Source organism: Phyllobates terribilis, unplaced genomic scaffold (genome assembly GCF_046119375.1).
Source record: "Phyllobates terribilis strain yellow unplaced genomic scaffold, ASM4611937v1 Scaffold_4__5_contigs__length_816908805, whole genome shotgun sequence".
Classification (NCBI taxonomy): domain Eukaryota; kingdom Metazoa; phylum Chordata; class Amphibia; order Anura; family Dendrobatidae; genus Phyllobates; species Phyllobates terribilis.
This window is the reverse complement of record NW_027362764.1, coordinates 745,136,149-745,280,327: the sequence shown is the minus strand read 5'-3', so window position 1 is coordinate 745,280,327 and position 144,179 is coordinate 745,136,149.

The following is a 144,179-nucleotide window of genomic DNA, read 5'->3' as shown; positions in this document are numbered from 1 at the left end:
ACATAGGGGCAGTATTATAGTAGTTATATTCTTGTACAAAGGGAGCAGTATTATAGTAGTTATATTCTTGTACAAAGGGGACAGTATTATAGTAGTTATATTCTTGTACATAGGGAGCAGTATTATAGTAGTTATATTCTTGTACATAGGGAGCAGTATTATAGTAGTTATATTCTTGTACGTAGGGGCAGTATTATAGTAGTTATATTCTTGTACATAGGGGGCAGTATTATAGTAGTTATATTCTTGTACAAAGGGAGCAGTATTGTGGTAGTTATATTCTTGTACATAGGGAGCAGTATTATAGTTGTTATATTCTTGTACATTGGGGCAGTATTATAGTAGTTATATTCTTGTACATAAGAGCAGTATTATAGTAGTTATATTCTTGTACATAGGGAGCAGTATCATAGTAGTTATATTCTTGTACATAGGGAGCAGTATTATAGTTGTTATATTCTTGTACATAGGGGCAGTATTATAGTAGTTATATTCTTGTACATAGAGGGCAGTATTGTAGTAGTTATATTCTTGTACATAGAGGGCAGTATTGTAGTAGTTATATTCTTGTACATAGGAGTATTATTATAGTAGTTATATTCTTGTACATAGGGAGCAGTATTATTGTAGTTATATTCTTGTACATCGGAGCAGTATTATAGTAGTTATAGTCTTGTATATAGGGCAGTATTATAGTAGTTATATTCTTGTACATAGGGAGCAGTATTATAGTAGTTATATTCTTGCACATAGGGAGCAGTATTATAGTAGTTATAGTCTTGTACATAGGAGGCAGTATTATAGTAGTTATATTCTTGTATATAGGGGGCAGTATTATAGTAGTTATATTCTTGTATATAGGGGGCAGTATTATAGTAGTTATATTCTTGTACATAGGGGGCAGTATTATAGTAGTTATATTCTTGTACATAGGGGCAGTATTATAGTAGTTATATTCTTGTACATAGGGGGCAGTATTATAGTAGTTATATTCTTGTACATAAGGAGCAGTATTATGGTAGTTATATTCTTGTACATAGGGGGCAGTATTATAGTAGTTATATTCTTGTACATAGGGGCAGTATTATAGTAGTTATATTCTTGTACATAGGAGCAGTATTATAGTAGTTATATTCTTGTACATAGGGGGCAGTATTATAGTAGTTATATTCCTGTACATAGGGGGCAGTATTATAGTAGTTATATTCTTGAACATAGGATCAGTATTATAGTAGTTATATTCTTGTACATAGGGGCAGTATTATAGTAGTTATATTCTTGTACATAAGGGGCAGTTTAATAGTGCTTATATCCTTTACAGTGAACACTGCTGTTCAGCATCATGTGATGTACCATATTTTTTAAACTTTTGTCATGAGATACAGAACATATAGGATGGAGCCTGTGCCTCCTCTTGTCTGTGCTGCACTCTGACCTGAAAATTACTAGAAGTAAATCGCTTGAGAAGAAAAAATGGCAAGGATTTAGCAATTAAGCGTAAAACAATCATCAGCATTGGAAATCCCATTTATCATGAGCCATCTATCAATAAATTAATCATCATTTTCCAAATACAATCTCACAATTAACCAGCTGGCCTATTGATCATCATAGATCCAGTTATTGAACAGCTTTAAACTGTCAGCAAACGTCCCATCTAGTGATGAGTGAATGTGCTCGCCACTGCTCGGTTCTCGCCCGATCATCACGGTGCTCGACAAGCTCGGCGCTCGGCAACTATTTCCAGGTTGCTCGGGGGGGAACTCGGGTCTCCTCCCTGCATGTTTGGCGCTCTTTAGAGAGCCAATGAACATGCAGGGATTACCTGCCATGCACTGTAATGCCGTAGCCATGTTGGTTGTGGCATTACAGTGATTGGCTGGCCGCACAGCGTCATCAGGTCTGTATAATACTTAGCACCGCCATGCTCGTCACAGTCACTCCGGAACCAGGCCGAGTAGGGAGAGGTGCTGCTGTGTCAGGGAGAGATTTGCTTGTTTAGAGTTAGTATAGGTATTCCACAACATATATATATATATATACATATATATATATATATATATATATATACATATATCCATCTGAACTAACAGTCCTTTTGAGGAATAATCCAGCTGCATATAATCAGTGTTAGGTAGGCAGGCAGGCAGTGTATGTGGCAGACTGCAGTGTATGATACAGCACAAGAGAGTCCATTGAACGTTCTGTCTGCTGCTGCTGTAATAATTACAGATATTTGTCGACATAGCCCCAGATATCAGGGGCCAGGGCAAATTTTTTTTTTATCTTAATCCTGGTTATTTGCTTAAAAAGCATTCCACTTTACACCATGCTTCATTTGCTTGTTAGCACTGCAGAATACAGCCAGATCTGTTCCATAATAGAGCGATAAAATTCCAGAAATTTGAACTGAACCTGGAAAATAATGGCCTCCTTTTCTATTTTGTTGCAGGGTGTCGGTCAAGCTATTCACATTAGGTCTCTATGTAGAAGAATATTAGTAAATTACAGGTCTGCTATTTAAAACCGAGGTTCTCTGTCAGACATATCACCTATGACAGTGTACAAAATCAGCTATTTCTGCCTTCCATTTCATTGCAGTATGTTGGTCAAGCTATTCATACTAGGTCTCTGTGTAGAATAATATTAGTAAATTACAGGCCTATTATTTAAAACTGTGGTTCTCTCTCAGACATATCACCTAAAACAGTGTTCCAAAATCAGCCATTTCTTCCATTTTCATTTTGTTGCAGTGTGTCGGTCAAGCCATTCACACTAGGTCTCTGTGTAGAATAATATTAGTAAATTACAGGCCTGCTATTTAAAACCATGGTTCTCTGTCAGACATATCACCCATAACAGTGTTCCAAAATCAGCCATTTCTTCCATTTTCATTTCGTTGCAGTGTGTTGGTCAAGCTATTCACACTAGGTCTCTGTGTAGAACAATATTAGTAAATTACAGGCCTGCTATTTAAAAACGTGATTCTCTGTCAGACGTATCACAAATTCTTGTGAACATGGAAAATATTATCCTTTATTTAAAATGGACAAGGTGCATGGCAAGGGACGGGGAAGTGGACGTGATGGTGATGGTGCATGCAGAGGCCGAGACCGTGGGCAAGCTGAAATTGTGCCACAACAAACACCCACATCTTGTCGTTCGACCTTCCTGTCCCAATTACTAGGGGACCGCAGCACACCACTATTAAACCCAGAGCAGTGTCAAAAGGTTGTTGGTTGGATAACAGATAATGCTTCCAGTCACTTTGCCACCACCACTACCACCCTGTCTTCCACACTGTCAAGTCTCAGTAGCCGTGAGTCTGGACCGCATATTCCTCACCCTGATCCTCTTTCCTCCCACCATGCCGAGTGCCCGGAGACAACTGATTTCACGCTTGAATACTCAGAAGAGCTGTTCACTTTTCCATTTGTAGATTTGGACCTCTCACCCAGCCTGCTTCAAGCGAGTCAAGAGGAGTGTAGCGATGCCCAAATATTGGAGCAGTCACGGTCACACGAAGGCAACGGTGGGAAAGTGCAATTACTGTCGCAAGAAGTGAATGATGATGATGAGACACAATTGCCAGAAAGTCAGGAGGAGGACCAGGGTGCGAAAGTGGAAGACAAGGTGGTGGATGATATAGTAACTGACCCAACCTGGCAGGGGGACATACAGAGCGAGGACAGCAGCACACATGGGGAGTGAGGCGTAGTACCACAGCAGGCAGGGAGAAGCAGTGTTGTGGCTGCAGACACAAGGTGGGAAAGCGTTCCTCGTAATGCCAACACGACTGAAGTTGCCAGTACAACTGTTAGGTCTTCCCGAGTCTGGTTGTTTTTTAAAGACTACGCAGATAACCTCAAAAAGGTCATTTGCACCACCTGCATGGCCAGCATCAGCAGGGGTGGCAAAACGACCAGCCTGACCACCACCAGCATGATCAGGCACATGGCAGCAAAGCACCCGACTAAGTGGTCCGAACCCCAGGGTCCAGAAACAGTGTCTTCTTCCGCTGTTGTACATGCACGCCAATCCCCTGTTCATGGCGCATGCAAAGATGCCTCCCGCTCTACACATGTCGTTGCACACTCTCATTTAGCACCATCAGCAAGCACGTCCACGTCTTTGTCCCAGTGCAGCGTTCAGTTGTCCATACCCCAGTCCTTTGAACACAAGCGCAAATACGCAGCTAACGCCCCACAGGCCACACTACTAAATTCACACATTTTGTGAATGCTTGCGCTCGAAATGTTGCCTTTTAGGCTTGTGGAGATAGAAGCTTTCCGCAACCTGATGGCTGCGGCCGTCCCTCGGTACTCGGTCCCCAGCCACCACAATTTCTCCCGGTGTGCCATCCCCGCGCAGGACAGGCCTAATAAAATGGGGCAGTACGAGATGGGCCTTGTTGCGGAATAAAAAACGCTGGCGGCTGAGGTCACAGTTCATTGGACAACCAAAAATTACAGGTGAGAGAGACACAAATGCAATCCAGCAGAGGCAGGGGAACACTGTCAAAGTTCTGGAACAGTTTTCTCAGACCCTCCCATTGCGCAGGCCCTGAGACGCGGGGTACTCTCACAAGGAGGGAAAAGTTTTGGAAGATGGTGAGGAAGTACCTTGCCGACCGTACCAACGTCCTCCATGATCCTCTGTGCCTTATAATTATTGGGTATCCAAGCTGGACACATGGCAAGAACTGGCTCTCTACTCTTTGGAGGTCCTGGACTGCCCTGCCGCTAGCGTTTTATCAGAGCGGGTTTTTAGTGCCGCCAGTGGAATTATAACCGATAGGCGCATCCGCCTGTCAACTGAAAATGCTGACAGGCTGATTCTTATAAAAATGAATAAGGGCTGGATTGGGCCAGACGTCTCAACACCATTGAATGATAGCAGCGTAACATAAACTCAAATCCAGTGTTTTTTTTGGGGAGGTCTAACTGTATTCCCATGCACCTCTGTCTTCACACCCAGACATGGGTATATGCTTCCTGATTTTGTCTATTTGCTCTTGTCCTCCTCCTTCTCTTCATCCTTATCCTCCACATCCTCCTCCATATCACCACCATATGTACCATATCACCCTTGCAAGGGACATTGGAGTTCCTCCAAATTTTTGCCAGCCGTTGCATTCTCTGCATAGGCAAACAGTATGAGAGACCCATTTCCTAATAATAGTAATATTGTTTTAAGGAGGCCCTCCGATCTCTACGTCTCTTGCAAGGGGCATTAGAGTTCCTCCAAATTTTTGGCAACCGTTGCATTCACTGCATAGGCAAACAGTATGGGAGACCCACTTCCTAATAATGGGAACATTGTTTTCAGGAGGCCCTGCGACCTCTACGTCTCTTGGTAGGGGCATTGAAGTGCGTCCAAATTTTTGGCAGCCCTTGCATTCACTCCATAGGCAAACAGTATGGGAGATCCACTCCTGTATAATGGGAACATGTCGTACTCATTACTGTAGCCCAGCTCCATGAATCTATAAATTGCTAGTACGGTTCTTCCTAAATTTTGGCAGCCATTGGACTCACTGCATACCCTATAACTAGATAGCCGACCCTCTCCTTTCTAATGGGAACATGTTGTTACTGTGGACCAGCTCTATGTGTCTTTAAATTGTTAGTGGGGTTTTTCCTAAATTTTGGCAGCCGTTGGACTCACTGCATACCCTATAACTGGATAGCAGACACTCTCCTTTCTAATGGGAACATGTCGTACTCGTTACTGTGGCCCTGCTCTATGTGTCTTTAAATTGTTAGTGGGGTTTTTCCAAAATTTTGGCAGCCGTTGCAGTCACAGCATGGGCATTACCACTATAGGAGACCCACTCCTTTATAATGGGAATTTTTTTTTACTGAGACCCTCCTCTATGTCCATTCAAAGGGTTATTGGGTTGCGTCCAAATTTTTGGCAGCCCTTGCAGTCACTGCATACGCAATAACAGTATAGGAGACCCTCTCTTTAATAATGGGAACAACAAAGCATAGCCAACTGCTGGCCCTTTAAGAATAGTAAGGCAATAAAAATAGCGTTAGTGGTTTTCACAATCCCTCCTTCATAAATGAAACAGGATGTGTCTGATGATGAGTCACACACCACATTGGCAGATAACGTTGTAAAATGTTAAAATTACATTTCCTGGTGAATGTATTTGTCTTGGTTGAAAGCAATGCAAAAACGCATCAAAAACGCTACGTGTGAACATAGCCCAAGGTGTGGAGGAGCCTTTTTGCTTTTGTATATTTATTTTGCCTTATATACAAGTCATTACCCTGGAAAGGATGTTCCTTAACATATTTCCCAGGAAAATCCATTTTGGTTTTGTTTTTGTATGTTTTATTGTGAGTCCGTAAAAGTGGTGTAATACTCTGACCACGTTGTTGACAGCAGTGATCTGGGAGTCAGAGATGCTTCCAGGGGTCTTCCCCATGCTGTCCCCATGTCATTTGAGAACTGTGCCCATCGATTTGGGCAATTTTTAGGCCCTCTGCACCCGAGTATTCCAATGTGCTCGACCCGAGCAACGAGCACCCGAGCATTTTAGTGCTCGCTCATCACTAGTCCCATCCCCTGATTGAACCTGATGGACAACCTCTGACATTTTTTTCAGTCTTGGCGGTAAATAATATCTTCTGTATAAACCAATCAAAGGTATCAACCACTGATCTCAAATTGTAATAGTTTTCTATCTACTACCTAACAAGGTACAAAGATATATTTTTTCTCTTATTCTGATGTCACAACTGATGATTATACAGAGATAAGCAGCATTACCGACTCGATTTATCTCTTCTTGCCAATGCTGTTTGTCATACAGCCTCCTGTCTGGTGCAAACCACTGACTGACAAGTAGTGTGCCCTCTTTCTGAACTAAAAGAGGTTCTGCAGAACATCATAACACACCTCAGCTGCTGCAGAACATCATAATACACCTTAGCTGCTGCAGAACATCATAATGCAACTCAGCTGCTGCAGAACATCATAGCACATCTCAGCTGCTGCAGAACCTCATAATACACCTCAGCTGCTGCAGAACCTCATAATACACCCCAGCTGCTGCAGAACATCATAACACACCTCAGCTGCTGCAGAACATCATAATACACCTTAGCTGCTGCAGAACATCATAATGCAACTCAGCTGCTGCAGAACATCATAACACACCTCAGCTGCTGCTGAACATCATAACACACCTCAGCTGCTGCTAAACCTCATCTTACACACCTCAGCTGCTGCAGAACATCATAATACACCTCAGCTGCAGAACATCATAGCACACCTAAGCTGCTGCAGAACATCATACTACACATCTCAGCTGCTGCAGAACATCATAATACACCTTAGCTGCTGCAGAACATCATAATGCAACTCAGCTGCTGCAGAACATCATAACACACCTCAGCTACTGCAGAACCTTATAATACACCTCAGCTGCTGCAGAACCTCATAATACCTCAGCTGCTGCAGAACCTCATAATACACCTCAGCTGCAGAACATCATAACACACCTAAGCTGCTGCAGAATATCATACTGCACACCTCAGCTGCTGCAGAACATCATAACACACCTCAGCTGCTGCAGAACATCATAATACACACCTCAGTTTCTGCAGAACATCATTCTACACACCTCAGCAGCGGAACATCATAACACACCGCAGCTGCTGCAGAACATCATAATACACCTCAGCTGCTGCCGAACCTCATAATACACCTCAGCTGCTGCCAAACATCATGATACACACCTTAGCTTCTGCAGAACCTCATAATACACCTCAGCTGCTGCCGAACATCATAATACTCCTCAGCTGCTGCCGAACATCATAATACACCTTAGCTGCTGCAGAACCTCATAATATACCTCAGCTGCTGCAGAACCTCATAATACACCTCAGCTGCTGCCGAACATCATAGTACACCTCAGCTGCTGCAGAACATCATAATACACACATCAGCTTCTGCAGAACATCATAATACAACTCAGCTGCTGCAGAACCTCGTAACACACCTCAGCTGCTGCAGAACATCATAGTACACCTCATCTGCAGCAGAACATCATCATACATCTCAGTTGCTGCAGAACATCATCATACACCTCAGCTTCTCCAGAACCTCATCATACACACCTCGGCTGCTGCAGAACCTCATCATACACATCTCAACTGCTGCAGAACCTCATCATACACCTCGGCTGCTGCAGAACCTCATCATACACACTTCATCAATCCATGATAAACAGCAATCTCCCCTTACTCATAAAAAAAATTTCAGCATCTGGGGTGTAGATAATAAGAGAAAAGTCGCCTTACAGAATAAATGTCCTGTTCTTACATAGTTACATAGTTTATAAGGCCGAAAAAAGACGAGCGTCCATCCAGTTCAGCCTATTTCTTGTGCACTGCAGCTATTCCACAGCGTTGATCCAGGGGAAGGCAACAAAAAAACATGCGGTATAGGCCAATTTACATCATTGAGGAAAAATTCACTTCCCGACACCAATCTGGCAGTCAGACTAAATCCCTGGATTAATTAACTAAGCATAAGATGTAATTTTATTGTTCTCAAGAAAGGCGTCCAGGCCTCTCTTGAACTCTTTAAGTGAGTTGGACATCACCACTTCCTCTCCCAGAGAGTTCCAGAGTCTCACGGCTCTGACCGTAAAGAATCCCCTTCTATGCTGGTGCAGGAACCTCCTTTCCTCCAGACGCATAGTGTGCCCCCTCGTCTTTGTCACCATCCTTGGTATAAACAGGTCATGGGAGAGATCTCTGTACTGCCCCCTGATGTATTTATACATGTTTATGAGGTCTCCCCTAAGCCTTCTCTTTTCCAATGTAAATAGGCCTAATTTTGACAACCTCTCTGGGTATTCTAGTCCCTCCATTCCCTTTATTACCTTAGTCGCCCTCCTTTGTACCCTCTCTAGCTCCAATATGTCTTTCCTGAGCACCGGAGCCCAGAACTGTGCACAATATTCTAAGTGCGGCCTTACCAGCGCTTTATACAGAGGAAGAACAATGTTCTCATCATATGCCCCTATTCCTCTTCTGATGCATGCCATGACTCTATTTGCCTTCGCAGCTGCTGCCTGACACTGGGCACTCCAATTTAATTTGCTATTAACCAAGACGCCCAGGTCCTTCTCCATGTCAGATTTCCCCAACGGTTTCCCATTTAATATGTATGGGTGACTGCTGTTTTTCTTTCCCATGTGCATGACCTTACATTTATCGGCATTGAACCCCATTTGCCATTTTTTGGCCCAACTCCCCAATTTATCTAAATCCTCCTGTAGCTGTGCCTTATCCTCATCTGTATTAACTACTTTACAAAGTTTAGTATCATCTGCAAATATTGCTATTTTACTATGCAACCCTTCCACTAGATCATTAATAAATATATTAAATAATATAGGGCCCAAGACAGACCCTTGAGGCACCCCGCTAGTAACCCTGACACCCCCTGAGCTTACTCCATTGATAACCACCCTCTGCTTTCTATCACTCAGCCAGCTATTTACCCACTTGCACACATTATCCCCGAGACCAAGCATTCTCATTTTATATACCAACCTTTTGTGTGGCACGGTATCAAACGCTTTGGAGAAGTCAAGGTATACAACATCCACTGACTCTCCCCGGTCCAGCTGTGAGCTCACCTCCTCGTAGAAGGCCATCAGGTTTGTTTGGCAGGAGCGATCCCTCATGAATCCATGTTGATATAGAGTTAGACAGTTATTATCATTAAGATATTCTACAATAGCATCTCTAAGAAATCCTTCAAACAACTTACCCACAACAGACGTTAAGCTGACTGGTCTATAGTTCTCAGGGTCACTTTTAGACCCCTTTTTGAATATTGGTACCACATTTGCTTGGCGCCAGTCTAGTGGAACAGTCCCTGTCCATAAAGAGTGCTTGAATATAAGATACAGCGGCCTGTCTATCACATTACTTAATTCTTTTAGTACCCGGGGGTGTATGCCATCTGGGCCTGGTGACTTGTCTATTTTGATATTATTTAGGCGTTTCTGAACTTCCTCCTGGGTTAGGTGGGTGATATTTAGCGGAGGGTTTACTTTATCACTCTGCATTTCCTCCGATAAATTGTTTTCTTTTGTGAAAACAGTGGAGAAGAAGCTATTGAGTAGGTTTGCTTTACCCTCATCGCCCTCTATGATTTTACCCAGGTTATTTTTCAATGGGCCAACTCCATCAGTTTTAATCCTTTTACTGTTTATATAGTTAAAGAACAGCTTGGGATTCGTTTTACTTTCCTTGGCAATTAGTCTCTCTGTCTCCTCTTTTGCTATTCTTATTTGTTTCTTACAGATTTTGTTTTTTTCCCTATAAGATATTAGAGCTTCCTCACTGCCTTCTTGTTTAAGTTTACCGAAAGCCCTTTTTTTGTTTTTCATTGCCCTCCTGACTTCCTTATTTAGCCACATTGGCTTCCTCCTATTCCTAGCCCTTTTATTCCCATAAGGTATGTACCTTCTACAGTGACTATGTAGGACTGTTTTGAAAATTGCCCATTTTCTATCCGTGCTCCTATTACTAAAGATACTATCCCAGTCTATAAGGTGAAGGGCATCTCTTAGCTGATCAAATTGGCCCTCCTGAAGTTCAGTGTTTTTGTGACTCCCTTGCTGGGCACCCTACTGAAGCACATGTGGAATTGTATAATGTTGTGGTCACTATTTCCCAGGTGCCCCCCGACCTGCACCTCAGTTATTCTGTCTGGCCTGTTAGTTAATATTAAGTCTAAAAGGGACGTCCCTCTAGTTGGTTCCTGCACAAGTTGTGACAAATAATTGTCTTTGATAATTGACAGAAACCTGTTTCCTTTCTGAGATCTACAGCTTTCGGTTTCCCAGTCTATATCAGGGTAGTTGAAGTCCCCCATAATAATCACCTCGTTATTTTTTGCTACTTCGTCTATTTGTCTCATTAATAGACTTTCCGTGGCTTCTGCTATATTTGGTGGTTTATAACAGACTCCTATGATAATTTTATTATTGTTTTTTGCCCCATGTATCTCCACCCATGAGGACTCGACCTCCTCATTTCCCTCCCATACATCCTCCCATAATGTAGCCTTTAGACACGTCTTTACATATAGACAGACTCCACCCCCTTTCCGACTTCTTCGATCCCTTCTAAACAGACTGTAACCCTGTAAGTTAACTGCCCAGTCATAGCTTTCATCTAACCATGTCTCGGTTATTCCCACTATGTCATAGTTACCTGTAGATATTTCTGCTTCCAGTTCATCCATCTTGTTTGTCAGGCTCCTGGCATTTGCTAGCACGCAGTTTACACAATTTTGTTTTGTTCCAATCTTCTCCCTGTGGATTGTATTAGAAATTTTCTTACCTCCCTTCCAAGTATCTTGTCTTGGACCTTCTTTGTCGCACTTCATATCTTTCATTAGTATGTTCTCTGGTTGCATGTTCGTGTCCGGCGTTTTTCTTCCCATCCCCTCTTCTTCTAGTTTAACGCCCTCCTGATGAGTGTTGCGAGTCTCCTGGCGAATGTGTGTTTCCCGGGTTTGTTGAGGTGTAGTCCGTCTCTGGCAAGGAGTCCGTCATAGAGGTAATTCACACCGTGGTCCAGGAATCCAAATCCTTGTTGTCTGCACCATCGTCTCAGCCAGTTGTTCACATCAAGGATCCTGTTCCATCTCCTGATGCCCTGCCCGTCTACTGGAAGGATAGAAGAAAAAACTACCTGCGCATCCAGTTCTTTTACTTTCTTCCCCAATGCTTCAAAGTCCTTACAGATTGTTGGTAGGTCCTTCTTTGCCGTGTCATTGGTGCCAACATGTATCAGAAGAAATGGGTGGACATCCTTGGAACTGATGAGCTTCGGTATCCTATCGGTAACATCCTTGATCTTCGCCCCTGGGAGGCAGCATACTTCTCTTGCGGTTATGTCCGGTCTGCAGATAGCTGCTTCTGTTCCTCTCAGTAGTGAGTCTCCCACCACCACCACTCTTCTTCCCTTCTTGGCTGTCCTTTTTCTTGTCGCTTCTGGGTGTTTCTGGGTGCTCTTTTCTTTTTTGCTTGCTGGTAGTTCCTCATCCTTAGGTGTGCCATCTTCGTCCTCCACAAGTCCTTGGAATCTGTTTCTCAGTTGTGTGGTTGGTGGTGTCTCCATGGTCTTCCTGCTTCTTTTGGTCACTTGCCTCCACTTGTCTGCCTCTGGAGGTTCTCTGATGCTTCCTTGACTTTCCGTGACCAGTAGTGACGCTTCTGTTCTGTCCAGGAAGTCTTCATTTTCCTTGATGAGTTTTAATGTCGCAATTCTTTCTTCCAGTCCCCGCACCTTTTCTTCTAAAAGAGCCAGTAGTCTACACTTCTGGCAGGTGAAATTGGTTTCAGCTTCTGGTCGATCTGTGAACATGTAGCACATGTTGCAGCTCACCATGTAGGTTGTCACATCTGCCATGCTGCTCCTTGTCCCTGCTGACTTGATGTCTGTCTTCTTTCTTGTGATACCGCAGGATAAACAAAGTAAACAAATTCGCGCTCCGTCAGGCGCGCGGTTCTGTCTCCTGCAGTCACATGACTCCTCAGTGTCCCCTAATAGTCTTATAATTTACAGTCGGGAGGAGGGGGCCATTATCTCATATGTACTGTAATACTCCACTATGTGATGTTCTTTATGCAGAATACAGACGCCATTGTGCTCCCATCTTACATAGCAAAGCAAGAATTCAGAAATCCACTGAGCTCTTTTGCTCCATTATTTCAGGAGTTGGTGCAGGATTTATAGCGTTGAGGGTGGAGGTTATGATGAGGGTGATACTTCCTGTGCGCAGTATATTGTTATGTCCTTATACTGATCTCTTTTCTATACTATACAGTGTGTGGATAAGTATTGTGTTCTGCCCTTCCTGCCTCATATGGCGGCACAGCGGACAGAGAAGCAAAGCATTGGGGCTACTGGTGTGACTGTCACTTTAAACCCTAAATCAGTTTTTGTTTTCTGAAGAGCCTCAACTTTATTTTTCTGTCGACACAGCCATATGAGGGCCAGAATTTCTGGGGGACAAGTTGTAGCTGTGAATGACATCATACCATATTACATACTGAAAAATGGGGAAAAAAATAGCAAGTGGGATGAAATGGGGAAAAAAGCCAAATTTTTCCTTTTTACAGTGTTCATTGTGCATTAAATTTGACCTGGGAACGTGATTCTCCAGATCAGGATGATTATTATTGTATAGTTTTGGGGTTTTTTTTCACTATTTTAGTGGCTTAAAACATTCTGAACGTTTTGTGTCCTCAGTTTCTGAGACCCGGAACTTTTTCTTTTCCATTGATGGATGCGTGTGAAGGTTTTTTTATGTGGGGAGCTGTTTCTTGGTAGCATTTTGGGGTACATAAGACACCTTGATCACTTTTCATTACATTTTTGAGAAAGATGCACCGACCAAAAACAGCAATTTTTGTGCTTCAAATTTCTTTATGGCATTTACCTTATGAGTTAAATAAGTTTCAGTTTCTGACTTAACAGTATCGAGTATAATTGTTTTTTATTATTATTATTTCTTTATTTTTAACTAAGGGGAGGTTGGTTGATTACAATTTTTATGTTCATATAAGGGCAGATTCATACATCCGTGTTTGGTGGTCCATACTCAGACCTCAATAAATGGACTGGCAACTGGTCTCCTGATCTGAATGCAACAGCCTCATATATGTCAATGAGGGTGTAGAGTTTGGGCCAAAAGACCAGTGGCCAGTCAGTGTGACGCGCCCAGGGGATGGGGACGACTCGGTACCCGGGCCTTTGCCTGGTTTGGGGATTTCACAGTGGTCGGCTCCCGGGCCCGTACGCTGGGGTCACTCTTGAAAAAGGGGATTGGAACTTGGATGGAAATAAAAATAAAGTAAATAGTTTGTGATGCCACCTGTGGTACCTGGTAAGGTTTACCAGCGCTGCTGCAGACCTCCTTGGGGGTGATCGGATAGCAGCTGGGATGTTTCTGCTCCCCACAGGCGGAGAGGGCCCCCGGGGCAGTGTGGAGTTTGGTGGGTGGTGATGCTGGGACTTGTAGTGCAGGCGGATGGCGCAGCAGAAGTAACTGACAGAGACAGGGGATTTTCTTCAATACCTTTACTGGTGCGGATGTCAGGTATGGTCCAGGGTACTCAGTAGGATGGGTGCACTTCAGGACTTCTCCCCAGTGAGCGGGTATAAGGCCTCCTGGTCCATGTCTGCCTCTCTGTATGCTCCTAGCCAGCCTGCAACTGGGCCTAGCTTATGTGTCGTGCTGTTCCTTCACCTGTCGCTTGGTAGTGGGAGCTTCTGCTGGCAACCACTATCCCTGGTCGCCGTGGCCTTCATGGTTCCTGGTCCTGTAATGGGTCTAGCTTCAGGTCGGCCAGGGACTTGTAGTCCTCCTGGAATGCCGGTGGTCCCTACTGGCTATAAAGGACCCTGTAGGCGCGGACCCGGTGTCCGGTTTGTATCTTCGGGGTGAGCCTAGGATGCTCCTCTGCCCCTTCAACTCCTCTCCTCTTTGCCGTCGGCCACACTCGGGGCCCTCAGAACTCAGCAGCAGACGTGCTGCATCTTCGCTGCTCTCAGCGTCAGCCCGCTCTCCAACAACTAACTTTACTGCCTGGCTCCACCCTCCATATATATACAGTGCCTACAAGTAGTATTCAACCCCCTGCAGTTTTAGCTGGTTGACACATGCGGAATTAACTTGGCATTGTGACATTTGTACTGTAGATCAGCCTGGAAGTGGGAAATGCACTGCAGCAAATTTTGTTTTTGTTTTTGTTTTTTTTTTTAAAACGTTAAAAGTTAATTCAGAGTGTCATTTATTATTCAACCCCTCAAACCACAAGAATTCTGTTTGGTCCCCCTAAAGTATTAAGGAGTAGTTCAGGCACCAAGAATAATGAGCTTCACATGTGTGGATTAAAGATCTCTTTTGCCAGCCTCTTCTGACTATTTAAGACCCTCCCCAAACTTGTGAACAGCACTCAGACATGGTCAACATGGGAAAGACAAAGAAGCATTCCAAGGCCATCAGAGACAAGATCGTGGAGGGTCACAAGGCTGGCAAGGGGTACAAAACCCTTTCCAAGGAGTTGGGCATACCTGTCTCCACTGTTGGGAGCATCATCCGTAAGTGGAAGGCTTATGGAACTACTGTTAGCCTTCCACGGCCTGGACAGCCTTTGAAAGTGTCCTCCCGTGCCGAGGCCAGGCTTGTCCGAAGAGTCAAGGCTAACCCAAGGACAACAAGGAAGGAGCTCCGGGAAGATCTCATGGCAGTGGGGACATTGGTTTCAGTCAATACCATAAGTAACGTACTCCACCGCAATGGTCTCCGTTCCAGACAAGCCCGTAAGGTACCTTTACTTTCAAAGCGTCATGTCAAGGCTCGTCTACAGTTTGCTCATGATCACTTGGAGGACTCTGAGACAGACTGGTTCAAAGTTCTATGGTCTGATGAGACCAAGATCGAGATCTTTGGTGCCAACCACACACGTGACGTTTGGAGACTGGATGGCACTGCATACGACCCCAAGAATACCATCCCTACAGTCAAGCATGGTGGTGGCAGCATCATGCTGTGGGGCTGTTTCTCTGCCAAGGGGCCTGGCCATCTGGTCCGCATCCATGGGAAGATGGATAGCACGGCCTACCTGGAGATTTTGGCCAAGAACCTCCGCTCCTCCATCAAGGATCTTAAGATGGGTCGTAATTTCATCTTCCAACAAGACAACGACCCAAAGCACACAGCCAAGAAAACCAAGGCCTGGTTCAAGAGGGAAAAAGTCAAGGTGTTGGAGTGGCCTAGTCAGTCTCCTGACCTTAACCCAATTGAAAACTTGTGGAAGGAGCTCAAGAATAAAGTCCACATGAGACACCCAAAGAACCTAGATAACTTGGAGAAGATCTGCATGGAGGAGTGGGCCAAGATAACTCCACAGACCTGTGCCGGCCTGATCAGGTCTTATAAAAGACGATTAATAGCTGTAATTGCAAGCAAGGGTTATTCCACAAAATATTAAACATAGGGGTTGAATAATAATTGACCCACACTTTTATGTTTAAAAATTAATAAAATTCAACTGAGCAACATAACTTTTTGGTTTGTAAGATTTATGCTTCTGTTCATAAAACCTTCTCTCGTTTGCAGTTTGAAGGCTCTAACTTATTTGCATCTTATCAAACCAGCTAAATCTGCAGGGGGTTGAATACTACTTGTAGGCACTGTATATATCCCTAACGGGCTCCCTCTGCTGGTATGAAGTGGAAGGGTGGAGGTGTTTGTATGTAATGAGGGCCTCTTGTGGAGAAGTCCGTCCATGCACCCTGGGTCCTGTGGTGCCTGTGAACAGCAGGGTGCCACAAGTGCATCAAGGTCTGAGTATGGACCACCAAACACTGATGTGTGAATCCAGTCTAAATGACCTGATATTAGATTGTGGAGGAAAGACCGTCACTACTGCATCTGAAGTGTACATGCTCAAGGAAAGGACCCTAGTGCTGACTTCATATAGGCAAAAAACCTCAGCACCTGATAGTCCTTGATAAAGACTGTTAGTGGTCGAAACGTTGGACAAATCAAAATAAAATATTCACTTATTGCATCAATATCTTTGTTCTCTATCATTATTTCAGTGCTGAGGTTTTTCGCCTACCTGCTATTAGATTGTGCGGAGGTCTAAAGCTGTTGGCAGAACGATGCTTTGGCCTATTGTGTGGGCTGACAGCCATCTTAGCCACTCGTTTGGCCGAGCACTCCTATGTTCTCTATAAGAAAGTTGCTATCACACATCTCTACAGGTGGCTTATTTCTGGGAAAACAAAGAGACCGGCAGTTTGAAATCAGACATGCCCTATCGTCATCTCCCCCATTGATAAGTTGGCCGACACCCCATAAAAATTAGAGTGTCACCTGAACCTGACGATATCAGTGAATGCCGCCGATATTAGTCGAATGTGTATGGAAGGCTCAGATCTACTCAGCCCCCGAGGAGTATGGCAGTGGGCTGAAAGAGGGGCAAAAAGAAATTTACTGAAGCCTGAAGAGAAGTGGAGCTTGAGAGACAAGCCTGTGAAAACAGTGAGAGAGAATCCTAGAACTGAAGTCCCTCAGAAATAGAACCAAAAAGACTGGCAAGTCTGAGAGACAATTGGAAGTTAGCCTTTGGATTCATATTATTTCAACAGCATTACTACATACCGGCCAACTTCTACAGTTTTGTCTTTAGGAATAAGCCCCTTATCTTGACCAACTCAATCCCAGCCATGGCAAGTTATAACAGGCTTTGGCTACGTCCACAACTTTTTACAATTCGTCTAAGGCTGGGTGCCCACGTAGCGTTTTACAAGCGTTTATGCTGCGGAATTTCCGCAGCATAAACGCTTGGGAAGCGCTTGGTAATCCGCCCCCCATGGTCCCCAATGACAAGCCGCACTTTCAATGCCCATGTTGCGGATTTTTCCGCAGCGTTTATGCTGCGCTCAAAAATCCGCAGCATGTCCATTAATTTTGCGGACACGCAGCGTAATCGCCGCCATTGACTTGCATTGGACCGCGTGACATCCGCATCACTGCATTTGCACATGCGGATATCACACGGTTCAATGTGCGGATGGTACCCAAGTCTGGTTGAGAGAAGACTCTCATCCAGACCTGGGTACCATAGAAACTGTAAAAAACAGAATTTAAAATAAAAAATAAAGTTTATACTCACCTTCCGATGTCTTCCCGGTGTTTTGTCTGCTCCGTCCGGTGTCTTGCAATATTCACGTTGATGTGAAGGACCTGCCATGACGTCACTGAGTCATGTGACCCATCACATGGCTCAATGACGTCACCGCAGGTCCTTCACACTACCGCAAGCAATGCAAGAGACCGGACAGAGCAGACAAAACACCGGGAAGACATCGGTAGGTGAGTATAAACTTTATTTTTTTTTATTTTTCACCATTCTTATTCTTTTTTTTAACTAACTTGGTCACACTACTATAAATTCATGCCGGTTGCATGGATTTATATAGTGTGAACAAGTTGTCAAGCACTTTCCAAGTGATGCTAAAATCGCTTGGAAAGCGCTTGATAACCCGCATGCAGAAATGCATGCAAAGACGCTTGACAAACGCTTCTAACTGGCGGGAAAAACGCATGTACAATCCGCATGTACAATCCACATGCGTTTTTCCTGCCAGGGAGAAGCGTAAAAAATATGCAGCATTTCTGCATCGTGGGCACTTAGCCTAAGGGTCCTGGAGGTCTTCACTTTGTTCACTTTTTCCTTAAAGGGGTATTCCCATCTCCAAGATCCTATCCCAATATGTAGTAGGTGTAATAATAATAATATTAGCAAATACCTCCAATTAAAAATGTAGTATAGTTTTTATGATTCGCTGTGTCTCTTTTCTCATGTGCAGGCATTACAAGGCCTTAGGTATCCATGGTTATGACCACTAGCAGCTAGCTAACTAACTGTCACTTTATCAGTGGACGCAACCATGGATACCTAAGGTCCTGCAATAACTTCACATGAGGAAAGAGACATAGCGAATCAGAAGAACTATACTACATTTCTAATTGGAGATATTTGCTAATATTATTATTATTACACCTACTACATATTGGGATAGGATCTTGGAGATGGGAATACCCCTTTAAACTCTGCAGACATATCGAGAGAGTTGGTAAATATGCATAACCGAAGACATATCAGGTTCAAGTACTCAATCTCGGGGCGCTGATGGGTGGCTTTGGTAGCCAGAAGACTACTGAAGTCTCATTTTGATAACCATTTTTGTGCTCTCATGGAGACCAACCTTTGCTTTATAGAAGATCATCATTTCCTTTATATGCTACAGGTTCAAGTCTATTTAGAGGACTAATACATATAGTTAATAAAAATGAACAAAGAAAAAATATTTTGTTTTTTTTTATTAAAAAAAGTATAAAAGTGTGAATTACCCCGCCTTTTGCTATTTCAAAAATTGAAAAAAATAAACACATTTGGCATTGCCAAGTTAGTAAAAGTCCAATCTATGAAAATATTAAAATTTTCAACCTGTATAGTTAAAACTATGAAGAGTGAAAAAATCTAAATAATATCTAAATGCCAGAATTGACATTTTTTGGTTGCCACACCTCACCCCAGAAAAGCAAATAAAAGCAATTAACATGTACTTGGTACTCCAAAATGGTGTCAATAAAACATCAGCTCGGCATATGCAAAGAAAAAATAAACATTTTTTATTTATGCTCCATTAAAAGCAAAATAAAAAAATGACAAAATATACCAATTTTTTTTTACAAACTTATGAATTTTTTCAGTCACTAAAATATTGCATGATCCTCCCAAATATTCAGGTCAAAAGCCAATAAATTGTGAAACAAATCATGTGGCAAAGGGCTAACTGCGGTGTGGAGTTTAGGCTTCGTCGTTGGCACTACCCTTGATCCATAAGCAAGTTTGTCTTTCAGTAAACCTGGGTGACAATCATTAGGATGTGATCCCATTGAGATTTTTACTTTCCCCGCACATGATGACTGATTTAATAAGCCATCATGTGCCTTTAACAGCTGTGGGTGGAGTGGAGCTCCGTTCACTGTTGTTAACCAGTTAAATCCCACTGTCAATCACTGACAGCAGAATTTAACATGCGCCGTCCAGAAGCGCGTCACAAGTCCCACCCATCGGCACCCCTGTTACGTGATCGTAGGGTGCCGATGAGTTGTCATGACAGTCGGGGGTCTGCTGATCACCCTATGCCAATGTGGCACCCCAGGGGTCTGGTTTCCACAGTAATAGCAATATTATGTCTGAGAGCAGGTGGGAGGTTTCCTGGTCAGACATCCTATGCATGCCACACCTCCTGCCCAGTCCTGGGAGGGGAAGAACTTCCCCTTTATAAAGCTGGGGCTGAGGCAGGGTTAGAGAGAAAAGAGTAGAGAGAGAAGAGGAGAAGCAGCTATAGGAAAGAGAGATCAGGAGCTCTGGGGAAGTCGTGCTAAAAGGAATCAGGGGCTGGCAGCTGTAGAGCTCGCCCTGATTGAAGAGTTACCACCGGACCCGGAGTCCGAGGCTGTGGGGACTAATCCTTACCCAGCAGCAGAAACCGACCGGCAGGGGATTTCAGGTCCTCTGGCCAAGAAACCCGAAGGCACGGTCACACGCGTGGGACCAGCACCGCCGTCGTGGAGCGGAAGCCACTAGAAGGCCCCGAGTCACCGGCCATACGGGTGAGCACCACACGGTACACTCAGGGACGTGGGCTACTTTTACCCGCCTCTAGCAAGGTAGCCAGAAGAGTACAATTAGTTGGGGAGGCCTACAACTCCGCCTGGCCAGGGGAAATCCCATCTGCTCAAAGACTGACCAGGCCCCGATCGCTAGCCAGTACTCCGGGAGGGTCTATCTTTATCACCAGTAAAGACCCTGAACTACACCGCATCGTCTCTGAGTGGTTCCTGCTACCCCCATCATCCACGTCGGCTGCCCTGAGGCCATACCCCTCCCGTTGGGGGTTATACCATCTACGCTGCACAATCGTACTACCGGCCTCAGCGGTCTGCCCTGCAGCGGCAGCTCCATAGCTGCATTCAACGGGTGGCGTAGTCGTCCAACATCTACTGCTAATACTCAGCCACACAGTTTGACTCCCTGGGCACGGACCGGGTCACCGCCACGAGACTACTACCCCCAACAGGCCCGGCTCCGGGTAGCCCCCCCGCGTGCGCAACGCTACACCAAGTAGGCCCAGGGGCGCGTCAACTTTGGCGTAGTCGGCAGGATTTCGTGCCCGCAACCACCGGGTACTGCGTGCCTGAAAAAGACTGTTCAAACTTACCAGTGGTGAAGATTCCCGCCATCCGTGGAGGTTTCCCGCCATCCGGCGCCATCTTCTACCTTCTTCCTGCCATCCGCGAAGTTTTCCCGCCATCCGGCGCCATCTTCTGCCTTCTTCCCGCCTTCCGTGGAGTTTTCCCGCCGTTGGACGCCATCTTGAAGACGCCGCGCGGGAAGAAGAGGGGCGTGGACTCCGAAAGCGCGCGAGAACGGAAGCCCCGCCTCACGTCCGGACGTTGCGTAAGGTCCTGGAAGGAGCCCAGCAGACGCCGACGTCACAGGAGCGCGACGGAAGGTCCTCAACCCTGACGATCCACTGTGGAGCCGCGGCCTACGGAAGAGGATCATCGCAAGGTAGGCCACGGTCCACTAGGGGGGGAGAAAGATGTCGGATACGGAGGAGAGCTTCACTGCCTCAACCCCCGCCAACGCCACCGCTGCTGCAGTCATGCCTTTCACCATGCCCTATATCCCGGGAGCAGCCTGGCTACCCCAGTACTCAGGGGAGTCACATACCCTGAATGACTTTAAAGAAAAGCTGGATAGCCTCTTCCAGGTGTACCCCCTCACAGAAGAGCAAAAAGTGAGCATCCTGGTGGCCCAACTAACCGGGGCAGCCCAAAGGGAGGTAAAGTCCTGGCCACCTGGGAGGAGGACTGTCGCAGGGATACTAACCCGGCTGAGGGACACCTTTGATACCCGCACCTCAGCCGAGATTAAGCTTAGATTCTATGGGTGCAAGCAGCGAGCACATGAGAGTATAAGGGACTATGCACTAAACCTGCAAGAGGCCCTGAGAGCCATTAAGCAGACCGACCCTGACAGCGCGGGAAACGAGGACAGGCTGTTGACCGAGCAATTTATAGAGGGACTATATTGCAATGTCCACCGAACCCAGTTGCGGGCCATAGCCTTACAGGATCCTCATCTAGACTTTGCACAGTTCAAGGACAGAGCCATCCGGGTGCTCCGAGAACCGACACCGGGTGGCGTTGTGACCCACAGGCGCCCAGCTATCACTTACCACCAGGAGGCGGCGCCCTTGTCGGCAGGGCCTGTGGGGGCTGATGCGCAGGCTTTGAACAATGACCCGGCTCCGGACCTGCACCATCAGGTCCAAGAGCTAGCTAAAAGCGTTGCTGCGCTAACCCGAACTGTGCAGTCTTTACAGGTTTCCACTCCAGGGAAGATCCAGCTGGCATCCGGACCGGAGGACATCCCGTAGCGTCGACCAAGGAGGACCCCACCGGCCAGAGGAAGACCCAGCGACCGGTACAACGAGGACGGACAACCTATCTGCCGCCGCTGCAATCAACCCGGACATATGGAAAGGTACTGTCCTTTAAACTGGCACAACCTGGGGTAGAGGGCCAACCCCCAGGAAAAAGATCACCAGGCCCATCGAACTGGCATGACAAATATGTGGGAGGACGTCCAGTCTTGCCTGTGGTACTGGATGGCATTCCTATGAGTGCCCTACTTGACACCGGGTCACAGGTCACCACCATCCCGTACGTGCTCTTCAAGCAGTACTGGAATGACTCGGATATAACCCGCTATCCAGACGACGACTTGAGTATCATCGCCAGTAATGGTCAGCCCGTGCCACAGATCGGATTTAAAGAAATGACCATTAAAATCGGTAGAGTCGAACTGGCAGCACAGGGACTGATCATTGTAGACATTGACAAGCGCGAGAGTCACCCAAAGATAACTCTAGGAACTAATGTGATTGAAAATTGTCTTGCAGAGGTGATTTTCATTTTACAGCAGGTTGCCAAGAACGCCAGCTCCGGCCAGCAGCGAGTGCTCCAGAAAGAGATCCGGGCACTGATGCGACGGCAACAGGTGGAACTCTCCGGTGGTGAGATTGGTAGCGTAAGAATGTGTGACCCTTTCCCTATTGCCATGCCCCCGAAAAGTGAAATGATGATTTGGTGCCGGGCAGCTATTGGTCTAAGAGGTAGAGACTACCAAGCAATGGTAGAACCCATCTACTCAGACAGTAGGCCCACCATTTTGACAGCACGGGGAGTGGTTGATGTACGCCATGGGAGGGTGCCCGTTCGCATAATAAATATCGGGAAGAGGGAAGTGTACCTGCCCCGGTATGCTACGCTAGCCAAATTGTATACCATCAATCAGAATTCTGTACAGGCCGTGGAACCCTTGCCTCCATCTCAACCAGAGGAAGGTAACGGCTCTAAGAAACCAATGGAGGACTGGTGTCAGCAACTACATCTGGGTACTGACTCCACTCCCTCACACCAGAAACAAGGAGTCTATCGGGTGGTTCAAGAGTACGAGAGAGTGTTTAGTAAACACCCGTTAGACTTCGGGCGAGTAAAGGGGGTAGAACACCACATCCCCACGGGAGACCATCCTCCCATAAAGGAGAGATACCGACCCGTACCCCCTGCACACTACCAACACGCCAAGGGGATGCTTAGAGACATGAAGGAGGCTGGGGTAATCAGGGATAGCTGTAGCCCCTGGGCAGCTCCACTAGTCTTGGTTAAAAAAAAAGACAACACCATGAGAATGTGTGTAGATTACCGGAAAATCAACCGTATCACACACAAAGATGTGTACCCCTTACCAAGGATAGAGGAGTCTTTGGCTGCTTTAAAATCTGCTAACTTCTTCTCCACTTTGGATCTCACTAGCGGGTACTGGCAGGTTCCTGTAGCAGAGGCGGACCGGGAGAAGACCGCATTCACCACCCCGATGGGACTTAGCGAGTTTACCTGCATGCCGTTCGGACTCTGCAACGCATCAGGAACCTTCCAGCGATTGATGGAATGCTGTCTGGGACACCGAAACTTTGAGACGGTCCTGTTATACCTGGACGATATCATCGTCTATTCCAAGACCTACGAGGACCACCTGAAACACCTGGCGGAAGTGTTCGAAGCTCTGGCAAGTTACGGCCTAAAGGTGAAACCCTCCAAGTGTCACCTCCTGAAGCCAAAGGTGCAGTACCTGGGACACGTGGTGAGTGCTGACGGAGTGGCTCCCGACCCTGATAAGATCACCGCAATTAAGGAATGGCCAAGCCCCTCCAGCGTAAAGGAAGTGAGGCAGTTCCTCGGGTTGGTAGGCTACTACCGAAGGTTCATTCCCGGTTTCACCAAAAAGGCAGCTCCTATGCAGGACCTCCTGATAGGCCAGTCCAGGAAGGCCAAGAACCAGAAGCCACCCTTCAGATGGGAGAAGCTGGAAGAAGAGTCCTTCCGCCAGCTGAAGATGGCCCTCACGGGGGATGAAATCTTGGCGTACCCTGATTATAGCCAGCCCTTTATCCTCTACACCGACGCCAGTAACATCGGGCTAGGAGCCGTACTGTCCCAGATCCAGCAGGGGAAGGAACGGGTAATTGCTTACGCCAGCCGAAAACTGCGACCCACCGAAAGAAACTCTGAGAATTACAGCTCATTTAAGCTAGAGTTCCTGGCAGTGGTGTGGGCAGTCACCGAACGCTTTAAGCACTACCTCGCTGCTTCCCGGTTCACCGTGTACACGGATAACAACCCGTTGACACACCTGGACACTGCAAGACTCGGTGCCCTAGAGCAGAGATGGATGGCCCGCTTGTCCAACTATGAGTTTACAATCAAATACCGGGCAGGACGCTCCAATACCAACGCGGACGCCCTGTCCAGGATGCCGAACCTACCGGACGTAGGGGAAGATTCAGAGGAACTGGAAGAAGTTGAACTCCCCGCGTTCCACCGTCATGGGACTATCCAGTATTCCCACCGTGTAAGGAGTAAGCAATCCGCTACGTTCAACCCCTTACCTCATTACAACTGGGCGGAGACGCAAGACAGTGACCCTGCCGTCCGACTGGTAAAGGAGATGCTGACTCGACCAGATGCACGCCTTGACCCAGACGCTCCGGAGGAAGCCAAGCAACTGTGGGCTGAGAAGAGTCGACTGTTCCTTTACAAGGGGAAGTTGTGCCGCAGAATGGTTAACTCCCGGACGCATGAACTAATCTGGCAAGTAGTGGTGCCAAGAAGAGACGCAGCTATGGTGATGGAGGCATACCACGACGGAGCTGGGCACTTCGGATGGAAGAAGCTGGAGTTCCTGCTGCGCGGGCGGTTCCATTGGGTAGGCATGAGAGGAACCATCGAGAGGTGGTGCAGAGACTGTGGCCCATGCAACCTAAGAAGGAGGGACCGTGCCAGCCAGAAGACTCCCCTGCAGTCCATCATCACCAGACAGCCGTTGGAATTGGTAGCCTTGGATCATGTAAAACTGACCCCAAGCAGAAATGGCTACGTCTACGCGTTAACCATCGTGGATCACTACTCCCGGTTCTTGGTTGTCGTCCCCGTTAAGGACTTAACGGCTCAAACAGCAGCTAGAGCCTTCCAGCAGCACTTCTGCCGTCCGCACGGATACCCGGAGCAGGTGCTGACGGACCAGGGGCCTGCCTTTGAAGCGGAAGTCTTCCAGGAGTTCTGCACCCTGTATGGCTGCCGGAAGATAAGAACAACACCCTATCACCCGCAAACTAATGGACTTTGTGAGAAAATGAACCAGGTGGTGATAGATCTTCTGAAAACATTGCCCCTGGAAGAACGTAGTCTGTGGCCTGAAAAGCTGCCCGACCTGGTGGACCTATACAACCACATCCCTGTGGGTTCCACCAACTGCACCCCGGCTTACCTAATGAGGGCGAGACCTGGTAAGCTTCCTGTTGATCTGGAGATGGGAGTCCTGACACCTGAGGACACTTCACCAGAAGCAGACTGGGACACAGAGAGGCAGCAGCAGTACCGGAAAGTACAGGAGAGCGTGGAGCGAAGTCTCTGTCAAGCTAGGGAAAGACAGGAGAAAACTTACAACCAGTATGCTCCCGCTGTTCCCCTGGTGCCCGGAGAGCAGGTCTTGAAGAGGAAAAGACGGCTCCACAAGTTGGACGACCAGTGGGAGAAGGACCCGTACACCGTACTGCCCTCAAGCCACGACAACCCAAAGATCTGTACAATCAGTAAAGACGGAGGGGAAACCACAGCCATTGTATCCTGGGATCACCTGAAGAAGTGTCCCGAACAGCTACGGAACCCTGAAGAGGAACAAGAAGACCCTCGACCCGTAGAGGAAAGGGAAGATATGGTTAGTACTGTGCTCGGAGACTTCCCTCGGTCTTGGACTCAAGTCAATGGTGCTGTTGTGGTACCCGTCCTCACGTTCCTCCAACCAGCATCCCAAGTGCCTACGGAGACACAGGTAGAGCTGGAAGAACAGCCGGTCCAGGAGGCAGAAGACCCCACACAAGCAGACCAGGAGAATCAACCCTCTGCTTATAGTGAGCCTGCCATACCTCTAGTGAGCCAAAGAGTCCGTAGACGGCTGCCCAGTTTACCCTTGACAGCTCCTATACCCTGTAGCTCAGGACCAGTCAGCCAACTCCGTAGGTCCACTAGGGTCACTAGAGGCCAGTTGCCCATACGGTGGAGGATCTAAATGTTCAAGCTATTTTATTAATGTTTACCTGTTTATTGTTGCTTGTGTATAATTATGTGTTTCTAGTTATTTGTAGGAGTCTTTGGTGGATTTACCGGGAATCCTTTGTGCATATAGTTGGAGCGTAACCCAGGACGGACTAAAGACTGTTAAGGACTCGGGGCAGGACAGACCCCTACCTGGTTACGTCTCCCTGTTTTTGGTGAAATGGACACCCTTGTTTTCTTGAAAAACTGCACCCGGTTGCGGACATGCCGTGACCATCTTAATGTGTTTTTCTTTATTGCGTTGTTTCTGTTTGTAATTTGTTATGTTACAAAAATATGTTTAGTCCCGGAGTACTAAAATTCACTAGGGGGGAATGTGGCACCCCAGGGGTCTGGTTTCCACAGTAATAGCAATATTATGTCTGAGAGCAGGTGGGAGGTTTCCTGGTCAGACATCCTATGCATGCCACACCTCCTGCCCAGTCCTGGGAGGGGAAGAACTTCCCCTATATAAAGCTGGGGCTGAGGCAGGGTTAGAGAGAAAAGAGTAGAGAGAGAAGAGGAGAAGCAGCTATAGGAAAGAGAGATCAGGAGCTCTGGGGAAGTCGTGCTAAAAGGAATCAGGGGCTGGCAGCTGTAGAGCTCGCCCTGATTGAAGAGTTACCACCGGACCCGGAGTCCGAGGCTGTGGGGACTAATCCTTACCCAGCAGCAGAAACCGACCGGCAGGGGATTTCAGGTCCTCTGGCCAAGAAACCCGAAGGCACGGTCACACGCGTGGGACCAGCACCGCCGTCGTGGAGCGGAAGCCACTAGAAGGCCCCGAGTCACCGGCCATACGGGTGAGCACCACACGGTACACTCAGGGACGTGGGCTACTTTTACCCGCCTCTAGCAAGGTAGCCAGAAGAGTACAATTAGTTGGGGAGGACTACAACTCCGCCTGGCCAGGGGAAATCCCATCTGCTCAAAGACTGACCAGGCCCCGATCGCTAGCCAGTACTCCGGGAGGGTCTATCTTTATCACCAGTAAAGACCCTGAACTACACCGCATCGTCTCTGAGTGGTTCCTGCTACCCCCATCATCCACGTCTGCTGCCCTGAGGCCATACCCCTCCCGTTGGGGGTTATACCATCTACGCTGCACAATCGTACTACCGGCCTCAGCGGTCTGCCCTGCAGCGGCAGCTCCATAGCTGCATTCAACGGGTGGCGTAGTCGTCCAACATCTACTGCTAATACTCAGCCACACAGTTTGACTCCCTGGGCACGGACCGGGTCACCGCCACGAGACTACTACCCCCAACAGGCCCGGCTCCGGGTAGCCCCCCCCCGCGTGCGCAACGCTACACCAAGTAGGCCCAGGGGCGCGTCACCTACCCTTACAATAGTCATGAGAACGTCGGCCCATGGCCAACATTCATACGAGATCATGATTTAAGCTATACATAGCAGGGCTGATACACTGCTATGTATAGCACAGAAGATCGGATGATCGCAGCTTTAAGTCTCCTAAAGAAATCTATAATATTCTGTGAAAATTAAAAAAATTTTTTTTTTTAAAAAATATGAAAAAAAAAATACAAATGTTCATGTTATCACCCCCTTTTGCCCCAATATATAAAACAATTAAAAAATGCACATGTATGGTATTGCAACGTTCAGAAATGTCTGATCTATCAAAATATTAAATTAATCAGATTGGTAAACGGTGTAACGAGGAAAAAAATAGAAACGTCAGAATTACGTTTTTTTGGCCGCTGTAACATTGCAATAAAATGCAATAACAGGTAAGAAAAACATCATATCTACCCCAAAATGGTATCAGTAAAAACATCAACTCAGGGCGCAAAAAATAAGCCCTCACCCAGACCCAGATCCCCAAAAAATGAGAACACTAAGGGTCTTGGAAAATGGCGAGATAAGCGAAAAAAAATATTCTTACAAGTTTCTGCATTTCTGCATCAGAAAATCGCAAGGTCATGAAGGGGTTAAAGAGAATTTTGGAGTGTTTCAGTGCCAATAACTAAGTAAAAAACTATGTGAACACACCTTTATGGAAACAGTAAAGGTGAGCATTTTGGTTGTCATTTTATTTTATTCCATTCTGAATGTGAACCATGATATAAAGGAAGAAAACTGTCGACTTCTATGGCTTTTTGGCTATGACATGTTATTCCCTGGGAGTTTCCCTTTAGGATTATTAAGATAAATTGATGCAAGTTGCTCTCAGGGTTGTAAATGTATTAACCCGCACAAATTATCACCGCAGTTATCCTTTGTATCCCTGGAATGCAATCTTTATGGCAATAGCAGAGACACATCTGCACCTTCAATCACTGACTGCAGATCCGAAACTTCACGTTACCCGCAGTATAGGAAACTGTGACACTTTTCAAAGAAGGTTAATACAACAAGTCACTTTACAATCCGAGCCAAAGTCTTTGCAACCAGCAACAAATATATATACAGTATATACAGTATAATTTATACACACATTATGGTCGTCCACCATCACACTAGATTTTCCAATAAATATTCTAGAAAAGCCTAGTAGAATTCCTTTTATCTGAAACCAGTGAAACTTGACCATTGCCAGATTTTCAGATGATATACTGGGTTATTAGACAATGATATTAATACTCATGGCAATGAGGAAACCCATGGAACATAACGACCACTATTTTTCCCTATGCAGACCAATCTTCAATGCAATTCCTTAAATGCCCCCTATACCAGCTACAATATCATCAAGGCAACCATAAAATTCTCTATGCCAGCTATGATGGCCACCAAGATGATCACAATGAACTCTGTGATAGCCATAGAGTCCTCAATGTCAGCCAAAATGTTCTCCAAGAGAGCATCAATATACCCTTATCAGGCACAAAGATCTCTATGATAGCCACAATGCTCTCCATGCCAGTCACATCGACCCTATCAGTCACAATAATTAGGCTCACCTGGTGAGGTTGATCCTCCAATCTCAAGGTACACGTGGACACACAGGCCACGGGTGTCAGTTTAGCAGGCAGGTGAGGCACGCGGGAAATGGGTAGCAGAGGAACTGGAAGCTGCAGACAGGTAGCTGAGGTACTGGAAGCCGCAGACAGGTAGCTGAGGTACAGAAAGCCACAGACAGACAGGTAGCTGAGGTACTGGAAGCCACAGGCAGACAAGCAACTGAGGTACCGGATGCCACAGACAAACCGGTAGTTGAAGTACTGGAGCAGCTGGCAGACAGGTAACTGATGTACTGGAAGCCGCAGGCAGGCAAGTAGCTGAGGTACTGGATGCCGCAGACGGACCGGTAGTTGAAGTACTGGAAGACACAGGCAGACATTGAGCTGAGGTACTGGAAGCCACAGGCAGGCAAGTAGTTGAGGACTGGAAGCTGCAGACAGACAGGTAGCTGAGGTACTGGAAGTTGTAGGCAGACAGGTAGCTGAGGTACGGGAAGTTGCATGCAAAACCGGTTGCTGAGGTACTGGAAGCTGTAGACAGACAGGTAGCTGAGGTACTGGAAGCCACATGCAGACAGGTAGCTGAGGTAATGGAAGCCGCAGGCGAGCAGAAGACATGCTGGAGATCGCAGACAGGGAACTGAGCACAGAAAAACTAAAGGCCCAGGCAGATGAACACATGGGATCATGCTGGACCATCAGCAAACCCCGACAGGGAGCAAAACCGAGTTTAGTGGGCCGGGGTGAGGGAAGCAAAGACCAGATCTGGGAAAGGTGCGTAACAACACAATGACCTCCATGCCAGCCATAATGCCCTCTAATCTTGTTCCCAATTGTAGGGTCCACTCTTACAATCCCACAGATGTTGCGACCCAGTATTCCGGTTCAATGCCCAGTGGGGCCCTATAATGTCTCACTTCCTTTTTGGCATCATGTCTAGTTGTAGGTCATGTTGAGAGTTGTTGTGTTGTACATATAATGGAATGACATTCAAGTCTAGTAGTCTGGTCATGTTGGGATGTGCAGTGGTCTTTTATATTTGGGAACACAGGAGATTCCTGGAAAAATCGATGATCTTCTGGATTCCTGAAAGAGTTGATAAATCTCCTGGGTCCTACTGGAAAAGCCCAAAACCACCCAAAATCTGGCATGTCCTAAAGGCTTTTTTTTGTTCCCTGGCATCTCGGAGAGGCATGGTCTCAAAGATAGGAAGTGGCTCTTATTTAGCCATCTATCAGTTGGCAAGAAAGATCATCATTTTCTTCGCACTCATTATGAAACTGCTCCATCTAAATTACTAGTGGTCTTCCTTATCTGCGGAGGCATCTCATAGCCCCAGCATCTGCCAGGAATCTTATGGAGAAAGGTTTTCAGATCCTCCAGACGGTTTTATTTCTTGGAATCTTTTGAACTTACAAGGTGATAAATCTGAGCATGAAGCGGATGACACATGAGGGGTATTTATTTCTTGGACTCCTATGGCTTACGGACAGCTTAATGCACTTTATGGTAATGGACATTTCATCTAATGTAATTCGGCTCTTTTTATCACTCACATAAAATGGATGAAATATAAATATAAGCTTCTGTTTTGCTAGGAATTAGAGCTAATGCTGTGTCATGCTGGGAACCAGTGGCGTCACTAGGTCCGTACACCCCCAATGATCGCTGCATGATATGCCTGAGATGTCTATGAGCAGCGGTTACTCTGAGGTTTCAGTATCTCCAAGCCTTAAACATATTAAGTTATGTACACACTGAGTTTTTTTAAGGCTTTCTAAAATGACAAGTTTTTGAAACAGAAACAACCTCAGGAAATTCTTTTTTTTTTGGAGGAGTTTTTTGGGTAAGTTCCCACTGAGATTTTTGAGGAATTTGAGGAATACCGTGTCTGCAAATTGATATTCTGATTTGGCTATTATCCTAAGTCATATTGCACAACTCGTTAAAGGGTTGATTGTGACTGCTTCCAATAGGTGGCGCTATGGAGTTCAAGTCCTCTTTTTCTCTGAAGAGGCAATTTGCATATTGAGGAATTTAAAAACTATGAGTTTTTCAAGCAGAAATCACTTCAAGAAATGCTCCTTCTTTGGGGAGTTTTTGAAGGCGTTTAAGGCTATGTGCACACAACATCTTTTTCAGGCATTTTAAAAACATGGACCCGCTGCACCGCAATGTCAAACTACATTGCTGTGCATATGTTCAGTATTTTGTTACTTCTTTTAATTGCTTCAGGGTTTGGAAATCCTTGAACGGTTAAAACATGTTCATTCTTTGGAAGTCACCTGCAACCTTAATGAAGATATAATGGAAAAGACTCTGAAGGTAGAGCTGCCACAACGACGTCGGTGAAAGCGCCGGTGGTGCCGCTTCAGGGAAAAAGCCACCGGTTTCCGTCGCCTGGCAAAACTCGGTGATTGCGCCAACATTTTTAAGATGCCTTATACACACTGCCAATGAGCAGAAACTGAGCGGCAACTCTCCTGAAAAACGTGGCGGTTCAGCTTAGTTTCTGTTCCGAATACTCTGCAAAAAGAACCTGTGTGCACATAGCCTTTGGGGTTTTTTCGAAGGAGTTTTTCTTTTCCTGAAGCTGTTTTGGTGTATGTGCAAATGACACCTTTGTTCCACTCGCTGTCTGTCTTTTTCTTAAAGTACTTAATTGGCGGCTTTTCGGTCATTTTTAACGACAGCTTAGCTGGTGGCATCATATCTCTGTGTTTCACACTATAGTAGCGAGCGGCCTCCTAGCCCGAAGAATAGACATGTCACTTCTTTTAACCACTTCATGGTTTCCAAACCCTAAAACGATAAAAAGAAGTTTGGAATACTGCGTCCAGTTTTGGGCACCACATTTTAAAAAAGACATCGACAGACTGGAGCAAGTTCAGAGAAGAGTGACCAGAATGGTGACCGGTCTGCAAACCATGTCCTATGAGGAACGGTTACAGGATTTGGGAATGTTTAGTTTGCAAAAAAGAAGACTGAGAGGAGACTTAATAGCTGTCTACAAATATGTCAAGGGATGTCACATTGTAGAAGGATCATCTTTACTCTCATTTGCACAAGGAAAGACTAGAAGCAATGCGATGAAACTGAATGGGAGGAGACACAGATTAGATATTAGAAAAAACTTTTTGACAGTGAGGGTGATTAATGAGTGGAACAGGCGGCCACGAGAGGTGGTGAGTTCTCCTTCAATGGACAGAGGCTGGACAGACATCTGTCTGAGATGATTTAGTGAATCCTGCTTTGAGCAGGGGGTTGGACCAGATGACCCAGGAGGTCCCTTCCAACTCTACCATTCTATGATTCTATGATAAGTAACAAGATACTGAACACGTGCACAGCAAGTCGTTTTTACATTGCTGTGCATTATATTAACATGTGCAGTCCGTGTACAATCCGTTTTTTTTTCACTCAGCAGCTATTAATCTTTTCCAGGACCATTTACAGTTTCCTTTGCTACAGAATTGTATCTGTAAGAAATTGAATACCATAGTGATGGTCCGTATGGCACGCAATTTTTTTCTCTCACCCATCCCATTTCGGAGTCAAATCGTTTTTATCTCACGCCGAATATAGCTGAGAAAAAACCCCGCAGATCTGCACTCCCTGATTGAATAACATTAGTCTGAGTGCAATCTCTTTTTTTTAATCAGATTGCACTCAACCTATTTATACACTCTTGTGAGTGAGCCCTAAAGGGGTTATCCACTATAGAAAACCCACTTTAATGAACCCTGTTAGGAAAATCTGAGTTAATACAGGGGGACCTCTGTTTAGGATCCTCATTACTTGGCCATAGTGGCGGGTGGTTTATGAGTGTCTTTCCTCTCCGAAGCCCTCGCTTGTCCTGCCGCTCAGCCCCCCCCGGCACTGAATAGACCTTTCATGACGTCAGTGACTTGGGCTCATGAGACATCATGATGTTTGCCATCTCACAACCTCATGAGACCGTAAGGCCAAAAAGACCCCTTTTTTAAGCCTACATTTATTATGCTCTGGGTTTTGGAGGGGCCTCAGAGCAATAATAATAAACATCTTAAAAAAAGCAAATTCGACTTGTATACAATAAATTAGACAAAAATAGAGTTTCCCGGCCAAATTCAAGCAAATCGACCAAATTAAAATTTTGGCAGATTCGCTCATCACTAGTGAACAGAACTGAAATATGATTGAAAGAATGCTTAACCCAATTTATCCCCTATAGCCTGCATGGGAAGTTAGTGGTAAGTGTTCAGTTCCCCTACAGCACCCCAACAGGGCAAATAAGGCATTGCATGGTATGTATTAAAATCAATGGGCTGTCATACATGAACATACTTAGTCCTCCAGAAATAGAGACACTTTTTCATACTCACTATATTCTCTGGCTAATAGGTTAGTGTCTTGAATGAAGGACCAACTCGAAAAAAGTTGTAATGTTCACCTTTCGGACACGTGTTGTTTTTTTTTTTTACTTTATTGCATGTATTTGGGGCTCAAAATCATTTTTGCAATTGGGTTTCATTAAAAATTTCGCACTGTTTGGCTTCTACAGGTTCTTTTTTTCACCGCACATTCTGCTTTTATGTAATCTGTTATCATAATAAATCAGTTGAGAGGAGCTGAGAAAAAGACAAATAAGAATTAGAATCTCTTGTATCAGACTGTTAGGCCACGGCCCCACTATCAGTATTTGGTCAGTATTCGGTCAGTATTTTTTCTCAGGAGTGGGAGCCAAAACCAGGTGAGGAACAATCAGAGAAAAGGTATAATAGAAAGAAGTCACCAATTCTGCATTTATCACCCACTCCTGGTTTTGGCTCCCACTCCTGAGAAAAAATACTGACCGAATACTGATAGTAGGGACGTGGCCTTAGAATGAGCTCACTGGTGGATCCTTAGTTGACTCATTCTGCAGCCATCAATAGGCAGTAAAAGACAGGAGGCTACAGAAGGAAAGCAGTGCAAAATTTTAATAAAACCCAATTGCAAAAATGATTTTTAGCCAAAAAAGCATGCATTTTAGGACAAACAAAATTTCCCCAAAGGTGGACAACCCCTTAAATAGTTTTTCTAAACCAAGTCATATTTTTTTTTATAGGAAATAAGATTTCATCCTAAATCAGTTGATTGCTCTATAGAAAGATTTACAGAGTTAGAACCAATGAAATCAGTCATCAAAGGGTTGTAGACAAGTTTATTGTGATGGACGACGTCTCTATGAGCCTCTCCCAGAGTTACAATGGCTTTATAGTCGTAGACTACAGTACAGCATTGACCCTTTTCCATCATCCATGACATTTCCATAGTCGGTCACTGACGCACGCACGGCGTTTCCATCCCTAGTTAGAAGGTGGCGTCGCTTTGGTATCTTTCATCCATCATACGGCCTCATTTCATGGTGCGTGGCTTGTACATGTGCTGCTTATTACGTCTCGTTTGCAGATTATTGCACGTAGCATCTTTAGCTGTCCAGACTCTTTCTTCCCAGACAGTTTAGAAAACTTATGCAAGAGTCTGGCATATGTAATTGACTATGACACATATCTGGTTGCTGATCAACGACGCCAGTAAACAGGTGGGAAAAGCTTCATCGAACATTTGCCGGTCGCTTGCACCAATTAATATGTAATGCCATAGATGGCAACTTTTTGTTCGATTTAGCATCATTTGTGTTTTAAAGGCAGGAGATTTTGCAACATTCATGGTTTGGGCTCATTTTTGAAACTTTTTCCCCTGTTCTTAATTCTGAATGCCCACCATGGTCACCATGTATGGTCATTCTCCAATCAAGTCTATGGAAAATGCAGAACCAGAGGAGCATGTACTATTAGGCGAAAGCCCCACTCTCAGTATTTTGTCAGTATTCGGTCAGTATTTTTTCTCAGGAGTGGGAGACAAAACCAGGAGTGGGTGATAAATGCAGAATTGGTGACTTGTTTCTATTATACCTTTTCTCTGATTGTTCCTCACCTGGTTTTGGCTCCCACTCCTGAGAAAAAGTACTGACCAAATACTGATAGTGGGGCCGTGGACATACACAAATCATCGTGGATCATGTGGTATAGTGAAACATCTAGTTTGGCACTAACCCTTCCAGAAAGGATACATATCCATAGATGAGGAGAGCCGTGGGTCACTACTAGGAAATGGTTATTGATGGACCATGACAAGGGTAAGTACCAACCATCTCCATTTTTGGACAATTTCACTCTGGATTCTGGATTTGATTTGCTAGGAAATGATCAAGTGAACTTACCCCAGTTGAGAACTGTAGGAATAGAAAAGAATTACCTTATGCATTTAGCGTAATTCGCATAAGTAAAGAATAGGTAGCATGGTGGCTCAGTAGCTAGCAATGTTGCCTTTCAGCGCTGGGGTCCTGGGTTCAAATCCCACCAAGAACAACATCGCCATGGAGTTTGTATGTTCTCCCCAAGGATGCTGCGATGAGTCTGGCAGAAGCAGTGCTGGTCAAGAAGGTGGGAATCAATTTTTTTTCAAAATTTCACTTTTCTGGGTTCATTAATTAAGGTTTGTCCAGTAGTGGACAACCTCTTTGATTTGCACCAGTCTTAATTACCTCTTAGAGTTGAGCAAATCGATTTGCAAGAATCTGGTCCAGAGGCCACTTCTGTACTCAGTGGCATCAAGACCAGAGTATTGCATACTTCTTACTACCTGCTGGCATCTGGGACACCTCAATTGATTAGTAGGACCCATGACATTGTGACTTGTGAGGTTGTGGCGTGATGAACATCACTACCTAGTCAGGAGGTCACAGAGTCCTACTAATATGAAGAGGTATAATAAATAACACACTTCATGAGCGGATAGTATAAATAGCACTGTATATCATACATACTTATTCCAAAGGTGATTATACTATCCTATATTAGACCAATAGTGCTCCATCATCAAACCATAAGATACACACAGAAAAAAGAACGAAAAAAGAGCCTGAAGTATTGCAAAACATATATAATATTTATTAGAATAAATAGTTAATCAGACATATATAGGAGCACAAAAAGAGGTATGAGGCAGAAAAACCACAACAACCCTCACCGCATGGCTGCCACCAAGGAAGGACTAGCAATAAAAGAGGTAATAGCTAGCTATCAAAACATAATGTGTGTACACCAACATTCTCCAAATTATGCTAGTATCTCCATACCAAATATGATAGATACATCTTGATAAATAGTATATCCAATAATATTGTTATTGATGTACGTTGTCACAGCCCTACTGTCTATATCATAGATATAAAATCCCCATTCATATATAGTGTATAGAAACTGATCACCACTGTATACATACCAGGAATGTGGTTAGAAACTATAGACAGAGGTAATAGGAGGGCAGAAGTCCGTCCAGGGGGCAGCACACGCGGAGCAGGGATGTCCCGACGCGCGTTTCGGTCTTCCCTTCATCAGGGAAGACCGAAAGGAATATAGTATATTGGATATACTATTTATCAAGATGTATCTATCATATTTGGTATGGGGATACTAGAATAACTCTACTATTTATCAAGATGTATCTATCATATTTGGTATGGGGATACTAGAATAACTTTGAGAATGTTGGTGTACACACATTATGTTTAGATAGCTAGCTGTTACCTCGTTTATTGCTAGTCCTTCCTTGGTGGCAGCCATGCGGTGAGGGTTGTTGTGGTTTTTCTGCCTCATACCTCTTTTTGTGCTCCTATATATGTCTGATTAACTATTTATTCTAATAAATATTATATATGTTTTGCAATACTTCAGGCTCTTTTTTCGTTCTTTTTTCTGTGTGTATAATATGAAGAGGTGCCTAGAATTTTGGCAGGTAGTAGGAAGTATGAAATGCTTTGGTCTGGCTGCCATTGTGTACAGACCGGGGTCTCTGAACCAGCATCCTGCAAATCATTTTTTTCAACTCTTGGAGATAATCAAGACTGATGCAAATCAAATGGATTGTCCACTACTGGATAAACCCTAATTATTGAACCTAGAAAGGTGAAAAGAAAGCATGCTGACCTCCTAGACTAGCGCCACTCCTCCATACTCATCGTTGTGTTCTCACTTTGGTCTTGGCAGCCATGAAGTGTCAATGTGGCTGCTGGAACGGGGTCATGGAAATCATAGTTTGCTCAACTCAATGATCCCCCTTACTGTGTATGAAGTGATTACAGTTTATAATAAACCTGAATATGAAACGAAACAGGAATGGGTGTAACCATCCGGTATCACATAGCACGCGGCATAAGAGACTACAGAAGGATTTTAATTAAAGATCATATATACGTACAATATATCTGGCCATATGAGGATACTGATCCATAAACTATGTGGAAGCCCCAGAAGCATATTTCTAACCAGATGTCCTGAGAACATACAGCCGCCACATGTGTTCTGACGTATGAAGACAAAGGGGAGATATCGATACCAGCTGTCGGAGATATTCCGTAGATACACATTATAGAAGTATGTGGTTACATATGGAATGATTGCTAAGGTCAATTGATAATCACCTCCCCATTATAGGGTGGAGATGTGTGATGGACCTTTTCCAGAAACAATTTTTTTTAGTGAGGAATACATTAGAAATGCTTTGTGATTGTGATAAATTTAGACTTCGCATAAAGGAATTCAAAAGTTCAGAAAAAAATTATAAAAACATTTCAAACTTGTGATAATCTGCTTAGTATTGTTGAATTACCGTAAAACTCTTGATGTAGATAATTTAGTGACATCTAACATAGAGTGCTTTAATAATGGAAGCTTGTGAGAAATGTTTAGCCTTTCAGTAACATCATTAATATGACCTCATATATTCTGAATTTCAAATGAATTTCAAACCATGAATTATGGACTAAAGTTTACAATATTAATATATCTATACTGGACACATTGTGCCCAGAGTGGAGCAAAAGTATTCATGCTGCCCTGGTTCAGCATGTAGTCCAGTCCTCTGTGTTAGCCAGACCAGGGCAGTGTACACTTCTGCAGCTGGCTTCTTCTGGCCTCCCTCCTGGTTGTTTAAAAGTCCCCCAGGATTATTATTATTATTATTATTTATTATTATAGCGCCATTTATTCCATGGCGCTTTACATGTGAAAGAGGGGTATAATACAAGAACAGTTACAATAATCTTGAACACAATGTGACAGCGACTGGTACAGGAGGAGCGAGGACCCTGCCCGCGAGGGCTCACAATCTACAAGGGATGGGTGAGGATACAGTAGGTGGGGGTAGAGCTGGTCATGGAGCGGTATGGTGGAGCGGTGATTACTGCAGGTTGTGGGCTTGTCGGAAGAGGTGGGTCTTCAGGTTCCTTTTGAAGGTTTCCACAGTAGGCGAGAGTCTGATACGTTGGGGTAGAGAGTTCCAGAGTAAGGGGGAAGCACGGGAGAATGCTGACCATTGAAGTGAAGATTGGCCTGGTCCAGGACTGATCTGGACTCCAGACCAGGTCATCACAGGTTTTTACTCATCTTTAACTGGGTGCCATTTATTAATAGCATCCATTAAAAGGGTTGTCCACGTTTTTAAAAACAACCCTACCTTCTTCTAAAAACTTTTTACAATCAATAGGATGAGCCTGTGATGCAAAATATACTGGATACTCTAAAGGCATGAAGTCCCAGCGTAACCAGGGACAATAAAAAAGAGCATTTTTGCCCCTCAAATGACAGGATCAAGTCATTTATTCTAATAATGGCTCATTCAGCTGTCTGTTTTTTGCGAAAATGTTCTTTGTGTTTTTCATGGATAGACCTCATATCTGTGATAGTCTAAGGGACTTTTCTGATTATTTTTTTTCCGGAACAAGTGGTCTAAGCACAATCACAGCGACATGTCCAATATTGATCAGAACGCTGGATCAAAATCAACAATGCAAGTCTACGAGTTTGTGAAAAAATGAAAAAAAAAATAAAAAGCAGCAGTATTTACCTGCTCAGATCTTCAGACCTAATGCACTATCAGGATGCAGCCCATATAACAAAGATGGTGGCTATATAGGTGCAAAATACTGATGAGACAATCACTCACAACCTACCACTTCATGGAGGGGGTGATTGCTCAGTATTAAAATTGCACACAAAGATGCTTGTATAGGGTGCTGTTCACACCTGGGTAGTTTTTTTTTCTTGAATCTTGGGGGAATTTTAATTCTTCTTATTGTGGCTTTGTTTTTTTTGTTTTGTGAAAAAATGACAACGATGACATCCAAGTGATACTGAAATACTCACCAAACACTGAATGTGTGAATCTGACCTAATGTACAACTTAGCCACTAGAGAAGAATATTGTCTACTCGACCTAACCTCCGACACAAATATGTTTCTCAAAATGTCAGAAGAAGACAACCCCATTTGGAAGTAACTTTGGAGCAATCATTTACCACTAGGGTCTATTTTGTATGAGTTGCAACGACTATTATGTTGATGATCTGATCTGTGTGCTCCAAGACAACCAGCAAGATTACGGTACAATTAAAAGTTGATATCCACATGTTCTATTAGGCTTGAGGGTAAACCATCAGATTTATCTCCTTTGTGGGACCCAGGGAGCTCCAGTCTACTTTTATTGGGTCCAATCAAAGTGTTTACCCTCTTAATATATTGCAACCATCATATTTAATAGCACTATGTACTTACAATTGCTCATTTTGCCCTTCTAGCCAGTGTAACAATGCTACTCACTTGGGAGCGATCTGAGGTATCACAGGAACCATTTCTATTTAAAAGTCCGGCTCGTTTACTGCAGTCCTCATAAACCACATCACAGGAAACTCAAATACAGCCTTTATCCGGCACAAAGTAAAACATAAAGCAAAAACTTCATATAATATTGCTGGTTAGCCCACCTGGCTTAGAGTCCAGATTCTTAGTCCTTTAGCAAAGGCACTCAATCCAGGAGAGCTGCACACCTGCATACACACAGACATATGTGAGACCACAAATCGAACCACATCCAGGGGTGGAGATATAGCGAGCAGCTGTTCAGCTGCTCATAATCAACCAATCATGGCCGATTAACCCCTTTTAGTCCTAAATGTACTAAAGCATTACTCCAGGTTTATCTCCCCTCCAATCTGTGTCTAACAGCCACCTTACATACCTCCCCCTTTGCCTAAAGCCATGGGCTTGGCACCTTCTACTACTAGACACAAGATTCTCGAGAGGGCATCACCATTACCCTGTAACTCCTGGCTCTATGTTATACATGGAGGCGAAAGTCCTGCAGGGCTAGAAACCAGTGAGTAACACAAACATTTTCCCCTTTTTCTTCCTCATCCACCTGAGCGGGCCATGGTCTGACATTAATTTAAATTCTCATCCTAAGAGATAGTATCGCAATGTGTCCACCACCCACTTTATGGCAAGGCATTCCTTTTCTACAATAGAATAATTTTTCACACATGCCGACAGTTTCCTACTCAGGTAGAGAACAGGATGCGCCTCTTCATCTATCTCTTGATACACTCCTAATCTGACTTCTGAGGAGTCCGTTTGGAGTAAAAATTCCTTCTTAAAGTTGGAGGCAATCAGGACTTGCTGCTTACACAGAGCTACTTTCAGTTCTGGAAAGGCCGTCTCTGACTCCAACTTCCATTTGGACTTGACTGATTTAGTCCTCTTACCCCCTTTACCCCCGAGGGTGGTTTGCACGTTAATGACCAGGTCAATCTTTACAATTCTGATCACTGTTAGTTTATGAGGTATTTACTCTGGAACGCTTCAATGGATCCCACAGGTTCTGAGATTTTTTTTTCGTTACATTTTGTACTTCATGATAGTTTATTCGACATCTCTTGCGTTTATTTGTGAAAAAAATGGAAATTTGGCAAAAATTTTGAAAATTTTGCAATTTTCAAACTTTGAATTTCCATGCCCTTAAATCAGAGAGATACGTCACACAAAATAGTTAATAAATAACATTTCCCACATGTCTACTTTACATCAGCACAATTTTGGAACCAAAATTTTTTTTTGTTAGGGAGCTATATGGGTTAAAAATTGACCAGCGATTTCTCATTTTTCCAGCAAGATTTACAAAACCATTTTTTAGGGACCACATCACATTTGAAGTGACTTTGACAGGCCTTTATGACAGAAAATACCCCAAAGTGACACCATTCTAAAAACTGCACCACTCAAGGTGCTCAAAACCACATTCAAGAAGTTTATTAACCCTTCAGGTGCTTCACAGGAATTTTTGGAATGTGAAAGAAAAAAATGAACATTTATTTTTTTCACAAAAATGTTACTTTAGACCCAATTTTTTTATTTTTGCAAGGGTATCATTAAAAATGAACCCCAAAATTTGTTGTGCAATTCCTCCTGAACACACTGATACTCCATATGTGGGGGAAAACCACTGTTTGGGAGCACGGCAGGGTTCGGAAGGGAAGGAGCACCATTTGACTTTTTGAATGTAAAATTTGCTTGAATAATTAGCGGACGCCATGCTGCATTTGGGGAGCCCCTGATGTGCCTAAACAGTGGAAACCCCCCACAAGTGACCCCATTTTGGAAACTAGACCCCTCAGGGAACTTATCTTGATGTGTGGTGAGCACCTTGAACCCCAAGGTGCTTCACAGAAGTTTATAACATTGAGTTGTAAAAATAAAATTTTCACATTTTTCCAACAAAAATGTTTTTCTGCCCCCAATTTTTCATTTTCATAAGGGTAACAGGAGAAATTGCACCATGCAATATGTTGTGAAATTTCTCCTGAGTAAGCAGGGTTCAGAAGGGAAGGAGCACCATTTGACTTTTTGAATGTAAGCTGCTTGAATAATTAGCGGACGCCATGTTGCATTTGGAGAGCCCCTGATGTGCCTAAACAGTGGAAACCCCCCCAATTGACTCCATTTTGGAAACTATACCCCTCAAGGATTTTATCAAGGGGTATAGTGAACATTTTGAACCCAGAGGTACGACACAGCATTTGATAACATTAGGTCATCATATTGAATAATTGAGCGCAAGTTCTCGCTACTTGAGTTTGCATCGGGTACTCAGGTATGCACCAAGTATTGCGGGTGCTCGAGTGACATGCTCGAGTCCCCGCCCGCATGTTTCACAGTTATTAGATACCCAAAAAAAACATGCTAGTGCATGGCAGGCAATCCCCGCAAGTTTTTTTCAGCTGTATAACAGCTGCAAAACATATGGGGCAGAGACTCGAGCATGTCACTTGAGCACCCACTATACTCGGTGCATACTCGAGCACCCGATGTAAACTCAAGTAGCGAGCACTTGCGCTCAACATTAGTCGCCATATCTTCATTTTTTTTTCTTTACTTCTGAAAAAATCCCAACCCCAACCCTAGCCCAACCCTAACCCTAGCACAACCCTAACCCTAGCCCAACCCTAACCCTAGCTCAACCCTAGCCCAACCCTAACCCTAGCCCAATCCTAACCCTAGCCCAACCCTAACCCTAGCTCAATCCTAACCCTAACCCTAGCACAACCCTAACCCTAGCCCAACCCTTACCCTAGCACAGCCCTAACCCTAGCCCAACCCTAACCCTAGCTCAATCCTAGCCCAACCCTAACCCTAGCCCAATCCTAACCCTAGCCCAACCCTAACCCTAGCCCAACCCTAACCCTAACCCTAGCACAACCCTAACCCTAGCCCAACCCTAACCCTAGCACAACCCTAACCCTAGAGTTTATTTTTTATGCCGTTCCTCGTGCGGTATAAGTGATTAGACTACTTTATTCTTCGGGTCGGTGCAATTACAGAGATACTAGATTCATATCGGGTTTTTATGATTGACAGCTGTCACACACTAAAAAACTCTTTTTTTTGCAAAGACTAGTTTTTGCATAGACATATTTTGAGAGCTATAATTTTTCCATATTTCGGTCGACAGATTCATGTGATGGCTTGTTTTTTGCGGGACAAGTTGAAGTTTTTATTGGTACCATCTTCAGGCACGTGACATTGTTTGATCGCTTTCTATTCCGATTTTTGGGAGGCATAATAAACAAAAACCAACAAATCAGAAATTGTTTTTTTGGGGGTTTTTTTTATGCCGTTCTGCGTGTGGTAAAATTGATAAGGCAGCTTTATTTTTTGGATCAGTACGTTTACAGCGGTACCACATTTCTATTGTTTTTTTATGTTTTGGCGCTGGTACACAATAAAAACTATTTTCTAGAAAAAAGAATTGCTTTTGCATCGCTTTATTCTGAGAGCTATAACTTTTTTTATTTTTCGGCCGTTGGAGTTGTATGGCTGCTTGTTTTTTGCGGGACAACATGATGTTTTCAGCGGTACCATTTTTATTTACATTCGTCTTTTTGATCGCGTTTTATTCCATTTTTTGTATGGCTGTATGATGATAAAGCATCGTTTTATGTTTTGTTTATTATTTTATTTTTTTATTATGATCACTAAAGGGGTTAACTAGTGGGACAGTTTTATAGGTCATGTCGTTCCAGACGCGGCAATACCAAATATGTGTACTTTTATTGGTTTATTTTTTTTTTTTCAAAAGATTATTTATTTATGGGTACAATATATTTTTATTTTTTTATTATTATTTTTTTCATTTATTTTAATATTTTTACAATTTTTTTATTTTTTTTATTTCACTTTTTGAACATTTACACATTGTCCCACTATGGGACTTTCACTTTTTGCAGACTGATCGACTGTATAGCACAGGAATGCAGCACCATCCCTGTGCTATGCAGCCTGTTAGCGCTGCACAGGGTGAAGTTACTTTGGTCGCGCACTGCGCATGACCAAAGTAACTTCCTGCCTCCTGGTGACCCGGATGTTGTCATGATGACATCGGGTCACCAGGAAAACATCCGGGACCGGACTCAGACGCCGCGGGACGCCGGCAGAGAAGGTAAGTATCTCGCTTACCTCCTCTTGCCACCGGAATGCTACGATCGATTTCGATTCCAGTATTTCGGGGGTTAATGTGCAGGGAGCGGTGCGGGACCGGGTGTCAGTACGGGTGTCAGCTGTGACAATCAGCTGACACCCGGCGGCAATCTCGCCTGCACCAATTGTGTGCGGGCGAAATCGCCAAGGCGTTCTTATACGTATCAGGCCCATAAGTCCCAGGGCACAGATACGTATTAGTACGACTTGGGACGGAAAGGGGTTAAGGAGGTCGGAATGAACTTCCTGTAGTACCCCATGATTCCCAGAAAGGCCATAACTTGCTTTTTTGAGAGTGGTTTCGGTCAGTTCTGGATTGCGTTCACCTTATTTATCTGGGGTTTGATTTCGCCTCTACCTACTACATATCCAAGGTATTTGGCCTCCTCTTTCCAAATGGCACATTTTTCTGGATTTATAGAGAACCCTGACTTCCTGAGAGCATCAAACACGGCTTTTTACAGATGACTTCCCCTTTCCAGGCTGAAGATTATGATATCGTCCAGGTATGCCGCAGCATAACTCTTATGGGGTGCGAGGATCCAGTCCATGGAACTCTGGAAGGTGGCTGGAGCTCCCTGCAGTCCAAACTGCATCTAGACATATTGGAAGCAACCATCGGGCATAGAGAAAGCTGTCTTTTCCCCGGCTTCTTGTGACATGGGGATTTTCCAATATCCCATTTTTAGACCCAAGGTGGTTATGTACCTTGCCGGCCCAAGTCTCTCGATCAGCTCATCGACACTCGGAATCAGATATGCATCGAACTTTGAGACTTCGTTCAGCTTCAGAAAATCACTCACGAATCTCCATTCTCCATCAGGTTTTGGAACAAAGACAATCGGGTTAAACAATCCGCTCTTAGCTTCTTCAATGACTCCGAGATTCAGTATATGCTTCATTTCAGTTCTCAGCGGGCCTCTGGAATTTGATAGGGCTTCAAATTCACCCGCACATGAGGTTCCATCAGAACCTCGTGTTCTATGACATCGGTACACCCTGCCAAATCTGAGAACAGGTGCCAGTTCTGCTGCAGCAATTCCCAACATTGCTGTTTTTGGGCCTTCGACAGCATCTTGGCTATTGCTTGATGGGTAGCGGCACAAGGGGATTTCGGAAGTGAGAGGTAGAAGCAGTTAACTGACAGGTGGGACAGGACTTGCAATACTTTAGGATTTCCCAGTGACATCTGGGCCAATAGAACCTTCGCATGACCTGTTCTTGAGTTTTGTCCACCTCCAGAAGCCACCCAAGCCACCCAAGACATGTGAATGGGTCCTGTCCTACACCCTCGGTCTATAGGGTCCTGGTATCAACAATTATTCCACTGACTTCTCCCTCACCTTAGTAACCCAGTTCAATAAGTCCCCACTCAAAATTAAATAAGGAAACCTGGTGTCAGCCCTGACTCTTTGGCAATGCCGTTTATAATGGTTACCTTATTTAACTCTTCTTTTAGAGTTAGATGCACATGTTGGGCCGACCCAAAATGTTCTCCGGTCACCCATATCTCAGGAATATTGGCCTCCTCATCCACCACCATTACACAGAAGGAATACCTTTCAGGATCTGGGGAAGGTGAGACTTCTTTAGGGCCAACCCGCCTCTTAGCTGAGAAATTGAGATCTCCGTCTCTTCCCCACAACTCCCAAGACAACACAAAGTCCCGGCCTACAATAATCGGGTGCAATAAATCCTGGACCACACCAACCTCAATGACCACTCTGGCCACCAGGATATCCCCGTGAATGCAGCGGATGCCCACCTTCTTCAAAGTGATCAGTTACAGAGGGAGTGTGGACCTCACAAGGTCACCAAACTTCCTGAGTCTAGTAGTCCAGTCATTTGCAGACCATTCACTTTAACAGGACAAGCTTGGGGCCCCTCGCCAGGTGGACAGTCCACACTGCAAGTCGGATATGCATAGAATGAACACTGGTGTCCCATGCTACAGTCCATTTGCTTGGTGGTCAGGGTACAATGGGCAGCCATATGACCTGGGCTGTGACATCGCCAGCAAATTATATCCCTTGATGAGACCCTCAGGATGACCTCCGCTGCACCTTTCCACAACCCACCCCCTTTTTAACCTCCGCCCCCTTATGGGACCCCCAGAATGAAGTGGGGTGCCTCCCCAAGGAAGCATCGACCCCCTGATTCCTTTCGAACAGTCCGACCAAGTCATCATCGTTCCAGAGATCTCCCTGGGCAACCAAAGTCTGCATCTGGCTCGGAAGGGAGTGCACAAACCGATCCATAACAACATGTTCTACCATCTGCACTGGGGAACAGGAAACCGGCTGCAACCACTTTTGGACAAGGTGCAGAAGATCAAACATTTGGGTGTGAGGAGGTTTGTCACGGTGATATGCCCAGCGGTGGAACCATTGTGCCCAGAAATTGTCACCCACAAGAGTGCCAAAGTTTCCATTTTCAGTTTTGCATATTTTTTGGCATCCTGTAATGCTATGTCATAGTCTGCCTTTTGTGGCTCCTCTGTTAAGTATGACTCCAGGACTCTGCCCATTGCTCTGGTGGGAGTTTCTTCCTATCAGCAACCCTTTCAAAAATGGCTAAAAAGGCCTCCATGTTCTTTCTCGGGATTATTTTCTACAAAGCTCTTCTCACTGCCTTCCAAATAGAAAAATCATCAATTGATCTTGGAGTTGGAGCTGCTGCCTTGCCACAAATTGCCTTTGTGAGTAATTCAATCTGCTGTTGCTGTTGTCAGTTCTGCTGCTGGTGCTGCTGCTACTGGAGCTGTTGCATAAGCAGCTTACTTGTCTCCTGTTGTCCCAGCTATTGCTGCTGTAGCGGTTGCTGCTGTAGCTGTTGCTGGTGCTGCTGCTGGGCGTTTAATCGGGTCCTCAATGCTCTCTGACGCTGCTCCTTGGCCTGTTGCCTCCTTCACCCATGACATGTACTACTTCTTTAGCAGTCACACATGTTCCCTGGAAACGCTGCCCGCACTTCTAACACCCAATATAACAATACTACTTACTTGGGAGCGATCTAAGGTATCACAGGAACCGTTTCTATTTAAAAGTCTGGCTGGTTTATTTCAGTCCTCAAAAACGACATCACAGGAAACCCAAATACAGTCTTTGTCAGGCACAAAGTAAAACATAAAGAAAAAAGTCCATACAATAGTGCTGGTTAGCCCGTCTGGCTTAGAGTCCAGCTTCTTAGTCCTGTAGCAAAAACACTCAATCCAAGAGATCTGCACACCTCCATACACATACAGTCATGGCCAAAAGTATTGAGAATGAGACAAATAGTAATTTTTCCAAAGTTTACTGCTTCATTTTTTGTAATGGCAATTTGCATATACTCCTGAATGTCAAAGAGTGATCAGCTTAACAGCAATTACTGTACTTGCAAAGTCAATATTTGCCCAGAAAATGAACTTTAACCCCCAAAACACATTTCAACATCATTGCAGTCTTGCCTTAAAAGGAGCAGCTAACATCGTTTTAGTGATTGATCCATTAACACAGGTGTGGGTGTTGATGAGGACAGGGCTGGCGATCAATCAGTCATGATTAAGTAAGAATGACATCACTGGACACTTTAAAAGGAGGCTGGTTCTTGGTATCATTGTTTCTCTTCAGTTAACCATGGTTATCTCTAAAGAAACACATGCAGCCATCATTGCACTACACAAAAATGGCCTAACAGGGAAGAGTATCGCAGCTACAAAGATTGCACCTCAGTCAACAATCTATCGCATCATCAAGAACTTCAAGGAGAGAGCTTCCATTGTTGTCAAAAAGGCTCCAGGGCGCCCAAGAAAGACCAGCAAGCGCCAGGACCGTATCTTAAAACTGTTTCAGCTGCGGGATCGGACTACCAGCAGTGCCGAGCTTGCTCAGGAATGGCAGCAGGCTGGTGTGAGTGCTTCTGCACGCACTGTGAGGCGGAGACTCTTTGAGCAAGGGCTGGTTTCAAGGAGGGCAGCAAAGAAGCCACTTCTCTCCAGAAAAAACATCAGGGACCGACTGATATTCTGCAAAAGGTACAGGGAGTGGACTGCTGAGGACTGGGGCAAAGTCATTTTCTCTGATGAATCCCCTTTTCGATTGTTTGGGACATCTGGAAAACAGCTTATTCGGAGAAGAAGAGGTGAGCGCTACCACCAGTCTTGTCTCATGCCAACTGTAAAGCATCCTGAAACCATTCATGTGTGGGGTTGCTTCTCAGCCAAGGGAATCGGCTCACTCACAGTCTTGCCTAAAAACACAGCCATGAATAAAGAATGGTACCAGAATGTCCTCCAAGAGCAACTTCTCCCAACCGTCCAAGAGCAGTTTGGCACCCAACAATGCCTTTTCCAGCATGATGGAGCACCTTGCCATAAAGCAAAGGTGATAACTAAATGGCTCATGGAACAAAACATAGAGATTTTGGGTCCATGGCCTGGAAACTCCCCAGATCTTAATCCCATTGAGAACTTGTGGTCAATCATCAAGAGACTGGTGGACAAACAAAAACCAACAAATTCTGGCAAAATGCAAGAATTGATTATGCAAGAATGGACTGCTATCATTCAGGATTTGGTCCAAAAGTTGATTGAGAGCATGCCAGGGAGAATTACAGAAGTGTTGAAGAAGAAGGGGCAACACTGCAAATATTGACTTGCTGCATTAACTCATTCTAACTGTCAATATAACCTATTGGTACTCATAATATGATTGCAATTATATTTCTGTATGTGATATAAACATCAGACAAACACTAATAAAAACCAGAGGCCAGCAGATCATGTGAAAATATAATTTTGGTGTCATTCTCAAAACTTTTGGCCATGACTGTAGACAAATAGGTCTCATTTTACAATGTGAACCACACCCAGGGGTGGAGATATAGTGAGTAGCTGTTCAGCTGCTTATAATCAACCTGTCATGGCCGATTAAACCCTTTTAGTCCTAAATGTACTAAAGCATTACTCCAGGTTTATCGCTCATCCACTATGTGTCTAACGGCCACCTTATGCCAGTTACTTCTTCTCTTTTTTATTAGGTCTATGACATCACTTGATTAAAAACTGACTAGCTGAATCCTTCTAAGCTCTATGTAGAAACAGGAGGTCAATTTTCCCTACATGAATAATGAGTCACAGCAAAAGTCCCTTGCAGGGGGAGGAGGGAGCAGCTAGGTCAAGAGTTTTTGCAGGGAAAAGAGACTTCCTGTTTCTACATAGAGCAAAGAAAAGAGAAGAATTAGCTGGGTAGGAAGGTAAAATTAGCAAATGTAAGTACACAGTGGTATATAATATGATCAAATTTCAACCGGGGTCGGCACTCCACAGGAACGCTGTTGTGTACATGGAGAAGTAACAGCATGTGTTCAGATAATGAATCGAGGTACTCACGTGTAGATTAAAAGGTTCTTTAATGGAAGTCCACATACAAAACATTTCATTTCATTTCTGACAAAAGCCTGGGATAGGCTGAAACGTTGTGTATATAATATGATGACTGCAGTATATTAAGAGGATAAAAACTTTAATGGGAGCACTTCTTTAATCATGGTGTTAACTAGTTATGAGCGAGCACTAAAATGCTATGGTGCTCAATGCTCGAGTCGAGCACATTGGAATACTCGGGTGCTCGACCCGAGCTATGAGCCCAATGTAAGTCTATGGGAAACTCGAGCATTTTTCAGGCGGCTCCCCCGGCGGTCTGCAGAGGGCCTAAAAATTGCCCAAATCGATGGGAACAGTGCTCAAATGACATGGGGACAGCATGGGGAAGACCCCTGGAAGCATTTCTGACTCCCAGGTCACTTCTGTCAACAACGTTGTCAGAGGTATTACGCCACTTTTACGGACTCACAATAAAACATACCAAAACTAAACCAAAATGGATTTTCCTGGGAAATATGTTAAGGAACATACTTTCCAGGGTAGTGACTTGTATATAAAGCAAAATAAATAACCAAAAACAAAAATGCTCCTCCACACCTTGGGCTATGTTCACACGTAGCATTTTTGATGCGTTTTTTCACTTTTGCATTGCTTTCAACCGTGACAAATGCATTCACCAGGAAATGTCATTTTAACATTTTACAACCTTATCTGGCCATGTGGTGTGTGAGATATCATCAGACACATATGAAGGAGGGACTCTGAAAATTACAAAGCCTATTTTTATAGGGCCATCAAGCGGCCTTTACTATTCTTAAAGGGCCAGCAGTCGGCCCTCACTATTCTTAGAGAGCCATCTGCCGGCTATGTTTTATTGTTCCTATTACTAAAGAGTGGGTCTCCTTTACTGTTATTGCGTATCCAGTGAGTGCCAGGGCTGCCCAAAATTTGGAAGCACCCCAATACCACTTTGAAAATTTGGATGCACCCCAATACCCCTTTGAAGAGACTTAGAGGAGGGCCTCCTGAAAACAATGTTCCCATTATTAGGAAGTAGGTCTCCCATTGTGTTTGCCTATGCAGTGAATGCAAGGGTTGCCAAAAATTTGGAGGCACTCCAATGCCCCTTGGAAGAGATGTGGAGGTCAGAGGGCCTCCTGAAAACAATGTTCCCATTATTAGGAAATGGGTCTCCCATAGTGTTTGCCTATGCAGTAAATGCAAGGGTTGCCAAAAATTTGAAGGCACTCCAATGCCACTTGGAAGAGACGTAGAGGGCCTCGTGAAAAAATGTTCCCATTATTAGGAAGTGGGTCTCCCATAGTGTTGACCTATGCAGTGAATGCAAGGATTGCCAAAAATTTGGAGGCACTCCAATGCCCCTTGGAAGAGACCTGGAGGTCAGAGGGCCTCCTGAAAACAATGTTCCCATTATTGGGAAGTGGGTCTCCCATTGTGTTTGGCTATGCAGTGAATGCAAGGGCTGCCAAAAATTGGGAGGCACTCCAATGCCCCTTTGAAGAGACATGGAGGAGGGCCTCATAAAAAAATGTTCCCATTAGAAAAGAGCGGGCCTCCTATACTTGTAATGCCCATGCACTAAGTATATGGGCTGACAAACATTTACCCCTGGGGGGTATACATGAACATACTGTATAAAAAAAAATTTTTTACAGGCATCATAAACACCCTTTAAAAAAATTATGTGGGTGTTGCATCACGGACCACGGTCACCCTGGTGATATGGTGGTGGAGGATGAGGAGAAGGAGGAGGACAAGAGCAAATAGCCAAAATCAGGAAGCGTGTACCCATGTCTGGGTGTGAAAAGGTGCATGGGAATACACCTCCCAAGAAAAGACACTGGATTTGAGTTTATGTTACACTGCTATCATTCGGTGGTGTTGAGAAGTCTGGCCCAATCCAGCCCTAGTTCATTTTTATAAGAGTCAGCCTGTCAGCATTTTCAGTTGACAGGCGGATGCGCTTATCAGTTATAATTCCAGCAGCACTAAAAACCCGCTCTGGCAGCAGAGCAGGCCAGGACCTCCAAGGCACAGAGAGCCAGTTCATTCCACGTATCCAGCTTGGATACCCAATAATTATAAGGCACAGAGGAATCACGGAGGACATTGGTACGGTCGACAAGGTACTCCCTCAGCATCTTCCCAAACTTTTCACTCCTTGTGAGAGTACCCCGCGCCTCAGGGCTTGTGCGATGGGAGGGTCTGAGAAAATTCTCCCAGAACTTTGACAGTGTTCCCCTGCCTCTGCTGGATTGCATTTGTGTCTCTCTCGCCTGTACTCCTTTGTTGTCCAACGAAGTGTGCCCTCTGCCGCCAGCGTTTTCAGGTGGGGAATTTTTTAATAGTTCCGCAACAAGGGCCTTCTGGTACAGTCCCATTTTTGTAGACCTGTCCACCTCAGGAATAAGAGATGTAAAGTTCTCATTGCAGCGTGGGTCTAGAAGTGTCACCAACCAGTAATGACTGTCACTCAAAATTTTGAGAACGTGAAGGTCATGGGAAAGGCAGCGTAACATAAACTCAGCCATGCTTGCCAGACTACTAACAGGCAAGACTTCCGTGTCCTCACCAAGAGGATGACTGACCATGCTCTCCTCCTCCTCATCCTCCTCCTCCTCTCTGTCCTCTGGCCATCCACGCTGAACAGACGGTATGACAGCTGTGCAGGTAGTACCGTCTATAGCGCATGAAACTATCTTCTGTTCTTCCCCCTTCTCCTCCTCTTCCTCATTGTCAGCCAATCCATGTTGGGATGAAATGAGGCTGAGCTGTGTGTAATCACCCTGTATGGTTCCTTGCTCCATCTCATTGTTCTCCACCTGCAATGCATCCTCTTTGATTGTGAGTAGAGAGCGTTTCAGAAGACAGAGAAGCGGGATGGTGATGCTAATTATGGCGTCATTGCCGCTCACCATCTTGGTGGAGTCCTCAAAGTTTTGGAGGATGGTACATAGGTCTGACATCCATGTCCACTCCTGAGGTCTTATGTGTGGTGTCTGAACTTAATACCGACGGCCTTGTTGATGCTGGAACTCAATAACTGCCCTCTTCTGCTCACAAATCCTTCCCAACATCTGCAGTGTAGAGTTCCAACGCATGGGGACATCACACACCAGTCTGTGAGCCGGAAGCTGCAAATGCTGCTGAAACACGGCAAGGGCGGCAGAAGCTGTAGGTGACTTTCTAAAATGGGCACACAGGCAGCGTACTTTAACAAGCAGATCCGGCAGCTCCGGGTAGGATTTGAGAAACCACTGGACCACGAGGTTAAGCACATGGGCCAGGCATGTTACGTGTCTGAGCTTGCCTCGCCTCAGAGCCGCCATCAGGTTCCGGCCATTGTCACACATGACCATGCCTGGCTGTAGGTTCAGCGGTGTGAGCCACAGAGCTGCCTGCTCTTTCAGAGCTATCCACAACTCTTCAGCATTGTGCGGTTTGTCACCTAAGCATATTAGCTTCAGCACATCCTGTTGCCGCTTGGCCGAGGCAGTGCAGCAGTGCTTCCAGTTTGTGACTGATGTGGTCATTTCGGAGATGGAGGCTGAAGAGGAGGAGGATGAGGTGCAGGAGCTGTAGACCGTGGGGGCAACCCTGATTGACCTAGGGCCCGCAATCCTTGGCGTCGGGAGGACGTGTTCCATCCCAAGGTCCTACTGGGTCCCTGCTTCCACTATGTTAACCCAGTGTGCCGTCAGCGAGATGTACCGTCCCTGCCCACAAGCACTTGTCTACGTGTCCGTGGTTAAGTGGACTTTCCCAGTAACTGCGTTGTTGAGGGCACGGCTAATGTTTTGGGACACGTGCTTGTGTAATGTGGGGACGGCACACCGGGAGAAATAGGTGACCGAGTACCGAGGGACGGCCATCGCCGTCAGGTTGCGGAATGTTTCCATCTCCACGAGCCTAAAAGGCAACATTTCGAGCGCAAGCAGTTGTGAAATGTGAGAATATAGTAGTGTGGCCTGTGGGGCGTTGGCTGCATATTTGCGCTTGCGTTCCAAGGACTGGGGTATGAACAACTGAACGTTGCGCTGGGACAAGGACATGGACGTGCTTCCTGACGCTGCTACTTGAGAGTGTGCAACAAGAGTTGCAGGGCAGCAAGCATCTTCGCATGCACCATGGACAGGGGATTGGCTTGCATGCACAACAGCGGAAAAAGCAATGGTGCCACCCACAGACACTGTTCCTGGACCCTGGGGTTCGGCCCACAAAGTCGGGTGCTTTTCTGCCATGTGCCTGATCATGCTGGTGGTGGTCAGGCTGGTCGTTTTGCCATCCTTGCTGATGCTGGCCTGGAAGGTGGTGCAAATGGCCTTTTTGGGGTTATCGGCAGAGTTTTTAAAAAACAATCAGACTCGGGAAGACCTAACAGTTGTACTGGCAACTTCCTTCGTGTTGGTGTTACGGGGAACGGTTGCCTGCCTTCTGTCTGCGGCCACCACACTGCTTCTTCCTGCCTGTTGGGGTGCTCTGCCTCCCTCCACCCGTGTGCTGCTGTCCTCGCTCTGCATGTCCTCCTGCCAGGTTGGGTCAGTTACTATATCATCCACCACCTCGTCTTCCACTTCCGCACCCTGACTTTCTGGCAATTGTGTGTCATCATCGTTCACCTCTTGTGACACTTTCCCACTGTCGCCTTTGTGTGACCGTGGCTGATCAAATATTTGGGCATCGCTACATGCGATCTCGTCTTGCCCCGCTTCAAGTGGACCGGACGAGAATGGAAAAGTGAACAGCTCTTAAGAGTGTCCAATTGTGGGTTCAGTTGTCTCTGGGCACTCGGCATGGTGGGAGGAAGGAGGATCAGGATGAGGAATATGCGGTCCAGACTCACGGCTACTGAGACTTGACCATGTGAAAGACAGGGTGGTGGTGGTGGCTAAGTGACTGGAAGCATTATCCGCTATCCAACCAACAACCTTTTGACACAGCTCTGGGTTCAATAGTGGTGTGCTGCGGTGCCCTAGGAATTGGGACAGGAAAGTCGGGCGAGAAGATGTGGGTGTTTGTTGTGGCACAATTTGGGCTTGCCCGCGGCCTTGTCCTCGGCCTCTGCATGCACCATCATCATCACGTCCAGTTCCCTGTCCCTTGTCACGTGCCTTGCCCATTTTAAATGGAGGACAATATCTTCCACGCTCACTACAAATGACTGAGTTTGGAGCGAACTTATATGTGATCCGTGTGACGGAGAAAACACAGTTTTAAATACCTGGCCTTTAGGTAACTATTTTGAACAGCAATCTGGTGTGAATTGCTTCACTGACACACTGAAAGAAATTTTTAATGGAGGCCAGAAATGGCAGTATTTTCTGAAAACGTATATGTGATCCATGTGACGGAGAAAACACAGTTTTAAATAGCTGTATTTCTAGCGCTGTAATATGGAAAGGACCTGGCTGTATTCTGCAGTGCCAACAAGCAAATGGCGCCGAAAAAAGGTGTTCTCTGGATTGCTTTTTAAGCAAATAATGAGGATTAAGATCCAAAAAAAACTATTCCTGGCCCCTAAGACCTGGGCCTTTGTCTAGAAATATCTAACAGCAGCAGAAGGCAGAATTGGAATGGAGCCTCTTGTGCTATATGCACTGCAGTCTGCTATATACCCTGCCTGCCTGCGTATATACACTGCCTGCCTGATATCTCTGCAGATGGATTAGTCCTCAGAAGGTCTGTTTGTTAAGATGGATATGTGTAATGTACGTTTTTTCTCCCTACACTACCTAATACACAAGCAAATCTCTCCCTGACGCAGCAGCACCTCTCCCTACACTGTCTAATTCCGGAGTGACTGTGACGAGCACAGCGGCACCAGGTCTGATGTAGACCTGATGATGCTGTGCGGCCAGCCAATCACTGTAATGACCACAACCAACATGGCTGTGGCATTACAATGAGCGGCAGGCAATCCCTGCATGTTGATTGGCCCTCTAAAGAGCAAGTACTCGGCGAGCTCCGAGAATCTCGAGTACTGAGATGCTCGGGCGAGTACCGAGTACTTGCGAGTATGCTCTCTCATCACTAGTGTTAACTTTTACTTTCCCCTCTGTAAATTAGAGCAAGGAGTCACTGACAATCAGTGGCTCCTGACCTGGTGAACCGGCTTAACCATGTATTAATTGGATAGCTGTTCCTTACAGTAGCGCCATATGATACTGCATGGAGTAACTCAAAATTTTCAGAAGCCAATCTAATTGCAATTCAAAGATGATGTTATAAGGCTGACCCAACCACTGAAGCTATAGTTTATCAATTTTGGGAACTGTTCTAATTAAATTTTTGGAATCATGAAATGATCATGGGCTCTGTTGTACCAGTATAACTAAAGGGCACTAGATTAATTTCAGAAGTTTGACGAAAGAAAGAAATAAGGAGATTTGGGGAAATTAAAAATTTTGTGTTCCAGTTGATTTTTCCCTCAGTGGTAAAACAAAAATTAATTGCCATGAGTTGTCTTTTCCAAGATGACTGTTTTAAAGGGTTTGTCTCAGTCAAAAAAAATCTTTTCCTATAAGGACATATGGACCTCATGGAGATGGGGTGTCCCCTGCATGAAACGGTCTTCCATGATCTAGAATGAAGAGCTGTTCTATAGGAGCAACTCTTGTTCGATCAGACTCTAGTCATCCATATAGCATACAGACCGCCATGCAATATCACATATTCCCTGTCCACCGCTTCTTCTTGTAAAATCAACTTCTTTCTAAAAGGGGTTGTCTCAGATTAGACAACCCCTTGAAATAAGGGAAGCCATTTGATGTAGAAGCACAGAGAGAGTTCATGGTAGGTAAAAATAAAAAATGGTAATCAGTTTCCAGTGAGGACAATTCATTGCGAAAACCACTTGAATTTACATAGGTACCCCAGTAGACCTTGCTTGGTCAGGGTGTGATGCATGGAGTGTAGGAACACACCAGGCTGGTATCTAGGTCAGAAATCGGAGAGAAGGTCCATGATGACTGGGTTCCAGCACCAATGAAAAAATGTTAAAACATAACTTTTACTGTCAATTAAAAACATTGTGAGTAAAAAACAAAAAGATCAAAAAGATTAAGAATCCATAAGCTTGCGCATTTTGGGTTAGCAACTGCTACGAATAAGGGTTGCTAACCCGAAATGTGTCAGCTTAATCTTTTTTATATTTTTGTTTTCTCATGGACCTTCTCTCCCTCAGAGTTCACAGTGCTAGTTATATGAAGAAACAAACCCTCACATATATGATTCTTAACTATATGATAAAATATATTATTCTGGATAAGTAGTAGTCTCCCTTGTAAAATAAAAAAAAAACATATACTTACCTCTCACACCGGCACTGATCCAGCTATGTTGGTGCCGAATATTCCAGGGCTCACATGACATTGTTATATGATGTGAGCCCTGCAACTGATTAGCCAAGTAAAAGTTTAGCAGCTAAATAGCAGCAGCTGATTGGCTGCAGGGCTCACATAGCAAATCAATGCCAAGCAAGCCCCCGGAGACCCGGCACCGAAATCGAAGGAAAGGAGCCCGTATGGAAGATGAGTAGCGTATATATCTTGTTTATTTTACATGAGGGGCTATTTCATTTAAAAAGGGTTGTCCAGGTAGTGACCAGTGTGTCCAGTGGGGTCAATCGACAAGTCAAGGGCATATACTTAATGGTAATTTTTGGGTCTTGCTCACATATGAGCTGATACTGAAATCAGTTTGCATATACTACACGCTTTACTGTGAAGAATAATTGAAAGTTTGATGGATCTTTTATCTGTTTCACAAACACTTTGAACATGTGGTGGTGAAAGTCCCCACCAGTATGGTTGTTATTCCTGGCCTTCGATGTATCCTGTTCCCTCCATGAACCTCCTTCTTAGTTACGTTGTAGTTTTCGCTCAAACAAAAGTAGACAGTAAGTTCAGACCCCCGCTGAAGGTTACACTGCTTTGTGATTGCTGGGTTGTTATATCAATCGGCAGGAAAGGCAAAATAAATCACAACCGGCAATTACCCCATGTGGTGAAGAATTTCTTTTTAGTCCTCCTTAAGAATCACCGGGTTCCATCGCGATTTCTTCGAAAGCTACTGATGTTGATTCATTTTCTCTTCATGCCTTCCCAGACGAATCATTAAAGATGGGTTTTCTATGTAAAGAATCTTAAAATTATATACAATAAACCCTTTACTCCTATCTAATGTCTTTGATCATAAACAAGAAAAATTGCAAAAAACATCTCTGCTTTTTTGGTCAGGACAACGGTAAAAGTTGACCATCTGGTCATCAGCCGAGACGACTTTGACCTGATATTAAAATAAACAGTTTCCCTGAATTCACATTGATGTTTGGTTCTGCCAACTGTTTAGATTAAAGTTTTTTTTCACTAATTTAGTACTGTTTATTTATTGTTTTACATAAAGAGGGCAGCTATACCATTTTGCCTTCACCACCATGGCAACCTGGTAGGCCTCCATTGCTTACAGTCCCTGTTGGCTTTTTGGTTACTCTGTCTGACCAAAAATAATTTGAGAGGTTTAAGTGGCTCTCTTGATGGCTTAGATGCCTCTGCAACGCTCAAAATCTTCTATGTATTGACCATGTGGCTGTGAATTTCCATTTCCTTTGTGTTGCGGCAACAGGGAATAAAGTAGGGTCCACATCCCAGGGTGGGATGGGCATCTCGCACATTTACAGAAACCCCCTCTTTGAACCATGGACAGAAATATTATTCACCATTGAGTTGGGGTTGGATATATCATAAAGCCACCCCGAGTTGGACACAGACAGGAGAGGGCCCCTGTGCAAGAACAGTATGTGGGCATTTTGCAGACCTGTAAAGAGACTGTGGCAGAAGCTGATTGCTAGACTGGAAGTGTTAGTGGAAGTGGTTAGTGGAAGTGTTAGTGGCCCCCTTACCTCCACCCCTGAAGCCACCATCATATCATGTTCAATAGTGGTTACTCAACAACCTATTGACACTCATGAGCTCAAAAATTATAAAGCAGGGTTTTTTTTACTGCAAATTGTGAAATTGTAGAAATCACAAGTAAAAAAATATTTTTCACACTTTAAAGAATCAACCAGTCACCTAATGATATGACCAAAATGGAAAGAAATTCAAGGACATGTGCAGCTTGACTCTTCTGCAGCCAACTACACAATGGGCCTCCAACTTTCTCCCCCTACTTCAAGGGCATAGCTATAAGACATACAGAGTAACAGCAGTGGCATGCAAGCCCTCATACCTGAAGGAGCCCAAAAGTCAAATAAAAGATGCCATATTACAAATGTTACATGGTAGGTGATGGTCCTGTTCAGAGGCATAACTCCTGAGACCCCAATGCAAAATCTATAACTAGGCAGATCACATTGCTTGTGGCATTTGTAATACTGGTGTCTTCTAATGAGGGGCACCAGTGCTCAGATGCAACAGATCTCTCTGCACCCCCTGAAACAAAGCCTCCAGCCCTATTACAGATATTGTGTTGGGGGGACAGGACTGAGAAACATAACTAGAGTGAGCTACCGGGGCATGTGGACTGGAGACTGAAGCTAGTGGGAGAGGGGCAACAACTAGACACTTTGCCTTGGTCATTGTATCGAGATACTGGGCTTGGACAGCAAACTCAACCTTGGCTTCAGACCATGTCTACATCTCCACCCAGGACCTTCATGTTACATCTCTACCATAAATACTTGGTCCCTGCAAGCCGTGTTCTATACCCTTTGTACCAGCAGAAATGTGTAAATTACAAAACTATGAATCATTTCTTAAAGGGACTTTATTTTTTATGCTAAAAACTTCCTGAATGCAAAAATACCCCAAAAATTATATTTAGATGTGTTGTAAAATAGATTATTGTAGTATGCTTTAATCTATAGAGTGACCCATCATTAAAAAAAATTAAATTTATTGGCTGTAGTAGGAAAGTCAGTAGGAATGAGTGTTTATGTACAAATCCATCAGTTACAAGACAATAAACTAATAAAGTATCGAAAAAAGAAAGGTCATTGATTTAATGGAGAAACCAAACTGGTCAATAAAGAGTGAGAAGATGAGAGCAGAGCCCCAGGGTACATGGTGAATGATATATCACGATCTGCCTTCATGTGACTTTTTAGTGTACTCTTCCTTTCATGTCAATGGGAGTTATGGCTACAAAGTTTGTGTTAAGTCATAATGGCTTTTAATGAAACTCCCCACTGACTTCAGAAGAGTAAAAGCATCAACAATGTTCCCCAGTGGGAGCCGTCTGTCTGGACAATGTTGGTTTTTCCTTCTGTCGATGAACAATCAAAACAAAGTCATTGATGTTTTTGGGGTGTTCTTTAAAAAAAAAAACTTGAATTGAGTGTTAATGTTGAATCAAAACTTGCAATATCCAAAAGCATAATAAAATCTGAGTGCACATTTGTTATCTAAAGGGCTGCCCCACTTCATGGTACCCTGATGATCAGTTACTCACAGGATGTCCAGTTACTGTGATCATCTTTGATCAGTTGGGTAACCAGGTCACAACTGCACGATTTCGCCCCCGCATGGGAAATGAAGAATTATGCAACTTTCGATTAAATCTATAAGCTGCCCTTGTAATACGTGTGCATGTTATTTCCTACAGAGTGAGAAACATTCTTTGTCACTGTTCTTTGCACTGGTTAATAGATGAAGATCCTCATATTAAAATTTCCCTATTTTGGGATTTTAAAAGAAGTGTTACCCTGATGGAAAATGCATACAGTCATGTCCGAAAATGTTGGCACTCTTGAAATTGTTACAGAAAATGAAGTATTTCTCCCAGAAAATTATTGCAATTACACAAGTTTTGTTATACACATGTTTATTTCCTTTGTATGTATTGGAACAACACAAAACAAAGAAAAAAAGGAAAAATTGGACATAATTTCACATAAAACCCCAAAGATAGGCCGGACAAAATTGTTGGCACCTTTCCAAAATTATGGGTGAACAACTTTGTTTCGAGCATGTGATGCTTGTTCAAACTCACCTGTGGCAAGTAACAGGAATGGGCAATATGAAAATCACACCGAAAACCAGATAAAAAGGGGAGAAGTTGACTCAATCTTTGCATGTGTCTGTGAATGCTACACTAAGCATGAAGAACAGATAGAAGAGACTAGAACTGTCTGAGGACTTGAGAACCAAAATTGTTGAAAAATATCAACAATCCCAAGGTTACAAGTCCATCTCCAGAGATCTTGATGTTCCTTTGTCCACGGTGCATAACATAATCAAGAAGTTTACAACCCATGACACTGTAGCTAATCTTCCTGAACATGGACGGTAGAAAAAAATTGATGAAAGGCTGCAACGTAGGATAGTTCGGATAGTAGATAAGCAGCCCCAATCAATTTCAAAGACGTTCAAGCTGTCCTGGAGACTCAAGGTGCATAAGTGTCAGCGCAAACTATACGTCAACATTTGAATGAAATGAAATGCTATGGTAGGAGACCAAGGAGGACCCCGCTGCTGACACAGAGACCTAAAAAACTAGACTGCAGTTTGACAAAATGTACATGAGTAAGCCAAAATCTTCCTGGGAAAGTGTCTTGTGGACAGATGAGACCAAAATAGAGCTTTTTGGTAAAGCACATCATTATATTGTTTACTGAAAACAGAATGAGGCCTACAAAGAAAAGAACATAGTACTTACAGTCATATATAATTGAGGTTCAAAGTGCCTCTTACACTGGGTGCCTTGAGTGTGTGCAAGGCATCATGAAATATGAAGATTAACAGAGAATTTTGGGTCACAATGTAGTGCCCAGTGTCAGAAAGCTGGGTTTGCATTCAGCAGGACAATGACCGCAAACATACTTCAAGAAGCCCCCAGAAATTATTATTATTATTATAGCGCCATTTATTCCATGGCGCTTTACATGTGAAAAAGGGGTATACATACAAAAACAATTACAATAATCTTGAACACAATGTGACAGCGACTGGTACAGGAGGAGCGAGGACCCTGCCCGCGAGGGCTCACAATCTACAAGGGATGGGTGAGGATACAGTAGGTGGGGGTAGAGCTGGTCGTGCAGCGGTAAGGTGGAGTGGTGGTTACTGCAGGTTGTAGGCTTGTCGGAAGAGGTGGGTCTTCAGGCTCCTTTTGAAGGTTTCCACGGTCAACGAGAGTCTGATGTGTTGGGGTAGAGAGTTCCAGAGTAGGGGGGAAGCACGGGAGAAATCTTGTATGCGATTGTGGGAGGAGGAGATAAGAGGGGAGTAGAGAAGAAGATCTTGTGAGGATCGGCGGTTGTGTGCGGGTATGTAACGGGAGACTAGGTCAGAGATATATGGAGGAGACAGGGTGTGAATGGCTTTGTATGCCATGGTTAGGGTTTTGAACTGGAGTCTCTGAGCAATGGGGAGCCAGTGAAGAGATTGACAGAGAGGAGAGGCCGGGGAATAGCGAGGGGACAGGTGGATTAGTCGGGCAGCAGAGTTTAGGATAGATTGGAGGGGTGCGAGAGTGTTTGAAGGGAGGCCACAGAGCAGGAGGTTACAGTAGTCGAGGCGGGATTTGATGAGGGCGTGCACTAGTGTTTTTGCAGATTCATGGTTGAGGAATGTGCGGATGCGGGAGATATTTTTGAGTTGGAGTCGGCAGGAAGTGGAAAGGGCTTGGATATGTGGTTTGAAGGAGAGTTCAGAGTCCAGGATTACCCCAAGGCAGCGAGCTTGAGGGACTGGGGAGAGTGGGCAGCCATTGACGTTGATAGATAGGTCAGTTGGGGTGGTGTTGAATGAGATGGCGGAAAGATGATGAATTCTGTTTTGTCCATGTTAAGTTTTAGAAATCTAGCAGAGAAGAAGGATGAAATAGCGGACAGACATTGTGGGATTTTGGATGGAAACAAAGCGCTGGAGAGTTCTGAAGTGGCCAGGAATGAATTTAGATCTAAATCCCATTGAACACCTGCGGAGAGATCTTAAAATTGCTATTGGGAAAAGACGCCTTCACATGGAGCAGTTTGGAACAGAAGAGTGGTCCAAAATTCCAGTTGAGAGGTGTAAGAAGCTTGTAAATAGTTATAGGAAGAGATTGATTGCTGTTATTTATTCCAAAGGGTGTGCAACCAAATATTAAGTTGAGGGTGCCAACAATTTTGCTAGGCCCATTTTTTGGGCTTTGCGCGAATCTATGTCCAATTTGAATTTTTCTCAGTTTTTTTGTGTTGTTCCGATACACACAAAGGAAATTAACATGTGTAGAACAAAACGTGTAATTGCGATAATTGGGAGAAATACTTTGTTTTCTGGAACAATTTCAAGGGTGCCAACACTGTGAGGCCATGACTATAAGTGGGAGTCTCATAGTCAACTAGCAAGGTCAAGATCAATCATATGGGAGCAGTCTAAAGTATAACAAAAACTGGTGGTCAATACTAGCCTGGGTCAGAACAGAGTTATAGCAATAAGTATGGGACAGGAGCAAAAACTGTTAGCCCCTTCACGCCGTGGACAATTCTGTTTTTTCCTCCACCTTCTTGCAAGACCCATGACTTTTTTATTTTTCTTTCCACATAGCCGTATGAGGGCTTGATTTTGCGGGGTAAGTTGTACTTTTGAATGACATCATTGATGTTATTATCTGATGCACTTGAAAAGCAAGAAAACAAATCCAAGTGCATTGAAATTGCAATAAAGTGCCATGTTTTAAAGGTTTTTTATTTACCATGTTCACTATACGGTAAAACTGACATAGAAATATGATTTTCTAGGTCAGTAGGAGTACGCAGATACCAAACATGAACAGTTTTTTTATTTAAATGGTGAAAATAAATTAGGAAATTTGTATAAAAAAATGTAAAAATTTTTTGCTTGTGTCGCCATTTTCCAACAGCTATAAAATGTTCTATTATCAGGATCTGGGGCTTGTTGAGGGCTTATTTTTTGCGCCCAGAGCTGAACTTTTTATTGATACCATTTTGGGGAAGATACAATGTTTTGATCTCCTCTTATTGGGATTTTATTGCAATGTCGCGATAGCCAAAAAAACGTAATTCTGGTGTTTCGATTTTTTTACCGTTTGGATTAATTTATTTTATATTTTGATAGACTGGACTTTATTTAACACAGCGATACCAAATATGTGTATTTAAAAAAAAAAATGTTTTATTTTTAAGAGGGGTGTTTTGAACTTTGTGTTTTGTTTTGTTTTTATCTTTTCAAAAGAAAAAAGTTCTCACTTTTTATTGTGTTTAATAGTCCCCTAAGGGGACTGGAAGCTGTGCTATATATAGCAGGGCTTCAGCTGGCCTTCACAGGATGATCGTAATGACAGGCATGGGGTTCATCAGCGCACCCCAGGCTGTCATAATAACCCATCGGCGCCCTTTGATCGCGTCTCAAGCGTGCCGATGGAAGTGTGGAATGACGCGCTTCCAGCCGGCACGTGTTACATCCCGCTTTCAGTGATGGACAGTGGGATTTAACTGTGGAGCTCCGATCCACTCGTGGCTGTTAAAGACACATGATGGCTGAATAAGGAAGTTTACTTCAGAAACGAGTCAGATGTTTGATGATCTGTGTTTAGTGGGTTTAGCACTTATGGAGTAAAGTTTTAATAAACACGAAGTTTCTGAAGAAGGACGGAGTGTTGGCTTTTTTCTTACTGGAATATATTGACGCGCTTTGCTCAAGCTGCTGAGTGACCTGGAGGAAGTCATTACAGGTGTGGTGAGCTGTTTCTTATGCCATCCCTATACTTATGAGACTTCCCTCCATTGTGTATGAATGAAATGATCAAAAAAGCTAATGTGTTGTCCCATTTTTTTAAGCCATGGCAGCTTCTATTGCTCTTCCCAATTGGTCATCTATGGTATTCAAGGCACAAATCAAATATATTTATTTTATTTTTATTTATTTTACTCACTTATATAGTGCCATTAATTCCACAGTGCTTTCCAGACATTATGGGCACTGTCCCCATTGGGGCTCACAATCTAAATTCCCTACCAGTGTGAGAGGAAACCAGAGAACCCAGAGGAAACCCATGCAAACATGGGGAGAACATACAGACTCCTTGCAGATGTTGTCCTTGGTGGGATTTGAACCCAGGACCCCAGTGCTGCAAGGCTGCAGTGCTAACCACCGAGCCACCGTGCTGCCCAGCATGAGAAATGATTCCGTGATCTCCAGCCTTACAGGTCTACATTTGCCGTCAGATCCCCCAATTTCAGGATGTAGTCTCTCCGAGTTCAGGGATAAGTCACCTTACAGACTGGAATAAATGGGTTAATGCTTTCAGCTGTCTTATCTGGCTACGCTTGTGCCCTATAGGAGAAACACTAAAAGGGGTATTGAAGAGGAAACTGTAAACCACAAATTTTAGTTCACATGGAATCGGAGAGGACTGGGATTACCGGCACTCGCTTCCAAATCGCTGAAAGCATGTGCACTCAGAATTGTTTTCATTCAGCCTTTCTGTCTGGATGAGAACTTTTTAAATATCAGAAATGAATGATTACGGCAAATAAGGAAAAGTCAGTGTTGGATTCCACCCAAAAGCCGATATTGAGCAGACTCACCTTCTCTTGTATGAAGTGTATCTCTTTCCTTAAAGTGGTTACCACAGCTAGTGGTTCACTCGCCGGCCAAACCACATCATATTTCTGAACACCGCGGTATCCTGACAGTACAAAAGCTTTACAAGCCCATACTTCTACCTTAGGAACCCAATGTCATAAAACAATGGAGCGTTATTTCCATCCCGAGAGATTTAGTCGAATATTTGATGCGTCTAGTGATGAAGAGCCGATCGAAAAATTGGATATCAAATCTCATTTGAAATGGGAAAGTCCATAAAATTCCTTACATCATCTGTCCGAAGCAAGTACCTTATTGTGGATCCTATGGCCAAATATTCCTTGCCAACAAAAATAGATGGTGAGACATTCACCTGCCAATTGTGCAAAGAGGGTCCAATTCTTTGAATTTTAAGAAAGAAATACGAGGTGGGGTTTGAATCCCTCCAAATATCCAAAATCTTCTCTACTGTGTCCGTCAGCTGGGAAAAAAAAACATTGATTCCAAATATTTAAATGTTATCTTGGCGCGTATGATCACGCATAACCCGGACTCCTAAGCTGAGCAATTTAATATAAAGGACTCCAACAGGTGTGTGGCATCTCTAATGTTAAAGAGAAGGGACTATCGGAAAATTAAATAAAGTGTTTATTTGTAAATATATATAAATAATAAAAACTTAAACATATCACTATTTGTATTAAAAAAAAGTATATACAGTGCTGGCCAAAAGTATTGGCACCCCTGCAATTCTGTCAGATAATACTCAGTTTCTTCCTTGCAATCACAAATTCTTTGGCATTATTCTCTTCATTTAATTTGTCTTCAATGAAAAAAACACAAAAAGAATTGTCCTAAAGCCAAATTGGATATAATTCCACACCAAACCTAAAAAAGGGGGTGGACAAAAGTATTGGCGCTGTTTGAAAAATCATGTGTTGCTTCTCTAATTCACAATAGGAGATGTCACAGCTCGCCTCCTCCTCCTCCTGTACAATGACTGATAACACCTCTATTTACAGAAGATAATACAGGATCCACCATTCACAATAGGTGATGTCACAGCTCACCTCCTCCTCCTGTACAATGACTGATAACACCTCTATATACAGTAGATAACACAGGATCCAACTATCACGATTCCACCATGCTGTGAGTGACGGCTCATCCGCTCTATAGGATAGGGGGGTGCTGAGCCGTCAGTATTGTGATTGACAGCCTGGCTGTACAATCTGGAGGGGCCTGTAGGGTCTTCCAGGTGTCACCTGTTCTAGGTGATTACCTGTTAACATAAATAGGTAAAAAATACAACGAAACACCAATATGCAAAATCAGTTGTAAAATAAAAAGGGAGAAATAGCCTAAAATACCAAGTTATTCTTCTGTTTTCTCAGGAGAAAGGGGGGGAGAAAATGAATCATGGATCACAATCAGCATAGGCAGACCCCCATATGTGAACCTTTCTTTTGTGCAGCCCAACTTTTATATGCCTAAAGCTGGGCTGGTGTTTCCAGAATGGGCAAGGTTGGAATATTAAAATTGCTGTTTTGTAATTGGACTGTGGGCTAACTTGGGGCAAGCACCTGTAAGGCAGCGCTAGTCATCATACTGGGGGACACTCGCTGCACCGGGTTAATTAAAGCACACATGCCATGTCCTTCCGGTATTGCACAATGCAGCAGTTTATTATTTTATCATAAACCGCATATCACACATATAATGTCCATGAGCCTTTCCAGTGGCAGCTACGCCCACTTGGCTCCAGGTACAGCCTTCAGCAAGGTACTAACATAAATGTCCACAATAAGCAGTGTCTTTACCTTTGACGGGTTACAGCTGCTTCAGTCCATTTGGTTTGCCACCATTGTGGCTTTGCGTCTTCTCAGATGGGGGTCTCTAGCCGTCGTCCCGTCCAAGGCTACTGGTATGTTTTCTCACATACAACATCCAGGACTCTTGCCTTCCAAGCAGGTTTTCCCTCCAAGGCCACTGGCATCTACACAAGATCCAGCCTCGACCTTTCAGGCTACGCAAGGCATCACCAGGCCTTACTAGGCCTCACTCTATAACGGTGTCCCACACGGGAGCAGGCCTCACGCCTTACACACACACCCCTGTGTCAAGACTACCAGGGTTTATATATCCATCCAGTGCACACACCCAGGACCTGAGCTGATGTCACAGTCATGTGTTCAGACCTTCTGTGTGCAAAGGACCTGTGTGATGTCCCAGTCATGTGACCAGCCACCTGAGGGGGAAGGTACATGGTCAGGCAAAACACATCCTGGACCATTACCGTAATGCCAAGCAAGCCGCTGCATTACATATCCCCCCCTCTGTTCAAACTTGTGGGGTTGAACACATAGTATACACAATTACCTCATAACCCACAGTTCAGACCGAAACCATGTACTTGTCAATTGCGCTGTTCAGCGCCTGGAACATTAGTCAACGACATTAGCCCATTCCTTAGGGACCTACCATCTGTCATTGTCACTGACTTTGTCAAGTCACATTTCTGGGTCGTAACTTTGTCAGACCTCCCCCGCTCCCAGCGGTCAGTCGTCACCTTGTCAGACCTCCCCTGCTCCCAGCGGTCAGTCTTAGTCTTGTCAGACCTCCCCCGCTCCCAGCGGTCAGTCTTAGTCTTGTCAGACCTCCCCCGCTCCCAGCGGTCAATACAGCAGAGTGACTCACATGCCCTGGTATCTAAGGTCCGGTTCGACTCCGTACTGTCCCGTCATCTATTGGGTCATTTGTATGGGCCACTCAAACCTGAGTTACTGGAGGTCTCACTACCTCTAAACCCACGACCACTACTCTCAGGACATCTTGAAAGGTCCCTAACTTCAGCTGTAGCTGTTTTGTTACTTAGGGGGCCCTTTCTCTGTCTGGTCTCACCATTTCTAGACGGCTGCCATCTTCTGCTGCTCAGATGATGCGGTCTATCCACTCGCAGTCTAGCGAGATTCAACTGTTCTACCTCCCATGGGTAGGTCACTCGGTACTCCATCAGCATGCGCACATATGCAAGACTTTCTTCCGTTCCTACAGCGGAGAATGACACCATGCCGTCTTCATCTGGTATCCAGTCCTGACGCTCATGTGGACTGCTTACTTTCATCACCCCAGACTTCTTTACCATCATTTGCATGGCTCGGCCATTTCTCCCAATGAGCTTTCTCTCCAGAACATGACCTCTTCCCGCAGACTGTGAGCTTTTCTCATAAGCTCCAGTTGTCTAACGGCTTGTTCCATCTTCAACCGGAGAAACCGCTTCGTGCGAATACATCGCCAGTGCATGTTACTTAGGATCGCCACCCTCTTCACGGTGACTTCGGTTGTGAACAGGACCACCAGCTGTTTAGCTTCTGAGGTCGAGTACACCTTACAGGCTCCCACGGCCTTCTTAAACGCTTCATGCACAGACTCACTGGTGCATTCTTTCCTCAAATCCTCGGGTACATCTATGAGACACTTGTACCGAGACGCCTCTGTCTCACCAGTGGGTTCAAAACAGTCATCCGGCTCAGGTTGCAGGGACAACTGACTCTCAGCTTCTTCACCCTGTATGCTTCCCCTGAGCCGACTCACAGCTACAACTTCAAGAATTTTCGTCTTGACCACTTCCATCTCATATTTATCCTCTGTTAACACTCTCTTAGCTCTCCTCAGGTCCACCTTCTCATGGTATAAGGGAGTGAGTGCAACTTTTTTTTATTTTTCCTTCTCCAAGGAGGCCTCGTTCACTGAGTGATACTTTGCCAGGCGACTTTTGAGCTTGAAAACTTCTTCCTCTAGCTCAGCTACTCGCCTCTCAGCAGCCCATCTCTGAAGCTCTTCCTGCTTCAGCTGCTCCTTTAACAGTAGAGTTCTCTCAGACCTCTCTGTCTCCAATGCGCCCACTCGGCTCTCAACAGCCAGTCTCTCAAGCTTCTCTTGCATCATATGGGCTTGTAGCGACTCCTTGAGCTCCTTGATCTCGGCTCATCCACCGAATCATCCGAGCTCGTATTATTCAAGGAGGTATCTGTTTCATACCTCCCATCTCCAGTGGCCAACTCCTAGCCCTGGTCTGTGGCTTCTCCGAAAGACTCCTCCATCTGTTTCCGCTCAGCTTCCATCTTGCTGATTCTTTCCTTAAGGCACGTCTCTGCCCTCTGGAGATTATCACAGAACGTCTGCAGGTCCTTCACCTGAGCTTCCAGACCTAGGGTCTTTCTGTGGAGATTACCATTTTCATCACGGGTTTCCTGGAGAGTGGCCTCAACCACTTGGCGCATGTGTTCTGCTTCCGCCTTATCATCCTCTAGTTTTTCTTTCACCCTGAGGAGATCCTAATAGTCTCTCTTAATTTGTTGCAGTTCCCCACTGCGTTCACTATATTCCTTCTTGGATTCACACAGCTCCCGGTTGAACTGTTCGCGCAGTCGTTCTAGGTTTTGTTCACGCCCAGAAACTTCATCATGCAGCGCCTCCTTGAGGGCAGACAGCTCTAACTGTACCAGAGAGAAGCGACCTTTCACCTCGCACAACTCATCTTCACACTCTGCTTTGTCAATCTCCAATTGAAAAACCTCCTCCTTGATTTTCTGGTGGTCCTCCTCTATTTCGTAGAACGCTTCCTTCCATTGGTTAACCTCCTCATCGCTTCCCTCCAGGTCTCGCTGCCAGTTCCTCACAACCTGGTATATTTTCTGCTGTTCAGACTCTAGACTCCAGGTTCAGTTGGTCTGAGGACACGTTCTCCAGGTTTTTCCTTAGTTGCTGCACGTCACTCTGATACTGCTGCCTGATAGGCTCCAGCTCTTGGTCAGGACTGGCCGCCTCCTCTTTCAAGGCTGTCAGATCCTTCTGACTCAGTACTGTACCGGAGGTTGCTATTGGCAACGTCACCTCCTCTTCTGCTTCTAAAGGAGGATCCACACTTGAAACAAAGGTGTAACGGGTCTGGGAGGCGGAACCTCTGGGCTACTATACAAGGGAGCGGTCCTTGTAAGGGAGCGGGTGGCGACCAGGCAGGCAGTCACAGCAGGTGACCGGGACAGTCTCTGGGTGTACGGGCAGGAGGTCACGGCAAGTGATCAGGGCAGTCTCTGGAAGAACGGGCTGGAGGTCACGGCAAGTGACCGGGGCAGTCTCTGGAAGAACGGGCTGGAGGTCACGGCAAGTGACCGGGGCAGTCTCTAGGTAAAGGGTAGGTACGACCTGTGATGGCTGAACCTCCAGGTAGGCTAGCAAGGCAGATGGAGGATGTGTGCTCCCAGGTGAGCAAGCGAGAGTCTCTGGAATAGCAGGTGGTCACAGCACGTGACGGCGGAGCCTCCAGGTAGGCAAGCAGGCAGGTAGCGGAGAAGCGCTCCCAGGTGAGCGGGCAAGAGTCTCTGGAATAGCTGGTGGTCCCAGCACGTGACAGCGGAACCCCCGGGCAGGCAAGCAGGCAGGTAGCGGAGAAGCGCTCCCAGGTGAGCGGGCAAGAGTCTGGAATAGCTGGTGGTCACAGCACGTGACAGCGGAGCCTCCGGGCAGGCAAGCAGGCAGGTAGCGGAGAAGCGCTCCCAGGTGAGCGGGCAAGCTGGTCCATAGACAGACTGACCGGAGTTGTAAGGCAGACCGTCGGACCTCAGGCAAGCAGGCAGGTAGCTGATGTGCGCTCCCAGGTGAGCGGGCAAGTTGGTCCTTAGACAGACTGACCGGAGTTGTAAGGCAGACCGTCGGACCTCAGGCAGGCAGGCAGGTAACAGGAAATCAGGCAGGATTAGGACAGCAAGCTGGCAGGAATCTGGCAGGTAACTGGCAGGTAACTGGCAACGGGACCTGAGGGCTGAAGCAGAGTAGAACGGTGCAACAACATTGCTCGGGCACCTCCATTTTGGAGGAGGTGCCTTATATATGGTAAAGTCCTCCGGCCATTGGCCGGGGACTCCTTAGGACGGCGCGCGCGGCCCCTTTAAGAGGGAGGGAGGGCGCGCGCGCGCGCCCTAAGCACAGTGGCCGGGAAGGAGCGCGCGCTGCCAGCAGAGCGGGAGAGGGACGCCGGGCACGGAGCAGAGCGGTGAGGGGAACAGCGTCCCTGCCTACCAGAGGGCAGGGACGCCGGCACTACAGTACCCCCCCCTTTAGGCCCCCCCTTTTTTAGGCCAGATAGAAATTTAGCTAGGATGAGAGGGGCATGGATGTTCTCCCGGGGCTCCCACGTTCTCTCCTCAGGACCAAACCCCTTCCAATCTACCAGAAAAAAGGTCTTTCCTCTTACCCTTTTGGTGGCAAGAATGTTCTCTACCTCAAACTCGTCCTCAGCAGAAACCGGAGCAGGAGGCGTACCTGTAGACTTGGAAAAAGAGTTAAGCACCACGGGTTTGAGGAGAGATACATGGAAGGAGTTAGGGATCAGTAAGTTGGCCGGGAGTTTCAATTTATAGGCCACCGGGTTGATCTGACTGATGACCTCCAGAGGACCGATGAACCGAGGCCCTAACTTGTAAGAAGGTATCTTGAGTCGAACATATTTAGATGAGAGCCAGACTTTATCTCCTGGACGAAATTGTGGAGGATCCAGGCGTTTTTTGTCAGCGTGTCTTTTCATACGCTCGGATGACAGAAGGAGTGCGGACCGGGTACTCTCCCATATGGAGGAAAATTTGCTAACGAGAGATTCCGCAGCCGGGTTGTCCACAGAGGTGGAGACAGGAAAAGGAATCCGAGGATGCTGACCAAAGACTACAAAAAACGGGGATTTGGAGGAGGATTCGCTCTCGTGATTATTATAAGAGAACTCGGCCCATGGTAGGAGATCCACCCAGTCAGAATGGTGGGCATTAACGAAGTGCCGGAGGTAACTGGTCAGGTTCTGATTGATCCGCTCCACTTGACCATTGGACTGTGGGTGGTAAGCGGAAGAGAAGTCCAGGGTGACGTCTAGTAGTTTACAAGTGGCTCTCCCGAAACGTGAGGTGAACTGTACCCCACGATCCGACACGATGTGGAGGGGCAGGCCATGAAGACGGAAGATGTGGCGGATAAAGTCTTTAGCCAGCTCGGGTGCAGACGGAAGGCCTGGCAGGGGAATAAAGTGAGCCATCTTGGAAAAGCGGTCAGCGACCACCCAAATGACCGTACAACCGGCAGAGACGGGGAGATCAGTTATAAAGTCCATTGCTATATGCTGCCAGGGGGCAGCAGGTACAGGAAGCGGAAGGAGGCGTCCGGCTGGCAGATGTCTCGGGACTTTGTTGCGGGCGCAGGACACACAGGCAGAAACAAAGTCTATTATGTCCTTGTGCAGGGTAGGCCACCAATAGTGCCGGGCAATAAGCTGGAGGGTCTTTTTCTGACCGGCGTGGCCAGCTAGTTTAGACGAATGGCCCCAGTGTAGGATCTTCTCCCGATCAGGTACTGAAACAAACGTCTTACCGGGAGGGAGACGATTTAGACTCACGGGAGCCACCTGCATTACTCTGGCGGGATCGATGATATGTTTAGGTTCTTCCTCGAGATCGGACACCAGAAAGGATCGGGACAAGGCGTCTGCTTTGACGTTTTTGTCAGCCGGGCGAAAATGAACAACAAAATCAAAGCGAGCAAAAAACAAGGACCACCGGGCTTGGCGCGGGTTAAGTCTCTGGGCATGCTGGAGGTAAGCCAAGTTCTTGTGGTCAGTGTAAATTATTACCGGATGAAGAGCCCCCTCGAGTAGGTAACGCCACTCCTCCAACGCCAGCTTGATGGCCAATAACTCTCGGTCTCCTATGGAATAGTTGCGCTCAGAAGAGGAGAAGAGTTTGGAGAAGAAGCCACAAGTTACCATTCTCCCGGAAGGTGATTTTTGAGTAAGTACCGCTCCGGCTCCAGAGGAGGAGGCGTCAACTTCCAGGAAGAACTGCTTGTTGCCGTCCGGGCGATGCAGCACCGGGGCGGAAGAGAAGGCCTGTTTTAGGGAAAGAAAGGCCTCCTCTGCTTCGGGCGGCCACTCTTTGGGATTAGTACCCTTACGGGTGAGCGCGGAAATTGGGGCAGTCCGGGAAGAGAAGTGCGGGATGAAGAGGCGGTAATAGTTGGCGAAGCCCAGGAACCGTTGAATAGCCTTCAACCCCTCTGGTCGGGGCCATTTCTCGATGGCAGACAGTTTCTCAGGATCCATTTGTAGGCCGGTCTGAGAGATAATGTAGCCCAGAAACGGAAGCGAGGTCTGCTCAAAGAGGCACTTCTCATATTTAGCGTAGAGATGGTTCTGCCTGAGCCTGAGCAGGACCTGACGAACATCCCTCCGGTGAGTCTGGAGATCCGGAGAGAAGACCAAGATGTCGTCCAGGTACACCACTACGCAGGAGTAGAGAAGGTCCCGGAAGATGTCATTGACCAACTCTTGAAAGACGGCAGGAGCGTTACAGAGGCCAAAGGGCATTACCAGATATTCATAGTGGCCGTCCCGGGTGTTGAATGCCGTCTTCCATTCATCCCCCTGACGGATACGAACCAGGTTGTACGCCCCACGGAGGTCCAGTTTGGTGAAGATTCTAGCCCCCCTCAGACGATCAAATAACTCCGGAATGAGCGGAAGGGGGTACTTATTCTTCACCGTGATCTGGTTAAGGCCTCTATAGTCTATACAGGGACGGAGAGAGCCGTCCTTCTTTTTGACGAAAAAGAAGCCTGCTCCCGCCGGGGAGGTAGATTTCCGGATGAATCCCCTGGCCAGATTCTCCTCAATATATTCGGACATCGACCGGGTCTCAGCAGCGGATAATGGATAAATACGCCCACGGGGAGGAGAAGTACCAGGTAATAGGTTGATAGGGCAGTCGTATGGTCTATGAGGGGGTAGTGTCTCTGCCTCCTTTTTATTAAAGACATCAGCATAAGACCAATAAGGAATCGGAAGTCCAGGTAGATTAGCTGGGGTAGGAGAAGGACGGACGGGATGAACGGGAACCAGACAGGTCTTATGGCAGCCCTGTCCCCAGCGAAGGACTTCTCCGGTCTGCCAGTCAAGAACGGGTGCATGTTTCTGGAGCCAAGGTAGGCCTAGCAAGAGGGCGTGAGAGAGTCCAGGCAGAACATGGAAGGAGATACTTTCAGAATGCAGCATTCCCACCTGCAGAGTAATGAATTCGGTGATGAGTTGGATGGGGCGTGGTAAGAGCCCCCCATCCACGGCAGCAACAGACAAGGGTACAGCCAGAGGTTTGGTGGGGATGCGGTATTTCTCTACCAGGGACTGTGAAATAAGATTCCCGGCTGCTCCAGAGTCCAGTTGGGCTAGTTCGAAATAACGGTTCTCCCCGTAGACGATTGAAACTGACAACAGCAGGGATGGAGAGGATTTATTCTTGTCTAGGTGGACCTCTCTGAGCGAACCTAGACACAGGCCTTTCCCGACCTCTCCGGGCAGGCACGGATCCGGTGCTCCTTACTGCCACAGTAGAAACAGGTCCCCTCGGCACGGCGTAAGTCCTGACGGGTCTTGACCATCTTGGTCTGGTCGACCTGCATAGGCTCAGGAGGGTGTACCTGGTTAGAGACAGAAGGAGTGACGGGTTTCTGAAAAGTAGGAGCTAGACGTGGTAACCTCCTCTCACGGGTGACCTCTCTGGCACGCTCCTGGAACCGTAGGTCAATCCGGGTGGCAAGAGTTATTAAGTCATCGAGAGTGGTAGGAATGTCCCGACCGGCAAGTTCATCTTTAATACGGCCGGACAGACCCTCCCAGAAGACGGAAACCAGAGCGTCGTTATCCCAGGCCAGCTCCGAGGCAAGGGTACGGAACCGTATGGCATATTGGCCCACGGTGAGACTTTCCTGACGGAGGCGTAGCAACGATGATGCGGATGAGGTCTTCCGTCCGGGTTCGTCGAAGACTTTCCGGAAAGCCGTGAGAAAAGCAGGCAAGTTGGACACCAGGGGGTCTCCTCTCTCCCATAGAGGATTTAGCCAGGCCAGGGCCTCCCCGGTGAGATGGGACATGATGAATGCAATTTTGGCTCGGTCGGAGTTAAACTGGTGGGACAATAGTTCAAAGTGCAGGGTGCACTGCTTTATGAAGCCCCTAGCTTGAGCGGGGTCGCCTCCGAAGCGTGGAGGTGTAGAAAGCCGGGGTCCGGGGCAGGATGCCATGGTATTGGTGGGCAGCGGCGCTGCCGGGCTGCGAGTCATGACACTAGCGGTGGTTGCTGGTGGAGCAGTCAGAGTGTCCAGGAAAGAGTTGACATTCTGCAGATGACTCAGGATGGACTCCTGTTGGGACCTCTGACGGGACAGTTCATGACGTAGGTCCGAAAGCGAGAGAGCTTGGGTGCCACCGGGTTCCATGGCCCGAGCAAACTGTAACAGGTCTGGGAGGCGGAACCTCTGGGCTACTATACAAGGGAGCGGTCCTTGTAAGGGAGCGGGTGGCGACCAGGCAGGCAGTCACAGCAGGTGACCGGGACAGTCTCTGGGTGTACGGGCAGGAGGTCACGGCAAGTGATCAGGGCAGTCTCTGGAAGAACGGGCTGGAGGTCACGGCAAGTGACCGGGGCAGTCTCTGGAAGAACGGGCTGGAGGTCACGGCAAGTGACCAGGGCAGTCTCTAGGTAAAGGGTAGGTACGACCTGTGATGGCTGAACCTCCAGGTAGGCTAGCAAGGCAGATGGAGGATGTGTGCTCCCAGGTGAGCAAGCAAGAGTCTCTGGAATAGCAGGTGGTCACAGCACGTGACGGCGGAGCCTCCAGGTAGGCAAGCAGGCAGGTAGCGGAGAAGCGCTCCCAGGTGAGCGGGCAAGAGTCTCTGGAATAGCTGGTGGTCCCAGCACGTGACAGCGGAACCCCCGGGCAGGCAAGCAGGCAGGTAGCGGAGAAGCGCTCCCAGGTGAGCGGGCAAGAGTCTGGAATAGCTGGTGGTCACAGCACGTGACAGCGGAGCCTCCGGGCAGGCAAGCAGGCAGGTAGCGGAGAAGCGCTCCCAGGTGAGCGGGCAAGCTGGTCCATAGACAGACTGACCGGAGTTGTAAGCAGACCGTCGGACCTCAGGCAAGCAGGCAGGTAGCTGATGTGCGCTCCCAGGTGAGCGGGCAAGTTGGTCCTTAGACAGACTGACCGGAGTTGTAAGGCAGACCGTCGGACCTCAGGCAGGCAGGCAGGTAACAGGAAATCAGGCAGGATTAGGACAGCAAGCTGGCAGGAATCTGGCAGGTAACTGGCAGGTAACTGGCAACGGGACCTGAGGGCTGAAGCAGAGTAGAACGGTGCAACAACATTGCTCGGGCACCTCCATTTTGGAGGAGGTGCCTTATATATGGTAAAGTCCTCCGGCCATTGGCCGGGGACTCCTTAGGACGGCGCGCGCGGCCCCTTTAAGAGGGAGGGAGGGCGCGCGCGCGCGCCCTAAGCACAGTGGCCGGGAAGGAGCGCGCGCTGCCAGCAGAGCGGGAGAGGGACGCCGGGCACGGAGCAGAGCGGTGAGGGGAACAGCGTCCCTGCCTAGCAGAGGGCAGGGACGCCGGCACTACAAAAGGCACACAGAACTACATTTTCTTTATTTTCACTTGCAGCAAAAAAACCTTTTTGTGGCCCTTGCGCCGTCGACGACGAGAGGGGGACTCTCTCCCCTCGTCTAGTCCCTCCTGACTGACCTCTCTTTCTACTTTTGTAGTGTCACCATCAGTTGTGGGGTCTGCGTCACTCCCTATGGTGTCGTGGACCAACAAGTCACCTCCCACCTTGACGTCACCCCCTTCTACTGGAGCTACTCCATTATCAACGGTCACATTGTCATTTTTAGGCGGTACCAACCCACCACCAGTAAATTTGTTTTGATTTTCTATACTCCACGCTGTTTTGAACAACCGCCCCTTTTTTAGACTCCGCCCCCTTTTGAACAACCACACCGGCAGGGGAATTTTTACAAGAAAAATCAACAATAGTCTTAGGACTCAGTTCACAACAGCTCTTACCACCTCCCCGGGCACTCTGGGACAACAATGGCGCCCCCGGAGAGTTCACAGAATGGTTCACTGCCGCCATTCTATACGGTGCCCACAGCTCCTGCGGTTCCAGCACCATGTCCAGTAGACGTTTCTCAAATTCCTGCTGCGGTTTTAACAGGCACTTTAATCGCTCAATAGCTTCAGACTCATTTGCTGCTCCCTTCACAGCCATCTTTATCTGCTCCTGCATTTGTTCAGGAGACTCCATCGCTTTCCCCGGAAAAATTTTCGTGGCCCCGCCGAGCTACAGCAAACCAGGTTTGAGTGCGAGGACAATTTTCGTAACCCCTGCCGAGTTACCGCAAGATGCTTTAATCTTCGTGACCCCGCCGAGCCACAGCAAAACCGGGTTTGAGTGCGATGACAATCTTCGCAACCCCACCGAGTTGCAGCCAGATGCTTTAATCTTCGTGACCCCGCCGAGCCACAGCAAGATGTTTGCATCCACACTCGTCGCTCAATGCCGTTACCTCTAGCAACAAGGCTGCCATTGCCCCTAGCAACCGGGCTGCAGTTGCCCCTAGCAACCGGGCTGCAATTGCCCGCATTCTCCAACCACATGTAAGGCAGTGCTAGTCATCATACTGGGGGACACTCGCTGCACCGGGTTAATTAAAGCACACATGCCATGTCCTTCCGGTATTGCACAATGCAGCAGTTTATTATTTTATCATAAACCGCATATCACACATATAATGTCCATGAGCCTTTCCAGTGGCAGCTACGCCCACTTGGCTCCAGGTACAGCCTTCAGCAAGGTACTAACATAAATGTCCACAATAAGCAGTGTCTTTACCTTTGACGGGTTACAGCTGCTTCAGTCCATTTGGTTTGCCACCACTGTGGCTTTGCGGCTTCCCAGATGGGGGTCTCTAGCCGTCGTCCCGTCCAAGGCTACTGGTATGTTTTCTCACCTACAACATCCAGCCTTCGCCTTCCAGGACTCTTGCCTTCCAAGCAGGTTTTCCCTCCAAGGCCACTGGCTTCTACACAAGATCCAGCCTCGACCTTTCAGGCTACACCAGGCATCACCAGGCCTCACTAGGCCTCACTCTATAACGGTGTCCCACACGGGAACAGGCCTCACGCCTTACACACACACCCCTGTGTCAAGAATACCAGGGTTTATATATCCATCCAGTGCACACACACAGGACCTGAGCTGATGTCACAGTCATGTGTTCAGACCTTCTGTGTGCAAAGGACCTGTGTGATGTCACAGTCATGTGACCAATCACCTGAGGGGGGAGGTACATGGTCAGGCAAAACACATCCTGGACCATTACCGTAATGCCAAGCAAGCCGCTGCATTACACACCTTACATATTAAACCTTGTAATGAGATAAAAGTTCCCATCAGCTCACCAGTGCGGGCAATTATCCACGAAAGGCTCCGCACAAGGAAAGATCCTGGTTCCAGTTCCAAGTAAGTAATCAAGTTGAAAAGAAAAAAACATCCAGCTAACTCCAAAATAAAAACAATATGTAGAAATCTATGTAAAAATTATTAAAAACATAATTTATTGGTATGCTCTAAAAACATAGAATGATATATGACACTATGCCTACGCGTTTCGAGTGTTTTGACGCTCTTTATGATTAAGTGTTGTGTTATGTTAAGTGTTAAGTATCATTCTATGTTTTTAGAGCATACCAATAAATGATGTTTTTAATAATTTTTACATATATTTCTATTTTTTTTTTTTTGATTAGCTGGATGTTTTTTTCTTTTTCACATTAAACCTTGTGCCTCTCCCACCCCCTCTCCATACAGTATATGAGGCTTTGTCAGTTGTAGCTTTTAGCTCAGTGGTGTGTTTGCTCTGTATTCTGATATTCTGATCTTTGTTGCCGAACCTTGGATTTACCTTTTTGACTTGAATCATCCCTTTTGCCTTGACGCACTCTAACGTTGGCTTCCTGACCCCGGACTCTACCTTTGATTATCCATTTGTACAGTATTATCCCTTTGTCTATGACATACCCTTTTGGAATTTGACCTCAAACTCCTTGGCTTTCACCTCATGGCTTGTCTGTGAGAAGTGACCAAGCGTCACACCACTGTTCACAATAGATGATATCACAGGTCACCTCCTCCTCCTCCATTACAATGACCTTTGCACATGCTCATTGGATGCTGCAATATATTGATATATCTTCAGAGTCAGTCTATCGCTGCAAATGTACATTTGGTTTTCCTGAAACTACATAAAGTTAAAGTTTAGAACAACCCCAGTGGCCAGTGTGAAAGTTGTAAGATTTCATTTTTTATATACATATTGTAATAAGGAAAAAAAAACATTACCAAGCGTTACAAAATAAGTAAATAAATTTAATAGGAACCTGTCATCTGATTTATTTTTTTTGTGCTACCTGAACCATAGTATTCAGGTTTTTAAAAGAGCCTCGTGGAAAAATAAGTGCCGGCCACTTCCTTGAATCTTCTGATGAAATCCGCTACAAAGTAGGCATATAAAAAAAAAATAATTAAAAAATGCTTCAGAAAAAAAAACTTTCCAAAATACTTCAAAAACTCTTCAAAACTGTTTCAGGAAATGAAAATTTCCTCCAAAAACCATGCCTGAAAAAAAAACTGAAAAAATCCTGCCTGAAAAAAAGCTGAAAAAATCTGCCTGAAAAAAAGCTGTGAGAGCATGCTATAAAATTACCACCGGTGATGTACTGAAGTGGCTTCGCTTGGGAAAACTCAGCGGCTGCTTCGGCGTCTGTATGACACATGTGCACATAGCCCAAAGAAGGCATGTTTAATGAAGCGGTTTCAACTTGAAAAACTCGTCATTATTGACCTGTGCAAAAAACATTCTGTGTGCACAAAGCCTTAGACTATGTTCACACTAGGCGTTTCTTCAGCATTTTTTTCATGCTTTTTTTATACAAATTTTCAGTTGCGTTTTACAGTACCAGCAAAGTCTATGAGATTTTAAAAATCTCATGCACACAGCTTGGTTTTTGTGATTTGCATGTTTTCTTGTACAATAGAGCAAGTCACTTCTTTCAGCGTTTTTCGCCCATTGAAAGTAATGGGTGGTAAAAAAACACTGAAAAAACGCCTAGTGTGAACATAGCTCTCAGGTTTTGCTGCGTTTTTAGTGAAGAAAAAAATAAAGGTATAGCATTATGTGAAACTCGTTTATTTTTGTGATTTTACCATCTTGTCTTTGTCACCTGAGATGGCAGTTTGGATTAGGAGAGTTTAATTAAATGAGTGATGTGTAAACAGTAAACATTGGCTGACCTAGGTGTGAGATTGAACAATACCTGTGGCCCACGGAGGTGTGAAATTGAACAATCTCTGAGCAACTGAATGGCAGACCATAGAGTGAAAATAAATAGTGTCCTACAAACTCAATGCACTCTCAATTTCTTAGAAAAACTATTCCTGAACAATTCCCCTCCCCCGACCGCTACATTTGAAATTCTGGTTAATATGGTTTCATATATGTCTTGCATTGGTGACCTGTGTTCATGCTTCTGTGGTGGAAGCAAAGCTGAACTTTGGGATCCTGTAAAACGCACCAAAAAATGCGCCAAAACCTGCGTTTTTGACGCAGCTTCTTTCCTGTCAAGAAATCAGGGTTTGCTGCAGAAAAACAAAAACGCTGGAAAAATATCTAGTGTGAACCTAGCCTTAGACTCTGATTCTGAGTCTGTTTTGATAAGTACAATGCCAGTGCATATGTGAAAAAGATGATACATCAGGTTTGAAATTATTTTCACTAAATAATTAAAGAAAATAAAAATGTATCAGCTACAATAAAGGCGTCTTTTTCAAAACTATTGAATTTGGTCAGTGTATTATGCCGGAGTCACTTTTGAACTGTTCAAGTATCTTGGTGCAAATTTTAGAATTTTTCATTCATGGAAAATTATTTTTTTTTTTCATTTTTACCTGGTTTTGGAAATATTTCATTCTTAAGCAAACGCTACAATTGTTGTTTCAGGTGAATTTGCCACAGTCTGGTTTTTGGTCATATTTTTGGAAGGATGTGGTTACAAATTCAGGATTTGTGTTCTGCAATACGGATCCCCAAAAGTTATTCAGGTCATATTTATATTGGTCTCGTGGGGAAAAAAAAAGTTAATGAATTGTAAGTTATTATGTAAAAATGTTAAAATTTGAGACTACTTGGAAAGGAAGTTGAAAAAGGGATTGAGAAGTTACTGATCTGAAATTTCATGGCTCTCCGGACGTTTGTATAACCAGTTAATGTAGGTTAATAAGCTCTTAGGCTGCCCCTAGTGGTGGCTAAAATTTTACAATTTACCTTTACCAATTGGCGCTAGATTTTATTTTCATTTTTTATTGGTGCTATCTTATTGCATTTTCCTGCTTCAAATTTTTTTAAACTAAATCATTATGTTAAAATAAAATCATGTGTTATTTTCCTTCCTTACAGGTCCTGTAGCAGCAGAGACACAGCCCTGGACCTGAGAAGGGTAAGTAACAGATGATTTTATTGATTTTAATACAGCCATAATTAATTCGTTTAAAAAGTTAAAAAGGGAAACCCTTTTAATGTAATGTGTTGAAAAGTTTTCACAAAGTGAAATATACTGTAGCTGTCTGGCAAGTGTCATCTTGTAGAAATAGCTATCCTATACAGTGCCTTGAAAAAGTATTCATACCCCGTGAATTTATGTGATATACCAACACAAAGTAGCAAGTATTTGTGAAGTGTAAAGGAAATTGCGTGGCACATTACAATTAACAGTAGACAATAAAGATAATACAAAGTAACAAATGGGTCACCAGTTACAGGAGTAGTGAGGGTCCTGCTCACAAGCTTACAACCTGTAAGGAAATTGGGGGGCACAATAGGTAAAAAGTGCTTGTCAAGTATGTGTAAGGGTGTGACAGGGGCTGTCATATGCCTCTCCCTCTCTAAACAGTGTTCCTGCAAAATGTGTGCTGTTTTGTGACTGTTATCATATGTGGAACTGCATAGAGTTCTGTGAGCACTAATGTGCGCAGTTAATGTATTGTAATATAGTGAATGTATAATGTTCTTTATGTATAATATATAGCGAAAGACTAGGGTTAAGTGTAGGGCATAGGTATAGTTTAGGGTTCATAGTTTAGGTTAGTAATGGGAAAGGCACAGTGGAGGGGACTGTAGTTCAGGAAGTTAAATAGGCTCAGTACAGAAGTAGTTATGCACTACACCCACAGCACAAGGGAATTTCCCAGTTGGGAGAGGTAGGAGTAGATATAAGAGAGAGACTTCCTGGTTTTAGTCAGACAGAGTTAGGTGGAGAGATAGAGTTGATGCAGAGTAAGATAGTGTGATCAGAAGAAAAGCAGATTAAGCCAAGGGGCTGGATAGCACTGAAAAGTACAGGACTGAAAGAGAAGCAGCATGCAGGTGGTTGCTACTAACTTCAGCAGACCTTCCCAGGATATCTGGGGCCTACAGCCTGAATTAGGTATGGAAGCAGGTGCCTTATTCACCTATCATAAAGGGAAGCCAGATGGGAAACCAGGTCAGAAGAGTGGGCCCGAAAGCATGGAAGCTGCAGGGGTGGAAAGAGCGTCTCCGGGGCCAGTGGTGCCGAAAAGTGAAGGAATAGCTCAGGATGATCAAGTGAACATGTACTGTGCGGTATTTGCAATTGACTATCTGAAGATAAATAAAATTGAGTTACTGAAAAAGGAAACAGAGTCTGTCGTTGCATGTGTGGTAGCTGACGGATCCGGGATCATAGGACCATAGGGATCTCCAAGCTGAAATGTGAGTGTTATACAGTACACACAAACTGCCAGACAGACAGGACATTACTTATTCTTTGTGGGAGGCCAGAGTGTGGGAGAACATCAACTCCTCGCCACTACTACTGTGTCACCCCAGGCCTGGATGCCACAAATATTAAAGGCTGTGTCTGAGAGCAGGAGGGAGGTTCCCTGGTCAGGGACCATTAGCATGCAGCACCTCCTGTCCCAGGCCAATAGGGGGAGCAGGCTGCCCCTATGAAAGCTGGAACTGAGGGCAGGGTTAGAGAGACCAGGACCCACTTCTGAAGCATCCAGAAGGGTTCCCAGAGGAAAGGGACAGGTCAGCAGCAGCTGAGGAGTCCGGGAGGCAGAGGAGCAGCAGTGAGCCAGGGACAGAGGCGACGAGAGCCGGTCCTGGCTGAGAGAGAACTACACAACCGGACACTGGGGTCCGAGGCTGTCAGGGTTGCAAGCCCAGCGGCAGATAACCAACCCGCGAGGGACTTCAGGTCCCTTGGCCTAAGAAGCCTGGAGGCTCCGCCACACAGAGGGACCGGTACAGCACGAAGAAGCAACAGGTACCTAAGGCCCGAGTCGCAAAGCCATACAGGCGTAGTACACGGCCAGCTCAGGGACGTGGGCTATCACACCACGAAAAGGGGGATAGTCAGCAAGGGCAGAGAGAGAACGGTAGGCCTACCCACTCACCCTGACCAGTGGAGCTCGCCCGAATGCTCTCAGACCCCCAGGCCCAATCCTAACCTGTACTCCTGTTGGGTCATTAGTACTAACTACAATAAAGACCCTGGACTGTTTGAAGCAGATTCTGAACCCTTATTATTGCGGCCTGCACCATCAACCCCAGCATCTTATTACACTGCCCTGAGGCTACACTCCTCCCGTGGGGAGTTATCCTATCCCTGTGCTGCATACCAACACCAGCCTCAGCGGTCTGCCTTGCAGCGGCGGTCATGCCTGACCGCAATCCACGGGTGGCGTAGTCGGACATTCAAAACCCTACAAATAGACTGCCACAGCATTTCGTCTGACCACCCTGAGCCACGGGATCGGGTTGCCACTACTACCCCCAACATTGCACTGAAGCCCGGTTCCGGGTGCTCCACGGCCCAGGGGGCGAGTCAGCTTTGGCGTAGTCGGCAGGATTGTGACCAACCCGCCACAAACGGGTATTGCGTGCCTGAAAAAGACTGTACACATACCTTAAAAAGAGATTTCCCGCCATCTTCAGTCGTTTCCCGCCATCTTCAGCTGTTTTCCTGCCATCGGACGCCATCTTCAGGACGCAGGGCGGGAAGAAGAGGGGCGTGGGCGTCCAAACCGCGCGAGACCTGAAGCCCCACCCTACGCACCGACGCTGTGCAAGGTCCTGGAAGGAAAGAGAGCGACGCTGACGTCACCAGGACTCGACGCAAGGTCCTCGCCCGGAGCAGCACCAGCGGAGCCGCGGCCTACGGAAGAGGATCAACGGAAGGTAGGCCACGGTTAACTAGGGGGGGAGGAAGATGACGGACGCGGAGGGACCTTCTACCACCAGCGTGGCTGCAGCAGCGGTGATGCCGTTCTCCATGCCCTACATCCCTGGAGCAGCCTGGCTGCCCCAATACTCAGGGGAATCCCATACATTAACTGACTTTAAGGAAAGACTGCACAGTTTATTTAAAGTTTATCCCCTGACAGAAGAACAGAAAGTGAGCATTCTGACGGGGCAGCTAACCGGTGCAGCCCAGCGGGAGGTGAAATCATGGTCAGATGAGGAGAAAAGGACTGTAAAGGACATTCTGACCCGGCTGCGGGGTACCTTTGATACCCGTACCTCAGCAGAAATCAAAATGCGGTTCTATGGCTGTAAGCAGCGAGCCCAAGATAGTATCAGAGACTATGCCTTGAACCTGCAAGAAGTTCTGGGAGCAATTAAACAGGCTGACCCTGGCAGCGTGCAGGACACCGATAAACTGTTGACTGGCCAGTTCATAGAAGGTCTGCTGTCCAGCGCCCACAGAACCCAGCTGCGCCTCATGGCCCTACAGAACCCCGATCTGACTTTTGTGCAGTTCAATGATAGGGCCATCCGGGTGCTCAGAGAACGCGCACCAAGTGGCGCTGTAGCTTCCCGGCGCCCTGCCATCACTTACCACCAGGGGGCGGGGCCCTACCCCGCAGACCTTGTGGGGGCTGATGCACAGGCCCTAAATCCATCCCAGCCTGCAACCCTGCACTATCAGGTCCAAGAACTAACAAAGAGTGTGGCTGCACTGACCAGGACCGTACAGTCGTTGCAGGTGGAACTGTCAATACCAATCAAGCTGGCTTCCAGTCCAGAGGATGTCCCGTGGCGTCGACAGAGGAGGATTCCGTCGTTCAGAGGGAGGCCCGCCGACCGTTACACTGAGGATGGACAGTCGATTTGCCGCCGTTGCAGTCAGCCAGGACACATAGCAAGGTACTGTACTTTAAATGGGTCCGACCTGGGGCAGAGGGCCGACCCCCAGGCATAAGGTCATCAGGCCCGTCTAATTGGCGTGATAAGTACGCGGGGGGACGCCCGGTCTTACCCGTAGTGCTGGACGGTATCCCCATGAGTGCACTACTGGACACCGGGTCTCAAGTGACTACCATCCCCTACGTACTTTTCATGCGGTACTGGAGTGACGCGGATATAACCCGTTATCCAGACGATGACTTGAGCATCATCGCCAGCAATGGCCAGCCCGCGCCGCAGGTGGGGTTCAGAGAGATGACCATCAAGATTGGTAAGGTTGAACTGCCGGCACAGGGAGTGATCATTGTGGACATTGACCGTCGTGAAAGTCACCCTAAAATAACCTTGGGTACTTATGTGATTGAAAACTGTCTTTCAGAAGTAATTGTGATTTTGCAGCAGGTGGCGATGAATGCGAGCTCCAGCCAACAGAGGGTCCTCCAGAAAGAGATAAGAGCCCTGATGAGACGGCAACAGGTAGAACTGTCTGGTGGTGAGATCGGTAGCGTGAGGATGAGCGACCCGTTCCCCATTGCCATACCTCCCAAAAGTGAAATGATGATCTGGTGTCGGACTGCAATCGGGTTAAGAGGGAGAGACTACCAAGCCATGGTAGAACCCGTGTACTCAGACAGCAGGCCCACCATTTTGACAGCCAGGGGGGTGGTTTATGTCCGCCATGGAAGTGTGCCCGTCCGGATCTTAAACATCGGGGAAAGGGAAGTACACTTGCCCAGGTACGCTACACTAGCCAAATTGTTTGCCGTCGAACACAATGCTATCAGGGTCGTGGAACCCTTGCCTCCATCTTTCCCGGTGGAGGGTAATGGCTCCCAGAAACAAAAGGAGGACTGGTGCCAGAAACTCCATGTGGGTGCTGACTCCACTCCCCTGCACCAAAAACAAGGAGTCTACCGGGTGGTACAGGAGTACGAGAGAATTTTTAGTAAGCACCCGCTAGACTTTGGCCGAGTAAAGGGAGTAAAACACCACATCCCCACGGGGAGCCACCCACCAATAAAAGAGAGACACAGATCTGTACCCCCCCGCACATTATCAGAACGCAAAGCGCATGCTGAGAGAAATGAAAGAAGTTGGGGTCATTAGAGATAGCTGTAGCCCCTGGGCAGCCCCCTTGGTCCTGGTAAAAAAAAAAGACGGTACTGACGTGCCCCCCTGGGCCTGTGCTGTGCAGGGGGATACCCGGAGCCGGATCGCTGGGGGTTGTAGTCCTCCGTGGCGGTGACCCGGTCCGTGCCCAGGGTGGTCAAACCAGTGGCAGTCTATTGGTGTTATAATAAGTGTCCGACTACGCCACCCGTGGATTGTGGTCAGTGGGGACCGCCGCTGCGCTGCAGACCGCTGAGGCTGATGTAGTTTGCGCAGCCGAGTATGGGATAACTCCCCACGAGAGAAGTATTGCCTCAGGGCAGCTAGTGTGGATGATGGGAGTGATGGTGTGAGAGTCCCAGTACTAATGGTGCTGGTGCGGCGATGAAACACAGAGACGTGTGGTTGCAGTTTCCAATGCTTTACTCACAGTTCTTTACTGGTCCTAGTCACCTCGGTACCGGCGGTGACTGCCCAAGCCGTGCTGCGTCCACCAGGCAAGGGGCTCGACCAACTCCCAGGCAATTCCAGAGCGTGGCACAGGACTCCCTTCCTTTCCTTTCTCTGGCCGTCCCCACCAGTGACCCACCTTTGTCCAGCTTCCTCGGGCCTTCTGTCGGCGAAACCTCTCTCCGGTTTCCCTGACCCTATGTGGTATGCTTTCCTGGTGGATGTAGTGAGGGGTCGCACCAAGATGTGGTCACAACCTCCGGTTTTGGCTGAGGATTAGTCGCCTCCACCAATTTGGGTTCCGGTACCCTGCTCTGCCAACCCTTCACCCTGTATCTCCTGGGCATATGGGGTTCCTTCTGTCCTCGTGTCTCTGGGCCTTTCTCGGTGTTCCTGTTCCTTGCTTCCTTTCTTACTGTCCTTTCTGTTCATTCTCCTTTCTCTCTCTCTCAGGCTCCAGCCTCCTGACAAGGCCTGCCTGCGGAGCAGAGCCCATGCAGGGGCTCTGCTTCCTGTCTTCTCCTCTCACTCTTAGCTTCTTCTCTGCACTGCACTGACTACTGTCCTAAGATGGTGCCCACCTTTTATACCTCCTTCTAACACCAGAGCCCAGGTGACTAGCAACCAATGGGCTCCTACCTATGCCCAGAGACCCACCCCTATCTGCTCCTACACCACTGGGTTTTCCTCCCCCTCCCCACTCCAGCCAGGGACAGATGCTGTCGTGCCTGCACTTCTATCTTGTGGGAGCACCGTTGAGCTGTCCCTCGGAAATGGGGTGTGTGTGGCATGCAGCTACTGAGTCCTGGTCCATACTCCATCCTTACCCGGGAGTGGAATATCACACCTCTGGTTTGAGGTGTAATACCCCTGTAGCAGCCGAGCCCTCGGGGTGCTACAGTACCATGAGAATGTGCGTGGACTATAGACAGATCAATCTTATCACCCATAAAGACGCGAACCCGTTACCTAGGATAGAGGAGTCTTTAGCAGCCCTAAAATCAGCTAACTTCTTCTCTACTTTGGACCTTACTAGCAGGTACAGGCAGGTTTCTGTGGCAGAGGCTGAAGAGGAGAAGACCGCCTTCACCACCCCGATGGGATTGAGCGAATTCAACTGTATGCCCTTCGGGCTCTGCAAGCACCAGGGACCTTCCAGAGGCTGATGGAATGCTGTTTAGGGCACCGAAACTTCGAGACGGTCCTACTTTACCTGGACGATGTGATCGTCTATTTGAAGACCTGCGAGGACCATCTAAAGCACCTGGCCAAGGTGTTCGAAGCCCTGGCAGGCTATGGCCTGAAGGTGAAACCCTCAAAGTGTCACCTGTTGAAACCAAAGGTCCAGTACCTAGGACACGTGGTGAGTGCTGAGGGAGTAGCCCCCAACCCCGACAAGGTCACAGTAATCAAGAGCTGGCCAAGCCCCTCAAACATCAAAGAAGTGAGGAAGTTCCTCGGGTTGGTAGGCTACTACCGAAGGTTCATCCCTGGGTTCACAAAGATGGCAGCTCCAATGCAGGACCTCCTGATAGGTCAGTCTAAGACCAGAAGCCAAAAGCCACCCTTCAAGTGGGACAAGCAAGAAGAGGAGTCCTTCCGCCAGTTGAAGATGGCCCTCACAGGGGATAAAATCCTGGCCTACCCCGATTATGGCCAGCCTTTTATCCTCCACACCGACGCCAGTAATGTGGGGCTGGGAGCCGTACTGTCACAAAACCAACAGGGCAGAGAAAGGGTGATCACGTACGCCAGCCGGAAGCTGAGGCCCACCGAGAGAAACCCGGAGAATTACAGCTCCTTCAAGCTAGAATTCTTGGCAGTGGTGTGGGCCGTCACAGAACGGTTTAAGCATTACCTGGCCTCCACAAAGTTCACTGTGTACACGGACAACAACCCGCTGACACACCTGGACAATGCAAGACTAGGTGCTCTAGAACAGCGGTGGATGGCCCGGCTATCCAATTATGACTTCACAATCAAATACCGGGCAGGCGGGACCAACGCCAACGCAGACGCCCTATCAAGAATGCCTCACCTACCCAAAGGAGAAGAAGATTCGGAAGAGCTGGAGGAAGTAGAGCTCCCTGTGTTCCACCGGTATGGGGCCACTCAGTATTCACACCGGGTAAGAGACAAAGACCTAACCACCGTCATGTTCAACCCCTTACTCCATCACGGCTGGGCTGAAACGCAAGATAGTGACCCTGCAATTCGTCTGGTGAAAGACCTGTTAACCCAGGCAGACGCTAGCCCTGGCCAGAGGAAGCCAAGCAGATATGGAAGGAGAAAAGCAGGCTATTCCTCTACGAGGGTGAGCTGTGCAGAAGGCTTGTCAACCACCGGACGCACGAGCTGACCTGGCAGGTAGTGGTCCCAAGGCGAAATGCAGCAATGGTCCTGGAGGCCTACCATGACAGAGCGGGACACTTCGGGTGGAAGAAACTGGAGTTCCTACTGAGAGAGCAGTTCTACTGGGTCGGTATGAGAGGGGCCATAGAGAAGTGGAGCAGGGACTGCGGCCCATGCCACCTCAGAAGGAAGGACTGTACCAGCCAGAAGACACCCTTGAGGCCCATCGTCACCAGGCAGCCTCTTGAGCTGGTAGCTCTGGACCATGTGAAATTGGCTCCAAGCCTGTCGGGCTACGTCTATGCCCTGACAATTGTGGACCATTACTCCCGGTTCCTGGTGGTGGTTCCTGTTAAAGACCTGACAGCCCAAAAAGCGGCCAGAGCCTTCCAGCAACACTTCTGCCGTCCACACGGGTATCCGGAACAGGTCTTGACGGATCAAGGTCCAGCGTTTGAGGCTGAAGTATTCCAGGAGTTCTGCAACCTCTACGGCTGTAGGAAGATTCGGACAACGCCTTACCACCCGCAAACCAACGGGCTGTGTGAGAAAATGAACAATATCGTCATTGATCTCCTCAAGACGTTGCCCCTGGAAGAACGCAGCCTGTGGCCGGAGAAGCTGCCAGACCTGATTGACTTGTACAACCATATCCCGGTGAACGCTACAAATTGCACCCTGGCTTACCTGATGCGAGCAAGACCAGGTAAGCTGCCGATAGACCTGGAGATGGGAGTCCTGACACCCGAGGACACCTCCCCAGACGCGGACTGGGATACGTAACGGCGGCTACAGTACAAGAAGGTACAGGAGAGTGTGGAGAGGAGTCTGGCTCAAGCGAGAGAAAAGCAATAGAGGCTCTTCAACCAACACGGCCCTGCTGGTCCACTGGAACCTGGTGAGCAGGTCCTGAAGCGGAAGAGAAGGCTTCACAAGCTGGACGACCAGTGGGAGAAAGACCCGTACACAGTACTGCAGTCCGACCACAACAACCCGAAGGTATGTGTGATTACCAAGGATGGAGGAGAAACCACTAGCACCGTCTCCAGAGACCATCTAAAGCGGTGCCCCGAGCAACTGCAGAGTCCAAGTGAAGATCAAGATGACCTTGAACCCGCAGAGGACAAGGAAGAAATGATCAGCACAGTTCTCGGAGAGTTCCCCCGGACCTGGACTCGGATAAATGACGCGATAGTGGTACCCGTCCTACACTTCCTTCAACCTACCCAGCAGGAGCCTACAGGAGAGCAAGAAGAACAAGAAGAACAAGCAGCCCCAGAGGCAGAAGAACCCTTGCCAGCAGCCCAGGAGAGTCAACCCTCTGCTGACAGTGAGCCTGCCATGCCTGCGGTAAGCCAAAGAACCCCCAGACAGCTGCCTGCCTTGCCTGTGAACCCAGCTAGTAGCTGTACCCTTAATACTAGTGGGGAAACCCAGGTTAGACCACCACCAGACAGTGGGTTACGGAGGTCAACCCGGAGCACTAGGGGTCAAATACCAGATCGCTGGAAGATCTAAATGTATAATGTATATATTTAATGTGTTATGTTTGTACCCTGGTTATTAATAATGTTTCTCCAGTTTTCCTAGATGCAATGGACTGACAGGTTATGGACAGTGAATAACCGGAACTACTATGTAGATAGTTGCACCTGGTGCCCTCTTGTGAAGTTGGCCACAAAAGAAAAACCTGTCCGGCGTGGCCTCCTTGTGGTCCAAAGTAGGTAGCTCAGCCTTGCCGCCACGCCCAAGGCCGGGAACTTGGGGTTTATAGGGACAGGTCCCCACATCGCTCAAAAACTTCGCCTTATTGGGTGAAATGGACACCCGGTCACAGACCATACTGTGCCATAAAGAACTCAATATGTGGTGTTGTTTGCTATTTCTTTCCCTGTATTGGTGTTTCTTGTTTAGTCCTGGAGTACTAAAATTTACTAGGGGGGAATGTGTCACCCCAGGCCTGGATGCCACAAATATTAAAGGCTGTGTCTGAGAGCAGGAGGGAGGTTCCCTGGTCAGGGACCATTAGCATGCAGCACCTCCTGTCCCAGGCCAGTAGGGGGAGCAGGCTGCCCCTATAAAAGCTGGAACTGAGGGCAGGGTTAGAGAGACCAGGACCCACTTCTGAAGCATCCAGAAGGGTTCCCAGAGGAAAGGGACAGGTCAGCAGCAGCTGAGGAGTCCGGGAGGCAGAGGAGCAGCAGTGAGCCAGGGACAGAGGCGACGAGAGCCGGTCCTGGCTGAGAGAGAACTACACAACCGGACACTGGGGTCCGAGGCTGTCAGGGTTGCAAGCCCAGCGGCAGATAACCAACCCGCGAGGGACTTCAGGTCCCTTGGCCTAAGAAGCCTGGAGGCTCCGCCACACAGAGGGACCGGTACAGCACGAAGAAGCAACAGGTACCTAAGGCCCGAGTCACAAGCCATACAGGCATAGTACACAGCCAGCTCAGGCACGTGGGCTATCACACCACGAAAAGGGGGATAGTCAGCAAGGACAGAGAGAGAATGGTAGGCCTACCCACTCACCCTGACCAGTGGAGCTCTCCCGAATGCTCTCAGACCCCCAGGCCCGTTCCTACCCTGTACTCCTGTTGGGTCATTAGTACTAACTACAATAAAGACCCTGGACTGTTTGAAGCAGATTCTGAACCCTTATTATTGCGGCCTGCACCATCACCCCCAGCATCCTATTACACTGCCCTGAGGCTACACTCCTCCCGTGGGGAGTTATCCTATCCCTGTGCTGCATACCAACATCAGCCTCAGCGGTCTGCCTTGCAGCGGCGGTCATTCCTGACTGCAATCCACGGGTGGCGTAGTCGGACATTCAAAACCCTAAAAATAGACTGCCACAGCATTTGGTCTGACCACCCTGAGTCACGGGATCGGGTTGCCACTACTACCCCCAACATTGCACTGAAGCCCGGTTCCGGGTGCCCCATGGCTCAGGGGGCGAGTCACTACCACCCTGTGTCCCTGACATATGGTCCAGCCATCATTATAATAAAAAGGGCATTTAAAAAAATCTGCATGATGCGGTCATCAGCAAGTATCTTTCTAAGTACAGTCAACCAAGTTCTATTGGGTGCATGTATGACGTGAAGACAGACGAATTGGAAGGACCAGGTTCTAAGAAAAATTTAGGAAGTGGGAACAGGGAGAAGTTATATTGGTGAGGTGAGGTGATAGGCCTGTCTAAAGCGATGTGTTTTCAGGGCACACTTAAAATGTGAGGGTTAGGTATTAATCAGATCACTCAGAGTAGTGCATTCCAGAGAACTGGTGCAGCATGAGAGAAGTCTTAAAGACAGAAGTGGGACATTCGAATTATGGATGATGTTAGGCTAAGATCAATTGAAGAATGAAAAGCACGGGTAGGCTCAGACAGAAATGAGGGAGGAGATATAGGGTGGTGCAGAACTGTGGAGAGCTTTGTGGGTGAGAGAGATCAGTTTATATTGTACTCTGTAGTGGATGGACAACCAGTGCAATGACTGGCACAGGTTGGAGGCATCGGTGTAGTGGCTGATCCTGACTGCTGCATTCAAGACGAATTGGAGAGGAGAAAGTTTGGTAAGCGGGAGACCAATCAGTAGAGAGCTGCAATAGTCCAGGCGAGAATGAATAAGAGTGACAATAAGAATTTTTTCAGTTTCAAAGATGAGAAAAGGTTGGATCCTGGAGATGTTTTTAATATGCAAGTAACATGAGCTAGTGAACGATTGGATATAGGGAATAAAAGAAAGTTCTGTAGCAAATATGACCCTAAGACAGCGAGTGTGCGGCTTGGGAGTTGTGATTGAACCACCCAAAAAAATTGCAACATTGGGTATAAGTAGGTTAGCAGAGGGGGAAAAAATGAGAAGTTCAGTTTTGGAGAGATTCAGTTTCAGATAGAGGGAGGACATGATGTTACAGACAGCAGACAAACAATCCCTGGTACTTTGTATTAAGGTGGTGGTGAATTCTGGAGAAGATGTGTATAATTGGGTGTCATCAGCAAAGAGATGATGCTGGAAACCAAATCTACTGATGGTTTGTCTAATAGGGGCAGTGTATAGAGGGTAGAGGAGGGGGCCTAGGACTGATCCTTGAGGAACCTTCTGGTGTCCACCACATTTGATCATATATGTGACATCATGCACAGATGATGTCACGCCAACCTTTGCTAATCAAAAGCCGCTTCTGGGACACCGGAAGGTAAGAGATTCGCAGGACTCTCATCTTGCCGCCAAGTACTACCTCTGGGTTGCCAACTTGACTTTTTATTTTTTCTGGACAGCTTATCAAAAAATCATGATCAGACAATATTTCTTACAGATACACTGAAAAAGCATAATAATTCATTATTATAAGTGACACATGTCTACATACCATAATTCTGATATGAATACATCAGCTGCATTCACTGTGAACTGTAAGATGGTGATAATTACAGTCAAAATAATCTGTAGAAGTTTCTTCAGCTTCAAAAAATGATGGACGCCTTACGATTTTTTACAGAAAGGGCAAAAAAGTGCCCTATTTTTCCAAACTGTCCTGGAATTTCTGGACAGTTGGCAACCGAGGTACAGATGTCCTGTACCCTTTACCCGAGTCCATTATATCGATCCACTCATCTCTATTGACTTCCCTGTCGCACATTCACATGACCATTGCAGTTAATCATTGGCATTAATGGTATTATAAGCATTTATGACCAGCCAGTGTTTGGCTGTAGCAGTCAGGTGAACGTATGACAAGTTAACTTTGCAGCAAAGTAAATGAAGATAGCTGAGGACCACCAGCGCGTCAGTGATGGAGCACAGATGAGGGATTTACCAGGTGAGTTAAAGTAATTTTACCACATTTCCTGCTCTTATTTTTCCCCACAGTCCTGAACAATCCCTTTATTGATTGTGTGAAGCAAAGCTGAGATTTGGAGCAGAAAATCTAATTAATCATTACAGAATTTTGGAACTAAAATGACAACTTCTGCCTCAGAATAAGAAATAGGTACATTTTCTCCTCTCACCCACTGGATGTGGTTGGTTTTTGTGGGTGCCTGATGATTAGCTCTACTAATGAGCTCCAGCTAGTCTTGATAAAGTGAAGAAAATGTCTGAAACCATAGTCTTTGCCAAGGATAAGCCGACATTTTTCCACCTGCCATTTGCCAGAACAACTACTGTCAAACAGGTCTGAGCCCTCGTCCAAAGTAAATTTTCTAACTTTAGTAAAATGAACTGGAAACTCTTAACATAAGTCACCACTACTGTACGGGAATAAATGTTGGTTTTTTACAATTGTTAATCATCCCGGTCGTGGTAGAGGGGCCTTTGTTCTTTTGACAATATATTCATTTCCAGATACAAGTATTAAAGAATAAATTAATAAAGGGGCGTGATGCAGAGTAGATCTTTCAGTATCATAGCAGATCTATTATTGGGACCTTGTGAGATACATTATATCAGGAGATCACACTCTCTTCTGACAGCAGCTCATGCACATTGGGTCAAAAAGGCATGCAACAGGGCAGCCGGACCCCAACATAGCAGCAGGGAAAGCTAAGATTTGGACGCCTTTGCTTTGATCCCAGCCATTTAACCCCTTAAGCATCTGAACACAGGGAGTGGGCTCCTTCTGTCACCATAAGAGTGCCCACAAGATCGCTGGATGCCATTGGGTTGCTCCTGCAGATCAGGTCCTAACAATGATCCCCAGGATTGCCATAAACATATGTCTATTTGTGCCATAGCTTGAAGCTCATGGGCCCCAATGCCAAATCTTCCACAGGGCCCCTTACTATCTTTAAAAGTACTGGTCTTTTAATATGGACCAAATTGAACTTTTGGGCTCCCTTTAGCTACACCAGGTGTGACTGTTGATTCGACTCCGCCACTGTTTTGGGTAGGATGGAAAAAGTGCCATGATTTTTTATATATTTTTTACTAGTGCTTTCTGTAATGTATGTTTTTTTTTCTTACAAATGCATTTCATTGTTTTTATTTGTTTAATAGATAAACCTGTGGGATAACACATGAAAAAATTAGCAATCTTAGAGCATGTCCCGTGTTTAAAAAATAACACCAATGGCCTAAAAAATATAATTAAAGGGTAAAAAAAAGCGCAAAAAAAGAAGCCATTATCTTTGTAATGCTTTTTATATTAGTCATGTTGTGCAAAAAGGTTTATAGAACCCTGGTCCTCCCAGTACTCCGTGGCAGCCGAACCAGGTAAGTGCAAACTTTCTAGTCTGGTTCTCGAATGCTGGGCACCTCTTATGATTATTAGGCCCCCACAATGTCATGGAAAAGCATGAGGACTAGTGACTAACCTTTATGTGACATCATGACGTTCAAAAGCGGCATGACATCCCGAAGTTCCAGTAGCCTGGAAATCACAAGAGGTGACAAAGATGCTGTCACTCAAGCACCAGCCGAGGAAGTCAGCGCTGCCATGCAGCTCCACCGAGGACACCGGACCAGGGTCCTGCAAATCTTTCTGCTCAATTCTGTGGATGACTTACAACCAGTATCTGACCACAGACACTAGGAAAACACCCACACACTGTCAGGCATACAGTAGCACACTGCAATATAGAAATATTGAAATGTATTATAGAAGTAATCAAAGGATTGTATGTCTAAGTCCCCTACTGGGACTAAGCAAAAGGTTAAAAAAGACGTATTTTTTCCCTTACAAATCCTGGAAAAGTAAATTGTATCGTCACAGGGATCAAAACCCTTGTGATTACACATTACCACCATACAGTTGTGCTCAAAAGTTTACATACCCCGGCAGATTTTTTCCTTTCTTGGCCTTGTTTCCGAGAATATGAATGATAACAAAAAAACTTTTCCTCCACTCATGGTTATTGGTTGGGTGAAGCCATTTATTGTCAAACTACTGTGTTTTCTCTTTTTAAATCTTAATGACAACCAAAAACATCCAAATGACCCTGATCAAAAGTTCACATACCCTGGTGATTTTGGCTTGATAACATGTACACAATTTGACACAAATGGGTTTGAATGGCTACTAAAGGTAACATCCTCACCTGTGACCTGTTTGCTTGTACTCAGTGTATGTGCATAAAAGCTGAGTGAGTTTCTGGGATCCAGACAGACTCTTGCATCTTTCATCCAGCCACTGACGTTTCTGGATTGTAAGTCATGGGGAAAGCAAAAGAATTGTCAGTGGATCTACGGGAAAATGTGGCATCCCGGTACCCATTCTACTACTGCTAAAGGAGACAGTTGTAGTGTGGTGATGGATTTATTCCATTGTGTGTACTGAGTTAGGGGATATAATACATTGCATTGTAAATTGTACTTTCCTGCCATCTGCTGGCCAATGTGTGTATATGAAAGTAAGTGATTTATCTCCACATCAGTGGCCATAACAATGGCTGGGAGTGGCCTCCCAGCTCAGGGCTCTCTGACTGAACACTGGCACAAACCAGGTGTGGGCGGTTCCTGCTGCCTCACGAAGATTGAGGAGAGACATTATTCTCTCTGAGAAGTGTTTTCAATGCCAGTCTACGCTGAGGGGACATTTTTCCTCACATAATCTTCTTCACAAAAAGAATGAAGTGTCTTCTAGTCAGGAGAGAGAAAGCTGTACATGGACTCTCCTGCTCTCTGGTTATCCTAATCGCTTCTAGCCAAGACCAGATCCATGTGGCTGCCGCGCCACCGACTTTGCTTAAACCTACCCCCTGCTAGAGGGAACGGTGGGATAAAAACTGTGAGTACGTCCACACTTTGGTGTGTTTCCACAATCTGTGAAGGCCCCTCCATCAGTTTAATATTTTTTGGACAGCACGTAGCATTTTCTCTACTAGCAAATGAAGACAACTATGCTCCAGCCGCCCTGAGAGGCCATAACCTCACTTGTCTCATGAGGAGAGAACCATTACTTTCATATAAACAATATACTGTGAACTTTGTCTGTAAGAGAGACTGTACCCCATTACCTCCTTCAGTAAAATTGTTATGTTTACAAGTTCCCCTGCGTGTCTGGCTGCTTGAGATTGCACAAACATCAAGGGCACTCCAAAACCTGCACCCAGACACCACCGCTACAGTATTGCCCCGGAGGGTCCCATACTATCCACAAGTGCCACCTTCTGCTTTTGAAATTGTTGTGGACACGAGGGAGGCGTTGAGGGGTCCAGCGACCCACTTCAACTACTGTGACATCATTATCTGCTGCCAGTGAGACTACACACCCCTGCTGGCCCTTCTGCAACATCTGGCGCCTCCCCAGTGGCCAACCGCAAAAAGGTAGTTGAACTGTATAACACAGAAAAAGGATACAAAAAAAATAACTAAGGAATTTATAATGCCAGACATCAGCGTTCAAACTGTGATTAACAAATGGAAAATCAGGGGCTCTGTAAAAACCAAACCACGGTCAGGTAGTCCAACAAAAATTTTGGCCACAACTGCCAGGAAAATTGTTCGGGATGCAAATAAAAACTCACAAATAACATCAGCTGAAATTCAGGACTCTCTGAAAACTAGCGGTGTGGCTGTTTCAAGATGCACAATAAGGAGGCTGTTGAAAAAAAATGGGCTGCATGGTCAAGATGACGCGCCCAGGGGATGGGGACGACTCGACGCCCGGGTCTTGTTGTTGCCTGACCTTGGGGGATGTCGTGGTGGTCGGCTCCCGGGCCCGTACCCTGGGGTCACTCTTAAAAGAAGGGGGGAAGTTGTATGGGATAGGGATGTTCGTGACGCCACCCGTGGTTTCTGGTGAGGATCACTAGCGCTGCGACAGTCCTCTGAGGCCGGTGTTCAGGCAGCTTAGTTGATGCAGCTCCCCACAGGTGGAGCGGGGCCTCAGGGCAGCGTAAGAGAAGGGATGCAGGACAGAGGGGACCCAGCCGGGTCAGAGGAAGAGTAGAAGAATAGGTACGCACACCGGAGTTCACTTCATTACCTTTACTGGTGGTGTTTCAGGCACGATCCAGGGCACTGTAGGGTGAAGGGTGCATATCAGGACTCTCCCCAGTGAGCGGGTGTGGGGCCTCCTGTTTCTTGCCTTTTCCTGATAAGTTTATGACCTGCCTGGAGCTAGGCCTAACTTGGTCTCTGTCTTGCACCGGCTGACCTGGTGGTAGGGCCTTCTGTTGGAGATCACACTCCCCGGTCTCTTGGGCTTCCGTGACTCCTGACCCTGGTATTACAGTCAGCTTTTGGTGTTCCTGGGACATGTAGTTCGCCAGGGGTTCTGGTTGTTTCTGTTGGGCCTAAGGAATCCCTGCAGACGCAGACCCGATGTCCGGTAAATGGTTTTGGGGTGAGCTGGCTAAGCTCCTCTGCCCCCTATGTAGCTCGCTTACTCCACTTGCCTTCGACCACGCTCGGGGCCCTCACTAGGCTTCACACTGGCAGTAGGCCTCGCTACTCTTCACCGCTCTTATGGCGTCGGTGAAGGCCTTAGGCTCACTAACCTGAGCTCCCTGAGTCTGGGCTGGACTGACTTTCTCACAGACTTCACTCTCTGTGGACTCCAGACTGACTGACTGCCTAGCTCCACCTTCCCTATTTATATCCCTAACGGGCTCCCTCTTGTGGTCTGAGGTGGAAGGTGGAGGTGTGTGAATGCTATGAGGGCCTCTTGTGGAGGAATCCATCCATGCACCCCTCTGGGATCTGTGGCACCAATGCACAGCAGGGCGCCACAAAGTCACCAGAAGAAATCCATTACTGAGCAAATGCCACCAAGTATCTCACCTACAATACGCCAAACAGCACAGAGACAAGCCTCAAAACTTCTGGTACAAGGTAATTTGGAGTGATGAGACCAAAATTGAACTTTTTGGCCACAACCATAAACGTTACATTTGGAGAGACGTCAATAAGGCCTATGATGAAAGGAACACCATTCCTACTGTAAAGCATGGAGGTAGATCACTGATGTTTTGGGGATGTGTGAGCTACAAAAGGCACAGGAAACTTGGTAAAAGTTGAAGGAAAGATGAATGCAGCACGTTATCAGCAAATACTGGAAGCAAATTTGCACTGATCAGCCCGGAAGCTGCGCATGGGACGTACTTGGACGTTCCAACATGACAACAATCCAAAACACAAGGCCAAATAGACCTGTCATTGGCTACAGCAGAACAAAGTGAAGGTTCTGGAGTGGCCATCTCAGTCTCCTGACCTCAATATCATGAGCCACTCTGAGGAAATCTCAAGCGCGCAGTTCATGCTAGACAGCCCAGGAATTTACAGGAACTGGAGCCTTTTTGCCAAGAAGAATTGGCAGCTTTGCCATCTGAGAAATTAAAGAACCTCGTCAACAACTACCACAAAAGACTTCAAGCTGTCATTGATGTTAGAGGGGGTAATACACGGTATTAAGAACTGGGGTATGTGAACTTTTGATCAGGGTCATTTGGATGTTTTTGGTTGTCTGTAAGATTTAAAAAGAGAAAACACAGTAGTTTGACAATAAATGGCTTCACCCAACCAATAACAATAAGTGGAGAAAAAGTTTTTTGTTATCATTCATATTCTCTGAAACAAGGCCAAGAAGGGAAAAATTCTGCCGGGGTATGTAAACTTTTGAGCAGAATTGTAGATACATAAAAAGCAATACCAAAATTGCTATTTTTTTTTGTTCATCTCAAGCTTTAAAAAAAGGAAAAGTTGAAAAGTCATATGGACTTCATATTGGAACAAAAAAAAAACTCCAACCCTCATCGATTGGTGGAAAAATGTTATATGTCTTTGAATGCAGTAAAAGTTTAGTGAAAAAAAGTGTTTTTATTTCATTAAAGTAGAAAATGTAAAAAAAAATATATCACTATAATCGTGAGGTTAGGTCTGAAGAAATTGTTCAGCTTATGCTAATCTGACTTTGATCAGAGTGGGATCCGATTTTCTTGGAGGTGGAGAGAAAAAAAAAGTTTCTCCACCTCCTTCATTAAGTCAGTCCATGAAAATCTATTTTTTTCACGGGCGCATAGACATGAATGAGCGAGTGCCACCCGGTTCTTAGAAGCAAATTGTGCATGCTTCACGGACATGTTCAGAGCCCATAGAGTAACATAACGAGTGCTATCCGTCAAACCCAAGGACAGCGCTCGTCCGATTAAAAGGGTCGTCTACGCAAGCCATGACAAGCGTTCCCTGATAATCAGGGTATCACTGTGGTCATAATGACCACCAGAATATAAAGCTATTATTAGTACATCCCTAAAAACAAAAACCCAAAATAATGGTGGACTTTCAGTGGTATGGAGCAGTAATCTCAAGAAGTAGCTTAATTGTAAACAGTTTTCTCACCCAATATATTCCATATTTTCCATATTCTTCTACCTAAAGTTAGTTATTTGTCCAGTAATTTATTGCAGGCTTACAGCTTTGCAGAATTTTTAGGATTCTGTAGACTAAACATGCAGCAGAACATGTGTGCAAACCTATTAACGAGACCTTTTACTGCACAGTCCTGGCGTATTACTACTGGGACCCCGGCAGTTGTGTTTTACCTCGATTGCCCTTTTATATATTATCATTCACGTTACGGTCTGATTGTTGTTACTTGATAGCACTAATAAATATTCCTGTTATTACTTCAAACTGAGCGTAGAATTATTCTTAGAATATTCCCTCCAGCCACGGATATTGATGAAATTCAAGCATGACGTTAACATCTTAATATCTAGAATTTTTTATTTAATTTCTAGCAATGCTATTTGGGGAAAAATACCTTATCGATGGTCTATGATTTTGCTGTATGGAACCCAAAAATATTGTTTGCACAATTGGACACCTTATGGATGGTATAATAGTTATTAGAAACTTAATCGGAACCTGTTCGCAATTTCTTTTACATGGAGGTAGCGATACAGCTTCATATTCGCTTGTCTATTTATATAACTAGAAACTAGGTTAGAAGTTGTATGTGACGCGCCCCCCTGGGGCCGTGGGGTACTCGGTAGCCGGGCCGGTCGGTGCTGGGGATGTCACGGTGGCAGTGACCCGGTCTGTGGCCCCGGGCGGTCAAATAAATTAAAGAAAAGGGGAATAAAGTTTTTGGGGATAATGTTCGTGAAGCCACCTAGGTGGGGCCGCCACTGCTGTGCAGATCCACTGGGGCTGTTGGTGACGCAGCAGAGTTGGTTCAGCTCTCCACGGGCAGAGCTAAGCCCCAGGGCAGTGTAGATGATTTTATGAGGTAGATGTCGCCGGCAAGGACAGTGTAGTGCAGGGCTGGTGACAAAGTAATTAGTCAGGGACACAGGTTTTACTCACAGTTGTTAAGCTGCTCCAAGTTACAATGGCCAGGTTATAACCGCCCACCTTGTCCTGTGTCCTCCAGGGAAGTGATCCAGCCAACTCTCAGGTATCTCAGGAGCACTTGAACGGGACACCGTTCTGTGTATCTCTCCAGGTCGTCTCTCTGCGCTGGCTCTCGCCCTGCTGCCATGCGCCTCACACCCAGTGTCACAAGCCAGTGGCCTTGGGCCTTGTCGTGCGACATCCAGACTGTCCCCTTGGCCCTATATTGCCACCTTTTCGGCGATTGAGTGTGGAGTGTGGTTACAGCACCTGAAAGGCTGCAACCTCCGGTTTGCTAGCTGAGCCCTAAAGTACTCCACTAGGCTGGGGCCGGTCCCCTTCTGCGGCCTGATCCCTCCACGTCAGCGTGAATTCGGGCGCACAGGTGGCCTCCGCACTCGCCGTGCTCCTGGGATTCCTTCTGTCTCGCTGGAGCCCTCCTCACTGCTCCAGTTCGTCTCCTCACTTTCTCAACTCAGCTCCTGCACCCAGGACTGGAACCAGGAAGATGGACCCTGCTCCCCTGAGCAGCACTGGACTGAACTCCAACTCCCAACTCCTTCTAGAACTTTCTACCCTTCTTTTTATACTTCTACCCTCTGTGCTCCACTGAACTTATTCCTCCACCCACACCCACTACATGGTTCTCTCTCTTTTGGTTCCCCCCCTCCAGCCAGGGACAGAGCACAGCAGTGATCAAGTGCATCTTGCCCCGCCTGCTGGTCTGGAGTGGTGTAGTGTTGGATGTAGGTGTGTGGGTCCCGGGTAGTACTCCCTCCTTACTTGAGAGTGGGGTACCACACCTCTGGATGAGATGCAGTAGCTCTGTGGCAAGGACCCGCAGGGGCGCCACATATGCAAATCAGGCTGGAAGAGCAATGGGAGCGTATCCACCCAACCTGATTTGCATTTGACTTCTACACTAGATTTCTCATAACTGGAAATTTGGATCTCTACAAAAGAGGTGACATTGTTTGGTTGGAGGGGCAATCACCTACAGGAGTTAATAGTCATTCTGGTGTCTGAAAGGTCCTAGAGGTCCTAATAAAAGGGCACTAGGTAACTAAGGGTCCGTTTATAATAATACATTTATATCAAGGGGGTCATAGTGCTTAGACCTATAATTTGTGGGGAACCTGACTGATGGTTTAATCATCCATGGCACCATATTTACCCCGCAAAACCCAACACATGGTTGCGTAGGTCTTGAAAATACAACATAATGGATAACTTTATGACCCCAAAAAGCTGCTCCAGCACTGAGGATTTCTGAACATATATGCTAATGAGGCTGGGAGTGCATTGGGGGTCGCTTCAATCCATGGATGGTGCATCAGTCTTCATTAGTCTCCGTCCGGTGCTACCTTCCATTCCTTGACTAATAGCTCCACTGTTCACCAACCAAATCCTAATGCAGCTAATGGAAGAGCTGTCAATCAAGGAGAGGATGTTGACATCGGGCGGGGAGCAATGAGGAAGGCTCATGCACTCCCCATGAATTTTCATTCTCATTAGCATATATATTCACAGCAAGATTTCTCAGCACTTTGGGGCCATACAAATATCTTCAAAACCCAAATGGCCATATATTCAATTTTGGCTGATAAAAGTTACTGACAGATTCCTAATTTTGGCCTTCAGGACACAGCTAGGTTTTTGGTGCTTGCTTAAATGTTTTCTAATGGTCACAACCTTATTATTTTTTCACTTATCAGGTGTTTTTTCTATTGTTTTCTTTTTTACGCTTTATTTATTATACTTTTTTGGAATAATACATACACAAGCAAAGCAACTCTTAGCGCATAGCTCAAGTATGTCCTATCAGGGATCCTCACAGGGGTCATTGTCAGGCCCATTGCTGTCCCTAAAAACCATAAGCCACATCGATCATAACTGGTGCAGTTCATTATCAGGGAGCCCTCTCCCTTTAATTATCACTGTTGTTATTGATTGGTGCTGCACAAGGATTAAATATCCAATATATGAGTTTTCTACAATCCTGGTAGGGTGGCTACAACCAGTGTGCCCACTTGATCACAGCATACACAATATATGGTTCTGATAGTTCATTAGAAGCTCCCAGGACTGTACACTTTTGGCATAGGGTAAGATGAAAGGGGATAATTGATTTTATATTTTCCAAAAAAACTGCATAATAAGAGTAACCTGATGAGTCTCGGCACATGAATCTGAGTATATGCACAACATCCTAAATCTTTTAAAAGCTTTTGACTTTACTTCTACCTTTATTATTCCCGTTTGAACAAGTCGGCCTTATATAACTTTTCACCTCTTCTGCTATTAGCAGATTTCATGTCGAATCTCTTAAATGTTTAACTATGCTCATTTGATTTTCTGCTTCCTATCATAACCATATATCGGAGATTAAATAGCATTTTAATGGATTTTAGGATTCTTAATAAGCGGAAAATTACACTAACAATTTATATACCCTGAAGGGCACGGCGAGCGCGGGAAGCAGATGGAGATTTACATGACTTTTATTTTTAAGTTGAAGATATCACATTGTGGTAAAATCTTCCAAAACAGTGAATAGACCACAGAATGGGAGGTCCTGGATCACGGCCATATTGCCTTCTCGATGGCAAGATCAGTTCTGGAATAGTGAGGTATCTGCAATCAAGCAGAACATGATGGGAAGTGTGGACCATTCTCATAGTGGTGCCGATGGAGTTAAATGGAATGGAAGAGATCTGAGTTACCTCGATTCTAGCCATTAGTGCTGGAGGGCAGTCATCAATCACAGCTGTCACCTAGCAGGTGATCTCACAGAGACATAGTTTGGGTACCCTGCACAATCACCATCATGTACATCTGCATGCTAATGAAGGAAGAGGTGAAAGGTTCTTTTAGTGATCAATGGTGGGTCATTCACACGGCCCATTTTATATAGTAAATGTGTTAAATACCCTTGAGGGGTATAAAATTGAGACCTAATTTTGTGTAGTCCTCTTGTTGAAACCAAAACCTTTTCAGCAATTTGTGCTATAGAACCTTTTCTGTGGGATCAGACCAGACGGGCTAGCCTTCACTCCACACACATCCATGAGCCTTGGGTGCACATGACCCTGATACCGGTTCATCAGTTTTCCCTTAGTAGGTCCTAACCACCATCCCATAATATCTGGCGTTTTGGAGATGCTTTGACCCAGTTGTCTATCCATTATAATTTAGTCCTTGTAACAGTTGCTCTTGTTTTTTTGCTTCCATCTCATTCACTTTAAGAACTGACTGATCACTTGCTGTCTAATATATCCCATACCACTACAGGTACCATTGTAACATCTGTTTTAATATTATGGCTGATCGTTGTATGGGTCCTTTTTTTTTACAATATCCAATGATATGTTTTAATGATTCAATGTATTCAATGGCCCAAGCCAGAAGAGGAACCCCTTCGTAGAGAAGTTCAAAATGGCACCTGTCAAGGATACACAGCCGGGGGGGTCACACAGATCCCACCAGTGTTACCCTTTTGTCACAGATGACACCAGAGAGATAGGGCGTTGATCCAGGGAACTAGTCTGATTGTCGTATGGAGTCAGGAAGGAATTTTTTTCCCCAATGTAGAGCTTAGTGTTTGCCACATGGGTTTTTTTTGCCTTCCTCTGGATCAACATGTTAGACTATGGGTTGAACTAGATGGACTTAGTCTTCCTTCAACCTTAAAAACTATGTTACTATGTTACACAGGTTCCACCGCTGCACCAGTTTGTCAGAGGAATACAACTCCACTGTCTCCAATCATCAGGACAACTATGCAATTGGCTGAGGAGTGATGGGCGAGGCCGCGGCTGCTTCCACTACTAGACCGGTTATTGAGGAACTCACAGTGAGCATATGGTATATACACCTCCGATACCAACTCATGGAATACTGTATATATACAGTTGAAACCAGAAGTTTACATACACTATATAAAAAGACACTCATGCATGTTTTTCTCAATATCTGACATGAAATCAGAATAAACCTTTCCCGTTTTAGGTCAATTAGGATTACCGTAATTTTTAATATTCGCCAAATGCCAGAATAATGAGAGCGCGAGAATGTTTTAAGGCATTTTTATTACTTACTGCAAAGTCCAAAATTTACATACACTAAGATTACTATGCCTTTAAATAATTCTGGACTGCCCATATGATGATGTCATGTGTTTGGAAGCTTCTGATAGTTTTTTGGCAACATCTGAGTTAATTAGAGACACACCTGTGGATGTATTTTAATGCACACCTGAAATACACTGCTTCTTTGTGTAGCATCATGGCAAAGTCTAACGAAATCTTGCACAAGTCTGGCTCATCCTTGGGTACAATTTCAAGATACCTGAAGGTGCCTCGTTCACCTGTACAAGCAATTATATGCAAGTACAAACAAGATGGGAATGTCCAGCCATCATACCGCTCAGGAAGGAGACAGGTTCTGTGTCCCAGAGATGAACGTGTTTTGGTCCGACATGTGCATATCAACCCATGGACAAAAGCAAAAGACCTTGTGAAGATAATGGCGGAAGCTGGTAAGATTGTGTCAATAACCACAGTGAAACAAGTACTGTATCAACATGGACAGAAAGGCCAATCTGCCAAGAAGAAGCCATTACTCGAAAAGAAACATAAAAAAGCCAGATTAATGTTTGCAAATGCACAAAGGAACAAAGACCTTAATTTTTGGAGACATGTCCTGTGGTCTGATGAAACTAAAATTTAACTTTTTGGGCATAATGACCATCGTTAGGTTTGAAGGAAAAAGGGAGAAGCTTGGAAGCCTAAGAACACCATCCCAACTGTGAAACATGGGGGTGGCAGCATCATGTTGTGGGGTTGTTTTTCTGCAGGAGGGACTGATGCACTTCACAAAACAGATGGCATAATGAGAAAAGAAGATTATGTAGCAATACTGAAGACATCACTCAGGAAGTTAAAGCTTGGGCGGAAATGGATCTTCCAAATGGACAATGACCCGAAGCATACTGCCAAAATGGTAACAAAGTGGCTTAAGGATAACAAAGTCATTGTTTTGTAGCGGCCATCACAAAGCCCTGATCTCAATCCTATTGAAAATTTATGGCAAAGCTGAAAAGGCAGGTGCGAGTAAGGCGACCTACAAACCTGGATCAGTTACACCAGTTTTGTCAGGAGGAATGGGCCCAAATTCCGACCAACTATTGTGAGAAGCTTGTGGAAGGACCTAAAACGGGAAATTGAGAAAAACATGCATATGTGTCTTTTTATATAGTGTATGTAAATTTATGGTTTCAACTGTCTATATATGACAGTACGGTCACTGCTAGCTCCGCAATAACTCAAAAAAGTAACCACTACTAGCTGCCACCACCAATTGTTCATACAGAGCGATTGGACACCTGTTACACATAACGCATGGCTTCAGGGGTGCGGTTTACAGAGCAAGAGGAACAGAGATATTACATTTTAGATATTTAATTCAGAAAGATAGGTGGTGTTCATAAAAATATACAAAGATGTTTCAAAATGGGAACAAAACAATACGGTATATGCAATTACATAGAATAAAAAGGAATAACAAAAGAAAATTACTAAAGGTGATGTCACGGAAATGGCTCAGAGCTTAGTGGAGGGAAGCTCTCCGATTAAGAAAATGAAACACTCTCACAGCGAACTCTGTCTTCCCGAATGAACAATGGCAGACACCCAAACGTTCATTTTTATTAGCTGAATGCTATGCCCACCTAACCCCCATTGATGAGCTCACATGGAGGATGATTGTCAGATGTGCTAGGTCCTTCAGAATTCCATGAGATCCCCAACTTACAGGATATCTTCGCCCCTGGAGGTCCCAGAAGATAGATATTGTCATCATGGTTCTTATTGAGATTTTATGAGTCTATAGAGATGAAACATGACATCTATAGAGCCATTATTACGTTTTACGGTTTAGAATGGCCTTATGGTGAAGAGAGTGAATGCGTTATGTCCGTCCCTTCTCTACGACGCCAAAAATATATCTCTCCTAAATATTGGATACAAATGGGTTTTTAAATAACAACATCATTTAATTACTCATGATGGGTGCCATGCCTCTAAACAAGTGTCCAAGTTGTTCCATACCATAGATCAAAAAAGAGAAATAAGGCAAAATTTCTCTTGAAAAAATGGACTTTTATTCCGCCCACATGGCGACGTTTCGGTTCATAGAACCTTTTTCAAGCAAAGTAATAGTGCTACTAGTGAGGTTTATATAGGCTTAGAATACAATCAGTGTAAATACATCTCATTAAATACTATCTTGACATTTCAAGTTCTCATAATCATAATAAATACATAAGTGAATCATCCCATAATCAAGTTACATTATTAAAGTTCATATACATAAAACCATCATCATAGTGTAAACATTTCTCCCAATAAAGTGCTCTGTGCATTAAATTATTAAATTTAAGTCCAGGTGCAATTCATAATCACATGAGGGCGCCTAACCCAGCAACTATCAAATTCACAGTACTCCGGCATGCTTTATTGGGAGAAATGTTTACACTATGATCATGGTTTTATGTATATGAACTTTAATAATGTAACTTGACTATGGAATGATTCACTTATGTATTTATTATGATGAGAACTTGAAATGTCAAGATAGTATTTAATGAGATGTATTTACATTGATTGTATGCTAAGCCTACACATACAGTACCTCACTATTACTTTGCTTGAAAAAGGTTCTATGAACTGAAACGTCGCCATGTGGATGGAATAAAAGTCCATTTTTTAAAGAGAACTTTTCTTGTGGGAGTGCTGCCTTATTTCTCTTTTTTGATCCATAAATATTGGATCAATGCAAAACGCCAATATTTATCACTGACCAATGGCTCCAAAACATGTAAGGAGATTCTTTGATCAGTGCTTTGATCAGAGGAAGCCCTTTGGTTTAGAAGCGTACTGCCTCGTCTCTGCGTAAACGAATCTCAGACTTGCCAGAGACAGTATGTCACTCTCCACAAGGAGAAATGTTACCCCTTAGACCTCAGTCCAGAACCTCTCACCAAGCCAAATCAGTTCTCATACTTTGCACTGACGAGGGCCAATAGCCCAAAACACCGTGTCTGCAAATTGAGATTCTGATTTGGCTTTTATCCTAAGTCATGTTGCAAGATTCGTTAAAAGGGTCGATTGTGACTTGTGGGATCGCTGTTTCCAACAGATGGCGCTATAGAGTTCAAGTCCTCTTCCTCTGTGAAGAGGCAATTTGCATCTCAGACTTGATGTTATTTTCCCCAGCAAATCCCCCTGCTGTGATTACCTGGTCACTGCAGGAGGCCCCTACTTCAATGGAGATGGACGTGTCAGCTCTCTCTCTAACTTCCTACTTATAATTAGTTTTCTCTATTCCCCAGCTATAATTAGTTTCTCTCAGCCACAATTAATCCCACATATTCAATGTGAGTGTGGTATGCCCCATCTCTGGAGATGTCTTATGGATTTTAATTTCTCTCTATGACAGCACCACTGCCTCCAAGGAGAAACCAACATGCTGGTAACAAAGCCAGGAAAGAGTATTGGTCTAAAGTTGTGGTGATCAAGCACCAGTGAAGTATACAAACCATCTTGGGTGGCCACAAGAAGAAGTTACTGCCTAGTTTCTTTGGTTACAGGAAGTCCACCTAAACTTTTCTGCTCTGACGCTCAGCAGATCAGTCAGGGCACCTTGAAGAGATCATGGAAAGGTGGGGCAAGCAAGTATGCTCGCCTACAGGTGTCAGGTGGGATCATTAAGAGATTCTTGACTGGGTCCTAGAAGAGCCACCAGTAGGCAAGTAACCAACATGTCCCCGCGCCACTTCAGTCTGCTAACTGTAAGTGAAGATTGCCATGGTGGCTGCAGGCTGCATTGGTCATCATCCATCTTTTAAGATGGTGGCCAATATTGGTCCAGGCTTGAATCCGAATCCTTCCATTATATATTGAGGACAATAGATCAATAATATGGTATTCAAAGTAACGTCAGAATTTTTTCCTCAAATCAAATTCTATGGAAGATATATTGTGTTCAAATAGGTAAGTAACTCGGCACACCATTTTCATTTTGAACTGATGCGTATTTTTATTGTGCAATCCCAAAAAGTATAGCTCTGTAACTTTTCGGTCCACAACACTGAAGCTTCGTTAGTCAAAAATAGATTGTGTGTGATATCTAGAGAAGATAGATAGATAGTAAACTAGAGAGCCAGCGGTTTGCAGCTCAATCGCTAGTGAGATCGTGCCTGTCATGAGTCACAAGCCTCAGGTGCCTTAGTATACTATGCATAATTCTTGTCCAGATATCACACACAATCCGTTTTCATCTGACGTAGGATTAGTGTTGTGGACCGAAATGTTGGATTGCACAATTAAAATACTGTATGTATAATTTCAAAAAGGAGTGCCGAGTTACCTATCTATCGATACATGGAGTGGAATCCTATTCTGGCACGCGCTATCCAGGAGTGACGTAAACTCTTCTTAAATAATATATCCTGAGCCATAATATTATTGTGTAAATGAAAAATTAGAAAAGAACTCATCAAAAAATAACAAAGCAAAAGTCCTCTGTAACTACAGTAGATACATTTGCTAAATAGAAAAGTTGTAAGACCATTCCCGTTGGGCCATATTGGTTGTTACTCAGCTTTACCATGCAAATCAGCTCTCCTCCAGAAGGAAGAATATTTTCTCGGAAACAGAAGTACCTAAGAAATGTAAGGTTTTACAGCATGTCTACTGGATGAATTTACAATATGTCTGTTAGTGACTTTTGGGGAAGGGAAATATCCTTTAGGGTGTACTTGGTCCAATACCTTCTGTTGTAATGGACCCATTAACAGATATATTGTAATATCCTAATAATGGATTTACTTGCTCTTTAAACGACAAAAAAGCCTGTAAGCCATCTGTTTCCAGTTGTCGAGCCGTTCATTATAAATGTGCTGGAATCGCCCCAGGCTCTAATGAATACCTTATTCCGTTGGCCATCGTTCTTCCATCTGTCAGTAAAGAAGGAATCAATAAGTAACACATCTCATTCACCAACACACAAAGCAATCATTGAAAGGTGGAACTTTCTTGATATTCACATCCCAATTCCATAATAAAAGTAACGCACACGACATGAGTCGACGAACAAGTGAATCAAGAACATGTTCTTTTACAAAAGACCATCAATGAATTACAGATGGAGCTGGAACTAAGTTTAAGGACTATGTTCGGTCATGTTTGGTGCCTTGCTTATAACACTGTGGGGTTGCTGCAGAAACCATAAGGCCACATCAAAAATATATGGTAGATAAGTGGCCCCGAGATTTAGGTAGCGCAAAAGAGGTCCACAATAGAAGAAGATATATCATAGTCCTTCCAGAGTCCTTTACTATCTTCAGACTATGGACTATCATATTATAATCTATAGCTTATGCCCAATAGATTATTTAATGCCTGATAAAAGGCATTTGTCATGATAACAGTTGGGGGACATTCACGCAGATCCCACTGCTGCCACCAATTTGTCAAGGAGCAATCCGGGGGGGTCACAAGGATCTCATCACCAGTTTGCCAGGGAGACGTAACACCACCACCTAAAATCATCAGCACAATTATGCAATTGACTGATGAGTGATGGACGAGGTTGCGGCTTCTTCCACTACTAGATCAGTTATTGGGAAACTCACAGTGAGCATATTCAACTCATGAAATATTTATATGCATACCTTGGTACGATCATTTCCAACACCACCATAACAAAATGAACTAGCTGCCACCACCAATTGTTTATACAGGTCAATTGGACACCCATTACAGGTAACATATCACTTCAGGGGTGCACTTTACAGAGCAAAATGAACAGAGCTATTACCTTTTACATATTTCATCCAGAAAAGTATGCAGTGTTTATAAAAATGTAAAAAATTTTTAAAAAAACAATACAGTATATACAATTACATAGGATAAAAAGGAGTAATAAAAGAGAAGTACTAAACCTGATGTTGCTGGAATGGCTCGTATGTTTATGGAGGGAAGTGCTCCGATTATGAGAATGAGACATTCTCCCAGCGAACTATGTCTTCCAGAATGAACAATGACAGACCTAAACTCTAAAAAATTTCTTACATCAAGGTTACACCCACATCCCTCCCCTTGGTGAGTTCATATGGGGTATGGTTTTGGGATGTGCTAGGTCTGTTAGAATTTTATGAGATCCCTAACTTCCAGGATATCTTCGCCCCTGGAGATCCCAGGCGGTAGATATTGTCATCATGTTTCCTATTGTGATTTTACCTTTCTAAAGAGGTGAAACATGGTGTGGATAGCATAATTCAAGGGTCCAATATGAAGTTGGAGGGGTTAGAGTGGTCTTCCAGTGATGCCAGTGAATGCATTATGTTCTTCCCTTGGCTGTGACACCCAAAATATTTCTCCTATAAATATTAGATCAATGCAGACCCCAATATTCATCACTGACCACTGGCTCCAAAGCGTCTCAGACAATCCTTTGAACATAGGAAGTGAAATCCTTTGAAAAGAGGAAGTCCATGTACTTCTCTGCCTCTGTAAATACTAATCCCAGCATTTTTAGCTGTTTCTCATCGGATTCCTTGTTGTAATTACTTGGTCACCTCAAGAGGCCCCTACTTCAATTGAGGTTAAATTGTCAGCTCTCTCACTTCCCCAGTTATAATTTATTTTTTACTTCCCCAGTTATAATTAGCTTCTCACTTCCCCAGTTATAATTAATCCCATATGTGACGATACAGCTGAAAATCTTAATCAGCCAGACGATTAGATTTGTTAAATCAAGAGAAATACACTATTATCTTTGCGTTTCTGTTGACTTTAAATGTATGTGTATTTCAAGAAGGACAGACCAGTATTTGTATAACCCTGATTGTTGTCTCCTCTTTGATTCTGGAACAATGAATGTTTGATAATTATGTTGATTAACCTTTGTGGATCTGGTGACATATTGACTCACAAGACAGGAGGACACACTAATCAAATTCATTAAATTCTCAAACAATGAGACCTGAGTGAGCCCTGCACCTTTACCTCTAACCCCGTCCAGTGACTGCTGATCTTTATATATAAATAGAAAAAGGAGTTTTCTATCCTGCTAAAAAGAGACGTGACTCAGAAATTAGAAAGAGACTTTACAAAAAGAATCAAAGATCAGATTCTCTTCATGTCATAGCTTAGTAGTATGGCTTTACCTAAAGAGACACAAATTAGGATTCTACAGGATTCTAGCCTAAGGGTATATAGCCCTGACTGGAAAGATACGGATCTGCTCCATTAACCATCAGAGAGCCCATGGATATGTGGCACCCAAGGGGTCTGGTTTCCACAGTAACAGCAATGTTATGTCTGAGAGCAGGTGGGAGGTCTCTTGGTCAGGGATCCTGTGCATGCCACACCTCCTGCCCAGTCCTGGGAGGGGAAGAACTTCCCCTATATAAACCTAGGGCTGAGGCAGGGTTAGTGAGTAGAGAAGAAGTAGAGACAGAGAAGAGAAGCAGATATAGGAAAGAACATCAGGAGCTCTGTGGGAGCAGTGCTACAAGGAGTCAGGGGCTGGCAGCTGCAGAGCTCGCCCTGACTGAGAAGTTATCACCGGACCCGGAGTCCGAGGCTGTGGGGACTAATTCCTATCCAGCAGCAGAGACCGACCGGCAGGGGATTGCAGGTCCTCTGGCCCAGAAACCCGAAGGCACGGTCACACGCGTGGGACCAGCACCGCCGTCGTGGAGCGGAAGCTACTAGAAGGCCCCGAGTCACCGGCCATACGGGTGAGCACCACACGGTACACTCAGGGACGTGGGCTACTTATACCCGCTTCTAGCAAGGTAGCCAGAAGAGTATCGTTAGTTTGGGAGGCCTACAACTCCGCCTGGCCAGGGGAGATCCCATCTGCTCAAGGACTGACCAGGCCCCAATCGCTAGCCAGTACTCCGGGAGGGTCTATCGTTGTCACCAGTAAAGACCCTGAACTACATCGTACCGTCTCTGAGTGGTTCCTGCTACCCCCATCATCCACGTCGGCTGCCCTGAGGCCATACCCCTCCCGTTGGGGGTTATACTATCACGCTGCACAATCCTACCACCGGCCTCAGCGGTCTGCCCTGCAGCAGCAGCTCCTTAGCTGTACTCAACGGGTGGCGTAGTCGTCCAACATCTACCGCTAATACAGCGCCACTTAGTCTGACTCCCTGGGCACGGACCGGATCACCGCCACGAGACTACAACCCTCAAGAGATCCGGCTCCGGGTAAGCTCCCGCATGCGCAACGCAGCGCGACACAGGCCCAGGGGCGCGTCAACTTTTGGCGTAGTCGGCAGGATTTCGTGCCCACAACCACCGGGTACTGCGTGCCTGAAAAAGACTGTTCAAACTTACCTGTGGTGAAGATTCCCGCCATCCGGCGCCATCTTCCGCTTCCTTCCCGCCATCGGTGGAGTTTTCCCGCCATCCGGCGCCATCTTCGGCCTTCTTCCCGCCATACGTGGAGTTTTCACGCCATTGGACGCCATCTTGAGGACGCCGCGCGGGAAGAAGAGGGGCGTGGACTCCGAAAAGCGCGCGAGAACTGAAGCCCCGCCTCACGTCCGGACGTTGCGTAAGGTCCTGGAAGGAGCCCAGCAGACGCCGACGTCACAGGAGCGCGACGGAAGGTCCTCAACCCTGACGATCCACTGCGGAGCCGCGGCCTACGGAAGAGGATCATCGCAAGGTAGGCCACGGTCCACTAGGGGGGAGAAGGATGTCGGATACGGAGGAGAGCTTCACCGCTTCAACCCCCGCCAGCGCCACCGCTGTTGCGGTCATGCCTTTCACCATGCCCTATATCCCGGGGGCAGCCTGGCTACCCCAGTACTCAGGGGAGTCACATACCCTGCATGACTTTAGAGAAAAGCTGGATAGCCTCTTCCAGGTGTACCCCCTCACAGAGGAGCAAAAAGTGAGCATCCTGGTGGCCCAATTAACCGGAGCAGCCCAAAGGGAGGTAAAGTCCTGGCCACCTGGGGGGAGGACTGTCGCAGGGATACTAACCCGGCTGAGGGACACCTTTGATACCCGCACCTCAGCCGAGATCAAGCTTAGATTCTACGGGTGCAAACAGCGGGCACATGAGAGTATAAGGGACTATGCCCTGAACCTACAAGAGGCCCTGAGGGCCATTAAGCAGACCGACCCTGACGGCGTGGGAGACGAGGACAGGCTGTTGACTGAACAATTTATAGAGGGTTTATATTGCAATGCCCACCGAACCCAGTTGCGGGCAATGGCCTTACAGGACCCTCATCTGGGATTTGCACAGTTCAAGGACAGAGCCATCCGGGTGCTTCGAGAACCGGCACCAGGTGGCGTTGTGACCCCCAGACGCCCCACTACCACTTACCACCAGGAGGCGGCGCCCTTGTCGGCAGGGCCTGTGGGAGCTGATGCGCAGGCGTTGAACAATGACCCGGCTCCAGACCTGCACCATCAGGTCCAAGAGCTAGCTAAAAGCGTTGCTGCGCTAACCCGAACTGTGCAGTCTTTACAGATTTCCACTCCAGGGAAGATCCAGCTGGCATCCGGACCGGAGGACATCCCGTGGCGTCGACCAAGGAGGACCCCACCGGCCAGAGGAAGACCCAGCGACCGATACAACGAGGACGGACGACCCATCTGCAATCAACCCGGACATATGGCAAGGTACTGTCCTTTAAACTGGCACAACCTGGGGTAGAGGGCCAACCCCTAGGAAAAAGATCACCAGGCCCATCGAACTGGCGCGACAAATATGTGGGAGGACGTCCAGTCTTACCCGTGGTACTGGATGGCATTCCTATGAGTGCCCTACTGGACACCGGGTCACAGGTCACCACCATCCCGTACGTGCTCTTCAAGCAGTACTGGAATGACTCGGATATCACCCGCTACCCGGACGACGACTTGAGTATCATCGCCAGCAATGGTCAGCCCGTGCCACAGATTGGATTTAAAGAGGTGACCATTAAAATCGGTAGAGTCGAACTGGCAGCACAGGGACTGATCATTGTAGACATTGACAAACACGAGAGTCACCCAAAGATAACTCTAGGAACTAATGTAATTGAAAATTGTCTTGCAGAGGTGATTTTCCTTTTACAGCAGGTTGCCAAGAACGCCAGCTCCGGCCAGCAGCGAGTGCTCCAGAAAGAGATCCGGGCACTGATGCGACGGCAACAGCTAGAACTCTCCGGTGGTGAGATTGGTAGCGTGCGAATGTGTGACCCTTTCCCTATTGCCATGCCCCCGAAAAGTGAAATGATGATTTGGTGCCGGGCAGCTATTGGTCTGAGAGGTAGAGATTACCAGGCAATGGTAGAACCAGTTTACTCAGACAGTAGGCCCACCATTTTGACAGCACGGGGGGTGGTCAATGTACGCCATGGGAGGGTGCCCGTTCGCATAATAAATATCGGGAAGAGGGAAGTGTACCTGCCCCGGTATGCCACGCTAGCCAAATTGTATACCATCAATCAAGATTCCATACAGTCCGTAGAACCCTTGCCTCCATCTTCCCCGGAGGAAGGTAACGGCTCTCAGAAAACAATGGAGGACTGGTGTCAGCAACTACATTTGGGTACTGACTCCACTCCCTCACACCAGAAACAGGGAGTCTATCGGGTGGTGCAAGAGTACGAGAGAGTGTTTAGTAAACACCCGTTAGACTTCGGGCGAGTCAAGGGGGTAGAACACCACATCCCCACGGGAGACCATCCTCCCATAAAAGAGAGGTATCGACCCGTACCCCCTGCACACTACCAACACGCCAAGGGGATGCTTAGAGACATGAAGGAGGCTGGGGTGATCAGGGATAGCTGTAGCCCCTGGGCAGCTCCACTAGTCTTAGTCAAAAAGAAAGACAACACCATGAGGATGTGTGTAGATTACCGGAAAATCAACCGTATCACACACAAGGATGCGTACCCCTTACCAAGGATAGAGGAGTCTTTGGCTGCTTTAAGATCTGTTAACTTCTTCTCTACCTTGGATCTCACTAGTGGGTACTGGCAGGTTCCTGTAGCAGAGGCGGACCAGGAGAAGACCGCATTCACCACCCCGATGGGACTTAGCGAGTTTACCTGCATGCCGTTCGGACTCTGCAATGCACCAGGAACCTTCCAACGATTAATGGAGTGTTGTCTGGGCCACAGAAACTTTGAGACGGTCCTGTTGTACCTGGACGATGTCATCGTATATTCCAAGACGTATGAGGACCACCTGAAACACCTGGCGGAAGTGTTCGAAGCTCTGGCAAGCTACGGCCTAAAGGTGAAACCCTCCAAGTGTCACCTCCTGAAACCAAAGGTGCAGTACCTGGGACACGTGGTGAGCGCTGATGGAGTGGCTCCCGACCCTGATAAGATCACCGCAATTAAGGAATGGCCAAGTCCCTCCAGTGTAAAGGAAGTGCGGCAGTTCCTCGGGTTGGTAGGCTATTACCGCAGATTCATCCCCGGTTTCACCAAAAAGGCAGCTCCTATGCAGGACCTCCTGATAGGCCAGTCCCGGAAGGCCAAGAACCAGAAGCTGCCCTTCAAATGGGAGAAGTTAGAAGAAGAGTCCTTCCGCCAGCTGAAGATGGCCCTCACGGGGGATGAAATCCTGGCGTACCCTGATTACAGCCAGCCCTTTATCCTCTACACCGACGCAAGTAACATCGGGCTAGGAGCCGTACTGTCCCAGATCCAGCAGGGGAAAGAACGAGTAATCGCTTACGCTAGCCGAAAACTGCGACCCACCGAAAGAAACCCTGAGAATTACAGCTCATTTAAGCTAGAGTTCCTGGCAGTGGTGTGGGCAGTCACCGAACGCTTTAAGCACTACCTCGCTTCTTCCCGGTTCACCGTGTACACGGATAACAACCCGTTGACACACCTGGACACGGCAAGACTCGGTGCCCTAGAGCAGAGATGGATGGCCCGTCTGTCCAACTACGAGTTCACAATCAAATACCGGGCAGGACGCTCCAATACCAACGCGGACGCCCTGTCCAGGATGCCAAACCTACCGGACGTAGGAGAAGATCCAGAGGGACTGGAAGAAGTCGAACTCCCCGCGTTCCACCGTCATGGGACTATCCAGTATTCCCATCGGGTAAGGAGTAAGCAAGCCGCTACGTTTGACCCCTTGCCTCACTACGACTGGGAGGAAACGCAAGACAGTGACCCTGCCGTCCGGCTGGTAAAAGAGATGCTGACTCGGCCAGAGGCTCGCCTTGACCCAGACGCTCCGGAGGAAGCCAAGCAACTGTGGGCTGAGAAGAGTCGACTGTTCCTTTACAAGGGGAAGTTGTGCCGCAGAATGGTTAACTCCCGGACGCATGAACTAATCTGGCAAGTAGTGGTGCCACGGAGAGACGCAGCCATGGTGATGGAGGCATACCACGACGGGGCTGGACACTTCGGATGGAAGAAGCTGGAGTTCCTGCTGCGTGGGCGGTTCCACTGGGTAGGCATGAGGGGAACCATCGAGAGGTGGTGCAGAGACTGTGGCCCGTGCAACCTAAGAAGGAAGGACCGTGCCAGCCAGAAGACTCCCCTGCAGTCCATCGTCACCCGGCAGCCGTTGGAACTGGTAGCCTTGGATCATGTAAAACTGACCCCAAGCAGAAGTGGCTACGTCTACGCGTTAACCATTGTGGATCATTACTCCCGGTTCTTGGTTGTCGTCCCCGTCAAGGACTTAACGGCTCAAACAGCAGCTAGAGCCTTCCAGCAGCACTTCTGCCGTCCACACGGGTACCCGGACCAAGTGCTGACGGACCAGGGACCTGCCTTTGAAGCGGAGGTCTTCCAGGAATTCTGCAATCTGTATGGCTGCCGGAAGATAAGGACGACACCCTATCATCCGCAAACTAATGGACTTTGTGAGAAAATGAACCAGGTGGTAATGGATCTCCTGAAAACGTTGCCCCTGGAAGAACGCAGTCTGTGGCCTGAGAAGCTGCCCGATCTGGTGGACCTATACAACCACATCCCGGTAGGTTCCACCAACTGTACCCCGGCTTACCTAATGAGGGCGAGACCTGGTAAGTTACCTGTTGACCTGGAAATGGGAGTCCTGACACCCGAGGACACTTCACCAGAAGCAGACTGGGACACAGAGAGGCAGCAGCAGTACCGGAAAGTACAGGAGAGCGTGGAGCGAAGTCTCTGTCAGGCTAGGGAAAGACAAGAGAAAACTTACAACCAGTATGCTCCCGCTGTTCCCCTGGTACCCGGAGAGCAGGTCTTGAAGAGGAAAAGACGGCTCCACAAGTTGGACGACCAGTGGGAGAAGGACCCGTACACCGTACTGCCCTCAAGCCACGAGAACCCGAAAGTCTGTACCATCAGTAAAGACGGAGGGGAGACCATAGCCATTGTATCCCGGGATCACCTGAAGAAGTGTCCTGAACAGCTACGGAACCCTGAAGAGGAACAAGAAGACCATCGACCCGTAGAGGAAAGGGAAGATATGGTTAGTACTGTGCTCGGAGACTTCCCTCGGTCCTGGACTCAAGTCAATGGTGCAGTTGTGGTACCCGTCCTCACGTTCCTCCAACCAGCATCCCAAGTGCCTACGGAGCAACAGGTAGAGCTGGAAGAGCAGCCGGTCCAGGAGGCAGAAGACTCCACACAAGCAGAACAGGAGGATCAACCCTCTGCTTATAGTGAGCCTGCCGTACCCCTAGTGAGCCAAAGAGCCGGTAGACAGCTGCCCAGTTTACCCTTGACAGCTCCTACACCCTGTAGTTCAGGGCTAGACAGTCAGCTCCGTAGGTCCACTAGGGCCACTAGAGGCCAGTTACCCGCACGTTGGAGGATCTAAGTGTTTAAGTTATTTTATTAATGTTTGTCTGTTATTGTTGCTTGTGTATAATTTTGTGTTTCTAGTTATTTACAGGAGTCTTTGGTGGATTTACCGGGAATCCTTTGTGTATAGTTGGAGCGTAACCCAGGACGGACTAAAGACTGTTAAGGACTCGGGGCAGGACAGACCCCTACCTGGTTACGTCTCCCTGTTTTGGTGAAATGGACACCTTGCTTTGCTTCAAAAACTGCAGCCGGTTGCGGACACGCCGTGACCATCTTTATATGTTTTTCTTATTGTACTATTATTATTGTTTATACCTTGTTATGTTTTTCTAAAAATATGTTTAGTCCCGGAGTACTAAATTTCACTAGGGGGGAATGTGGCACCCCAGGGGTCTGGTTTCCACAGTAACAGCAATGTTATGTCTGAGAGCAGGTGGGAGGTCTCTTGGTCAGGGATCCTGTGCATGCCACACCTCCTGCCCAGTCCTGGGAGGGGAAGAACTTCCCCTATATAAACCTAGGGCTGAGGCAGGGTTAGTGAGTAGAGAATAAGTAGAGACAGAGAAGAGAAGCAGATATAGGAAAGAACATCAGGAGCTCTGTGGGAGCAGTGCTACAAGGAGTCAGGGGCTGGCAGCTGCAGAGCTCGCCCTGACTGAGAAGTTATCACCGGACCCGGAGTCCGAGGCTGTGGGGACTAACTCCTATCCAGCAGCAGAGACCGACCGGCAGGGGATTGCAGGTCCTCTGGCCCAGAAACCCGAAGGCACGGTCACACGCGTGGGACCAGCACCGCCGTCGTGGAGCGGAAGCTACTAGAAGGCCCCGAGTCACCGGCCATACGGGTGAGCACCACACGGTACACTCAGGGATGTGGGCTACTTATACCCGCTTCTAGCAAGGTAGCCAGAAGAGTATCGTTAGTTTGGGAGGCCTACAACTCCGCCTGGCCAGGGGAGATCCCATCTGCTCAAGGACTGACCAGGCCCCAATCGCTAGCCAGTACTCCGGGAGGGTCTATCGTTGTCACCAGTAAAGACCCTGAACTACATCGTACCGTCTCTGAGTGGTTCCTGCTACCCCCATCATCCACGTCGGCTGCCCTGAGGCCATACCCTTCCCGTTGGGGGTTATACTATCACGCTGCACAATCCTACCACCGGCCTCAGCGGTCTGCCCTGCAGCAGCAGCTCCTTAGCTGTACTCAATGGGTGGCGTAGTCGTCCAACATCTACCGCTAATACAGCGCCACTTAGTCTGACTCCCTGGGCACGGACCGGATCACCGCCACGAGACTACAACCCTCAAGAGATCCGGCTCCGGGTAAGCTCCCGCATGCGCAACGCAGCGCGACACAGGCCCAGGGGCGCGTCAGATACATTTGGGGAGTCCAGGTTATGACGATAAAATCACCTGGCCTATGGATATGTTGTTTAGGGTTGCCAGGAGGGACCCAACAGTCTCCTGGAACCCATGGAGACATTCGGAGAAGCCAGATTGGGACCCGCCAGTCATCTGGCCCCATGGAAACTCTCGGAGAGGCCAGGGTGGGACCCTCAGGTCCCTTGACCTTGTACCTCGATGGACTGCTAGCTTCCTAAGCTTGCCGCTATCTTCTCTTTGTGGGGGCCTGCTAGAAGCGGGGGGCCACTGGTTGAGTTAGTTGGCCCTGGAAGTCCCAAAGTCGCAGCTGTTCTATCCCAGTCAAGCGGAGCAGAAGGGTTAGACTGTTTAATGTTGTACCCACTTGGGTATTTGCTGGGACTGTTCTATGTATTTATTGTTGGTTTGGTGGTTCAATAAAGTGTTGCCACGCTATTTAACCCTCACCCTGTGTTGTCTGAGTAGTATTACGCCCATGGAAGACCCCGGGTCTTCACACCGTATTTTCAATGTGAGGGTGATATGGCCCTTCTCTGAAGATGTCTCTATGGATTTTAATTTTTGTATATGACAGCATTGTCACTAGTTTCTTCCAAAATCCTAATTTTTGTTGATGAACTTCCAAACCAGTCTTTTTAGATAAGGTAATTTGCTGATTTAGCGCAATCTCTGATTCATCTAGTTATAATTAGCAAGGTGCACAAAAATATAAACCATTAGCTAGGTTATCTTTTCACCCTGAGCAAAGGTTTGGTTTTCTGCCATAGCATTTTATCTAAATATCATGACCAAGGCTAGGTGACTTGTTTCCGGCTCCCTGGCACTCAGCATCTGTGGCACATGTCCCGGTTAACCCTCCCTTTGGCTACACACCTGTAGTACATGGCCCCCATTCTTTCGACGCAGGACAAAACGTGTCTCTCCGGCCGATATCTGACCAATATACCTTTTAATTACTGTATAGTATAGTGCAAGTGACAACACTCTTCTATAAAGAGGCATTTTTTTAACATGGGATCCTATGGCCATCATAAACAACTGTACGCCAAAAGAGTGGCATACATCCGAAGTATCCATTGGGAAATACTCTCAATTGCTTTTATGTCTAATGATTTTGTTCCTTTTTAAGAGAACTATAATGAATGTATTTTCTGTGTTTTGGGTCACTCATGTCCAATGGAGGGGTGTAGGATGCAGGTGTAAGATCTGAAATCCCTTCCTAACATTTGAGTCACATTAGTTGACATTTCGGAGAATAGAAGCAAGACTATATTTTTTAACTCCCATTCTCCTCCATGCAGCTGCATTTTACATCTGGTCTCCCTTTCTAAAAACCAAAACTTATTGGCAAGAAGACATGACACGTAACGAGTTCGCAAATCCTAATATTTACAGAAGTGCAGCTGTCTATGGCCATTCATGCAATCAACAAGACAGTATCTCCGTACATTAAAGTCTGCTGCTCTGCTCCCAAAATGCAAAGTGGAGCTTCTTTTTAAGAATACAATAATCATCCATAAATACATTATTAGGAGCAACTAAAAATAATCCCTAAATGCATTGTTTATTGTTCTGGATCAGCACAACAAACTTGTGGGTAAATCTTCTGTTTGGCTAAAATATTTACTTTCTCTGCTACTGTGAGGTAGAAACATATAAAATGGGTAACTCTTGAAAAAAATCCTCTCACCCCTCCCTTTATAGCATTTGTGGGTGCTCCCCCTTAAATTATCCTGTTATTTTGTTTGTTGTGTCCCATTGTTGCTTGGGTTTCTGTGGTACTGTTAGATCCTGTCAGTGCCATACTTACCAACTATACTGTTGATAATATTGATATGTTTAAGCCCCGTCCTAGTCACACTGAAGAGTACCCACAACCCAACCTGGATTGCCCAGACCGTAAACCTCACCGTAGTCCCACCCATGAGCATCCAGAACCCAACCTGCAATGCCCAGACCCTAAGCTTCACCCTAGTTCACCCAAGAGCACCCAAGACCCAACCTAGAATGCCCAGACCCTAAGCCATATCGTAATGCCACCCAGAAGCACCCATGACCCAACTTGAAATGCCTAGACCCTAAGCCTCGCCATAGTCCACCCAGGAGCACCCATGACCCAACCTGGAATGCCCAGACCCTAAGTCCCACCTTAATCCCACCCAGAAGCTCCCATGACCCAATCTGAAATGCCCAGACCATAAGCCTCACCGCAGTCCCACCCAAGAGCACACACAACCCAATCTGGAATGTTCAGACCCTAAGCCCCACCCTAATCCCACCCAGAAACACCCATGAACCAACATAGAATGCCTAGACCCTAACCCTCCCTCTATTCCCACCCAGGAGCACCAACGACCCAACCTGGAATGTCCAGACCCTAAGCTTAACCCTAGTCCCACCAGGAGCACCCATGACTCAACCTGGAATGCTCAGACCAGGCAATGAAATAAAACTTCAAATAAGTTGAAAGCTGATACAATTATGAAGACTTTGACCCACAGTCCATGGAACCAGTCCAACAAACATGGACAGTAGATATTTTTTTTAAATTTGCTTTACCACATGTACCACATGTTGCTATTACTTAATTTTCACTTTTTTTTTTTTACAAAAAACTTGCTGTCAGCCCACGTAGCCGCAGAAGTTGATCTCACACTGATTTTGGTGTTCTCCTCACAAAATAAAATGTTTAGATTGAGAATGGAAAAACAAATACACCTAAAAGCAAAATCGCTGAACCCAAACCACCACAAGGATATCACTCATATTCTTCAAAGAAACCGAAGCTCTTCGAATCAGTGTCCTCCATTTAACAGCATTCATCTCTCGAAATAAAATAATTTGTCCGAAAATAACAGCTATTGTGGTGGCAGGAAACCAAAAAAAATTGTTTGTTTAGTCCCCACAAAAACAGAAAAATCTTTCATGTTGTTTCAAGAGGAAGAGAAATTTAGCTACAATAATGTGGTGGCTTTTGTTATACTTCTGTGAAGACCTCTTATTCTTCAGTGATGTCTGCCAGAAGTCTTCACCTCAGCTTCACACCACAGACTAATATCCTCCTCTTTAAATTCTCATCTTCCACCATATAGAAAGACTGCCCTATCGAGTTCAAGGAACACTCAAGATTCATGCCAGGCAGGGATCACAGCTGGTAATTATATAGTCATCTGATAACTTCTTTTTTTTTTTTTTTTTTAAACATGTCATAGATCTGGGGCAATTAACAGGAAACTGTGGGAGTGTAATCTAAACTCAGCGTATTCACATTAGTTACCACTTTCTCAGAAAACCAAAGGTTGGTCAATAATTTATTCTGAAGGGTCTCCGCCTCAAACCTTGTGAGACCATCCTGTGATGAGTTTGGCAGACTAAGACTTTTCAAGAATTTGCAATGGAAAAATGCAAATAATCTGAATTTTGTACGGAAGATGGATTAGAAAACATCTTACATAGTTACATAGTGACATAGTAGTACGGTCGGAAAAAAGACAGATGTCCATCAAGTTCAACCAAGGAATAAAAAAAGGATAAAGCGAATGGAGGAACATCTAGAATGCATGATCAAGTCTGGCCTAAAATAGAACATTTTGCTTCCTGATCTTTAGTGTTAATCAGCTGGATTAACATTCAGGACAAGAATTTTACACATTATGTATTTCTTTTCTTTTCAAGAAAACTATCTAAACCCATTTCAAAACCATTGTCGTTCCAGCGGTCAACGGCTCCTGAGGTCGCTCTTCCACAGATTAATAGCTCTCATGGTCAAGAAGCCTTGTCTTCTTTGAAGACAGAACTTCTTTTTCTCTAGGCGGAGGTGACGCGTCCCCTGGGCCGTGGGGTACTTGGCAGCCGGGCCTCTTTGGATGCCGGTAGGGGATATCACGGTGGCTGGCCCGGTCCGTGACCCAGGGCGGTCAGTAAAAGGGGGGGTATTTATAAGGGATTTAAAGTGTTCGTGACGCCACCTGTGGATTGCGGCCAAAAGGAGCCGCCGCTACGGAGCAGTCCTCTGGAGCTGGTGTTACGGCAGCAGGGGTGGTGTGGCTCTCCACAGGTAGAGCAAGCTCCAGGGCAGTGTAGGGAAATGGTGGTTGCGCTGGGCGTTGTAGTGCAGTGAGGGAAAGGTGGCGCAGATAAAGAATGGACGGAGGCAGTGCGGTGCAGTCATCCGAGTCTTTACTCACAGTTCTTATGACAGTTCCACTGGTGCACTGTACAGTTGTCAGCCTCCCATGCCGCGCTGCGTTCACCAGGCAGGGGTTCAGCACTTCCTCAGGCAGATTAGGAGTACCTGGCAGAATCCCACGTTCTTGTGTTCCTAACTAGACCATCTTCACGCTGGGTCTTTCTCCCTCCTGCCCTGCGCTGCCCACTCTCAATCCTGCTCGGGTGCTCTGAAGTCCCTCCTTTGCGTCAGAGTTCCCAGACCTGCTTGACCCTCACAGGGATTAGAATGCGGCTTCGGCAACTGACTATATAAGCCAGAAGCCTCCGGTTTTCCCAGCCGAGACCTGGAGTAACACGGCTGGACCAGGGGCCGGTCCCCTTCTTGCGGCCTACGATCCCTCTGTCTTCTGACATATTCGGGGCGTACGGGTGCCGTCCTGCACTCGCCGTACCCCCTAGGATCCCTTCAACAGAACGGAGCCTACTCCCTGCTCCCCTCCTGGGCCTCTAACACTAGGCCCTAGTTGTGGAGCAGAGCTCCTACTCAGACTCTGCTCCCAGACTGTTCTTCTGAACTGTCCTCTCACTACTGTCCTGCCACGCCAAGATGACTTCCCTTTATATACCTCCTATAATGGTGCTCCCCTACTCTACTTCCTCATCCCACACCCACTACTGGTTCCCCCTACCTTTGGGCTCCCCCCACTCCAGCCAGGGACAGGGCTCAGCAGGAACATACATTGCGTCTTGCCCTTCCAGCCGGCCTGGAGCAGTGTAGTGTTGAATGCGGGTGTTGGGGTTCCCGGCAACACTCCCTCCTTACCTGAGAGAAGGAGACACCACACCTCTGGGTGAGGTGCAGTACCTCAGTGGCGACTGAACCCTCAGGGGCGCCACACTCCCCCCTGGTAAAACACAGCATGTCCGTGGGCTGGAACAGAGTAAAACAGGGTATATTTGACATGCTAATTTTTAGATGCATCGCATATAAGATTGGAAAACACAACATTTCTTCCCTTTATGGGAGGCACATCACTTCAACGTTACAGGTTACATTTATCGCACATTATAAAACACTTTTCTTAAATGTTTCTTGTAACAGGTTACAGTTCATGCTGTAACTGGGTATCCATTTTACTTTTAAACAGGTGCAACAAGTAGCAGCATGAGGGACCCATCCGCAAACCCTCAACATAGGCCCTGGGCGTGGCTGCAGGGCATAGGCGATCCTGGGGCGGGACCACGTCTTGTCCACGCCAAACGGGTTTTTCTTCTGAGATCATGGTTGTGAATATAAAACCAATAGGGTGCACTTTAAAAAGTGCTAAACTATTTATAATATCAGTTTCTGGCTGTTCACTGTCCCCAGCCTGGAGTCTATATACCCTGACGGGTAATCATATAAACACACACTGCAAATTAAACATTATTCCAACTTTCAACACTGCACCCTTATGGGCGACTATATACATTATGTTCAGTCCCACTTGCTGGACTAATAGTGGGGTCCACGCCTGGGGTACAGCTGATTTTTACCTGACCCAGCCGGGCATATGGTATGTCCTGCGGAGGGGTGTCCTCGATGACGCGGTACACTTGCAGGGCGTACCACCCACGCTCCTCGTGGTGACGTGTGTAGGTGACCATGTCACCGGGGTACAGATTCCAGTCGGGATGGCCTTCTTCTAGTTCGGGCTCAACATCCCGCCGGTTTACGAAGATGTCCCTCGCAAAGTTGGGATCTCTTATAAAGCCCCACCCAGTCTTCAGGTCAAACTTTACCACGACTCCTACGTCGCGGGGGCTGGGGTGGGCTGACTCCGCCTGGCGAACTTGAGCCTTTGCGGCCTTGTCCTGGGCCTCCAGGCGTTCACAGCGCGCCCGCTGAGCTCGCCACTCCTTCTCCAGCTGCCGGAGCTCCTGCCTGCAGAACTCCTTCCTCTGCAGGGCTTCGGTCTGGGTCTCCCCCGGGAACCCCATCAGGACCCCCCCTGGTTGTCCCAGCAAAACTCCTCTCCTGCGGAGTAGGCAACCAGGGGTGCTGGTGTCGGGAGTAGCATGCTCGGCTGCTGGTCCTCGATCCGGGCGGACCAATAGAATACCGGCACGCCGTACACCCACTCGGGTGCTGGAGGTGGAGGCGCCGGGAAGGAACCAAGTAGAAGGTTCCCAGTTTCCATGCCTGGGAGTGAAGGTTCCCGGGGGCACTAAGTGGAGGAACCTCAGGGTCAGCGGCCGGGGGTGGAGGTTCCGGGCTGACCAGCTGCTCCAGAGAGGGCAAGGCGGAATATGGGGAGTGCTGGTGAAAGAGGCCCAGGAGCAGGTCGGCGCTTGCAGCTCCCGGGACAGGGGACTCTTTCCTACCTGCTCCTGTGCTGCATACGGCCTCCTGGTACTCAGCGGACTCCGCCGGGGCTGGGGTGCCGCTGCTGGCATCCGGGGCTGCTTTCCGCCGTGCTGCCAACTTTTCTAGTAGGTCGCTCCTCCACTTCACGACCGCGGCCTGCTGGGCCTGTTCCACCTGTTGGCTTAGTCCCATAATCTCGCTCTGGAGGAACTCTGCGTCCTCCTGGGATATTTTACTGGCTTCTCCCTCCAGGGTGAGGGGGGTCTCTTGCCACTGCAGCAGGCCAGAGGTGGAGGCTTGGTCCTGGCGTCCGTCCATTCTGGCTGTGGTCTGTCTAGACTGGTTAAGACCACACCCTGACTCCATTCCTTTTCTCCTCCTCCTCTCTTCTTTCGGGGGCGGTCCCATGGCAATCTGCTGTCGGTCACTCCATGTGACGGTCTCCCTGCCTTGACGGACACATCTATGCGGACAGTTACTGTTGCAAGGGACAGGGTTGGCTTTTGGTGCCATTCCAGTATCCGGCCCACGATGGGAGGTTCCATTTTGTTGTCTTTGAGAACGCACATAATGGCGCCCGTTCTTCTGGGACGGGCGCCACATTCAATACAGTAAAACAGTCCTTAGGCACACAATACCCGCCGATAACGGGTTGGTCACGTATCCTGTTCATGACGCCAAGGCTGACGCGCCCCCTGGGCCGTGGGGTACTCGGCAGCCGGGCCTCTGTGGATGCCGTTAGGGGATATCACGGTAGCTGGCCCGGTAAGTGACCTAGGGTGGTCAGTAAAAGGGGGGGGGTATTTATAAGGGATTTAAAGTGTTCGTGACGTCACCTGTGGATTGCGGCCAAAAGGAGCCACCACTGCGGAGCAGTCCTCTGGAGCTGGTGTTACGGCAGCAGGGGTGGTGTGGCTCTCCACAGGTAGAGCAAGTAGGGAAATGGTGGTTGCGCTGGGCGTTGTAGTGCAGTGAGGGAAAGGTGGCGCAGATAAAGATTGGACAGAGGCAGTGCGGTGCAGTCATCCGAGTCTTTACTCACAGTTCTTATGACAGTTCCACTGGTGCACTGTACAGTTGTCAGCCTCCCACGTCACGCTGCGTTCACCAGGCAGGGGTTCAGCACTTCCTCAGGCAGATTAGGAGTACCTGGCAGAACCTCACTTTCTTGTGTTCCTAACTAGACCGTCTTCACGCTGGGTCTTTCTCCCTCCTGCCCTGCGCTGCCCACTCTCAATCCTGCTCGGGTGCTCTGAAGTCCCTCCTGTGCGTCGGAGTTCCCGGACCTGCTTGACCCTCACGGGGATTAGAATGCGGCTTCGGCAACTGACTATATAAGCCAGAAGCCTCCGGTTTTCCCAGCCGAGACCTGGAGTAACACGGCTGGACCAGGGGCAGGTCCCCTTCTTGCGGCCTACGATCCCTCTGTCTTCTGACAGATTCGGGGCATACGGGTGCCGTCCTGCACTCGCCATACCCTCTAGGATCCCCTCAACAGAACGGAGCCTACTCCCTGCTCCCCTCCTGGGCCTCTGACACTAGGCCCTAGTTGTGGAGCAGAGCTCCTACTCAGACTCTGCTCCCAGACTGTTCTTTTGAACTGTCCTCTCACTACTGTCCTGCCACCCCAAGATGGCTTCCCTTAATAAACCTCCTATAATGGTGCTCCCCTACTCTACTTCCTCCACCCACACCCACTACTGGTTCCCCCTACCTTTGGGTTCCCCCCACTCCAGCCAGGGCCAGGGCTCAGCAGTAGAGTTGAGCCACCCCCATAGTGTTCGAGTTCGGTTCGGTTTGTCGAACACCCGTATGTTCGTCAAACTGTTCGTCGAACAACATCGAACACCGTTAAAACCAATGGCAGGCAAACAAAAACACATAGAAACACATAGAAAACACCTTCAAAGGTGTCCAAAATCTGACAAACTGCTCAGAAGACACAACTAACACATGGAAAAGTGACAAGTACATATAGTCATGCGAAAAGATAAGAGGTGGAGGAGTAAAAGGAGGGGGAGACACAGATATAGGCATGTCATGCCCTTCTAAAACCAAAAAAGTGTGAAGCTGACACGGCCAGTCCGTTCCTGCCCGTGCGACCTCCGTGTCGCCGGGTTTGTGCCAGAGCTGCGGTGGACCCTGACGGCCAGCCCCCCTCTCCCAATACTGGTGCCTGTCCGCTGGTGGGTCGAGCGAGCCCCCGCGGTGGAGGCAGGTCTAAGCTTTTTAATTTAAATTGCCTCTGTAATTTACACTTTAAATCCTTTTCCAAGGATCTATTGGAGGGCAAGTCTGATGCCAGGAGCCGCGGGAATTCCAGCTCCAGTAGCATCCACTAAAGCTGCTGCAGTTAAAAAGCTTTTATAAGGATCGAGCTTGGCGGTCCACCGCAAGGCGTCCTACCGCCAGTCCCAGCCCCTGTGCCTTGGGGTGCCTCCCCGATGCTCCTCACTGAGTGTCCCGGGGGCCCGAAGCATTTCCTTTGAAAAAATTAAGTGTCCAAACTACAGGTGGTGTAGCTTGCTTAACAGGTGGGATAATCCGCTGACTAGCAGACACTGCTACTAGGTCCAAAGTATTTCCTGGGCTAGATGCAGTTAAAAATTTGTAATTAGATCTACAGGCAGTGGCTACTCCGCTGACTAGCAGACATTTCTACTAGGCCCAAAGAATTGCCTGGGCTAGATGCAGTTAAAAATTTGTAATTAGATACTCTCGTTGGATGCTGAGAAAGCATTCCATAGAATCTCCTGGCACGCCATATATTATTCTCTTAAAAAGCTTGGGGTAGGGGACTAGGGGACCCTTTTATAGCCAAAATCATGGCTCTGTATCGCAATCCGTCAGCTAGGCTGAAGATAAATGGAACATTTTCATCACCTTTCATAATCACCAATGGGACAAGGCAGGGATGTCCTCTGTCCCCTCTCTTATACATCCTAGTGATGGAGCACCTGCTCTCATCAATTCGCGATAACCCCAATATTAGGTGGATTGAGGTGGGAGGCACCGAGTACAAGTGCTCCGCATTTGCTGATGATGTCCTAGTATATATAACTCAATCACATATATCCATCCCTGCTGTTATGGCTGAAATAGATCACTTTGTTACACGGTCAAATTTTAAAATCAATGCAGCGAAGTCTGAGGCCCTCGATGTCTCCCTCCCCAAATCCATACAGGATTCCATTCAGTCCAACTTTCCCTTTGCCTGACCCTCACAGGGTATCAAATACTTAGGAATTCGTATTCATAGAGACCTCTCCCGTCTATTTTATCTTAATTTTGGGCCCTTTATTGAACAACTCCATAAAGATCTTACTTCTTGTACGGTGAAGGATTTTTCCTGGTTCGGCAGAATAAGTATACTAAAAATGAACGTCCTACCTAAACTCTTATACCTCTTCCAAACCATTCCCATGGTAATTCCCTCAAATTTTTGGAAAAGACTACGCAGTAGCTTTTAGTCTCCCCAGGATGACGCAGTTGGGGCAGATGGTGGTTGTCCCGGCCCGCTAGGCCGCATTGTAGCACAGTGAGCTTCGCACTGCAACTTATGCTTCATATCCATGTGACGGTTCATGCATGAAGTGCTCAAACTATGGATTTTTTGGCCTCTACTTAGCTTTTTGTGACAAATGTTACAGATAACACGAGTTGGGTCATCCTTAGCGATCTGAAAAAATGCACAGGCTATGCAAGGTTTAGAGCCCATGCGACTCTGCTACTAGCAATACTATCAAATGATTGGCTGGTTTAGATGCAGAGCATCTGGGTTTGGTTGGGGGTCCCCACAGTCTGCCTAGGCTAGATGCAGTTAAAAATTCTCATTAGATACACAGGCGGTGCAGCTTGCTTCGCAGCTGGGTTAATACGCCCAAAGTATTGGTAGACTCTATACTAAATAAGGAAGGATTCACTGACTGTGGTGGCCCCTCTGTGGGTCGTGGCGATTGGTGGAGATTTGGTGGATGATTATAGGAGAAAGCTCCTTAATAGAGAAAGTTGGTGGATTTATACTTTAAATACACATGTACCAGCGGGTTTAAACATCAGACATGATTTGATGTATCATTATGAGTGATCATTTATAGATTATTATTATATATATGTTCCTTTTTTCTTCTTTTCTTTTTCTTTTTGATTATTTACATTTATATGCATTGTTTCTATGCTATACGATTTTAACATGGTATGTGTGTTTAAATTTCTGATTAACTCAGCCTTGAACAGGTGCATAGCAGGACATGACATATAAATACCACTTCCTTGCTGTTTTTTTGCTATGCAATGATTAAGAACTCGTATATATATTGTGCAGAAAGAAGGGTGAACGTCCACCCAGGCAGGAGGAAATTGGAGTTTCATAACACATATTTGAACTGGAGAGGTATTAGAGGCCTGCAATGGCCACAGGTACTAATGGAGGTAATCAAGGTAGGGAGAGAGGCAAGAGGTCCGGTCATCTTAGTGATACAGGCCGGCGGAAACGACATAGCTTATCACAAGAGCGCATAACTAATGGCAATAATGAAACTAGACACTGAGCGCTTCAGAGAATTTTTCACAAAACTAACTTTAGTATGGTCAGAGATTGTGCCGAGAACGGTATGGCAAGGTGCGCAAGACATCACGGCCATCGAACGGACAAGGCAGGTAATAAATATTCGGATGGCAAAATTTATAAGAGACAGAGGCTGTGTAGTGATACGACACCAACAACTGGAAGGAGATAAAGCAGGCCTCATACGGCCCGACGGTGTTCACTTAATGGATATTGGACTGGACATATTCCTGTCAGGACTCCTGGACAGAGTGGAACAAGCGTTAAGAGTGATGGATGGGGGTCAGAGTCCTGCATACGAGTAAGCAGGATCCTCCGTGGCCTGGAAATAGAAAGGACATGTTGGAGAGTTACACTTCATAGAATCATAGAATGGTAGAGTTGGAAGGGACCTCCTGGGTCATCTGGTCCAACCCCCTGCTCAAAGCAGGATTCACTAGATCATCTCAGACAGATGTCCAGCCTCTGTTTGAAGACGTCCATTGAAGGGGAACTCACCACCTCTCGTGGCAGCCTGTTCCACTCATTAATCACCCTAACTGTCAAAAAGTTTTTTCTAATATCTAATCTGTGTCTCCTCCCATTTAGTTTCATCCCATTGCTTCTAGTCTTTCCTTGTGCAAATGAGAATAAAGATGATCCTTCTACAATGTGACAGCCCTTGACATATTTGTAGACAGCTATTAAGTCTCCTCTCAGTCTTCTTTTTTGCAAGCTAAACATTCCCAAATCCTGCAACCGTTCCTCATAGGACATGGTTTGCAGACCAGTCACCATTCTGGTCGCTCTTCTCTGAACTTGCTCCAGTTTGTCTATGTCTTTTTTAAAATGTGGTGCCCAAAACTGTACACAGTATTCCAGATGAGGTCTGACCAAAGAGGAGTAAAGACCGATAATGACTTCACGTGATCTAGACTGTATGCTTCTGTTAATACATCCCAGAATTGTATTTGCCTTTTTTGCTGCTGCATCACACTGTTGACTCATGTTCAGTCTATGATCTATTAGTATACCTAAGTCTTTTTCACATGTACTGTTGCTTAGCTCTATTCCTCCCATTCTGTATATGCTTTTTTCATTTTTATTGCCCAGATGTAGTACTTTGCATTTTTCCCTGTTAAAAACCATTCTGTTGGTTGCTGTACACTGCTCCAGTTTATTTAGGTCTTTTTGAATCCTCTCTCTCTCTTCTCTAGTATTAGCTATCCCTCCTAGCTTTGTGTCACCAGCAAATTTAATCAGTTTACCCTCAATTCCTTAATCTAAATCATTGATAAAGATGTTGAACAATACAGGTCCCAGGACGGAGCCCTGTGGTACCCCACTTGAGACATTCATCCAGCTGGATGTGAAGCCATTTACAACCACCCTTTGAGTCCGATCACTAAGCCAGTTATGAATCCACCTAACAGTTGCCTGGTCCATTGCATACTTGGTCATTTTTTCAATAAGGATGGTGTGAGATACTTTGTCAAATGCTTTGCTGAAGTCAAGATATACTATATCTACAGCATTTCCCTGATCCACCCAGTCAGTGATTCTGTCATAGAAGGAAATTAAGTTAGTCTGACATGACTTGTTAGTTACAAACCCATGCTGACTCTGGTTAATCACTTCATTCTTATCCATGTACTTACATACATGTTGTTTAATAATTTGTTCAAAGATCTTTCCTGGTATAGAAGTCAGACTCACCGGCCTATAGTTCCCTGGGTCCACCTTCTTCCCCTTTTTGAAGATAGGAACAACATTTGCTCTTCTCCAGTCTTCTGGGACTTCTCCTGTTCTCCAAGAATTTTCAAAGATTATGGAGAGTGGTTCTAAAATTTCTTCTACGATCTCCTTCAGTACTCTGGGGTGTAATTCATCTGGACCTGGAGACTTGAACTCATTTATGTTAGCTAAATATTCCCTCACAATCTTTCTGTTTACAGATAGCTTGGATTCCTCTATTCCTTTATAAGGACAGTGAAGATCAGTTGATGTTACATTTTCTTTCTGAGAGAAAACAGATGCAAAATAGGAATTAAAAAGTTCGGCCTTCTCAACATCCTCTCTTACCATTTCTCCATTTTCATCCTGTAAAAATCCTATAGCATCTTTGACTTTTCTTTTACTTTTGACATACCCCCAAAATCCTTTTTTATTGCTTTTGACATCTCTTGCAAGCCTTAATTCATTGTCAGCTTTAGCTAACCTGATACGTGCCCTACAGGATCTGCAGACTGCATTATAATCTTCTTTAGATATGCCTCCCTCTTTCCATTTAATAAACATTTCTTTCTTTCTTTTTAGCATGTGTTTAAGTTCTGTGTTCATCCATCCTGGTTTCCTTAAATGCTTCCCATTCTTCCTACTTTTCGGGATTGTTAACGATTGTGCTTTGAGAATCTCATTTTTAAAAATTTCCCATCCTTCCTGGACATTTTTGTCCTTAAGGACATCCAGCCATTGGATCCCTCCTATTCTCTTTCTGAGTCTCTTAAAATCTGCCTTTCTAAAATCTAACCTTGAAGTTTGAGTCTTCACATGTCTTCCTCCTCTAGTTATCCAAAATTCTATAATAGCATGATCGCTGCCTCCTAGGGTCCCAGCCACCTTTACCTCCTCAACCATTTCCTCCCTGTTTATAAGGATTAGATCCAAAGTAGCAGATCCCCTTGTTTTCTCCCCTACCTTTTGGAAGATAAAGTTGTCAGCAAGAGAGGATAAGAATTTGCTTGACCTGTTAGTTTTACTTGAGAGAGATTCCCAACAAATGTCTGGATAGTTGAAATCTCCCATGACCACTACGTCATATTTTTTGGAGAACTTGGTCATTTGATACATAAAGAGTTCATCCATATCTTCAGCTTGCCCAGGTGGCCTGTAGTAAATGCCTACAATGGTGTCCTTTCCGTTGTTCTCTCCTTGTATTCTTACCCAAACAGTTTCCACAGAACTCCCAGTCTCTGAAGCTTCAATCTCTGTGCAGATATACGCTTTTCTAACATACAATGCAACACCTCCTCCTCGTTTATCAAGTCTGTTTCTTGCAAATAAGTTGTATCCTTTTAGCCTTTTATTCCAATCATGTGTATCGTCCCACCAAGTTTCAGTGATTCCAATGACATCATATTCCTTTTCCTGCATTAGTAGTTCCAATTCTCCTTGTTTGTTGCCCATGCTTTGTGCATTTGTATAAAAACATTTTAGTTTGTGATTGGTTTCTCTTCCTCCCATATTTTTATTATTTAAATTGTTTTGTCTTTGTTCTTCCTTTCCACTTCCAGTAGCAGAGATCTCAATAGTATTTGTCAGCTGTATGGCTTTTTCTGGCCTTTTGCTTCCCTTCCCACATTGTTCTAGTTTAAAGCTCTTCTGATGAGTGTAGCAAGGCGACTTCCAAATACATGTTTTCCAGTCTTCGTAAGGTGCACCCCATCTCTAGCAAGTAGTCCATCGTATAGGTAATTCATTCCGTGATCCAGAAATCCAAATCCTTGTTGACGGCACCATCGACGTAGCCAGTTGTTCACCTGTAGAATCTTATTCCACCTCATTGTTCCATGGCCATCCACTGGGAGGATGGATGAGAAGACCACCTGCACTCCCAATTCTTTCACTTTCTTGCCTAAGTCTTCAAAGTCACTGCAGATGGTTTCCAGGTCCTTTCTTGCGGTGTCATTTGTCCCCACATGTATTAGCAGGAATGGGTAGTGATCTGTAGGTCTGAAGAGTCTTGATATCCTGTCAGACACATCTTTAATTTTTGCTCCTGGAAGACAGCACATTTCTCTTGAGGTTATGTCTGGTCTGCAGATAGCGGCCTCTGTTCCTCTTAACAGGGAATCCCCCATGACCACCACTCTCCGTTTTTTCTTCACAACATTCTTCTTTCTCCATCCAGGAGGATTCTGAGGGCTTACAAGGTTATTCATTGCTGGCAAAGTCTTATTTTGCTGTATTTCTTCATGATTCTCCTGCGTGAGAGCCTGGTACTGGTTCCTGAGCAGTATGGGTGCTGACTGCCTCTCGATCCTCCTGCTTCTGTGGGTCACATGCTTCCATTCCTCTGTTTCCTCAGGTGCAGTTCGATTTCTTCTCTTTCTGAATCATGAAGAGATAATTCTGCCCTGTCTAAGAACTCTTCACCTTCCTTAATGATTTTCAAGGTAGTTAACCTCTCTTCTAGATTTCGCAACTTTTCCTCCAACAGGGACACAAGCTTGCATTTCTGGCATGTGAAGTTTGGCTTTTCCACTGGCAAGTCTGTGAACATGTAGCAGGATATGCAGCTCACCAAATGGCTCCTGGACTCTTCCATGTTCTTATTGTTAATGTTCTGAAAACAGTGAAAAAAACGTAAAAAAAAAGCTTCAAAATGTGTGCGCCTATCGGCGCGCGGTTTACCGATGTCCTCTTTTCAGCTCCAACAGCCAAAATCCAGTGTTCTTTGAGCTCGCGGAGACTATTCACTTACCCCAAAATGCAGTGGGAATATGCAAATTATCTCCTCAGGACTCCTCCCCTGGTTTACCGATGTCCTCTTTTCAGCTCCAACAGCCAAAATCCAGTGTTCTTTGAGCTCGCGGAGACTCTTCACTTACCCCAAAATGCAGTGGGAATATGCAAATTATCTCCTCAGGACTCCTCCCCTGGTTCCACACTTGTTGGCCAACTTGCCGTTGTGGAGACTGGAGACACAGGGCATGCTGCAACAAGCTGAATTATTTTAGGAATAAAATGCATTTCTAATGGAATGAGTATAAACAGTTAATAAAGCTGTGACCGATCCTCACCCATCCAGTTGTAAGAGTTACATGATTGTATTGTCAATGAAAGGGGGGCGTTAGGGGGCTGAGCGTCTGAGTTTGGTTAGGGGTCCCCACAGTCTGCCTAGGCTAGATGCATTTAAAAATCATTATTAGATACACAGGCGGTGCAGCTTGCTTCGCAGCAGGGTTACTTCACTGACTAGCAGACACTGAAGCTTTGGAGCAGACCTCTGAGTAAACTACTCTTCAGACTCAACCATCTGTGTTACCTCAAGCCATAGTGTATATATTTTTTTACGGTTAAAAGGGGGGGGGGAGACCCAACCCACCTCTAATTGACGATGGCAACGTCACGTAAAACAAAGCAAGGGGACTCCAAAAAGAGTCTCCATTTTTTCCAAAAATTTGTGGCACAGACACCACTTAAGTGGCATCAATTGCCCCAGAGTTGCTTAAAACGGTTGGTTAGAATGAGTACCACACACTGCTACTATGCCCAAAATTATTTTCCAGACAAGATTCAGCTAAAAATTATTAGTAATTTGCAAGCTGGTGGAGCTTAGTATAAATGGCATAATAGAATGAGTACTGCACACTGCTACAGGCCCAAAATTATTTTCCAGACAAGATGCAGCTAAAAATTATTAGTAATTTGCAAGCTGGTGGAGCTTAGTATAGATGGCATAATAGAATGAGTACCGCACACTGCTACAGGCCCAAAATTATTTTCCAGACAAGATGCAGCTAAAAATTATTAGTAATTTGAAAGCTTAAAACGGTTGGTGAGGTGATTTTACGAAATCCTCAAGCTTTTACTCTCCCCAGGATGACACAGGGGTAGAAAAGTCCTTGCGGATCCATGATTTGTTCATCTTTATGAACGTGAGTCTGTCTACATTCTCAGTGGACAACCGCGTGCGCTTATCTGTCAGCACACCACCAGCAGCGCTGAACACACGTTCAGAGAGAACTCTGGCTGCGGGGCATGACAAGATCTCCAAGGCGTAAGTGGCGAGCTCCGGCCATTTATCCAGATTGGAAACCCAAAAAAAGCAAGGGTCCAGTGACACAGTCATGGCTTCAATGTTTACTTGGAGATACTCCTGTACCATCGTCTCTAGGCGTTGACTATGTGTCAGACTTCTTGTCTCCTGTGGCCTTGCAAAGGATGGGCTAAAAAGCTGTGAAATGATTCCGCAAAATTGCTGCTACCAGCAGATACTGTGTTTCTGTTACGGTTTGAGTGCTGAACACTCGACAGTCCCACGGTTGTCAAGTTAGAACTGTGAGATTCACTACATGCACAACTGGTGTTTTGTGGAAAAGCACATGTAAGATTCTCCAACAGTCTCTGCTGATACTCCTGCATGCGTGAATCCCTTTCTATGGCAGGAATTATTTCGGCAAATTTACTTTTGCACCGGGGATCTAAGAGTGTGGCAACCCAGTAGTCAGGATTATTTCGAATTCTGACAATTCGAGGGTCATGTTGCAGGTAGTGCAGCAAGAAGGCACTCATGTGTTTTGCGCATCCAGGAGCACCAATTCCCTGTTGTGTTGGTGGCGAGGTAACAATCATGCTTCCTTCCTCTGCCCTCTGCCCCCCAAGCTCGCACAACGGAAATGTGATCAAGGTCTCCCTCATCTGATGAGTCTTCCATCAGTTCGTCCTCCACTTCTTCCTGGGCTCCTGCACCTTCCTCACTAGTTTGGCTGCTACCATGCGCCCTGGTAAATCCATCTCCCCTATCCTGACATGCCTGCCGCCTTGGTGCTGCCGACCGTCTGGACCTTGCAGATGTTAGCCCTTCCGCATACAACTCCTCCTCCTCTACTTCCTCCACCTCCTCTTGTTGCACCACCTGACTCCGAATTCGGTTTACCATGTGGTCCAGCATGTAAATCACCGGAATAGTCATGCTGATAATGGCATCGTCAGCACTAAACATCTTCGTTGCCATTTCAAAACGGTGCAGAAGGGTGCATAGGTCCCTGATCTGAGACCACTCCTCCAGCGTGATTTGCCCCACCTCTGGATCCCGTTGGCCCAGGCTATACGTCAGAACGTATTGCACCAGGGTTTGTCGGTGCTGCCACAGTCGCTGCAACATGTGCAGAGTTGAATTCCACCGGGTAGGCACATCGCATTTTAGCCGGTGAAGTGGCAGACCCAACGACTTCTGTAGAGATGTAAGTCGCTGAGCTGCGGGATGCGAACAGCGGAAGTGAGCACACAGCGACCGTGCCCTCTGCAGAAGGCCATCTAGTCCGGGATAGTGGGCTAAAAATTGCTGGACAACTAGGTTCAAAATGTGAGCCATACAAGGCAGGTGTGTGACATTGCCCCGGCGAAGGGCCGCACCGAGGTTTGCAGCATTGTCGCACACGGTCATCCCTGGTTTCAGGTCCAGTGGAGACAACCATTCATGAAACTGGTTCTCCAGAGCTGACCACAACTCCTCAGCTGTGTGACTCACATTTCCCAGACATTTCAAAGTAAAAACCGCCTGATGACGTTGAGCCCTGCTGCCAGCATAGTAAGGAGGTGTGCAGGATCCCTTCTGCACAGTTAGAAAGTGGGTGGCATGACCAGACAGGCTTTGGGTGCAGGTGGAGGACCGAGAGGAGGTTGAGGAGGCAGAAGCAGTGGAGGAACTTCGAGATAAAGAGGATTGACGCACAACTCATGGGGACGGCAAGACTTGGACAGCAGCCCCTTGTCCTGCTGTCACCATAGTTACCCAGTACCCAGTCAGCGACATGTAACGCCCCTGTCCATGCCTACTCGTCCAAGTGTCTGTGGTGAAATACACCCTGTTACACACAGAGTTTCTCAAAGAAGCGGTGATGTTGTGTGCGACATGCTGGTGGAGCGCAGGCACACCTTTCTTTGAGAAGTAGTGCCGACTGGGCATCTGGTACTGGGGCACTGCGACGGACATAAGGTCTCGAAAATCCTCTGTGTCCACCAGGCGGAAAGGCAGCATTTCTGTAGCCAAGAGCTTGCAGATGGTGAAATTCAACCTCTTAGCTTTCTCATGGCTAGGAGGAAATGGTCTTTTACTTGTCCACATCTGAGGGACCGAGGGCTGGCTGTTGTGCTTAGACGGGGTTGAGAAGGGTGTCCCCGGCAAACTGCCGGTCTGTGAGGAAGATACAGGCGGACATGTTAGGTTGCCTTGATTCAAAGGTGGTGCTCTCCATGTCGGAGAGCGCTCAACACCAGCTGGTGTTTCCACCTCCAAAGAAAATGATGACCTGCCAATCACACTGGCTGTTGCGGGTAAAGAGGTGGCAGGTCTGCGTCCCAAAACAGGTGTGACTGCTGTCCCCCCAGTCACAGAGGATGAAGAGGCCGCGGATGCACAAGATGGGGCAGACAGTGGTTGGCCCGGCCCGCTAGGCCGCATTGTAGCACAGTGAGCTTCCCACTGCAACTTATGCTTCATATCCATGTGACGGTTCATGCATGAAGTACTCAAACTATGGATTTTTTGGCCTCAACTTTCCTTTTGGTGACAAATGTTACAGATAACACGAGTTGGGTCATCCTTATCGATCTGAAAAAATGCCCAGGCTATGCAAGGCTTAGCACCCATGCGACCTGAAGAGCCACCACGACTTGTGGTCAGAGGCAGAGTTGTGTTTGAGGATGCAGTTGTTGACGTGCTTCCAGTACTACGTCTCTGTCCAGGAAGGCGCAACCTGACCTCGTCGTCACTAGCATCCTCCTCCACCTCCTCTGCTGACCTCATGGACTGGCTGACTGTGGGTTTACAGTAAGTGGGATCTGCAACCTCGTCATCATCACCCTGTGTGTTCTCACGCCCATCGTCCTCAGAGCCAACCTCTTCCTGCCCTGACAAAAAACTCAAGTTGTCGCTCCAATCAGGTATTTGAGTCTCATCATCGTCTTCCTCATTGTCTCCACCAACAGGAGTTACAGTTTGGGAATGAGGGTCTACATTATGGTCAGAACCTTCTGCGTCTGGTCCTGGATCCGACTCATAAAGATTCTGGGCATCAGTGCAGATCATTTCCTCGTCTGGATTCACAGAAGCGCTGGAGTCGACCTCTGATTCCCAGGCTATAGTATGAGTAAACTGCTCTGCAGACTCAACCATCTGTTCTACCCCATACTCAGACGGGCAGCTGGAGACTTGGGAGCTGTGAGGAAGCAAGTGCGATTGGGGTGACACCTCTGAGGACTGGAGTATTTGTGATGTTGAAGTTGAGGTGGAGGAGAGCCCACTTAAAAGAGCACTTGATATCCGTTGAAGCACCTGCTGTTTTTGTGCCTCATCTGGAATTTGTAGCGATTGGCGTGGCCATAAGAAAGGGATCGTATCACATTGTCCGCTAAAAGAAGTAGACATCTTACTTTGGCTGGAAGATGGTCTTTCTTCTGCAGATGTTACTGTTGCTTTAACACCTACCCCACGGACACAACATTTTTTCCCTTCCCAACACGCCTATTCCCCTTTCCATCAGCAGCAGGCCTTTTTCCACTCATTTTGGTGGTTAACTAATTCACAACTCTGGAGTTGTTTGCACAAAAAACGATGGATGGGAACCGAGCAGAGCTGAGTGGCCAAACTGTGGTTTTAGCCCAAAAGGATTGGCTGGGTTAGATGCAGTAAAACAATTTTATTACATACACAGGTGGTGGAGCTTAGTATAGATGGACTAATAGAATGAGTCCCACACACTGCTACAAGCCCAAAATTATTTTCCGAGCTAGATGCAAATAAAAATTATTTGTAATTTGCAAGCTGGAGGAGCTTAGTATAGATGGACTAAGAATAAGTCCCACACACTGCTACAAGCCCAAAATTATTTTCAAAGCTAGATGCAGATAAAAATTATTTGTAATTTGCAAGCTGGAGGAGCTTAGTATAGATGGACTAAGAATAAGTCCCACACACTGCTACAAGCCCAAAATTATTTTCCGAGCTAGATGCAGATAAAAATTATTACTAATTTGCAAGCTGGTGGAGCTTAGTATAGATGGCCTAATAGAATGATGCTATGCCCAAAAGGTTTTACCTGTCTAGGTGCAGTAAAAAAAATGTATTCTATACACAGGTGGTGTAGCTTGCAACACAGATACGCTACTCCACTGACTAACACACACTGCAAGAGGCCAAAAAGGATTTGCTTAGCTAGATTTAGCCAAATGCTGTGAAAAACACTTGCACAGCACTGGCACAGACCTGCCTGCCAAAAAGTCCTAGGAAATGCTGTAAAATAGTCCTCAAAAGGACTGCAATCACAACTATTCCCTACTCCCAAGCTATCTGTATATTTCAGAGAAAATTGGCTTGAAATTAACACTCAAAGTATAGCGCACACAGCAACAGCGGTGCCGTCTAACACGCAGCTGCAGCAGTGAGAAAATGGTGGCGACGGGGAAAATGGCTGGGTCTTATAGGGCAAGGACATGTGACATACACAGCCAATGACACATGCCCTTGCTTGTGTGAAAAAAAGCACTTCGCTCCGTGTGTGCGCTGCTGATAGGCTGACAGATTGCACCTCCCAACTGTAAATGTGGGAAAGAGAAAAAAAAATGGAGATCTTCATTATTTATGCAGAGATCCATCCCCTGCCCCTCCCCCCACCCCGCTGTACACTCAAACTGCGTATTAACTTTGATTATCAGCATTACTGAGAAAAAATCCAGTTATGATTTTGGTGCACGAACAGTTATCGAACATAACCTCGAACAGCCGGATTTTTTTCAAATCGTTCGTGTTCGCCGAACGGCTCGAACACCGCCCAAAACAGCTCGAATTTGAGATTGGCGAACAGTTCGAGACGAACAACGCTCATCTCTACTCAGCAGGAACATACATTGCGTCTTGCCCTTCCAGGCGGCCTGGAGCAGTGTAGTGTTGAATGCGGGTGTTGGGGGTCCGGGCAGCACTCCCTCCTTATCTGAGAGGAGACACCACACCTCTGGGTGAGGTGCAGTACCTCTGTGGTGACTGAACCCTCAGGGGCGCCACAGAGGGAGTGCCCCTTTGTCTTTTGAAGAAGTTTTACATGAAACTGCTTTTGATCATTTTTGTATGGACTATTTATGTACTTGGACAAGTTAATCATATCCCCCTTAGACATCTCTTCTCCAGACTAAATAAATGTAATTTGTTTAATTTTTCTTCATATCTAAGATTCTCCATGCCCCTTATCAGTTTTGTGGCTCTTCTTTGTACGTTTTCTAATTCCAAATTTTCGTGAACTGATGTCCAGAACTATAACAATAAATATATTACATTTTTATTTCCATATCACAAACATATTCTTCATCACTTTGCAATTCAGAAATGAGCTGGATATTCCATGAGGCCACACTAACACTTTGTATAGTGGTTGTATTATGCCCCTGTCCCGTGAGTCCATGGCTCTTTTCATACATGAAAATATCCTGATGGCCTTAGATGCTGCTGATTGACATTGCATGGTGTTGTTTCCTTTAAAATCTGCAAGTACATTCAGATCCTTCTCTACAAGTGACTCTCCTAGTTAACCCCCACAAGATCATATGCTGCCCAGTATTAGTACCCAGATGCATAACTCTGCATTTGAAGACATTAAACATGATTTTTAATCAAGTCAGCTTGTAAACATCTTTCATGGACTGCGTTAAACTGCATAACTTTGTGTCTTCATTCTTCTCTATCATCATTAACATATAAGTCGAATGATTGTGATCCCTTGGGGGTAAACTACTTATAACCAGAGACCATTCTGAGTACCAGTAATTCACTAAAACTTTCTGGGTACAGTCCTTGAACTAGTTTTCACTTCAATTACAAAATTTAACTTTCTAAGACTATAGGCCTTAAAGGGAACCTGTCACCAGCTGTGTCCCATATCAGGTAAGGACAGTACCTGTAGGCCCTGATATACAGTATTCTAATATGCCGTACATATGCCCCCAATCTGGCCTGCAAGGCAAGAAAAAGACCTTTTTGTAATACTCACCTACAGGATGGTCAGGTCTGATGAACATCACTGCCCGGGTCCAGTGCCTCCTCTCTTCGAGGCCGTCCTCCTTCTGCGCTTTGTGTGCATAACTCATCCTATATCAGTCACACAGTATCCCCGGCATCGTGTTCCTGCGCAGGCATACTTCTCTTTGCCATGACCAGGACACAGTACAGTACTGCAGTGTGCATGCGCCAGGGCCCTTTGGCGTTTTCCTGCGCATGCGTACTGCAGTACTTTGCTCTGCCCTGTCAAGAAAGAAGTACGCCTGCGCAGGAGCGCAATACTGGGAATACTGTATGAATGACGTAGGACGCGTCATCCACACGAAGCACAGAAGGAGGACAGAATTGCCAGAAAAGAGTAGACTCATTAGGCATCTATGTTGGACAGTATCAAATGGTTTTTGCAAAGACCAAAATCTCCATCTCCACAGCTACCCCTCAGTCCTCGATTTTATATACCTCTCCATAAAAATTAATCAGGGTTAGTTTGACAACTTCTGTCTGTCATAAAACCATGCCGGCTATCACTGATAATTTTATTTTTTATCACATACTCCTGTATATAAACCCCTCCAAGCCCCTCAGACATATTTCCTGTAATGGATATTAGGTTTCAGTCTTGAAGGAATC